Consider the following 144,179-nt stretch of genomic DNA (forward strand, 5'->3'; position numbering starts at 1 on the left):
TCCAAACTTAGAGTTAGTTTCCATGGAGGAAAGGATGAGAGGATAGGAGGTTACTTAAGTCATTCCTCATCCGTTTTCGAGCTCATGGGAGATGATAAGTGTGGGAATCCTCTAGAAGGCTCCAGAGGATAAAAATATTCCTAGAATCCTATGTGAATTTTGCTCAATCTCACCTAGCACTGGTCAAAGCGGGCCTAAGTGCTCTACAGAGAACCCTTACATGGTCCTACCTACGTTGGTCCCTCTAAGAGCCATTTCAGGATGTCTTCAAGCCATGAAACTATCAGGGAAGGATGCATTCAAACGGTTGACTTGTTTAGGGCATGTAGCAACTGAAATTAGGGTTTGATGAGCCCTAAAACACTAATCTGGATGATGGGATTGATGTGCCCAAATGGATCTATAATAGCTACCCCCTAAAGCATGAAGTCTAAAAATGTTAATGTCGAGTGAAATGACTTACGATGTGATGAGGAGGTTCTGAAGTGGTTGTTGACCTACATCAGTTACAATACATAATATCATGATATTTTGATTTTTTCTCATGAATTGCTAAGGGAAGGCATACCCATGCTCAACATATAAACTTTTATTACAAGTACATAGATAGCCATCTACATATATAGACCCATCATCAGAATGACCATCAATGTAAAGCCATTGTACGGATGATTTGGTACATTTCCTAAAATCGCAACCCTGATGGATGAAACTAGATCCGGGGTCTTCTATCTTGTTCAATTGTTTGCTCAAGTACGAGTCTAACCATGTGAATATTGGATCTGAAGTCAAACATGGGAAGACACCATCTGATTACCAACAAATGATGTAAGACGTTGACAGGTGCGAGAGAAATCACTGATAATGATAATGATCCTCAAGGTACAACAGTACATTCTGCACAGCATGAATAGATGCTTTGATTTCGAACACTATACAAAGTCTTTCGGTCGAAGGCCAGTGATGTCAAGCTATCGCTAGAAGCGAGAAACTTGCAATTGATGTATGCAAGACTCAAGGTAGTGGAAGGGTGTTTCTAAGTCAACTTCTTAGATAATGTGCTGATGTCGACAAGAAGCGGGTCATCACAGGAGGGCCTTGATGTATCCCACATCAATGGCACAAAACGAGTGTAATGATTCTGGAGATGGAATTTGATTAACAACACAAGGTTCAGGAATGGCGGTCATGAAAATGAAGGTTTATGGTATTGAAAAGGATGAATTTTAACTGGATGACTTCTCTTGAACATGTCGACGACACTGAAATGAATTGTTAGCATTGACCCAAAACAAAGTGATGGGTGGTATGATAGACCAAAGGTATGATAACCATCAATCTGATAACCCAACCCAAATAGTCATGGTGATGGAGTGAAAGTGTCATGTTCAAGAGCGATGAGCTACCAAAAGTGGTTTACCCCTTTTTCCATTTTCCCCAGTCATTACTGACCAGTACCTCTTTATTTTTTATCAAGCTTGAGGAGGATAACATATGCTTGTTTTATAATTCCACCCTTCAGGTGAATCCATCACTATGTGATGTTTTAACGAGTCTAGTGAAGGTGAAACTCAGTCTTGTCATGATCGACAAGTTTGTCGCTATTTGATGTTTTAACGAGTTTAATGACAAAGATAACTCGGTCCTTTTCATGTTTCAAGAGTTTGAAAAGGGACGAAAAGAATCTCCACAAGTTTTTTTCATCGATTTGTCTCTCAACCCCGAAAAAGCATAAAATAATACGAGAGGGAACCTATTGACCATGTTCGATCAATGTATTCCTTTTTCGTAAATAATCTATCTCGGTCCAGAAAAGGGTTAAACTTATATTTAGTAGATGTGGTTTCCAATCCATTAACGAGCTAAAAAGGACAAGCGCTTGGCAATATTTTCATATTTCGAGAGTCTGAAAATTGCTTAAAGAGGACTCTACTTTGAGCAACGAGTGGTGGATAGGATAGCAACTGGTTTTGGTTATGTTGGAACTTCTCAAATCATGTTGATTTATGTGAAGATGTTGGCTAATAAGACCACTCATTAAAACAACCAAGTGAAAGCGTATGAGTGGCCAAGCAGATAGTGACGATGGAAGGAGAAAAACCAAGGTTCATCTGATGGAAGAGGCTGATAGAATGGAAATCACGAGGGTTAAAATGGAAATGGTTTCATTTTTACACAAGCTTGAACAATGGGAAACTATGCTTGGATTCAGTTTCATGTTTACACAAGCTTGAAATGAGAAACTATGCTTGGATTTAGTTTCAGTTTTACACAAGGTTAAAATGAAGTACTATTATTGAATTCAATTTCATTTTTACACAATATTGAAATGAAGAACTATTCTGGAGATTGGTTTACATGCACCCAACATGATTAAAGGGAGAGTCTCCTATAACCAGATTGAAGTCGACATGGTGAAGTAGGATGGTTATCCAACACCTTTTTGGCTTCATTCAGATAGGGACAAAGGTGAATGGGGTGATTCCCTTCACAAAACCTATAGGGAAACTTAACTTTACGACTAGGTGCATTCCCCCAAAGCTTCATTACATTCACCTAAGTAGAGTACTCATGGCTATGAGGTGGATTTTACGAGATCTACTTAAAGACTCGAATTGGAACTTTTCTCCAAGGGACATTGTTTCATTTTTTAATGAGCTTGACACAAGACAAGGAACTCTGCAAAGATTCCTTGTTTCATTTTTTAACAAAGTCGACACAAGATAAGGAACTATCCTCATATTCCTTGTTTCATCTTTTAGCGAGGTTGACACAAGACAAGGAACTATCCTCATACCCTTTGTTTCATTTTTTAACGAGATTGACACAAGATAGGGAACTATCCTCGTACCCTTTGTCTCATTTTTTAACGAGGTTGACACAAGAAAAGGAACTATCCTCATACACTTTGTTTCATTTTTTAACGAGGTTGACACAAGACAAGGAGCTATCCTCATGGAAGACGTTTCATTTTTTAATGAGGTTGTCACAGTAAAAGAACTACCCTCATTTTCCTCGATCACGACTCATAAGAGGTCATAACTTCCAAGAGGTTCTCATCAGATGGGAGAATAATGCTCTGGAAGGGATCCATAGCAAGGAATCCATTAGAGAGATGTGGTTCCAATGCCCCCAATACATAACGTACAACATCACTGAATTGATCGTCATTTGATGTAAGCATGGAACAGGTTGCCACATAATTAACTTGTGGCGAAGAAGATACCATTGGGACAAAAGGACCATTTAGGGAAGATGGTTGACTGGAAGCCATATTTGGACCAGGAAATGAAAGTTGGTTAATGATGACAATTATGCCTTCATGAGGGAAACACATCAACCGAAAGAGTGTTGAAACAATAGCTCCCATGTCATAAACATAGTCGCGCCCAAGAAGTAAATTGTAATCTAAAGGGCTTGGGACTATCATCACATTGAGATAAACAAATTTTCCTCCCAAAGTAATAGGAAATTGAGGAAGGATCCATGATGTTTGATTGGTTCCTTTTTAAAAGCCAACAGATTCTAGGTAATTGGCACAAGTGGCAGTGAACCGATTGCTTGCCAAGCAATGGAACAAAGGGTACTCACAGATGTACCTTCATCTATAATAGTGCCAGATACAATCATATTACAAACCTATACTATGATCTGGAAAGGAACATAAGAAGGAAGACGTAATCCTTCCAGTCAATTCCAATAAAAAGAAGTTACTAGAATACTTGGATGGTGTACCATAAGAAAAGGAGAATTATCCTCTTGAGTTACGAGAATAGGAGTATTTTCCTCATGTCTTGATGGAATAGGAGGATTGCCCCAAAGCTCATTGGAATCTGAAGAAACAAAAAGAACCTGAGTGGTATCATATTCACTCTCTTCAGGAAAGGTATGATTAGCTAAAGGTGAAATCAAGTCAACTATTTCCTCAACCTGTGATCGGTCAGGTATAGACTCATGGGATTCACATTCAGAGAGAGTGGGTTTGACCGATGGTTGATTTGGGTCAGTCACTTTATCAACTAGTGAAGGATTAAGGGATAGTCTCATGTAATCAAATGGAATTCGTTGTCGTGAAGAAGGATGGTTGTCCAACACTTTTTTGGCTTCTTCCAGATAGGGACAAAGGTGAATGGGGTGATTCCCTTCACATAACCTACAAGGAAACTTAACTTTAACCTTCTTTCCATGAACTTTACTACCACTAGTTGACTGTGTGTTACCAGCACGACCTCGAGAATTTGATGACACAGGATGATGTGAACGAGAAGACCATTCTTCTAAGATCTAAGGAATACTATAACAATTTTGAAGAAGATGGTCTCCCACACAAATTTTTCATGGATATCGAACTTTGTCAAGGTTGATGGATAGTTTCTCATCAGATGTTGCATTCAAAGAAATGGTTGCTTGGTTGCCCCTCTACTAAATTTTCTTCTTCTTCTTCTTCCCTTTCTTCTTCTTCTTAGCCACTTGGTTACTAGTACCAATACCTTAACTAGGCGAAGAGGAAGAAGGGGAGGAAGAAACAACTGAGGAAGAAGGCAAAGGGTAAACTTTAAGATCAACTGGAGGTTGATTTTGTCCAGTTGGAGGAGTACTTGATTGCAGAGAAATCATGACATTTTGAACCGAGGTAGAAAACAACCATACTGGCAAGCCAATGATAAGTCCTGGAAGGGAAAATGTAGCCATATAAGGAGCATCAATATTTCCAAAAGGAAGAAAAGGACTAGGATTCCCATCAAAAGGAATTCCTTGATCAGTGGACACTAGATTTGTCGCCATATGTCTCAACCTAAGATCAACTAAGGTGTGAGTGTGGAGGATGTTATTAGCGGTCAATTAAGTTTATTTTAATCAAAATAACAAAACAAAACAATATAGGGATGATCTAGGAAAAAGGATCACCAAGTAACTGTGAACTTAGAATACACCCTGGTGAACCAAGAAGTACGGGCAGGTAATCTCCCCGAATGCTATGTTCAGTGTATGACAGTGTACAAGGCGGTCGACCCGATTACCTAAGGATGGATAGCAACCTATTGTTGTCCTCCCATATATACCCAAAAGTACGTGGAGTCGTAATCCATATTAGCGTTGTCTAATGCAAAACCGCACAATGAGAGCATTCCCATACACTTTACGTACTGTAACACCACCCTATATACCCGAAGGTACGTGGACGAGCTACGATATACTCACGTACGTGGAATGAGGTATCACAATCAGGATGTATCACAGACAAGTTAGCGATAGGTGCTATGTTTTATGACGTTGGAACACGTCTCTAGCCTAGAATCTCTAAATGTTATTCGTTAAGTTACAATGCTCCATTAAGTTAATTTAGATGAATTTTAAGTTGATCTTCTTTAGAATTTTCCTTTCAAGGTTAACCGTGTGATGTATGTTTGCAATTCCTAGAAGGAAACTAACATGATAAGAATTCTTTCCATTCAATTTATCAATGAAAATCTTAGATAGTAGGGATAGAGTGATCATATCTCTTTCGATCAACGAACAAAGAGCACAGTCTAATGCAATTTCCCTAAACTATTTCTATGAAAACACAAAAAAAATTTCAATGCATGATGCAAGTTTTTCTTTTCAAATCCCTTAATGTTATGATGAACAAAACAGAAACTAATGCACACAAAATCAATCAATATTTTTGTAAGAACAAATACTTTACGACAGTTCAGTTTTGAAGGAAAAGAAGACTTTTACGACGCTTTCTTTCGAACAAAGATTAATTCGCTATAATCTAAATTTGATGATGAATCAATAATGACAAAGAAAACATTTAAGAAACATTCATCAACCAAGTCAAATTAGGGCTAGCAAAGAAGATAAAAACTTGTTTCCTGAGACATGACATTCATTGATCAACCGGCAAGCAATCAAACAGAAGAAATTTGGAAAAAAAACTCAATCCAAGGATGGGAAACTGCCCCTAGGAGGATCAACGTAGCCTTTAATGGGAGACAGTATGCTTTAGAGCACTATCCCTAAGCCATGGGTGCTCTGCAGTGCACTGTGTCCCTCACAAGCCTATGCTGGTGACAATAAGCCATTTCAAGAGGCAATTTGACACAGTTTTTTACAAAATTCAATGTAAAAGAGCTGAAATACAATCAATGAAAACAAGTAGGGTCTGCAAGACTGTCCTAGAAGGTGAATAAGCTACTTGGAAGGATGATCTTCCCCAGTATGGTCACCAATTTGTTTAGGAGAATTTGGTATCTACGGATAAATACTGATTCCCTAGATAAGTAGCCATATCTAGAACAATAGTTTAAAGCACTTTAACCTTTTTCTATAAACAATAGATAACACAAAGAGAATGAGAGGACATACTTGTACTTTCACTTCCCTCTTGTCTCCATTGTATTGATCTCATTGCTCCTTCCCGTACTTAACACGCTTGAGAAGTACCTATAAAGATCAACAGAAGAAAAAAAACCAATCAAAGCAAGAGATCTATTGATTACAAGTAAATGGAATCAGATACATTCAAACATATAAGAATTCATATATCGAGATAAGCATATGGAAAAAGGTGTAAATACTTTATTGAATAGAAGGAAGAATTACAACCATGAAGGTTGATTCGAAGTCACTCTTATAGCTTTGGTTCCATCCACATCACATAATAAGCATGGCATTCCAGTAGCATAACGACACTAACAACAACCTAAAATCTCAAAATAACATTATCTCCTTACAATTCATCAAATTCCAACCCCGTGATCACTTAGATGAGTGCTCAATTTATAGGAAGATGGAGGAGGTTTCGTCATAAATGAGGGTATTGAATGGCCTTCCAAACTTAGAGTTAGTTTCCATGGAGGGAGGGATGAGAAGATAGAAGGTTACTTAACTCATTCCTCATCCATTTTCTAGCCCATAGGACATGATAAGTGTGGGAATCCTCTAAAAGGCTCCAAAAGATAAGAATATTCCCAGAATTCTATGTGAATTTTAGTGAATCTCGCCTAGTATAGGTCAAAGTGGGCCTAAGTGCTCTGCAGAGAACCCTTGCATGGACCTACCTGTGCTTTTCCTAGCTCTATTTCAGTTTTCATTTCTATCTTGCTGCTGTCACATGCATGAAACTGTTTTACACGAAGAGTCGTCGATTCGAGGACTTTCTTCACTGACATGCATGTTGATCTATTTCATGAATATTTCATTCATATTTACATGCAATGTTAGTCACTTCTACTTTCACCTAGTGTGGCCATGTATTCATTGTCATATTTTCTTTTAGTTTCCCATCAGTAGGTCGGGCCAACCTTGTCCTGGACTCTGCCTTCACTGAGACAACATTGTGTAATCTGGGGAAGGAAGGCTCTGCCTTCCGCTCCAGAAATGTGCATTTCTGCCTAGCATTGTTCTTCAGGATTGTTTTGTGCATTTCTGAGGGACAATGACTATTGGCCTAAAAAATTGTGTAATGTAGTCCCTGAGCCTACAGTCACTCGCAACTGGAATTGTGCATTACGCAATCCTATCAGCCAGCAGCGAGTCTAGATTGCATATTGCACAAATCTAGCAGCCAGTATTGCCTTCCAGATTGACCAGACTACTTTTTGTGTAGGTCTAGCAACCAATCACCCATCCTCCCAGCATAAATTGTGCAATCTTTCCTATCAGTTCCCCATGTATGCGCTGTGTCATTTCCCGAATTTGCTTTCATTTTTGCTGATATGTTTCTTGCCATGCATGTTGCTTATCTCTAGATCTTTCAGGTGTCCATCTGTCTCTTAGAAGTACTAGATCAATGGCTTCTAAGAGAACATGATCATAGGACACTGGTGGAAATGCAGCTAGAATAGTAGTTGAGCGAGTGTCCTCTAGTCTATTAATCTAGGAAGATACAAAGATGTATTTCGATAGGGACATCAAAATGAAGCCGCAAGAGGTCAATGAAACAATTGCATGAACTTTTGAGGAAGGCCTCGAACACCGTCAGGTGTACATGAACATTCACAAGTCCAGCTTGTACTGGATTACATGCAGATACCCCGTGTTCCCATGCACGGACATGATACACTGAATCGTCTCTCACACTGATCCTCAGATGATGACCTTGAGCAGTGTTAGTGTGACGAATCTTGCAACCTCCTAGGAACAAGATTACGATGAGATGTATCACATGTATGAGACTGTGACTATCATGAAGGCTCCATTTAGCTTATCCAACAACAGTGCTAACTCTAGAGACATTCTGAATAACTAGGGAAAGGAGCCGGCTCGATTCAGGTTGAAACCCAACCAAATCTACAAGACAAAGATATTGAGGAAGACGTACCAATACTTGTCCATATTTTCATGTTGACTGTATGGCCAAGCAAGCATCGAAACCTTCCCAAAGAGTTCGGTGACATATTAGCTCATCAGCTAAAGGAACAAGTAACGAAGGATCGACAATCACCCAGAGGTATGTATGCAAAGGTGCCCGACAGGAGTTCCAAGGTTTAGAGTGTGATTGATCATCGACGGAGACTGCTATGAGAAAATATTTCAAGTTGTTGTCTGAATGTAGTGTCAGAGGAGTAATCACACGGCTATTAGATCATTTTTTCACCGATGTGTACAAGATGGTATTAGAACAGGATCCATCAAAGGAAGTGATGGAGACATTGACAGGCATTGGAAATTGGTATGCCTCACCGTCTGACACCTTCATCTGAATGTTCAGAACACAGAAGTCTCCACATGTTCTACCGAAGTTTTCCTTGGAAATACTTGTCATGCAGGAAGTAGCATATCACATCTCAGTAGGATTGACAGCTATATTGCACCGGAAGAAGAAGGCACCTTAGCCTACTCTTCCATTGCAAATTGGGTTATATGAGATTAGGTGTATCAAGCAAGCAGATGTCGAAGCAGAACTGATGAAGAAGTACCCATTCAACCTACGCTACAATCCGTATGACCCACATTGTATTGTGAAGGATCACTTCATGAGATTTCAGTTCAACTGGATCCACAAGGCATGGCATTGTGCCGAGGAGGACCCATGGAGATATTGTTATAGTTTCTCTAGACCCAATGAACCGGTCAGCTTTTCTGTGGAGTGGTTAGCGAAGCAACATGAAGCAGCATCATAGAGAGCACCAGCAACACTAGTAGCAATAGTAGCAGTAGTGGCAGTAGAGGCAATCATACGAGTGCATGAAAAAGGTAAGAAGAAGATTGTCAATTGCATGGAGGAGGAGAAAGGCTGCAAGTTTCGAGCAAATCCACTTGTAGAGAAAGCAACTATGGCTATAAAGGCAAAGAGGCACCAGTGCGACAAGTGAATCGCGTGAAGGCAGAGGGATAAGAAGAGAATGCAAGAAGTAGAGAAGGAATTTCATGAGCTAAGGGAGCAACTCTGAAAGGAACAAGAGTTTTGAAAATATGAGAGGGAAGTGCAGCGGAAATAGATACAGCAGGGGCTGCAACATGTGCAAACAGATGAAGCAACACCCATACAGGTAGTTGATTCATCGAAGCAACTAGCATCAGGGAAATAGGGTGAACAATCGTAGGGGAAAGACTTCACTCATGAGATAGAATAAGCACTTCAATAGTTGGATGTAGACATGGAGAAACAGAAGTTGGAATAAGACATCGACCTCATGCCTCACCAGAAAGTGATCAAATCACCCACTTCAGTGCATCCAGATTATGAGCAAGTATCGAATGACAAAGGAGGCACTGAGATCCTTGGTGATTAGCTAGAAGAAGAGATGCACAACATCTCATTCGACAAATCCCAACATAGATTTTTGCAGTCTCACAATGTGTCAACTGTGGAGGATCATACATCTCCTATGCAAGTTGAGGAACGAGTGATCATGACTGATGTGCACAAACATTTGGCTGCCCTGACCAATGCAACCAGAGTGTATGCTAAATCCACTTGCTCAATTGTTCACTTTCTAATAGCTGAGAATGAGTGAATGGCAAAGGAACTGCAAACGACCAAGAAACAAGTAGATTTGGTGACAATGTTTGCCCGAAGTGAATTGAAGAAGGTAATACTAGATGAAGTATTGCCTCTTCACACAGTTATGAGAGCATTGTACTCCAAGTTTGGTACCATGCACAAGGTAGTCGTCCATCTCAACGGTTGGAAGCAGCAAATTGTTAGAAGAGCATGTACCTTGATGGACTTGCATGCTGCTATTGATCACATGCAAGCATGGATGATGAAGTACAAGGGAGCCCCACTTCACTTGCCTACGATGATGAGGGCCAATGCAGTCGAGCCAAAGGCACGTATCCAAAGTCAAATATGGAATTATGTAGAGCTCCTGCATCTCATTACTAGCATATAGGCTTCCCATGCAAGAGTATTCAAGAGTATGGATGTTGTGGTGCAAACACATGCAATCCCATCACTAGGGATTCTCACCCATGCAAAGACAAAGAAACATGTTCGACTAGAGCTTGACTCATACTTCGATGAATTGATGCCATTGCCACCATCCTAGACTTGCCCATCAGTGTAGGAATCATGCACAAGTATGTTGTTGGTCTGGCCACATTGAAGAGTCAGGTTTCAGACAGATGCAACCATGGAGCACACAGATACCATTAAGCACTATGGATCTTTGCATCAGTATGTTACTGTCGATTAGCATGAATATGTTGAGGAGTTGGACTTCCATGTTTGTCTAAGTCAGAGTGATTTCTAGCATTGGTTGTTGAAGCCATTTTGTTTCACATGGGTGCATGTGCATTGTAATGTAAATTCATGTCAAGTGTACATAGTTGGATGTAACAGTCATAGAGTAGCTGAAGATTCATGAGGGTAGTTGAATTGTCAGAAAGGGGAATGTCAAGGGTCACCCCACCCTTTGCTATAAATAGTCCCTCATAACTAATTTTATAGGCTTTTGGTCAGCCAAGCTTCTGATAAGACTATCTTGGAGAGATCTTAAACAGTATTGTACTGCATGGAGCTAGTACATCTCATTGGAGGAGCAGGCACATGTGGCTGTAGCATTACACTATTGGAGCTAGTGGTTGGACATGGATGTATTGTATGACTAGAAGTTACACTTCTTTACATAATAAGAGCCATCACATTTCATTCATATGTTGTATTGTATTCCAGCTATCTTGTTCACTCTAAATGGCATATATATTTTCTTTCTTACGCATGCATGTATGGACTATTTCGTATGAGTATGTATGAATATTTCTGAAATGTGTTGTTGGTTTAACCATTAGTGTGGATTGCCCGTTAACTTGCTTTCTAGCTTGTGATGTATCTTCACTCATGTGTTCCCTTCCCATCTAAGTACTATTACAGGTTTCCAAGGGGCGCACTCATCTCAACCCACTTGTGTTAGAACCTCTCATGCACCTTCCTTGACTCACTGCAAATGTCACACCCTTGCTACCAAAAGAGTTATCTTACTTTCCTCTGTGCGAAATCATGGTCAAGGCATTACCATATGACCCACTACTGGGACTCCTAAACCAAATGGTCTGAGGTCTAATTGGAAATTCTTACCAGGGTTATCCCCTTGACATGTTGGCGGGTCTAGCACTGTCAACATTTCTAGTGCTAGAAGGAGGGCAAGATAAAAAGTTGTGTCCATTCATCTGGTTTTGAACCTTTGCATATCTTTCATGGATTCTTGTATACCTTTCATGGATTCTTGCACTCTTCTCCCTCTGCGATATTTTTCGAATCATGAAGATGTCACCATCACGAGGGAGATTTTCGATCTCTTGTCCACTTACACATATGATGGTGAAGGAAAAGTAGCCTGGCCTGAGTACTTATATGACTTTCTTTCCATGCTTCATGAGGAAGATGGGTGTTCTGATGAATAGGCCAGCTTGTTGCTTGCATACACGCTTCATGGATCTCCACTTCGATGGTTGTGCATCCTATCAGCTGACAGCATGCACTCACTTGAGCACTTTTGTGATCTCATTGAAGACATTTTCTATCATTTTGATCCAAACCATCTTGACCGTAAACCATTACAGCAATGGATGGCTCTACATGAGTCAATCATCGATTTTTGGTAGCGCTTCTGTGACTTGCAGTTTCAAGCTCCAAGGAGCTAGATGAAATTTTCCTATCCTTGGGACCAATTTGAGTATTGCCTCCAGAAATATTCTTGTCCCAAGAAGAAGCTTGAAATCAAGCCTCACTCAACATTTTTCACTGATGGAGCTGCGAAATATCATGTAGATCCGGTCACTGCCACGACTGATTGTTCACCATCCCCTCATTCAATAGCTCCACTACTACCGAGCAATGATGAGGTTCTGCATCCTCTAGTTTCTTCAAATCCCCATAAAAGTTAGGTGGCTTGGCTTTCTTGAACTCATATGGAAAATATCCCCTGTCACTCCTCCTCTAAGGATGATAACGATGATGACCATGGTACCTATTAGAACTACAACTAGAATAGAACCTGTGTCCATCACCTATCCTATCTAGTGTATCGAAGAGCCTGCTATCTCTGATTGTGTCATCCCTATCAAACATGTGCCCACCCTGAGATCTACTGACATATGCCACATTAGTCCTATCCTCCTTCCCATGGTTGATCCTAAGCGGTCCCTTTCTCTACAATTCTAACAAGCTATAAAGGGTTACTGCATTGCGTTCTACTTTTTTCTCTTGCTCCTGAATGATTTTTTCATTATCTGTCTTTCAGCTTCTTATTTCTACCTTCAAAATTATTAATGTGCCTACTATGTCATAAGAGTGCTCAACACCATGCTGTGTTGGAAAATGTAACTATGTTCGATCTTCAATAATGTACTTGAGTCATCATGTAATGTACTTGTTAAAAGAATAAAGAAAATATGGGTTTCATGCTTGGGTCACCATGTTTTAGGTCAAAGTCCCCATTGATGACTTTTAGGATTTAGTCTGAGTTTACAGAATTATTGTACATTTCAAGAGACCCTTCTTGGGCTTTTGAATAATGTAAAAAGGTTTAGTATTGAGTCAAATATGAATTATGAAACCTCCACACTATGTCGGCCTAAAGGAATATCAAGTTGGCCTAAATACCCATTATAAAAGGAATTGCATCAAATTAATTTGGCACATCACTTCTCATAAATTTTAAATTCTCTCTATTAGGCAGAAGTGCGAAAATTTTGTTGCTAGTAGAAGTGTGAAGTGGGTAGATGAGAAAATCTATTTACAGGAAGCCAAAGTGAATGCAATTTTGGATGAGCCTAAGGAGTCAAGGAAAATTGAAATTTTGGTCATCGTCTCTCTCTGTTTCGTGCTCTAGATTGGTAGATCAAAGTCTTCCAAGTTCGATTGCTACCAGAAGCTGCCAGTTGTCATAAGTTTCTACATAGGCGAAGTTGCAGGGACGTGGTTGAAATTTTGGAGGTTGACTTGGTGTGGAAGGAAGGTCTGGTCTTGGTCTAGGGTGAAGAGTCTCAAAGAATACTATTGAGAGGAAGAATTACTTTGAATAGGTTTTCCTCTTGAGGGGGGTTTTGTTGTGGCATGTGCCTACATCTTTTGTCCATTGTTTTATGTACTACTACTTTTGGTAATTGCTTGACGAACTAAAGAAAAAAGATATAAATAATTGTAATAATAAGAAAAATAACAATTTATTATCAATCTCGAGAAAATATCTACTACCTTTCTGATTTTATAGCATGCTATTGGAGCTTTGGTGAAGAAAGAAGAAAAAGTCAAATCCATTCACGGGCACTATCTCAAGAAAGGAGTCTATTATATTCAAGGAAGATGTCTGTCCCTATCAAGGGTGAGAACAAGCTTGAAGGAGTATCTAACTTCAAATCCTGGAAGAAGAGGATTGACCTAATCCTCAAGAAGAACAATGTGCTAGATTTTGTAAAAGGAAATGTAAAGAATCATAAAGAAGAAGCCAATGATATAAACAAAGAAAAATTCAAGGCTTTAGAATTGGTGGCTATGACTCTGATGATAGAAGGCATAAAATATAATCTTGTCCCCTTCACAGCTAACACCAATCATGCTCAGGAGATGTATGAAGCCTTGTCGAAGTTGTTCACTATTATGAACATTGTTCAAGTAGAAAATTTGAATAATGAGCTGAGGAATATGAATATGACTAAAGAAGATTATGTGGAAATGTTCTTTGTGAAGATATCTAGACTCAGGGATGATCTCTTGTCCATCGATGAGATTGTTCTGAACAAATAAATGGTGATGTATACTCTATTAGGATTGCCACCTTCTTGGGGTGCATTTGTTGCAAATATCTCATGAATCTTCAGTTTTGGGTTACTGCACTCATTTAGTTGTGATTATATTAAATACTAATCACCTTTCTACCTCTATTGTTTTGACTAGGGAAAACATCTTAAAGGAGGAGGATCTCTTAAGACAGAGTTAGTTAAGAAATAAAGGTATGTTTTGAATACATTGATTGAAAGGATTATCCGTTTGATGATTTATTACTAACTTTGTTATGACTAGTTGTATTGAATCCTAGTGATACCTTTTTACGTGATTCAGCCCTTGATAAATCTACCCACCCCACTCATATTCTTGATTGAATATGTACAACCCTAGACAGGTCCTGGAAAACCCTAACCAAAGGGTATGCTAATGTGAATGTCTGAAATCCTAATCTTCTTAGGGATATTGTAAAATGCTAGTTGGAGTTTTATTGATGATGTCATGTTTGGGATTTTGGTATGATCGGGAAATCCTAACTTGTTAGATTTGAATGATAAGTTCCAAAATCCTGGAACCTTTGAAGTTTTTGTAATGTTGGGTTTTCTATGTTTCTACATTGGAACCCTGGCTCATTATGGTTTGGTGGAATGAGTGAGAAAAACCCTTATATTGTTTGAGAATTGATTTTCTTGGCATGTATGTTTGTTTGACCAAACCCAACTGTAATGAAGATGATTGTGTGTCTAACTCTTATTTAATATTGTTGTGAAGTTTGGTTTGACTAACTCATGATATGAAATGTATTTGCATGATGATGAAATCTAGGCATATATAGATATGTCTCTTGGTTGAAATCCTAGGTTGGTCTAGGTTAGATGTATTCAAACATATGTTATGCTTATGTATGGTTATGAACTCCTATGTCTATGTTGACCTAGTTATTAATGGTAATAAGTCTTAAGACCTAATGGAAGTCTGTGTTTTAGATTCTAGGATGATGATATCTTAAAATATGCAGTTTAGAAGTTAATTCCTAGTAGTGACATTATGTAGTGTAAAATGTAACAATCTGAGATCTATGCATGTAATGATTGTTTAAAGTGTGAAAATTAAATTCTAAGGTTTTGGAATTAAACCTTAGTCAAAGTAAAATTTCTAGAATATAATGATTTTACATTTGTATAAGTTTGGCAAATTTGTGAAAATGGAATTCTAGAGTTTTGCAGTTGAAGATTAGTCCAAGTAGAAATCTATGATGAGTGTTGACTATATGATATTTTGAGATTTGTGAAGAGATTGTTGAAATCTGAATTTTTGGTTGAGTTTAATGATTGCTTAGAAATATAGGGTTTGAAAACCAACCCTAGTGGTAGTTGGTCATGTTAGTAACTGATTGATTGTTGATTGAAATATATAGTGGTTTGGAACTAAACCTAGTGGAAGCTGTTTAGGTTAATGACTATGTTGTGATTGACATTAGTTGATTCTTTTGTATGAAATATAGGAATTGTATGAATCCCTAGTGAGAAGTCTAACATATGTATTTTGAAAGGTTTTTAGATACTTTGTAGATATATATTTGTGTGAATCATTTCTAGGATTTGTTATATGTTGTATTAAGGTATGTAATACCTTTGGAAGAGACATTGAAACCCTAGTTGGAATGAATATTGCTATGAGGTACTCTAGGGTGTATATCAAAGTCCCTAGCAAGATGTTGAAGAGTATATGTATCTTGTTTGTAATTGAGTTTGGGCATCTGATATGTATAAATTTGAAATGCTTACGTGTTTTCAATATGGCTAACATCATGCTTCTATAGATTTGGTTGTACTTGGTATTGAAGTGTGGAGGTACACAATATTCAACTTGGTGAATATGCTCATTGATGTGATAAGCATAGCGAGGATGATGATAACTCTGATGAAATGGTTGGAAGCCACAAAAGATTATCTGATGTTAAAAAGAAGAAGTTGATCTCTCAGAGGAAGCATGAATATAACAAATATCCCTAAAATTAAGAGGGTGTCTGGATAAAGAGGTGCTTCCTGGTTGAGAAGGAGCCCAGATAAAGAGGTGCTTCTTGGTTGAGAGGGAGTGACAGATATGGTTCTCTTCATCATGTGTCATGCACTAGACCAGGACTAATAGTGATAAGTCTAAGTGAAGGCCATGAATAGGAAAAGGAAATTGGAGAATTCATTTTTGAAGTGATGTTGAAAGAAGGAAAGTAGGATCTGATTGAAAAATATGTTGCTACATGAAAAGTAGGAAGGAAAACATATGATTGAGGAATCCTTTGTCAAATATTTGGTTCACAGTCCTACTATGGAAAGTTGAGAAGCAACTTCAGGAATACCCCTAACTTTTGTATTTGGCTATGTACATGCGAAAGTATATTATCGATTGGGGTTGTGTTTGTATAGGTGAATCTCTAGAAGGACTTGATATCATGTTGGTTACCAATCAGTTTGATTGGGAGAGATTGGACATTCCTAATCTTCTCGATCAAGGCATGTTGAGGCTCTACAATTGAATAATTTCCTGAGTAAACATATGGCTGACACTTTCTATTGATGTCTGGGTCCCAAAGTTGTAAAGGTGGCATTGGTCATTAACATCTGACACACACCTGGATTTTGGGTTGGTGGTTAGCAAATAAGGTTGATGGTACCTATAGGGTGTTTGTTGTAGTATAGGGTCTATAAATGTACCAACATTTAATTTGTCAACGTGGATAGTTTGTGAACTTCGAGACTCAACACTGGTAATACCAGAGATAGCCCTTGGCAACCTGCAAATCAAATGCTAGTCTATATTGTGTATTAATCTCATTAATAAATGATATCTTGCACTAAAAGAGAATTCAAGAAAACACCAATCCAAACAATTAAATCATGCAAGAAATAAAAGGCAATTAACAATGTAAAAGGAAATTCAGAAAGGAAATCATAACTGGAAAGCAAACAGTGTCAACACAATATCGAGGGACTGTAAATGCTAGAAGGAATTCAAAAGCAATTCAAAAACATTCTACTACTAATTCTATATGAAATTACCTTGAAAGCATCAGCAAGTAAATCTGCTGCGTAAATAACTTGTGAAAGAAGTTAAATTAATATGAATCTTTCCTTCCTTGTCTCTGAAAATAAATCATGGAGAACTGTCCAGAAGTTTAATGGAAAGTGAATATTATTGTTTTCAACATGACGCAATTTGCTTTCATTAATATCGGCTCCACGACATACAAGTAACATATGGTTTTTGTAAGCATTGTTTAAATGAATATGTCAGTACCTCAAAACCATAATCACTCACATCATTTTTATGTTCTATAATATAAATCAATTATAGCTCATCAACGCATAAGCGGATCTTGTAAATAAGAACAATTGGAGAAATATGCCAAGTGTAAGCACAAATCTCAAGGACATGAATAATTTCCTAATGCGGCAAATCAATGAAGTTTACAGCTGAAAGGAAAATGTTGCAGCAAATTAAATAACATTAATCAAAGGGAGACAGAAACTGTAAATAAACAAATAAAATTCACACAGCAAATAAGAATTTAAATGCTACTTAGTTTAAAATATGAGAGCAGTGTAGCTGGTCTGGCGGCCAACCCAGCCAGCTCACAACCTTTTTGAGTGCCTAGTTCACATAGAAATTAACACCATTAGATGCAGAAAATAAATAGATAATTCATGGATAAAAATCACTTCAATTAACTCCTGAAAAACAATCTTTACATCAAGCATACATCAACTTAACTCTAGCAATCAGGAGAAGCAATCCACAACTAGAATCCGTGTGCTGCTACATCGAGACAACTTCTCCTCCCTTCTACACTTCCTTCTATGCACACTGCCTTTGGATGGGTTTCCTAATTCCTATCTATCTAATTAATTGACTAATTGACTAACTATTCTACTCCATGAAGTTTTTCAAACTTATATAGGCATCGATTTACAAATTGGGGCTTTTCAACAACCAATTAAAAAACGTAAGAGGAAGATCATCGATCATAACAATTTTCCATGAATAAAATTAGTTTGCAACTGAGTGTCAAAACAAGGAGAATTTTGGTGAATCGTTTCTCTTTTCCTAGAATAGTGATGTTGATGGACTCCACGTAGGATGGGCACAACACTATCTCATCACAACTTGGAATAACCTGTTTTCATTCCCGCAATCCAAGATTCCACCAGGTGTAGCACTGCACCCAATGACAAATCTAATTAGAATTCCGTTTTCTTGCTCAAGCTGACTGAGTCTCGTCCCTCGTGGCATCTAGGTTTCTTGTACAAAATGTCATCATTTTCTGCTACTGAAAGCTATAATGATTCCAATCACGACAGAAAATTTTGGTTTCTCACTGGAAGCTTCTTCAAAAGGGTTTTCAAGAGTAGGAAAACCTTCAAGGTTTTTATTTTGTGTCTCAAGAAGCAACCATGCCAATTCAAACCAGTGAGTGTCCTCCATTTGAATAACTGAAGATAGACCCCTGGTGAATGTTGTAGCCTCTGGAAGATTTAACCATGGATTGGTATCTTTCATGGCCTTTCTTTGAGAAACTTTCGTAGCCCAATCCCCACTAATACACCTGAGGATGGTGATGCTAATATTCATGCAATGCTTTTCAATGGATGTGGTTGTTCAAAGCATCTGAGCCACCACATCATTAGTGTGGCTGCCTATTCAAGGTGTATATGTGTCTTAGACACTTCACCCATAATATCCATCTTTGTATCAAGCTTATGTTTTCATTCACAACCATCTTGGGATGATTGTAGTTCCTGATCTTGACATTTCTTTTATTATTGTTGTGTGACTGTGGTCATTTGCTTCACACATTCTCCACATCCTGCTGCCAAAGGGAAATCCCTGAGGTCCACAACGAACACCTCCTCATATATTCCAATTTTCTTGGGTGAAATGTTGAGCTGATAGTTAAGGCTGATCTTCTTTTTGAGGTCTTGGGCAACGTTTGTGGCAAGGTGTTTCTTTGCTTGCTCCAACATAGCAGCTAACTTGAGATTTGAACCTACACCCAGACTCTCCTTAGATTCCCCCATATCGACCAATCAAAGCTCAACAAACCACACAGAAACATGCAATGCAAGGGATCACAACTCATTTTGATGAGACTGTTCCAAAATTATTTCTGCTCTGCATTTTGCCAGAGGGGAGAATTTTTCAAATATTAAATTATAGTGGGGTAGAATATTGATTGTTTCTTAAATCAGACCTTACTATTCCCAAATCCATGGGCTTCTTGATAATCTCAAAATACTTGTCAATGCCAACCCAAACCTCTAAACTCACTGGCTTGTTGAAAGGCCAAATGATGGAATGGTTCATTATAGATTGTGATAGAAAAGCAGACATTATTCTTATGGAGGGACTAATGTTTTGATACCATATGCGCCATAGAAAGCTAGGGAAGCAAATCATACATTTCAACAGCTGATACAATTTGATCCCCATGAATGCAGGGTTCGAGTATAGGCACAACTTCAAACACAATGACATCATTGTAAGAGTTTGCATGGACAAGTGCAAACCCGTTGCTAGAAAAATACTTAGTCACATCACTTCCTTCATGAATAGACATAAGACTAGGTTTGAGTTCAGCATAGTGCAGGAAGCCCTAAAATGGTGGAGGCAGATAAATGAAATGGTGTAGGCACTTCCAAAGCATAATCAAACTTGTTTTAATCCTGCAACATACAAACCTTAGTTAAACTCTAATTAATGCTATTTTAATCCTGTTAAAACAAAGAAGTAACAAATACTCTTCAAAAATAATCATTTAGCCAATCGACAACATGAGAGAAATAAATAAAAATAAGACAAAATGGAGACCCAACATCCCCTTGTGTTGACCATCTTGCATGTCCTCATGCAAGCAAATCTGGTACTGTCACTTCCTCGCAAAAAAGGAAAATTAGAAACATTGGTAGGTATTCAAAGCATGATCACACTTCTTGCACTGGTTAAAGCTTGCTCTAAATACAGAGTGTCTACTGGACTCTTTATTTGCTTAAGCTGATTTCAAGAAAACCTAAAATTAAACCTACCATAAAAAAACTAAATTGCACAGATGGTGTTATTACTTGAATAAAATAGCTAGCTTTTAAAATTTCCAAAAGAATATCTTGGAGGCATCCCTCATCATAAGTTTCACTTTTAATATCCTCATTGTAAATATGAGTGACATGATTTAAAAGCCATGGCGTTAAAAGTAGACATAGTAATACCTTCCCATAATGACCATTTTACCATTATCCATGTATAGTTGAAGCTCCTCTTGTCTGGGCACAGTGAATTACCTGCACTAAGGGTCCCATGTCCATAAAAATCATTCCAAAAATATAGAAATCCAAGGTATAACAATAGAAGGATTTTAAATCCATTCTCAAAGAGATTGATAGTGAGTTCAGGGAAGGAAAAAACAACCAAGTAAATCATAGTGTAGAGTTAACTTTAATACCACAAGCATGGCCCTGCTGCCAGCAGGCATCCATTGCCTCGACAGGGGTACCTTTTAACCTTATGAAATGTTTTTGTCCCACCTATTAGATATGGATTCAGAGTCGTTTAAGAATATTTTACCTTTTCTCTCTTTAGAATTTAATTGAAGGTCCTTGTCCTGGCTTGGTAACCAGCTATCAATAGTTCAATTCACGAGAACTAACAAGAATGAACAAGGCGGCTCACAATGAGACCTCTCATCTTCTAGTTTTTCAACTAAAAGCCATTACCCTAGCTTGGTGACCAGTGTGGTAATTTCATTCTCCTTATGGCCCATGATCATAGTAGGTCATCTCGCAATGAGACCTGCTATCCCTCAATTAATTTGTTTATGATTTTAGAATAAAATTTGATTATGATTAACCTCAAATGGGTTACTTAATAGGTGGGGAAGCAAATCTACTCTTTAAGAGTGTAGGATGGCGTGAAAAGTTTTTAATTACTATTCCTTACTGGTTGGTAATGATACCCTAAGAAGTTATTTAAAAAAACATCTGAGATAATGAATAAAAATATTCCTTGAGTTGGTCATGTCAGGATTCTTTATGAAATCTTATTACAGTTTTGTAGACGTGGTCCACCATAAGAGGTTTTTCACAGGTCCCTTCGAAGAGGAACTCCAAAATATTTTCTGGATGATAGTTTGTTAGAATATGAAAAAGTATTACATGTAACTTATAACAACACTTCACTCACATATTGATCAACAATAAAAGTCACATTAAAATATGAGGCATTCATTGTAAATTTCTTCTGACAAGTCTTACCATTAGAGTGCACGATAATAGAAATTTCAAAAGGTGTGCTTTTATGGAATCACAAGTTCAAGAGTGTTGTTATGCATCTTTATTGATTATTCTCATATTATCCTACCTTATTTTTAAGGAAATAAATGTCATCTTTAAGTGAAGCCATACTTCCAATGAAGCCATGTGCGTAACAAAATGTTGATTATACTCACACTCAGTTTTAAAGAATAGACTTCAAGACATACCAAAGCGTGAGAAACCAATTGCTTCAATTTACATGGTACCAAGAGTTTATGAATGATGAGGAAATAAGATGGCTTGATGACTGCTCGAAACCAGGATTCAATGGAATCCACATATTTATGATCTTCCAACTGATGCAAGTCTTCCATGGTTTGATAGTCACTTTCCTGGAGGCACAAAGAATCCGGTGAAAGACAAAAGATAAATCCCTCAAATTCAGGCTCAAATATTTAATTTTTAGATTGACAAGAATTGCTAACAAAGATTCTAGGGTTTCAAGTTTCAACAACATTTTCAGAACAAGTTCCATTGAAAGATTTCTCCTCTAATGGTATTCGAATGATAACTTCATGGGGTGAAATTTCTGTGGTAATGGGGGAAGTTTCCAAATTCAGTCCCTTTCCGAACATGGAAGATGTATTATTTTGTTCGGCATGGGAATCAACTGGAAGAATAGTTGGTTCAAACTGTTGTGCAACCTCTGGTTTAGATTAGGATTTATTATATGGTTTGGGCTAGGGTTTTTGTCAATGCTTGGAGTAAGGTTTGGATTTGGATTGGGATTAAGGTTTGGACTAGGGTTAAGTCTAGGTTTTAAATTAGAATTAGAGTTAGGTCTAGGGTATGGATTAAGGTTAGGTCAAGGGTATGGATTAAGGTTAGGTCTAGGGTATGGACTAGGGTTAGGGTACGGATTAGGGTTTGAATGAGAGCTAGGGTATGGGTAAGGATAAGGAGTAAGCTAATGATCAAGATAAGGGGTAGAATATGGATTAAGGCTAGGGTAAGGTTGCACATGCGACTAAGACCATGGGGAGGATAAATTAATGCTGCATTGGAAAGAAATTGTAGTTGTTGTTGGTGCTCATATGATTCAATTTGCATGGGAGATTTCCCTAGAGATAAGGATCCAAATGATTCTTGAGGCCATGGAGATATATGGTTTGAGGATGAAGGCCAAGGAGAGGGCCATTGCAGCCATCCAGTCAGATATTTGATTGGAGGAGGATTAAAATTTTTCCATGAAATTGAAGGATTGTAAACATGTTGAGAAACCTGCTCAGGAAAATAAGCATTATTCCAAGTATCAAATGATAAGGGGTTTTGAGTTATACCTGGTACTCGATTGGACTCCTTACTTGATTTCCTAAGTACCTGCAGTAATCTTGGTAGTGATGGGAAACATTCTGTTGGATGATCCTCTTCACAAATTTTACAAATTTTGAGGCTACTAAGCGGACACTTTCCAAGGAGGTGTTTCTTTCTACAATTGGCGCAAAAGATAAGCGGTGGATTTTCATCTTGCTCCCACTCTTCCTGCAAATAATCCAATTTCAAAATCAAATATTTAATAATATCATTTTTATGTTCAATCAAAATATTAAAATTTTTAGTTGTTAACTCTTCATTGGATGAATTGTATGTCTCCCTAGCAGCATAAAGATTCATCATTAGATGATTCCTCAAAATACAATTTTCCTGTTTTTAACAAGACAACTAGTACATTTGTTAGCACATGAATAATGTATATATATATATATATATATCTATATGTATATATATATATATATATATATATATATATATAGATATAGATATAGATATAGGGCGGGGAGTTCTTTCAACATCAGAGAAAATGAGAAACATTAAAGGAATAGTGTAGGAAAGAAATAAATTCAAAGAACATAAAATTGCAAGAGAAACTAGGCGAAGGAAAAAAACAAATGTGGTAGATCACCGAGGTCAATCCCCTAAGCACCTTCCTGGCAACGGCACCAAAATTTTTGGTGCAGTATAGGGTCTATAAATGTACCAACATTTAATTTGTCAATCCCGATAGTTTGTGAACATTGAGACACGACACTGGTAATGCTAGAGAGAGCCCTTGGCAACCTGCAAAACAAATCTTAGTATATCTTGCATATTAATCTCATCAATAAATGAAATCCTACACTAAAAGAGAATTCAAGAAAACACTAATTCAAACAATTAAATCATGCTGGAAATAAAAGGCAATTAACAATGTGAAAGGAAATACAGAAAGGAAATCATAACTGGAAACTAAACAGTGTCGACACAATATCGAGAGACTGTAAATGCTAGAAGGAATTCAAAACCAATTCAAAATCATTCTACTACTAACTCTATGTGAAATTACCTTGAAAGCATTGGCAAGTAAATCTTTTGCGTAAATAACTTATGAAATAAATTAAATTAATATGAATCTTGCTTCCTTGTCCCTAAAAATAAATCATGGAGAGTTGTCTAGAAGTTTAATGGAAAGTAAATATTATTGTTTTCAACATGACACAATTTGCTTTCATTAATATCGGCTCCGCGGCATACAAGTAACATATGGTTTTTGTAAGCACTGTTTAAATGAATATGTCAGTACCTCAAAACCATAATCACTCACATAATTTTCATGTTTTGGAATATAAATCAATTATAGCTTATCAACGCATAAGTAGATATTGTAAATAAGAACAACTGGGGAAATATCCCAAGTGTAAGCACAAATCTCAAGGACAAGAACAATTTCCTAATGCGGCAAATCAATGAAGTTTAGAGCTTAAAGGAAAACGTTCAGAAAATTAAATAACATTAATTGAAGGTAGAAAGAAACTGTAAATAAAAAAATAAAATTCACATCGTAAATAAGAATTGAAATTCTATTTAGTTTAAAGGATGATAGCAATGTAGCTGGTCTGGCGGCCAACCCAGCCAACTCACACCCTCTTTGAGTACCAGGTTCACATAGAAATTAACACCATTATATGCAGAAAATAAATAGACAATTCATGGATAAAATTTGCTTCAATTAACTCCTGAAAAACAATCCTTACGTCAAGCATACATCGGCTTAACTCCAGCAAGTAAGAGAAGTGATCCACAACTAGAATCTATGTGCTGCCACATCGAGACAACTTCTCCTCCCTTCTGCGCCTCTTTCCATGCGCACTGCCCCTGGATCAGTTTCCTAATTCCCGTCTATCTAATTAATTGGTGAATTGACTAACTTTCCTGCTCCAAGCAGTTTCTCAAACTTATATAGGCATCGATTTACAAATTGGGGCTCTTTAAAAGCCAATTAAAAAACACAAGAGGTAGATCATTGATCATAACAATTTTCCATGAATAACATTATTTTGCAACTGAATGTCGAAACAGGGACAATTCTAGTGAATCGTTGGTCTTTTCTTGGAATGGTGATGTTGCTGGACTCCACGTAGGATGGGTGTAACGTTGTCTCATCAAAACTTGGCATAATCTGTACTCATTCCCATGATCCAAAATTCCACCATGTGTAGCACTGCAGCCAATGACAAATCTAATTACAATTCCCTCTTCCTACTCAAGCTGACTGAGTCTCATCCCTCATGGCATCCAGGTTTCTTATACAAAGTGTCATTGTTTTCTACTACTGAAATCTATGTTGATTCCAATCACTACAAAACCCCTGGTTTCTCACTGGAAGCTTCTTCAGAAGGGTTTCCAAGAGCAGGCAAACCTTCAAGGTTTTTATCTTGTGCATCATGAAAAGAAACCATGCCAATTCAAACAAGCTAGTGTCTAACGTTTGAATAACTGAAGATAGACCCTTGGTGAATGTCACAGCCTCTTGAAGATTTAACCATGGATTGGCATCTTCCGTGGCCTTAATCTAAGTAATTGTCGCAACCCAATCCGCACGAATACCCCTGAGGATGGTGATGGTATTACTGGTGCGACGCTTTTCAATGGATGTGGTTGTTCGAAGCATCTAATCCACCACATCATCAGTGTGGCTACCTGTTTGAGGTTTATATGTGTCTTAGACACTTCACCCATAATATCCCTCTTTGTGGCAAGCTTCCGTTTTCGTTCACAGCCATCTTGGGATAGTTGTAGTTCCAGATCTTGACATATTTTTACTGTTGTTGTGTGATTGTGGTCATTTTCTTCAGGAATTCTACACATCCTACTGCTGAAGAGCAATCCTTGAGGTCCACAACGAACACCTCCTCATCTATTCCAATTTTCTTGGGTGAAATCTTGAGCTGATAGTGAAGGCCAATCCTCTTTTTGAGGTCTTGGACAACATCTGTGGCAAGGTGTTTCTTTTCCTACTCCAACACAGCAGCTGACTTGAGATTCAAACCTGCGCCCAAAATCTCCTCAGATTCCCCTATCTCGACCGATCAAAGCTCAGCAAACTTCATAGAAACACGCAATGTAGGGGATCCCAACTCACTTTGATGAGACCGTTCCAGAATTATTTCTGCTCTGCATTTTGCGAGAGGGAAGAATTTTTCAAATATTAAATTCCAATGGGGTAGAATATTGATTGTTTCTTAACTTGGACCTTACTATTCCCAAATCCATGGGCTTCTTGATAATCTCAAAATATTTGTCAATTCCAACCCAAACCTCTGAACTCACTAGCTTGTTGAAAGGCCAACTGCTGGAATGGTTCATTAGATATTGTGATAGACAAGAACACATTATTTTTATGGAGGGACTAATGTTTCGATACCATATGCGCCATAGCAAGCCAAGGAACAAAATCATACAAGTCAACAACTGATATAATTCGATCCCCATGAATGGAGGGTTCTAGTACAAGCACAACTTCAAACCTGATGACATCAGTGTAAGAGTTTGCATGGACAAGTGAAAATCTGCTACCAGAAAAATACTTAGTCACATCACTACCTTCATGAATAGACATAAGACCAGGTTTGAGTTCAGCATAGTGCAGGAAGTCATAAAATGGTGCAGGTAGGTAAATGCAATGGTGCAGGCACTTCTAAAGCATAATCAAACTGGTTTTAATCCTGCAACACACAAACCTTAATTAAACTCTCATTAATGCTATTTTAATCCTGTTAAAACAAAGAAGTAAAATATACTCTTTGAAAATAATCATTTAGCCAATCAACAACATGAGAGAAATAAATAAAAATAAGTCAAAATGGAGACCCAACAAAAGGGATGAAATCTTCAGTCCACATTACTCCCACTTGGATAGATTCCCCTGGTCAGAAATCTAGTCCATGGAATTGCAGTGCCTAAACTATTGAATGGCTATTTGGATAGATTTCCCCGGTCAGGAATCTATTCCATTGCATTGTGGTGCCTAAAATTTCTTCATGGTTCATATAGTTTGAGATATTCTGTTGTATATGTACATTATGAATACCACTCTAGTTAAGAGGGAGTGTTGTAAAATGTAACTATGTTTGGTCTTCAATAATGTACTTGAGTCATCATGTAATGTACTTGTCAATAGAATAAATAAAATAATTATTAATATTATTATTCTGACATATTAAAGCATGGGTTTCATGCTTGGGTCGCCATGTTTTATGTAAAATTCCCCATTGGGGACATATAGGATTTATTATGAGTTTATATAATTATTGTACATTTAAAGAGACCCTTCTTGTGCTTTTGAATAATGTAAAAAGGTTTAGTATTGAGTCAAATATGAATTATGAAACCTCCACATCATGTTGGCCTAATAACCCATTTGACCCTAGAAGAAGCCTATAACAGGAAGCACACTGAATTAATTTGGAGCATCACTTCTCATAAAGTTCACATTCTCTCTACTAGGTAGAAGTGTGAAAATCTTGTTGTTGGGCGGATGTACAAAGTGGGTAGATGAGAAAGTTTATTTCTGTGAAGTCGAAGTGAATGCGAGTTTGGATGAGTCTAAGGAGTCAAGGAAAATATAAATTTTGGTGGTGGTATCTCTCTCTCTTTGTTGCTCTGGATTGGGATCGAAGTCTTCCAAGTTGGATTGCTACCAGAAGCTGCGAGTTGCTGTAAATTTCTACATAGCTGAAGTGGCGAGGATGAGGTCAAAATTCTAGAGGCTAACTTGGAGTGGAGGGAAGGTCTAGTCTTGGTCTAGGGTGAAGAGTCTCAAAGAATACTATTGAAAGGAATAATTACTTTGACTGGGTTTTCCCCTCGAGGGGGATTTCTCCCAAGCATGTTCCTAAATCTTGTGTCCATTATTTTATGTACTGCTACTTTTGGTAATTACTTGATGAACTAAAGAAAAAATATATAAAAAATCGTAATAATAAGAAACATCACAAGTAATTATTGAGATCAAGAAAATCTCTACTGCCTTTCTGATTTTCCAATGTGTTGCTTATGTGATCCATAGGGAGAGTCTCATAAAATATAGTCTACCATATTGCTAGTCATCATTGATCTTCTTCCTGCAAGTATACCAGGTTAGCTAAACTAACATAATCAACATTACCTTAGTATAGTTCAAGGGAGGATATCTTATGTGCAAGATCAACCAAATTAGCACAATACATGTATAATCATAATTGTATCGACATATAACCATCATTTCAACCACTATTCAGTTACCATAGATGACCATATTGAGCACATACCATGACCCGATGCATGACAACCATAACGATGTCAATGTATGAATAACAACATATAATCACTGACATGTATAAACAATGCATGACTGACTTACATTCATGACAAACACATTCAACAACAACACTATCAACTTTCACATAGAGACACCAATGAAACCATGACGACCACCATGCATACACAACAAGCACATAAATCATGAACATAATGAACACATATGCAACCTATATGTATGCATGTCCAACACACACCGCCCATCCAGTCCAAGGGGTGAACAATGCTCTAATACCACTCTCGAGCACCCTCCTCCCACATTTACCGAAACTAACTGGTCAATTCCGGTAAACATGTGATGAGAGGCTACTATGATGTGATTCAAATCCCCATGTATAGTCAAGGAAGTAGAACCAACAAGACAAATCCAATTTGACCTTCCTCAAGAGCTACAGACACTTCACGAGGAAACCAACCCTTCCATGTGCTTAACCCCTGAGACAACTTGTATTTTTGTTGATTTGGACCCCCAGACACTCCCATGACAAGCCATGCATTTGACTAAGACCCTCCATTCTCCCCCACAACAAGGCATGCCAACCACTATGGCCTTTTTCAGGCAGTTTTGTGCCATCAACCCCATCTTCTGTAACACTTTTTGAGGGTCAGGACTTAGGTCACTGTCCAAAAATTCATGAAAATTTCATAAATGATAAACAATCATGAAATAAGGCTACTAATTCAAACATTTTTACAAGGATTTTACTGGACCCCTACTAACCGTGACAGACATTTCATCAAACATATCACAAATATGTAATCGACAGGTATAACAACATACCTAAGCATAGAGGTCTCATACTTATATTCTATTCATAAAGAAGATTTTATGCCTTATCACAATAGTGGTATTATCATCGATTAGGTCATATAATAATTCATGTTTCATATACTAATCAAATCATGATGATATCCATAATCAAAGTGTATCATAATCCATCCTTATAACGAACATATAACCAACATAAATGCAATGACGAAACAACCATAAAAACACATATGAACAAGTACCTTTAAACATGAAATAAAAAAGGAGATGATCCAGGTGGATGTTGGTGGCCACCCACCTATCCCACCTAGACCCCCACAACTATCTCTTTCAGTTTTTCAGTTTCAGTAACTGTAGCACAATTTAGTACTTTTAGCATTTTTTCAGGTCCTAAACTTCCGAAGCCATTTTGAGGCCCTAAACTACTTTTCTGGGAAATATGGGAGCAACGTAGGTCTGTGGAATGATTTTTCTCTTCCCAAAGTTTTAGTGCTCAAATAGATCCTTCTAACAAGCTATTGTACATGTCAAAGGAAGATCGGGTGCCAAAGTTACAACCCCGGGAAGTTGGTGTACAAACTTACCCAAAACGAGGCCCACAATTTGGCATTTCATCTTCTAGGGTTAGGTTTTGGGATGTTAAGGGTTTTCCATTATTTCTAAACAATAAATAAGCCTTTGAGCCTCATTTTCACATAGTTCAGAGGCATGTAGCCGCCACATCTCTTCTCAGAGATAAGCTATATTGCCCTAGTTGGTTTATTTGTAAGCATATTTCAGTATTTTACAGTTATGAAATGAAGTACTATTTCCACTGCATCTTTGTGTTTATGGGTTAGCTATGTAATTTGTTGCATTCCAATTTAAATTTAGATTAGTGGTATCAGAGCGGTCTTCTTTTTCTTTGTTCTTCTTTGCATGTCCCCAACGAGGTCGGGATATAAGGAGTTAGGGCTTGAACTGGTCGAACCTTTGCAAGACCAACCTCACAAATGCCGATGGCCTCCCATGGCAGATGAAAAGAAAGATGAGGGGGGAAGAGATCCTATCAAAATCTTGCTCAAAGAAGCCCTCGAGTGATAAAGGAATGCGATGATGGACAACTTTTCCTAGATCCTTCAACGACTACCTAGAGGCGATGCATCAGCTTCCAATAGCTACTCTGGAAACGCCATACCATTTACGGTACAAGTTAATCTTGAAATCCCCATCTTTGAGGGTCAGATAGACACAGATGTCGTAGGTAAATGGTTAAATCTACTAGAAGGGTATTTTTCTATTCATGAATTTTTGAGTCGAGAAAAGATTGTTTTCACTCTTCTCAAAGCAGCCCCCCATGTCAAGGACTAGTGGGAAACCTACTGCGAGTAGAAGGATGAAAGTATGGGCTCACTATTTTTAGCTGCACCGACTTGGAATTCATTCAAAGATGCCATTAAGGAGCAGTATTACCCTGTCAAAAGCTATGAGGACAAATACATAAAGTGGACCACGTTATGGCAGGGAAGGGACCAAGATGTGCCAGAGTTCACAAACATTTTTCATACCCTTTGTACACAGTTGGGTATTAAGGATTATGAGTTTCATTTGGTACACAAATACCACCGCTACGTACACAGGTACATTCAGGAAGAGATGGAGTTCCCGAACATCTCCTTGCTCAGCAAAACGTACCGATACACTGTCAAAATCGAGCAAAAGTTCAAACAAAAGAAGCGAGAGTTTGGATTTGCAAATCCGAAGCAAGGGAAAGGCTTCCCCAAATCGCAAAACCAAGGGAAAAGCCAAGATGGGGCAACCCAAGATATCCCATCAAAGCTGCAAGAAAATAACAACATCGCCAAGCTAAAGAAGAAAACGGGAAAGTGGTGTGAGTTCCATAAGAGCCCCACTCACAACACAAGTGAGTGTCGAACCAAGCAGTCGCTGGTGGCCGAGTTGAAGGCTTCCGAATCCGATGCATGTTTCGACCCTGAGTCAGAGCCTGACAAGGGGAATGGCAAAGGGAAGTAGATCATTGATGTGGAACCCAGTGCCACTTTTGCCACCACCAAGATCCAGAAGAATGAGCCCGAAGATACAGAGGGGGGGGACCTTCTTTTCCACTCACAGAAGTGGGTGAAGGGTTCGCTGCTGTAATTCATTATTGACAATGGCATCCAAAACAACCTCATTTCAGCAGAGGTCATGAAGTGGTTGGGCCTACCGACTACTCCACACCCACAGCCGTACAGTACCGGGTGGCTTCACCAAGGATGAGAACTCAAAGTTCGCCAGTAGTGTCACCTTCCCTACAACATTATGCCCTTCACCAACAAGGTATTGCGTGATGTTGCACCTCTGGATGTTTGTGATGTACTATTTGGCCAGCCTTACTTATGGAGGCAACATGTTGTGTATGAGTCAAGGCCTCACGCTATTATTATTACTTTGGTTAATTCATTATACAAGATACCGAAGGTAGCCCCACCTACTGCCACCTCTTTGATCTCTACTAAGAAATGCAACAAGATCGTCTCCCAGACTAGGAAATTCATTTTCTATCTGGTTCACTCCCAAAGTAAGGGGAAGATCATAGCCACATCCATGACCCCCACGAAGAGTTACTCCATGCAGCAGCAGCAACAAAGGGATATGCTCATGACAGAACACAGGAACAACTTCTCCTCACCCATAGGGGTATCACACAAGTTTGAGGTGGTGACAAAGTCAGGTTACATCTGTAGAAAGAACGCCTTACAAGAGCCCATCAGAAGATCAGACCACTCTGACATGGTTGTTACAACATTACCAAGGCTGTGGGAAACAATTCTTTGTAGCATAACATTCCTTGATTCCTTTTCTTACACTAAGTGTTCAATGTGGAGCACCCTCGACCATGCTTCCCACCATTACTGGACACATCAGAGATTGCAGAACAGCTCTCCAGGGACCAAGCTTAGCAGATGGAGAAACTCAATGCAATGGGGACCACTGCTTCCTAAGGGGAGAGGAATGATGTAGGTGGATGTTGGTGGCCACCCACCTATCCCACTTGTACCCCCACAACTATCTCTTTCAATTTTTCAGTTTCTATAATTGTAGCACAATTTACTATTTTTAGCATTTTTCAGGTCGTGAACTTCCAGAGCCGTTTTGAGGCCCTAAACGATTGTTTTTGGGAAATTTGGGAGCAACATTGGTCCATGGCCTAGAGATTCTCTTCCCAAAGTTTTAGTGCTCGAATAGATATTTCTAATGAGATATTGTATGCGTCAAATGAAGATCAGGTGCCAAAGTTACGACCCCGGGGAGTTGATGTACCAACTTACCCAAAACGGGGCCCACAATTTGGTGTTTCATCTTCTAGGGTTAGGTTTTGGGATGTTAAGGGTTTTCCATTGTTTCTCAACAATAAATAGGCCTTCGAGCCTCATTGTACCATAGTTGAGTGGCATGTACCACCACATCTCTTCTCACACATAAGCTACCATCGCCCTAGCTGGTTTATTTCCATTTCTATTTGTAAGCATATTTCAGTATTTTACAGTAATGAAATGGAGTATTATTTCCAATGCATCTCTATGTTTATGATTATCTTTGAAATTTGTTGCGTTCTTGTTTGAATTCAGATCAAGAGAAGTATCTCTTATAAATGAATGCATAAGCCAACCAAGCCAAGGACTTCCGCGAACACCCGATCATAGATTGGACGAAAAGAAACTATTTCTTTCAGCCAATCACCATCGTGCCATATTCCAAGCATGGATGTGGGACTCACAACAAAACCAATCAAGGCTTCTTTAAGATTTACCATATATCCAACCAAGGGATTCCTAGGCTCAAAACCCTCATCAACACAACAAGGCTTTACTACAATCCCACCTGATAACTACGCATATACAAGCATTGATGCCTCTGGATCTCTCCACCTAAACCGTGAGAAATTTGTCCATGTCAACTTCTCATATTTACCTTGTATCCCTCCATTACCTGTCAATGATTCCTAGGCATACAAGGTCACCACCTTTGGGCTTTACCGTGTATCCCACCATTACTAGTCAAGGGATTCCTGGGCCTAATCAAGGGTATTCATAATCAGGATTTACTGTATATCTCACCCCCATATTCCTAAGCCTTTTGATCAATCTTGAGACTACCCCACTCAACTTCAAATCCATATGGTAATGCATCTCAACCAAAACAAAAGAAACCCATCATACCATGGCTACCCAGAAATGGAAAAGCAAGGCTAAAGAACAATGTCACAACTAGGAAAACCCATACCAATGATGACAAGAAAACCAAAACACACATGCATGTACCATACATGTCCAAAATAGAAAGGAAATCATACATGGAACTCGATACCTACAATTAAACCCACTGTAGCCACTTGATCATGCTCTTCCTTCCTTGATATTTTCTTCCTCTTGCTTCCTTGCCCCTCCTTCGCATTCTTTCCTCCAATGCTAGAGTGCTGCAAGAATTCTCTGGGTGTCCAAGAGTATGAGAGAGAGAGAGAGAGAGCTCCAAAATTGAACTGACTAAAAGCTACAAACTGATCCTCATAAGCCTTTTTAAAAATGAAGCCTCTATTTTCTTCATTTTCCATTATTTTTCTTCATTTTCCTCCTCACATGCAACCTATGACCTTTCACCTTATTTTTCTCCTAATTTCCTTTATTTTCATAAATAAAATGCCAATTAATGCCTCTTTGCCTTCGGAATCCTTTTTCATTACCTTTGCTAATTTCCTTAGCCATATATATGGATAGGTATTACATTATTTAATATTACTAGAAGATAATGATGTATAGAGGAAAATTTTTAGTATGGTGGTTTGTACGAGGCCCAATATTCATAGAGAGTGAGAGAGAATGTGAGTGTGAGAAGTGAGGAATTCCCATTGCAATTCTAATTGAGGGAGCGCCTTATGTGGTAGCATCAAGAAAATACCATGAAGAGTCAGTTTTCATGACAACAAGATTAGGGGGAAAGAATCAACTATCTAGAGTTAATGAAGAAGATAATTAAAGAATTTCCAAGATTTGCAAAGAAAATTTAAAAGTGTTTGTGTTTTTTTTCTTGAAGATAGTGTTATTCCTTTTGAGCGAGATTCCCTAACTATCACAGAGAAGGATTCCTTTTATATATTCTAGAAGGTGGAATGAGAGCCAAGGTTTCAGATGAAGGGTGATGTTTTTTAGCTACTGAATCCAATGTCTAAGGTCAAGAAAATTTAATGTCCATCCATACTTGTTTGGAAAATGGGTAGCTAATGAAGAGATGATTTATGGATTTAGCATCCAATTTTCAAAGTAAGCATATATTGGAACCCCAAAAATACAACTTTTGGACAATATCCCAACTAGGGACTCTCCCCTTTAACCTGAGCCACATGAATATGTTAGTTTACGATGAACATCTTAATTTCGAAAAAATAATTCATCACCAGGGATGGCCTCGTGTAACTAAGATATATATCATATTTCAAAGCACACTTTGTTAGGTCCCTATACTATTAGTGTAACCCCTTATTGTTATTAGTGCAAATTCCTTATTGTATTATTGTACCCATATAGTCCCCATGTTGTTATTATTTTGCCCCATAGAAGCCCACTATTGTTATTATTGTTCCCATACAATATTATTGTTATGTAGACTCTAATTATATTGGGACCCCTTAGACTCCTATATATAGAAAGGAGGTATTTTCATTTATATCATCCAAGAATTGTTCATTTGTGTCATGTAAAGGAGCTTTCCCCTCGAAGAGGCTGATTTTGAAATCACTGATCTATCTTTTCTCTCTTTTTGTGAGATGGTTTCATAACATTTGGTATGAGAGGTTTGGATTCTAGGGTTTCGTTGTTTCAAACAGGTCATCGTGGAATTTTCACAATAATTTTTTTTCTACAACATTTCAGAAGATGAAATGAAAACCCATTTGAGCCTATATATCGGTAAACTGTGGTTTCAAGTTTGAAACCAAGGATCTCTATATTTTCGAAGATATGATCCAAGGAATTTAGGGTTTTTATAGGCTCCCAAATTACATCCCAAACAGGTGACCTTTGGAAAATACTCATAACGTTCTCTTTGAGCATCAGATTTAAAATGCGTAAGAATTTACAGAAAATGGATGGACTGTAGCTTTTTTTATATTGTTTTCATGTTCGAAAGTTGAAAAAGTGACACGTGGAGCTTCACACAAGTTCGCCATACTGAAAAGTATATAATCAGGTCACCTTGGGAGATTTGGAATAACCCTTCCTTGGACAATCCAATTTCAGTCAGACTAGGAGCGTTGGAAAGAGTACATAGAGGACTACCACAGGTAGAAATTTCAAACATTGGAGATCCAAAATTTCAGAGATACAATAGATTCAAGATCGACCACCTAAGGCAAGAAAAAGAATGACTCGAATCAAGAAAATAGAAACACCTAGTAAGAAAAATTGCAGGGATGATTTGAAGAATTTGATGGAATATATGATAAATAATATAAATGGTATAGAAGAAAAATTGAACGGAAACATGGAATATTTGAAGATAGACATGGAAGGTTTGAAGGAAGTTGGGACAAAATCATGACAAGAAAGGCTTCCTAATGCCGAAAAGTTTGTAGAGGAAACTCATGGTGAGAAAAAAAGAAATGTTTATCATGATTTCATAGACTCTAATGTTGGATTTAAGACCCACCATATTCCAAATATAGACATGAGAAAAGATTATGGCAAGGATCCAGTAACTTGGATAGTATAGATGGAGCAATATGTTGATCCACATGATGTGAAACCGCCACAAAACGTACGTATTGCATATTTATATTTAGAACCGAATCAATTTGTATGGTATAGAAGGATCTGTTCTCATAAACCACTTGTCACCTGGGTAGTTTGGACCGAGGAAATGATAGCACATTATGAGGATAAAAAGAGAAACACCTTCTTTAGCCAATTTATAAATCTCAAACAAAAGGGTTCAATGGAAGACCACATTGAGGACTTCCAAAAATTGAATATAAGGGTAAATGATATTCTAGAGAAGCGTAGGATTGAAGTCTTCATAGGGACTTTAAATGATAACATCCAACATGATATTCGCCTTTAGGAACCTGATTCTTTGGAGAAGTCATACAAGTTGGCAAGAAAAATTGAAAGCAAAAGTATGGCAACAAGGAAGCCTATCACTAATAACTATAAAGATGGAAGTGTTGTTGCTCCTAGCCTTTCACCACCTACAAGGTTCAAAACACAAGAATTGGAAGAAAAAACAGCAAAAAGGGATTTGTTACAATTGTGATAGAAAATATAGTAAAGGTCATAAGTGTATTGAGAAGAAACTAATTTACATATATGGGGAAGAGGAGCAAGAAAAGGAACAAGAAACATCAAAAGAAGAGGGTATACACTAGGAACCAATCTTAGAGAAAGAATAAATGAATTTGACCATATCTTGTAGTGCATTGACATGAATTACCACTCCTCAAACTATCAATATACAAGGGCATATCAAGAAGAAAAAGGTAATAGTGCTGATTGATTCAAGTACCCATAATTTTATTCACTGTAAGATAGCGAAGGAATTGAATTGCTTCCTATATCGAGAAATAGAGTGTTAAGTAATGGTTTCAAAATGAGGAACCATAAATTTCTTTGGAAAGTGGCATAATATCAAGCTATCCATGGGAGAATATGTCTTGAATAGTCCAATGCTTTCCATTCCAATGGGTGGTGCTGATGTTGTACTAGGAGTCCAATGACTACAGTCTTTGGGTATGATATCTTTTAATTTTCAAGAACTTTTCTTGAAATATTTTTGGGGAGGAGAGGAAGTTGAATTAAGGGGTATTATAGGCAAAGCGAGAAAGATAATCAGATCTAACAGCATGATAAATCTTCTAAACAAAGAACAACGAAGTGTAATTGCATAATTATGTTCGCTAGAGGTTCCCACATCAAAATCATCTATTTCTGCAGATCTCCAAAACCTTTTGGACAATCATTCCAAGGTATTTTATACTCCAAAGGCCTCCCACCTATTCATGATAATGATCATGCTATTCATTTGATTCTAGGAAATTTTCCCCAAAACATTAGGACTTACAGATATCCATATGCCCAAAATAGAGAAATTGAACATATGGTTATAGAAATGCTAGAGGTTGGTATAATTCAACCTAGTCAAAGTTCTTTCTCTGCTCCATGGTACACAAGAAGAATTCATGGTGCATGTGTCGAAATTATAGGGAGCTCAAAAAGCTTACTATTAAAGATAAATTTCACATTCCTGTCATTGATGAATTATTCGATGAATTACATGGCGCAATTTACTTCACCAAGTTGGATCTTCGTTCAAGATATCGTCAAATTAGAATGAAGACTAAAGACATTCCAAAAACAACATTTAGAAATCATGAGGGTTATTATGAATTTTCGGTCATGCCTTTTGGCCTTACCAATGCACCTTCTACATTTCAAGGTTTGATGAATTCCATTTTCAAACCCACCCTTAGAAAATTTTAGTTAGTATTTTTTGATGATATACTAATCTATAGCAAGTCTTGGAAGGATCATGTTCAACATGTTAACAAGGTGTTCAAACTATTGGAGGAGAAATAATTATATGCAAAAAGCTCCAAATGTTTCTTTGGAGTGAGGTGAAATATTTGGGTCATATTGTATCTCATGAAGGTGTTAAGGTAGACCCTAGAAAATTAAATCCATTAAGGAATAGAAAATTACCACATCCATAAAGCATCTGTGAGGATTTCTCGGGTTGACAGGGTATTATCACAAGTTTGTTAAGAATTATGGGAGAATAGCAGCACATGGAACAACATTACTAAAGAAAGATGCATTTTCTTGGTCTCCAGAAGAAGCGAAGGCATTTAAACATATTAAAGAAGCAATGTGCCAAGCATCGGTCTTAGTTATGCCAGAATTCACAAAAAAAATTATTGCAGAATGTGATGCCTCAGGAAATGGAATTGGTGTTGTTTTAATGCAAGAAGAAAGACCCATTCCTTTCGAAGGTCATCTATTTCAAAGGAAAGAATTTACAAAAAGCTATTTACGAGAAGGGGATGTTGGCAATACTACATGCACTTAAGAAATGGAAACCTTACCTAATGGGAAGACACTTCAAGGTAAGAATGTATCATGATAGTGTTAAATACTTTTTAAAACAAATATTGTCTTCAGAAGAACAACAAAAATGGGTCACAAAGATGTTTGGTTATGACTTTGAAATAATCTATAAAAAAAGGGAAGCAAAATGTTGTTGCAGATGCACTCTCAAGAAAGGATGAGATGTGGAAGCATTGTTTTGTTCCATTTCTATTATCCAGCTAGATTAGATAAACGAAGCAAGGGATGAATGGAAGAATGATGAAGAAGTGCCGCCATTCATTCAAAATTTCTAGAAGATTCTAGTTCAAATAATATTTCCAGAACTTGAGGAGGAAGGAAAAATCATATTGGAACCTGAAGCAGTCAGAGAAACAAGAAATCAATAGCTATGAAATTCATCAATTTTAGAGTATCTCATCAAGTGGAAGAACTTACCCATTGATGATTCCACATAGGAGGATGAGAATTCTATACAGAAGCATCCAGAACTACTCAAGCATTGAGGACAACACTTTTTGAAGGAGAGGGGCATGTTGGGTCCCTATACTACTAGTGTAACCCCTTATTGTTATTAGTGCAACACCCTTATTGTATTATTGAGCCCATATAGTCCCCATGTTGTTATTATTGTGCCCCATAGAAGCCCACAATTGTTATTGTTGTGCCCCTACAATATTATTGTTGTGTAGGCTCTGATTGTATTGCGACCCCTTAGACTCCTATATATAGAAAGGAGGTATTGTTATTTGTATCATCTAAGAATTTTTCATTTGTGTAATGTAAAGGAGGTTTCGGCCTTGAAGAGGCTGATTTTGAAGTCGTTGATCTATATTTTCTATCCTTTTGTGAGCTAGTTTCATAACACACTTCCCATGAAGGCTTTTAATCCATATAATCTATTCTTCATTGTCATAGATAATAATGTTTGACAATATTAAATATTTGATGTAATTCTCCAAAGCAGATGCATCCTCTCCTTCAAGTTGTATGCCAGTGGCTGACATCCAAGATTTTAAATCCAAAGAGAAGTATGGGAGGGATATGTGTGCTAGAGAGAATTTTCTTTGAGTATATATATGATGTATCATGGGGTAAGGAAGGTTATGCTAGTGCTAGATATCAATCCAAGGATCCATTCCCAAAAGAACTTTTTTCCCATTTCCCACCTTCCCATAGAGGTCATCACCAATGATAGGAAAGGCCTTTAAGATTCCTTGCCAAAAATAGAGGCATTATGAGAGGAATTGTGGGGAGTGCAAACCCAATCCATTATGGATAAGGGTCTTACATACTTTTGGACCATGAAATGAGTCCATAAATGCATCCCATAGATGAGACACCAAACACTTTTAGCTTCCAATACTTGTGCATATTTACAGAGGTGTTTTTATCCCCTATCCACCAAAATATTTTGGTAGAGAAATAGATTTTCAAGGAGTGAGAGAAAATGTATGATTTTCCAACTTTCTGAGCCAAAGGAAACAAATAAATAGCTACTGAATCTTATTCAAAATTTCCCAATGAATTGAGGCCAAGGAAGCCGAGTAGATAGGGATGGCCTAAATTACAAATATGTAGAGGAAAAGGCACCCATGTATGGAGAGCCATCTATTACTTCAATGTTTGATCTATTTATCAATTTCATCTAGTAACCAAGTCCAATATTTATTTTGATAGTTGCAAGACTTGAGAATAAATCCTAGATATTTAAACTCTTAACCAATATTTTTCAGTGTACATTCTAGAATGTCTTCAATTGAGATTATTTCATTCTATATTATAGACTAGTGATAGATGGAATATTTTATTGTTGTTTATTTTCATTCTTTTATCTTGATGAAGAGGTACAAGATGGATTTTAAATTTTTGACATGTAGAACCACTCCATTTGAAAATATTACTGCATCATGTACACAAAGGAGATGTGAAAGAAAGTTGTTTAGAGAGATTTGTATGCCTTTGAAACTGCCATTGTGGATGACATTAGAAAGTAAGTTGTTGAGTCCTTCTACTATAAAAATAAAGAGAAGAGGGGAGAGATTAAACCCTTATAAAAAGGCTAGCTCAGTATGGAAAAATGGGTAAGTAGCCCCATTGATAAGAATGACAAAGGAAGAGGTGTTGATGTAGTTCATGACCCAAGTGACAAAGGAATGGGAGAATCCTAGGTGGATCATGAGAAGTCTTAAATTAATCCAATTTACTTTGTCAAAGGATTTTTAGAGGTCAATGTTGAGGACCAAATATTTTTTCTTGAGGGAGTGGATTGAGTGAAGGGCCTCTCGGGCTAGCCCAATTGCTTCATGTATCTCTCTTCCAGTTAGAAATTACTTGAATTGTTCAAGAAATATGCAGAGGGAGAGGGTATCCTTTAAATAAAGGGAAATAATATTGGTGATGATTTTTTATATATATTTTCAAAGGAAGATGGGCCTAAAGTGATCAAAAGGATCAAGACTCTTAGGAATGAGGGACAGAAAGGTTCGATTGAAAGGAGTTGGAATCTAACTAGATGTTAAGTAATATTTAATTAAGGAGAGTATGTGATCTTCAATGAAATCTTAGAATTTGATGTAGAATTCAATAGGAATTCCATTAGGACTGACGCTTTTATATTTTTGAAAAGTGTGAACAACATTTTCCATCTTACTCTTAGTGACCTCAGATATGAGAGCTTCATTTTCTTCTTCATTAATGAATCAAGGAAATTTTCTTGCCACTGAGAGAATATACTTGATTGTGGCCCTTTCTTCTTATTTGAATTTTTTTTTGAGGTATGTGTAGCCTTCATGGGTGATGTTAGAGAAGTAAGTGGCAAGAGTCCTGGAGGGACCAATCACTTCCCTAATGGTGTTAATGGTATTTCTATGATTTTCCACCCTGTGGAAATATTTTTTATTATCATTACCAACTTGGAGCCAAAGGGCTTGACTCTTTAGATTGCATTCCTCTTCATGCTCTAAGAGGATTCTACCTTTATATCTTTCTAACTCAACAATTCTAGAAATAAAGTGCTCTAGAGAGATCTCAGTGGTAGATTGATTCCTTGGTGATTGCAATTGGGATTTAGAATTGGATAGGATATTATAGTTATCCTCTTTTTTCCTTTTTCAGATTCAATAATGATGGCTTTGGAATTTTTAGGACACTATTGCAACTAGATAGGAGGGGATTCCAAAAAGGTAGGAGGAAATAATCTGACCAAGAAGGTTTTAGCTTGAAAGGGCTTGGGGGATTTGTAGGGAAATGATCCAAATTGATGAGAATAACGACATGATCCAAGTCTCCTCCCATCGAGGAACATTGTTTAGTTTTTAGGTAGGTGTCAAGGAGGGCATCCAAAATGAGGAAACAATCCAATCGCTTGGAAACTCTAGCAAGATTTGACATGTTGTTGGACCAAGTGGGGAATAAATTTCGAGGTAGAATGAGACACAACTTCGAATCATCTACAATGAAACTAAGAATTTGGATAAGGGGTCAGATCTAGCTAAGAGCCCTAAAAATTCAGAGTTCCCCGGGGTGAAATTTAAATGTCTACCAATAAGATAACACTATTTGATGTGAAGACATGCAATTAAGAAATTTTTTTCCATAAATATTGTATTTCCACACATGGACCATAAATGATAATAAAGAAGAAGGGCATATCCAATTCTAAGGATGTGAGGTTAAAAGCCAAAATAAACCTTTTGGACCAAGTAGATGATATTTGCCTAAAATGAATATTATTGCCTGAAGCTAGCGCCCTCAATATTCCATCAATGTCTATTCCCAAGAATCCTTAATGACGAAGTATTGATTTTAAGATATTGACAGACTTGTCACCCTCCCACATCATCTCTTGCAAAAATATAACATTTTCTCAAAGATCCTTTTGAGGACCAATATTTTAAAGCACTTGGATAATCCCTAATAGTTTAAGGGGAGAATCTTCAGGTCAAACCCAGAGAAGGATATAAATCTCTAAGAACAATTAGAATAGAGTTATGACTTGAATCTCATAATTGGATTGATGTTGTGATCTAGAGGGCAATTTTATTCCTTTAAAGTAGGAGAAGTGGGAGGGGTCCTTGAAAAGACCAATTCTTCCACCGTGAATGGGAGAGAGGGAAGAAGGTATCGAGAGTGTGGAGAGGGAGAGTACAAACAATATTATAGATTATAGTGTTGAAGGGTGGGGATATGGGGGAAGCTTAAGAAGTAGAGGGAAGGAATCGAAGGGAGAGGCCTATAATGGGAGAAGGAGGGTAAAAGGATGGGGAGGGTGGAGGAGAGTGAATAACTGGGGGAGGGATGGGAAAATTTTAGAGAGGCTTGCAAGGGTTGATAGGGGTATAGAAGGTTAATCTTAAGTAGGAGGAGAGTCTATGGAGATTGTTGTTGTGGTAATTGTAGAGAGAGGTAGAGCCAAAACTCAAGGTGTACCTAATGGTGGGGATGCAAGAGAAAGAACTATGTCAGCTTCAACATTTTTATCTTGAGAATTCAAAGGAAGTTTGTCATTCATTGTTCCATCAGCTTCGTAAGATGTATTTTTATGTTGTAGAGTATAGTGAGATTTTTTTTTGACCCGTTTTTTTCCTTTGCTCTTACCCAACTCACAATTTGTGCTAAGGTTACCATATGCATGACATTGAGCACATTTGAAAATTATATCGTCATATTTAATATTTTGGTGATGAGATATTCCTGGTGCTAATTAAGATGGATTTAGGTAAACTCATAGGTAAATTGATCCCCACCAGTATGCGGGAAATATCCATGATTCATGTCTGCTAAAAAGAGAGGTCATCATCATATTAGAAACTAGTTTAATTCTTGACTTCTCTAAATACACTTTATAACTAGAAAATAGGTGGTAATGCAGGAAGACAAACACATATTGGTACTAGGTCCATTTTTTCTACTCGAGCATCAAACTATAGTGACCATTTTTTTAAGTAGAGGGCCTAAAAACCCCATAACCGTTTCCCTACCATGATTTTATCTACATCATCTACTCATAGATTTCTCCACCCTATCCATCCTTCGTAAAAAGTCATACACTAGGCTCAGTGACCAAGAGGTAGCTTGATGTGTAGATCTATCCACCTCCACAAGACAACATTCGACATTTGTCTGCTAGTGAAATGTTCTACCACCACCATCTCCTCCATATTGTGAATGTCATTTAATTTTATGTCCTTCCGTAGAATTTTCTCCTTTGGCATAAATTTAATACATTTGAATCTTAGTTTTTTAGGGTAACTAGAAGAGGAGGTCGGGTGAGGTAACTATTTTCGAGATATACCAACCTCATTATGCATATCCAAAGTTAGAAAATTGTTTGGGAAACCAGAAGGAGCTGAGAAAGGGTACTAATGTGATAATTCTATATATGGGAAATCCTCTAAAAAGGAAAAGGGACTTGATGAGGAAAGGTCTAGTAAAGACCATAGGGAGGGAGGGTAAATTGTGGGGGAGGACCACAAATTTGAATGAAACCGTGAGGAGTTGTGGGGACCATAGGGAGTTTTTTTGGATTCAAAAGATTTATTATTTAATTCAAGAGGGATGGTTCTTACCTTCGAGGAGTCCTACAAAGAAGGGCATGCAGGAGTGGATGTCAAAGAGGCCTTTCATATCATTATTGAAGTGTTAAGTAGCGAGGCAGATGTAGAGAGGAGAGAGTTTATACATAGTGGTTGGGTCCACCCAAATATTAACACCTTCCCATGGCTCTAGCAAGTAGTTGACCAATTCATCATACAAATTGATTAACATCTAGCGTGGCCAAGTACATACATGGTATCATGGAGAGGATCAGAGATAAAGCAAGATGGTTGTTGTGGCCAAGAAACTAGTCCAAATAACAAACCCTAACAAATTCATCTAAAAGGCATCTAGACACCTCTAATCACACACACACACACACACACACACACACACACATATATAAAGACAGAGAGAGAGAGAGAATAATTATTAGATAAAGGTATACCTTTTTAGTGCAATATAAGGTAGATGTGTAATTCTCATATCCTGGTGATGGATCCCATTTGGGATTTGAAACGTTGGTACAAAAATGTTAAAACTGTGGATTCTCCGGTCATGAATTCAAAAAATATATATTTTAATATCAATAATAAAAATATATTTCAATGTCAAGTAATAGTCACATATATATAAAGTAAGAAACGTGTTATATTTAAATTATCTACTGTGATAAATGTTTAATATGGATTTCATATGTGAGATTTAAAATGATTGATAATAAAAGAATATTTTAATATGGACCTTAAAAAAATTATTTAAGTATTAGTTGTAAATGAAATATCTCAATATCAACACTCATAGATAAAATATTTCAATGGTGTTTGTATGAGGGAGATGTGTAATGTGCTTCACACTCAACATGTAGTTAAGACATGATAGAGGTATCAAACCTTTGCTAGCATGTAGAACATAAGCAAAGGATCGAAACCTGAGGGATTTGGGATTTGATCCAAAGCCTAAGTTAGAATGGATTTGGACTCGTTTATATATAAAATCAAAATAATATTATGATATATAGGATTACATGTTATTAAAAAAAAATCTTAAAAATTATATAAGAATAATTTGATGTCTTAATATAATTAATGCCTATCAATAAATACATGTAGAAATAACTTATAAAAATTAATATTAATATAGTGTTAATTTTACATCATACTAAGGTCATGGTCAATGATAGGATACTTGAATGTGGCAAGCATGCATAAATAATGTCAACCATAATTGACTATGGGCATTAAATATCAACGAAATGTAATGCAACATAATTCTCAATGATCATTACAATTTGGTGACAAACATCACAGGTCGACCTAAGATAATGAATATAAATTATACATTACTATTTTATTTTTCGGGAATAATATATTATCATTTATCAATATATTGGAAATCATATCACGACAATTTTTTTATAAGTATGTAAAAATTAAAATATTATATCTTTTCATAACAACATATAAATAGGTCTGGTAGGAGTGGAAGAGCATGGGGGGATTTTGTGTTCCTTGTAGGAATTATTAGCTTATCCTACTCATGAAGTGTGGGAAAGGACACTCACAACTAGGTGGAGGGATATCCTCTCCTCTCATAAGTTTTCTTAGTTATTTCTCTCCACATCTAGAAGTTGATCAGAGTGTTGGATTCAAAAATCATCAATTGACATATTCATTTAGTCACCCATGAACTCACCCTTGCTCTAAATTCCCTCCTCAATTGAATAAGAAGACATATAAAGTCATTGAAGGAGATCTCAATATATCATATTCTTATGAAAAGCAATGAAAAAATGGATTAATTCGAAAATAGGGAAAGTAAATATATAGTGTCCACCCTTTATGCAAATGGGAGGGTGATTAACCATCCCATCCCTCATAGGTGATAGGTGGTGGAAACAAATTGTGGTGGTTTGCAGGTTCATCAAGCTTAAATAAAAGTAGAGGGACTCGACAAGGGCTAAGGTGTACTATTAATGGTATGAAATTTATGTTGCATTATGTTCTAGGAGGGAGGACAAAGTAATCACCTATATGGAGATCATAAGAATATATGCTAATTATGATGAGTTAATATAATCGATGGCGACCCTCCCATATGGAATAGGGCTTCAATCCTATGTTTCCAAGATGAAATATTGTACTTTTTTCATGGACAGATGGTGAAGGCTCAATGTTATAATGCAAGGATCTATGAAGAGGTTTTGCATTTGTTGGTTGTCTTGGATTTTAGAATATTCTTGTGGGTGTCTATATTTTTCTTTGTTGGCAGGAGTCTAGGGGATATGTTGAAAAGGACCATCAAAGGATCTTGTAAGAACCTTCTTATATTTTCAATTGGCTTTCTTTTCTTTGGATTTGGGTATTTTCATCCCACTATACAATTATTAGGCACAATATCTTATATATCCAACTATGTTTGACTTATATTGGAATTGTATCAACCAACCCCACACTTTCAATAAGATTGAGTATTTAATATGCCAAAAAACCTAATAACAAGATAAAAGACCTCTAGATACAAGTAAATTAGCAGTATTAATACTTTCCCAAAAGTGTAGATTCCCATCAAACAATCAATAAGCATTCAAGACCCTAAAATCTATGTTCAACGACTTTGAAAACATCTTCAGGAGTCTCAATTTCAATAAAATGCATTCTTAGTCCTTAGAATCTCTCTCCAACCCCTAATGATACCCTTGAGATGTCAATGGATTTAGCACCAACAAAATACCAACCACCCAATATTTGATCAAAATTTCACACTGACCATTACACCTCCCCATTTTATTTTCAATTAAAAAGAAATAAACATCATTAGGGAAAAAGAATCTATGTGATGAAGAATGATTTTCCCTTCCCCCTAGACCATGAATGATCATAGAAAGGAGCTTCATTGGGAACCATTAAAGGGGAAAGGTTTTTCTCAAAGTACCCTATGACTTTGAGATTACTTTTCATGTTTTATTTCCCACTTAGCCTTAGCTTGGGAATTTCTCAAGATAGATGGCCAACCTACTAATAGTGAAGGGCCAGTTTAATCTAAATCATATCCAAAACCATTAGGCTAGTAAAATTCTTGGTTGACATCACAATTTTTGGGTATAAGTTTGTATGGAGCTCTTCATTTTTTATCTAGTCCAAAATATGTAAATAATTCCAGATCCTTTAATGTGTTACAAAAAAACTACATTTCATTAATATCTACTTTTATAACCACAAAAGTAGTTCCTACCACCAAAGTACCCCTTGAGCTTTTATGGACCATAGAAGTCATAGGTTCAAGAAATCAAGAAATGGGAATGGGTTCATCATGATTAGGTTGTGAAGGAAAGGCCAAAGAATTCATCACTAGAGAACAACCCACATCCCAATACCTAATGTTAGCAACAAAATCCCCATCCCCAACAACCTTCAAAGTGTTGACTAAGCTAGTAGATAACCTAGGAACCTTCTTAAATAAAAAACTAGAGGGAGGTAGTTCGGGATTTCCATCACTAACTAGGATTTTGAAGTATTAAATAAAATATGTAAAGTCATATATAGAAATACATTTGTTTCCACTAGAGAAGCTAAAAGGGAAACATTCTCATTTAAATCCTAAGCATGTATTGTATTATCAATAGTCTAGAGAAATTCATCCTAGATTTATCTCCATTATGGGATTATCCATTAATGGTTTCATACAATCGAACCAAGTAACATCATCTTCAACTTTCCCACTCCCATTAGAGCTAGAGAGAGATTGAGGAAGATAGTTGGAGGGATTAGTAAATTTATTATTTTCTTCCATCCCCTGTTTAACCAAAGATGAACCCTATTTTTCTACTTTGGCACCATTTTGCAACTATAAGAGTCTAGGATATAATTATCTAGAAAGTGACCTAACTTTTGGCAACTTCCTTAACAAAATGGGACATTTACATAGTCCAAAGGTTGTTTCCTTCAACAATTTCCATAAACCAAGTAAATTTCCATAATGAATATAGAAATATTTTTATATTTTTCATATATAGCTAGGGTTTCCCCTAGTGTGTCTCCAATCTCCTTTAAGCCTCCTTTGGACCACCATTCAAGGGGGATATCAAAGAGCATAACCCACAAAAGGTTTTCCACTATTTTCCTTGTATTTAGGTTGACAAAGTTCATTCAATAATGAAGAATAGAAATAAATGACTCTTGGAACTATTTTCATTGCGCCAGCATGTACTTTCTAGCCCAATATATAAAATATGTTATAATTTCATTTCCTGTCCTACCCTATAAAATTTTGATTTAGTTGAATCACATAAAAGTAAAATAACATAATGATAATAAAAAAAATAAAAAAACTATAGATAATTCGGCCAAAGTACCTGATCCAAGTTGGCTATCTGTAGGTTTACCAATTCTAATAGTATCTTTGATGGTGAAGATACTATACTCATTTGGGAATTACAAAATGATTTTCCCAACTTTGGATGAAAAGGTAATAATCCACACAAATTATTGCTCCATGCATAGTCCCGGTAGCAGCAACAACTCCTAAATCAATCGCATTTACATGTGGTTCATATTAATTTACTCCGACTAGGTGATGAGAAATATGACAACTATAACCTACAATTGTAATTTCTTTGTAACCAGGAGGATGAATGAGTTGAGGAAGTGAAATGATGATAAGTAAATTGAATGTGGTTGGAGATGAATGTATTTATAGGCATCCATTTTATGTCAAGTGAATATATAGTACACAATGCTCTGGAACTCAAGGTTGGGTCTTGGATGCAAGAAACTTTGTAGACTAAATATGCATAGCTACTCTACACTATTTAGAATTGAAATATTCAAAACAAGTTGGTGTTTTGGTTTTAAGTCTTCATGGTCATGATGAAATCTCTATAATTAAAATAAAAAACAATTCAATGATGGATAATGAACCTTGTAAATGAAAATATTAACAGATTAATTTATACTTTTCAATTTATTAAAAAGAAAAATTCGATGATATTTTATAGTAAATAATAATATTTCTTTAAATCTCTTTTTTAAAGAAAAATATTTTTATATTTTATGGTATGGTCTGAATTTTTTTTCCATGTCATCTATTAGGTCCCTATAATGCTAATGTAGCCCCCATATTATTATTTTTATGCCCAGGTAGCCCTCATGTTGTTATTTTTGTGCCCCATAGAAGCTCACTATTTTTATTCTTGTGCCCTTAAAATGTTATTGTTATGTAGACCATGAGTATATTGTGACCCTTTAGACTCATATACATACCTAAGAGGTCTTATCATTTGCATCATTCAAGTTTTTTATCTATCTTTTCTTATTTTTTATGATCTAGTTATATAAAATTTGGTATCAGAGCTTTGGATCCTAGGGTTTTATTATTTCAAATAGGTATTTTTCACATTTTCACTATAAAACAATTTCTACGATGCTTCCAAAGTTGAAATTTCTATCATGTGAATCCAAAATATTGGTGAACATTGCATAAAAATTATAGAGCTTGATTTTCTTATATACTCTAATATATGCTTCATTAAATTTAGTGTTTTTCTATGCTCCATAATTTAGTCTCAAATATGTGACTGAGGGAAAATTGTCATAACTTCGGTTTTAGGCATCCAAATTGAATTTTGTAGAAATTGACTGACATTGCACTGACTTTAGTTTCCAATGTTCCATTTTCAAGGCCTAAGGTTTAAACAGGGACACGTGGCATTCTATACAATTTTTATCGACTGAGCCAGTCCATAAGAAGGCCATCTTGGGAGTTTTCGTATAACTTTATCTTGAAGAAATCAATCTTAGACTAACTAGTAGGGTTGAAAATAGGGCATATAGGGATACCACAAGCCAAATTTGTATACATTGGGATTCCAAAATCACAAAGGTACAACAATTTCAAGTTCAAGCTTAAAATCAAGCTCTAAAAGCTGTGAATTTTTAAATTTGCATAAATTTTGTCTCGAAAATCAATTAAGTGATTCAAAAGGGATAGAGAAACATAAATATGATTAATTTATTCCAAAATTCCTCCTAAAAAAGGTCTTCTACACTCATTAAGCCCTTAGATAGCTCTACTATGATGCATGAAGAGGAAGAAATGCAACATGATATATCAAAATTACTCGACCAAGTGCCAAAAAAAAATTCTCTCACAAGGAGAAACAAAATATGAAATAAAAGAGGATATGGATGGTTTGAAAGAAGAAATTAAAGGATAAATTGATTGTTTACGAGAAGAAATAAAATTTGACATGCAAAATTTAAAAACATACATGGAAGGGTTTAAGGAAGGTTTGAGAAAGTTTTTGCAAGAAAGACTTCCTAGTAGTGACAAGGAATTCCATGAAATAAGGATGAGGAAAAAAGGAAAATGAATTATGATTCTAGAGAAAATAACTTAGAGCTCAACATGAACCATATTCCAAAGATATATATGAAGAAGTTAGATGGAAAGTATCCAAGAACATCCATGTGCCAATGGGACATGTAACAATTCTTCGATCTACATGATGTGCCTCACACACAAAAGGTATGCATTGTATATTTATATTTATAACCCAATTGTTTATGTGGTATTGATAGCTTTGTTCTCGTAAATCAATTTTCATTTTCACAATTTTTATGAAGGAATTAATATCACATTATGAGGATACAAAACGCAATACCTTCTTTAGCCAATTGATAAATCTCAAGAAAAAGGGTTCAATGGTGGGGCACATTGAGGGCTTCCAATGATTGAATATCAAGGTACCTAATATTGTAGAGGAACATATGATTGATGTATTCATAGGTACTTTAAAGGATAAAATCCAACATGATGTTTGCCTTTGGGAACCTGATTCATTAGAAAATACATTCAGGGTGGAAAGAAAAGTGGAAAGAAAAATTATGACAATAAGAAGGTCTAACACTCACAACTATAAAGATGGAAGTGTTGCTACCTCTAGCCTCCTATAACCTACAAGGTTGACAACTGGATCAAAAAGGAGCAAAAGGGATTTGTTATAGTTGTGATAGAAAATACACTAATGGTCATAAGTGTGGTGGGAAGAGACTATTTTACATAGATTGTGAAGAACAGGAAGAAAAAGAACAAGAAACATCAAAAGAGCAGGATCTACACTAGGATCCAACCTTAGATAAAGAAAACATGAATATGAAAATATTGTGTAATGCATTTGAAAGAATTGTCACTCCTCAAACTCTTAAGATAGAAGGATATATCAAGAAGAAAAGGTAATAGTGTTGATTTATTCAAGTAGTACCCATAATTTTATTCATTGTAATATAACCAAGTAATTGAATTGCTTTCTATGTCTAGCACCAGATTGTGAAGTGATGGTTGCAAATATAAGTTGTTCAGGGAAGTTCCATAATATCAAGCTATCCATAGGGGAATATATATTGAATAGCCCAATCCTTTCCATTCCAATGGGTGGTGTTGATATTGTATTAGGAGTCCAATGGTTAAAATATTTGGGGATGATAGCTTTTAATTTTTAGGAAATTTTCTGGAAATTTTTCTCGGAAGGAAAGGAAATTGAATTAAGGGGTATCATAGGGAAACCAGGGAACTTAATAATCTCTAATGACATGAAAAATCTTGAAGAAGGAACAACAAGGAATAATTTCATAATTATTCTCACTCGATGTTCAAACAATTAAATTATTTGTTTCTACATATCTCCAAAGAGTCTTGGACAATCCTTCCAAGGAATTTGAGACTCCCAAAGGTCTCCCACCAATTCGTGATCATGATTATGTTATTCACTTGATTCCATGAATTTTTCCACCAAACATAAAACCTTACAGATATTGTTATGCCCAAAATAGTGAAATTAAATGTAGAGTTGCAAAAATTCTAGAGGCAGGTATCATTCAACCTAACAAAAGTTGTTTCTTTTCTCTAGTAGTATTGGTGCACAATAAGGATGGATCATTTCATATGTTTCTATATTGTAGAGATATCAATAAGATAACTATTAAGATACATTCCTCATTCCTATCATTCATGAATTGTTTGATGAATTACATGGAGAAATTTGCTTCACCAAGTTGGATCTTTGTTCCAGATATTATCAAATTAGAATGAAGAAAGAAGACATTCCAAAAATAACATTCATAACTCATGAAGGTCATTATGAATTTTTTATCATGCCTTTCAGCCTTGCCATTGCACCTTCCACATTTCAAGGTTTGATTATTTCTACTTTCAAACCCTTTCTTAGAGAATTTGTGTTAGTAGTTTTTGATGATATACTAATTTACTACAAGTCTTGGAAATATCATGTTCAACATGTTGATAGGGTGCTTAAGTTATTAGAGGAGAAATAATTGTATGAAAAACTCTCAAAATTTTTCTTTAGGGTATAGGAAGTGGAGTATTTGGGTCATATTCTATCTCATGAGGGTGTTAAGGTAGACCGTAAAAAAATTAAAACCATCAAGGAATGGAAGAATACCACAAATCTAAATCAACTGCAGGGATTTCTCATGCTGACAGGGTATTATCACAAATTTGTTAAGAATTATGTGAGAATAACAACACCTCTAACATCATTACTAAAGAAAGATTCATTTTCTTGGACTCTCGAAGCAACGAAGGCCTTTGAACATCTTAAAGAGACAATGTGCCAAGGACCAGACTTAGCTATGTTAAAGTTCACAAAAATGTTTATTATGGAATGTGATGACTCGGGAAATGGAAATTATGTTGTTTTAGTGCAAGAAGGAAGACCCATTTCTTCTTAAAGTCACCTAATAAAAAAAAATTATTTACACAAACCTATTTATGAGAAGGAAATGTTGGTCATACTACATGCACTAAAGCAATATCGACCTTACTTAATGGGAAGATACTTCAAGGCAAAAATAGATCATGATAGCCTTAATAATTTTTGGAACAAAGATTATCTTCATAAGAGTAGAAAGAATGGGTGACAAAGATGTTGGATTATGAATTTGAAATCATCTACAAAAAAGGGAACAAAAATGTTGTTGTAGAAGCACTATCAACAAAGGATGAGGATGTTGAAGCATTGCCTTGTTCTATTTCTATTATGCAACTTGAGTGGATTACCAAAGCAAGGGATAAATAGGAGAATGATGAAGAGGTGTGGTCACTCATTCAAAAGTTACAACAAGATAGCAGTACATATGATACATTTAGCTCGAAAAATGATTCGTTATGGTACAAATATCACTTATATCTTTGTGACAATTCCCAACTCAAACAAAATATTATGTGGTAATTTCAAACCTCTCACTTAAGAGGGCACTCAATATTTTTAAAAACTTACCATAGGGTCAAGAAGGAATTCTTTTGGGATGGCCTTAAATCTCATATTCAAAAGTTTGTGGCATAATCTTTGGTTTGCCAAAAAACTAAAGTTGGGACAATTAAGACCCCAAGTCTGTTACAACCTTTATCCATTCTAAGTCAGTGTTGGGAGGACGTTTCAATATATTTTATCATAGGTTTACCCATGTCTGAAGGAAAGTGTTAATTTTTCAGATTGTTCTATGTTGTTTCAATTAATTCATCCCAAATCAAATATTCATTTAAAAATTCATCCAATTATTAACAATATTTCCAATAATAAACAATAACTGAAGATAGAACAATATAGGCAATAAAAATGGAGAAAATAGCACAAACATAAGAGACACCAGATTAGTCAAAGACTAAGGAAAAATCCAACTGTGGGGGGGAACCCTTTCAAATCTTCTTCTTATTATATTTTCATAAAAAAATTCAGCAGAGACTACAATGAGGCCAATACATAATCATCAAGAAATATTTACCTAGAAAAAATCATAAATAGACTTCTAGAATTATTGTATAATAGAGAGAACTTTCCATTCTGCAGTCAATTGCAGTTAACTATCAAACCATAGCTCAAAACCCTGGTCGCACTCATAAAGACGATTTGTGAGCGATTGGGCCTTCTTGGTCACTACTTGATACATTTTAAGTGAGTGACTATGGTCCCTGTACTGTGAAACCATAGATATGTTACAATATTTAGCCATTTCAAGTCAGTGTTGGGAGGAATTCTCAATGGATTTTATCACAGGTTTACCCAAGTCCAAAGGAAAGAGTTTCATCATGGTGATAGATGATATACTTACCAAGTATGAACAATTTTGTTCACTATCTCATCCTTTCAAAGTTAGTACAATCACCACTGAATTCATGGAAATAGTTCAAAAGCTACATGGGAACCTAAAGGTTATTGTAAGTGAGAGAGATCCCATTTTCACTAGAAAATTTTAGACATAATTTTCTTTTTTGACTTGGTATTCAATTAGCTCGTAGCTCATCTTATCATCTTCAATTTGATAGGAAAACTAATATAGTGAACAAATGTTTGGAAGTATATATTCATTTCTTTGTATCTCATAAGAAAACATAATGGCTCAAGTGGTTACCTCTGGCAGAATGGTGGTATAATACTTCCTTCCATAACAGAACAAAATGACCCCATTTATGGCACTTTATGGATATCATCCACTATCCATCACATCATCTTTAAGAGAAAATTATAAGGTTCATGCAATGAAAGATCACATTGAACATCAACAACAATTTCTCTAACTCATAAGAGATATCCTAACACTTACATAGAATCAAATGAAACAACAGGCATATCAACATCGTAGTGAAAGAAGATTCAACATAGGGGATTGAGTATTTTTATTTCTACAACCATATAAACAAATGTCCCTCAAGAAAGATGACAAGGATAATAAATTATCACCCAAGTACTATGTTCCATATAAGGTGCTGCAAAAGATTGGTACTATGGCATAGGAATTGGAGATGCTTGCATCTTCCCGAGTACATCTAGTTTTTGATGTTTCATGCTTAAAAAAGTTTATAGGTAACAAGCTTCAAGTTTAAACAATGTTGCTAGAACTTGATGAGGAAGGAAAAATCATGTTGGAGCCTAAAGCAATCACATAAACAAGAACCTGTCAGTTCAAAAATTGATCAATTTCAAAGTATCTCTTTAAGCGAAAGAACTTACCTGCTAAAAATTCCACATGGGAGGATGAGTATTTTATATAGTAGCATCAAGCATGACTCAAGAATTTATAACAAATTTTTTTTTAAAGAGAGGATAATGTTAGGTCCCTATAATACTAGTGTAGCCCATGTACAGTGCCCTCTTTACATTTATGTGCATTAGCGTTTGAAATTCCTGATCAATAAGAGATATGCGTAAAGAGAATGGAAAACTTGTAATTCATGAACTAGGAAAACTAGAATGCTTAGGAGGCCATCGAAGAATTGTGTACAACAAATAAAGCCATGTTTAAAATTTGTGGAGTGTTTGAATTCATTAGCGGCAGGTCGAGAGCCAATGTCTGTCACATCTAAGCTAGTTTTAGCGCCTATGGAATACCTCCCAATTTCATATCCTGATCCTATAACAGAACCTCCATCAGTGGGAAAAGGAAAATTTTGTTGATCCAGACCAAGCCCGAGTAGACCATTCTATTCCTATAAGTGATTTTCCGACATCTGCCATTTTTCTTAGGAGTGATACCTAGTCTTTTTGAGAAATGATGCTTCGAAAAGAGATATAGCTACTACTTGTGATGTTCCACCAAGAATTTCTGGTGTTTTGGCATCCCTAGTTAAGTTCTGCATGCATTTTCTATTGTTCCAAATTTAGCATGCTCTGACTGATAGATGGCACCCTATTGTGGAATCTAATAAGCATTTATATAATGTTCAATGGTTCATATCAGGCTTAAGAAAATTGCACTATAAAAACACCTTGCTACGGGAATATCACCATGCATTATTCTTTGTAATATGTTGAGGTAATATGTGTATGTGTCATTAATGGCCATCAATTCACCCTGGTGTGGTCTTCGTAGTTTTATATATTAGTTTGGTCTGTCATTTAGATCTAATTCCCCATACATTAATGAGGCATAGATGATCTCATGCTATCCTTCATGCTTTAGAATAAGGTGTGTGGGGGGGATTCTCAGGTAGCATGCCAATGTGAACCTATAGATAGAGTCTCTATTTGGAAGAGAGTGGTCAATTGGTTCTGTTGTCATGGAATTTGTTGCCTCTTTTTATTTCCTTAAAGAGTTTGTTTTCTTATTCTTTTGTTAGATGTAGAACCAATTATTGTATGATATAACATAACTCAAATCAATGGTTCCTCACGGTTGGAAACCCCTGAACATATCATTAGTTTAATTATGTTTACATGCTATTATAGTTTATTGGTCTTGGTGCATGGAAACCCCTAAATAATGACTACATGTTACAATATGAGATCCATGTGTGTAAAACAGGTCAAGTTGTTTCATCAATTTTTGAACACATTCAGTATTCATACCATCTTCCTAGCAACTAATGGATAGCTAAAAGAGAAATATCCAATAGATGGTGGTTGGTCAATAGGATGGTTCATTACTTGACATATCTTATGACAGAAGACCCGACGAGCCGAGTTGTCAATATTGTTGATCTTGTAAAGTTCATCAATGATGATCTGAGGCAAGGATGTGTTATATGGATGTTGGGAATGGGTCCCCTAGGGTCAATTTTGGGGTTAAGCACCCATGTTTTGGGGCAGAAGGCTTCAATTTTGTGTAAATAAATGTAAAGTCTCTACATTTTGTGGTCAAGGAGCATGAATATGTCTAAAGTTAAAAGGGTTTTCTAACCTTAGTCTAGATAGGTTGTGTCGGTTTTGGAGATCTACCCATGGTTCGCGGACCATGGGTGTTGAAATTGGAAACTAGGGAAAAACTTCATGTGGGTCATCTCATTCATGGCTAATAATAATTTTATTAGATTCCTCTCGTCGAGAGGTGTAGGATTGATATAAAGATCATCCAATTCCGATAAGTATTCATAGAGATATGAATTTATTTTGATTATGGAATTATTATCAAGCCAACCTACAACTCATGTAGGCTCAGAAGCCCAACAATCGCATCTATTCACCCACCAACGTTGTGTATAAATATAAGAGGACTTTTCCTCATTTGGACTCACTCATCTCATCACATCTCTCTCTCTCTCTATTGTGCAGATATGAGTCTCTTCTCTACTGCGCTGAAATGGGTCTCTCTCTCTCACATGTGAAGCCGGAAGCTGTTGAATTTGAAGCTGCAACTGCAGAAGTAAATATTGAATTGCGTGGCCTAGAAGATCTCCTCTTTGTAACTATGTTGTAGGTTCATCTGAAGCTCCTTCAAAAACCGCAACTTTTGGTGGTGGAATGAAGTCAATCCGACGAACGGTTTGCAAGATATCGACTGCCCTAGTTTGAAGCCTGAAACTGCTGAAACTGAAGCTGCAACTGCAGAAGTAAAGATTGACTTGCGTGGCCTAGAAGATCTCCTCTTTGGAACTGCACTGTAGGTTCATCTGAACCTCCTTTGAAAGCCGCAAATTTTGGTGGTGGAATGAAGTCAATCCGACGAACGGTTTGCAAGATATCGATTGCCCTAGTTTGAAGCCGGAAACTGCTGAAACTGAAGCTGCAACTGCAGAAGTAAAGACTGACTTGCGTGGCCTAGAAGATCTCCTCATCTGAACTCTGCTGTAGGTTCATCTAAACCTCCTCTGGAAGCCAAAACTTTTGGTGGTGGAATGAAGTCAATCTGACTGTCGGTTTCTGAGATATGGTCTGCCCTAGTTTGATAATGAAGCCGCTAATGCTGATGCTACTGATCTAGGGTTTGCTACTGCTGATATGAATCAGATTTATTGTACTATTTCTCTCTGCTGAATTATTGAAGATAAAATAAGATTTGATCAAAGGGTTTCCCCACACATTGAGGGGTTTGTCCCTGGCTAGCCGCCACATCTTGTGTCTCTTGTCTTGGCTTATTTTCTGTCGATCTTTTAATGTTCTATCTGCGCTTTACTTTATGTACATGTGATTGCTAATCGGTGGAATATAATAAGGAAAAGAAGTAAACTGTTATAAGCATAGAACATACCAGAACTTAACATGGTATCGGAGCTGAGGTGAAGACAAAGCCCGAGAAGGAGCAAGAGCAATCATTGAAGAGAAGATTGGCAAGGCTATCCTAAAAGAACTATGGGGTCCTCAACACTCTTTCCTGCCGAAGACAAGCTCTGTGAGAAATCTGACTATCACAGATGGAAGATGTCTATCGATCTAACCCTTGAAGATCAAGGAGTGTTGGATCATGTGAGAGGCAATATTGTTTAGCCTCCATCAAATGCATCTGCTACTGCCTGGAACAAATGAAAAAATGGAGAAGTCAAAACAATAGAAGATCATACAGGACTCTATCGACAAGAACTTGGTGCCCTACATCTCTGAACTGGACACCTCCAAGGAAATCTACGATAAACTGGTGAGTTTATTTAAAGTTAATGATGCAAATCAAGTTTTGTTTCTTAGAAATAAGCTGAGGGAAATCAAGAAGGGTAAAGATGAAAGTATGCAAGCATACTTCTTAAGAATCACCGAGATCAAGAACGATCTCCTATCTATTGGGGAAACTATTACTGACAGAGAAATGGCACTCACAACTCTTGGAGGATTGCGATTTGAATGGTATGTGTTCAGGACTACTCTTTTGAACTATAATGTAATTCCTGGTTTCGAGGAATTAATGGCTAGATGCATTCAAGAAGAAACAAGGGAAGAAGTGTCAGAAATGCCCATGCCTAAAGGTCCTCCTGCTGCCTTTTCTTCTCATGCAAAGAAAAGAAATAATTTCGGAACTAAATCAAAAGGAAAGGCTGGAACTAAGGCTAGAAAAAAATGACGATGTTACATTTGCGATAAAGCAAGTCACTATGTATGAGATCATGATCATCATGAGGAATGAGATCATGGACATAAAGGGCAACATGAGATCATGGACATATAGAATAGCATGATGATGATGCACACTAGTTTGAGCAGCATTATGATGGATAAAATCATGGACATGGGCAGCATGATGATAACCATGATTAGAGAAGCATGGTACAGTATGTAGTGGTGCAACTCGAAATCCCTCTGATGGCAATCAAAGGAATGACAAATTCAATAGCAAAGGTAAGAGGAGAGTTGGGAATCAAGGAAGAGGAAAAGCATTCAAGAAGGCTAGAAATTCTAGGATGTATTAAATGCACCTGACCTCAAAAGGAACCTAGTGTCCATCTCGGAAATGGAAGACAAAGGCTATAAGGTAACCTTCAGCGATGGCAAGGTATGTATATGGAAAAATAATGTTAAATATGCCTTTACTCTTGGGTTTAGTGTGTTGGGGATTTTTCTGAGAAAATCCCAAAAACAAACAAAATAAACTCCACAGAGGCAATGCTCTGTTTCTACCTTTCCAGGATCTTTTGTGCACAGGGAAGTTTAAAATTTTTTTTACTGAGGAACAGAGTATTTCACCACCATAAAATGATTGATATTCATTTAAAATAAAAATGCCTGAAACAACATATTTCTTCCTCTTTTACTGAGAGGGATTTACCAAAAACAACATTCAACCAAAACTCTGTTTTCACCTGAGAATTTACTGAGCTGGGTTTACTGCTGTAAAACCCATTTTACATTACTGCTGTAAAACAAATTTTTTACATACACAGTAAAAATTTCATTACATTCACTTATATAAAAAAACTGTGCGCTCTTTTCTTTTTGCATTTCAATGCAAATCTAATACATTAAAAAAAAGTGATCTATGCATTGCTGTGCATCTCCCTTGGTTTTTCCACTGCTGCGAGCTTCACCACCACTCAGCAAAAACACACACTATACTTTTACGCTCCCCTGTTCTTTTTGTTCATGCACAGCTGTGCAAATTTTCTCTATTCTCTTTTGCTACCCCCGAGCTCTCACACTTTACAAAAAGTCAACCAAAAAAAATAATATATGAGCTCCTTTTTTTTAAATATTACATTGCGTAAAAAAAAACAAACTTACCATGCCTTTCTTTAAATTCTCCATACGTTCGTGCAATTAAAACTGAGACATTTCACCTACTATCTATGAACAAAAATTAATTCATTAAATTTCTTTTCGGCGGTCAACCCAAAGGCTTTTACTCCACGTAATGTTTTAATGTTGGTTTGTATGTAGCTTCGGACAATCGACGGCGGAGAGCATGGGAGCAGATCAGACGGTAGAGATCAATTTCGGAAGCCAATTTTGGGTTGAACTTTACCTCCCGAAATATTACGTTGGCTGACGTATGGGGAGAGCCACGCGTCAACTCGAAATTTTATCGGGCCCTTGTGTACGGAAACCACTCCATACCAAAGAGCGGTCCGATATGCCTCAAACGGGTTTGTGGTTTTGCTGTGGTGGTTTTGGGGAGCGCAGTTGAAATTAGATTTCAACATTCCCCTTTAATTTCAACTGCTGGGCATTCGGTCATACCGAGACACTTCCTCAAAAATTCAAAGCTTTTCTGATCCAAAGGCTTTGTCAAGATGTCTGCTACCTGTTCTTGAGTCCTGCAATGTTCTAGGACAATTTCTCCATTGTTCACCAATTCTCTGATGTAGTGAAACCTTGTATCAATGTGTTTCGTTCTCTTATGAAACACTGAATTCTTTGATAATGCAATAGCTGAGCTATTGTCACAAAAAATCACTGTTGCCTTTGCCTGCTCTTGGCCTAAACTTCTCAACATTCTTCTCATCCACACTGCTTGACATGCTGCTGCTGTAGCTGCCACATCTTCAGCCTCTGCTGTAGACAACGCTACAATGGACTGCTTCTTAGAAGCCCATGAAATGGCTCCTGAACCCTTATGAAAAACATAACCGGAAGTGCTTTTCCGATCATCTACACTTCCAGCCCAATCACTATCAGTGTATCCAACCAAATCTGAATGTTCTGAGACAGTATATAAAATTCCAAACATTTTGGTACCTTTGACATACCTTAAAATTCTTTTTGCTGCTTGCCAATGAGCCTCCTTTGGCCTCTCCATAAATCTGGAAATTAAACTAACAGCATACATAATGTCAGGCCTAGTTGCTATTAAATACATAAGGCTGCCAACAATACTCTTGTACAAACTAGGATCAAAATCCTTGCTGCTGTCCTCTCTGCTGAGTTTTAATCCCATTACTGTGGGAGTGATCGCTGCCTTGCATTCTTGCATGTTAAATCTGCTCAATACTTGATTTACATATCTTGCTTGTGAGATAAAAATTCCTTTTTCATTTTGATCTACTTCTATGCGTAAGAAGTATCTCAAGAAACCCATGTCAGTCATTTCAAATTCCTCTTTCATGACTGATTTAAAATTCTTAATGAGCTGATCATCATTGCCTGTGAAAATCACATCATCAACATACAAGACAACAATCAAAATTTTACCATCTTTTTCTTTGATGTAGACGGTAGGTTCTCCTTCACACTTGTCGAATTCATTATCCAATAGATATGAATCTATTCTGCTGTACCATGCTCTTGGCGCTTGCTTCAGCCCATAAAGAGCTTTCTTCAATTTGCACACTTTGTGCTCTTCACCTTTCTTCTCATAGCCGAGAGGTTGTTCAACATAAACCTCTTCCTTTAACACTCCATTTAGGAATGCTGACTTCACGTCCATTTGGTAGACTTTCCATTTGTTTTGAGCTGCTATGGACAACACTGCTCTCACGGTTTCCATTCTTGCAACCGGGGCGAAAGTCTCCTCATAATCTCTCCCATACTACTGCTTGTACCCTTTGACAACCAGCCTTGCCTTGTGTCTTTCTATCTTGCCTTCAGCATTGCTCTTGGTTTTGTAAACCCATTTTACTCCAATGACTTCTTTACCTTTTGGTAGCTCAACCAAATCCCATGTTTTGTTTCTCTCTATGGCATTCATCTCCTCATCCATAGCTTCTATCCATTTCTTATCTTTGATTGCATCTTCGAAATGAATAGGATCATCAACATGACAATACAAGGCAAATAAGGAATTCATTCCTTCATCATAAATGTCACTTAGATTTCTAAATTTCTTACCTCTTTCACTTGGTGTGCAAGTGCTTGAAGATGCACTTGAATTTCCTCCTTGTGGTGTGCTTGGAGAAGCACTCTCATTTATCCTCAATGGTGTCCCTTGCTATCCTTGTGTTGGCGCTGCTGTTTGGGGATGTATTTCAGCCACCTCCTCATCATCTTCATCATGAGACAAACAGTTTTTAACATTAACTGTTTTCTCTATGCTTCCATCCCAAGCTTCCTCCTCAATGAATTGAACATCCCTGCTGACAAAAAACTTCTTGGTGGATGGGATATACAACCTGTAGGCTTTGGATTCCTCACTGTATCCAATGAAAAGACATTTCTCCCCTTTTCTATCCAACTTCCTCCTTAGCTGATCTGGTATGTGTGCATAGGCCACACATCCAAAAACTCTCATGTGGGTGACTCCTTGTTTTCTCCCACTCCATGCTTCTTCTGGAACTTTGTTCATCACTGCTTTTGTAGGACACCTGTTCAAAATATACACAGCACAATTTACAGCTTCAGCCCAATAATCATTCGGCAAATGCTTTGCCTTTAGCATGCTCCTCGCCATATCCATGATGGTCATGTTCTTCCTTTCAGCAACTCCATTTTGCTGTGGGGTGTACCTTGCTGTAAACTGTTTATGAATTCCATTTTCTCTACAAAATCTTAGGAATTCCTTGGAGATATACTCACCTCCTCTATCAGTTCTCAAAACTTTAATATGCAGCCCACTTTGGTTTTCCACAAATGCCTTGAAGTTTTGGAATTTCTCAAACACTTCACTTTTGTTTTTAAGGAAATTTACCCAAGTTTTTCTTGTAAAATCATCAATGAATGTTAGGAAATATTGGCTGCCTTCTAATGATGGAGCTTGCATCGGTCCACATAAATCTGAGTGGATGATCTCTAAGGGTGCCTTTGCCCTTATGCTCTTTCCTGATGGAAAACTTTCTCTGTGTTGTTTTCCCAAAATGCAACCCTCACATAGGCTATCCGGTTTCTCTATCAATGGTAGTCCTCTTACCATTCCTTTTCTGCTTAACAAGTTTAGACCTCCAAAATTGAGATGTCCAAATCTCAAGTGCCACAACCAATTTTCATCCTTTGGCACACTTTGGAAAGCCTCTTGGGTAACTGCTGCAATTTCTCCTTTGTTTTTCAAATCTGCCCTGATCCTGAGAGGGAACATCCTGTTCCTTGTCATTTTTACTTCAGCAATGCATCGTTTGTTGGGTGCTATATCCATGATGGTGCACACATCATTTTTAAAGAAAACATTGTACCCCTTATGGACAAGTTATCCAATACTCAAGAGGTTACATCCCATTCCGGGGACATAGTAGACATCTGCTATGGTTTTCCTTTCTCCTTGCTTTGTAAATATTTTTACCTCCCCTTTTCCCATAACAGAAATTTTGTTATCGGTTCCTAGTGTGACTTCTGATTTCACATTTTTATCTAGGGCAGAAAAGAAGGCTATGTTCCCTGTCATATGGTTGCTGCAACCTAAGTCTAAAAACCATATGTCTTCACTGTTTGTTTCAGCCATGTTACAAGCTAACAACACATTATTTTGGCTGATGTTTTCTCTAGTGACATTTGCATTTTGTCTATTACTCATATCATGCTGCTTCTTCCTACATTCACTGGCATAATGCCCATATTTTTTACAATAATAGCATTGGACATTGGATTTTTCATACATTTGTCCTTGAGCATGATGTTGTCCTCCTTGTTGGCTGCTACCTTGGCCTTGGTTCTGATTTGGATTGTTGCCTCTTCCTTGTGCATTTGTTGGGCTGTTCCTTCAACCTCTGTTCTGGCTTCTACCTCTTCCTCTCTTGTTTCCTCTGCCTTGACCTCTTCCTCTTCCAAAGGACATCTGGGTCTTGAAGGCTTGCTCTAGAGATGAGTTTTCATTCCTACTCAACCTCTGCTCATGTGTTATCAGTGATGCATGTAGCTCATCAACTGAAAATTTTGAGAGATCCTTTGTCTCTTCAATGGTGGTGACAATCGCATCAAACTTTGAGGGTAAGACCCTCAATATTTTCTCCACAATCCTCCTATCTTCAAGAGTTTCTCCATGAGTCCTTATCTGTGTGACCAATCCAATCACATGTGTGAAAAATGAGTCAATGTTGTCTGACTCCTTCATGCACAGATTCTCAAAATCTTTCCTCAGCAATTGTAGTTTTGTTGTCTTCACTCTCTCCATGCCTTGATAGGCTGTCTTGAGGGTTTGCCATGCTTCATTGGATGTCTTAGCTGTTGCTAACCTTGGAAACACGCTTCCATGCACTGCTTGATACAAGAAGAAAATGGCTTTTGAATCCTTCTTCTTGCAGCTCTTTAATAGATCCTTCTCTCCTTGAGTTAATGCATTAAACTCATTTTCATCTGCTGGTTGTTCAAAACCTTCCTCAACTATTTCCCATAAGTCTTGGGAAGCAAACAAGGCTTTCATTGTTATTGCCCAATAGTCATAGCTTTTACCATCAAATAATGGGAGCTGCATACCCATGCTATTACTGGTGCTTGTGCCAGCCATTCTTGCAGCCTCAACTATGCTTCAATTTCTTGACTGTGTATTGTAAAACAACTGACTACTTCTTCAGCAACACAAAAAAAACTTTGTGAAATACCTGAATATTTTCTTGACTGAGTCTTCAATCTGCTTGAGAAGTTTTACTGCTGCAACAAACTCCTCCCTTCAGCTTCTTTAACACCTTCAAAGAGCCTGAGCCTGCTCTGATACCACTGTTGGGGATTTTTCTGAGAAAATCCCAAAAACAAACAAAATAAACTCCACAGAGGTAATGCTCTGTTTCTACCTTTCCAGGATCTTTTGTGCACAGGGAAGTTTAAATTTTTTTTTACTGAGGAACAGAGTATTTCACCACCATAAAATGATTGATATTCATTTAAAATAAAAATGCCTAAAACAACATATTTCTTCCTCTTTTACTGAGAGGGATTTACCAAAAACAACATTCAACCAAAACTCTATTTTCACCTGAGAATTTACTGAGTTGGGTTTACTACTGTAAAACCCATTCTACATTACTACTGTAAAACAATTTTTTTACATACACAGTAAAAATTTCATTACATTCACTTATATAAAAAAACTGTGCGCTCTTTTCTTTTTGCATTTCAATGCAAATCCAATACATTAAAAAAAAGTGATCTATGCACTGCTGTGCATCTCCCTTGGTTTTTCCACTGCTGCGAGCTTCACCACCACTCAGCAAAAACACACACTATACTTTTACGCTCCCCTGTTCTTTTTGTTCATGCACAGCTATGCAAATTTTCTCTATTCTCTTTTGCTGCCCCCGAGCTCTCACACTTTACAAAAAGTCAACCAAAAAAAATAATATATGAGCTCCTTTTTTTTAAATATTACATTGCATAAAAAAAAACAAACTTACCATGCCTTTCTTTAAATTCTCCATACGTTCGTGCAATTAAAACTGAGACATTTCACCTACTATCTACGAACAAAAATTAATTCATTAAATTTCTTTTCGGCGGTCAACCCAAAGGCTTTTACTCCACGTAATGTTTTAATGTTGGTTTGTATGCAGCTTCGGACAATCGACGGCGGAGAGCATGGGAGCAGATCGGACGGCGGAGATCAATTTCGGAAGCCAATTTTGGGTTGAACTTTACCTCCCGAAATATTACGTTGGCTGACGTATGGGGAGAGCCATGCGTCAACTCGAAATTTTATCGGGCCCTTGTGTACGGAAACCACTCCATACCAAAGAGCGGTCAGATATGCCTCAAACGGGTTTGTGGTTTTGCTGCGGTGGTTTTGGGGAGCGCAGTTGAAATTAGATTTCAACATAGTGTTGATTCATTATATCAGGTCGATGGAAGTCCGCTAGGTGTCATGTCTTGTGACACAACTATTTAGTCCGAACTTTGGCATCGGAGGTTTGCCCACCTTCATTACAAAGCTCTACCCGATGTAAGACAGATGGTGACAGGGATGCCCGAATTCTGAGTAGAGAAAGAAGGTGTATGTCCAGGATGTGCCGAAGGAAAGCTCAAAAGGGGACCATTCCCCTCAAGCCAAAGCAAGACCTCCGATATATTACAATTGGTTCACTCGAGCATACCTGAGGTTGGAATTAAGAGGGAGACTACTACACCACATACTCCTGAGCAGAATGGTGTGGTGAGAAGCAAGAACTGCACGATGATGGAAGCTGTCCGGGCCATGCTACATGATCAAAGACTTCCGAAGTTTCTATGGGCTGAAACTACAATCACCGTTGTATATGTACAAAATCGATGCCCTCATCAAGCATTGGGTTCCAAAACTCCTGAAGAAATGTTCACCATCGGTCAAAGGGAAGTCGTGATTAGTCATGATGTCACCTTTGACAAAGATATGGCCCTCAGTAAGGTGGAAAATCTGCTGACTTTGCGTAGCTCTCAAGAAGCCGACACCAGGGAACCGAAAGAAAAGGATGATGAATCAATGCCTGATGTAGAAGAACCCATGGATCCGATTGATCCTCATCCACATGAGCCTTCCTCTTCTAGGAAGAGGCCTTCATGGCTTAGGGGGATACTTGATGATGCTGAAGGACATGCTGCACCCTGAGGAACCTTCCATCAAAGTAAGAAACTTAACAGGTATCAGGGATACCTGACCATCATGAGCACGATCATAGAAAATGAACCTTCATCATTCTCAGATGTCATCAAGAATTAACTATGGAAGGATGCTATGACCATAGAATATGGGTCTATTATGGAGAATGATGTTTGGGAAGTAGTTCCCAGACCCTGGACAAGACAATTGTTACTTCAAAATGGCTTTACAAGATAAAGCATCCAGTAGATAGAAGCACGGAAAAGTATAAGGCTCGTTTTGTTGCTCGAGGTTTCTCCCAAAAGGAAGGTATAGACTATGATGAGATATTTGCACCTGTTTCCAGATATACGACCATCTGCTCGATCATAGCCCTTGCCGCTTCACAAGGATGGAACCTACATCAGATGGATGTCAAGACTGCGTTCTTGCATGGCTCGATCAAAGAAGAGGTCTACGTGGAGCAACCCGAAGGATTTGAGATTTATGATCGAAAATCTCATGTATGGAGGTTGAAGAAAGCTCTCTATGGGCTGAAGCAAGCACCCCGAGCATGGTATGAGAGGATCGATAGCTACTTGATGAAGTTGGGATTCACTAGGAGTGAAGTTGATCCTAACCTTTACTTTAAGGTTGAAGATGACAAGCCTCTCATACTGGTGTTGTATGTGGATGACCTCTTTCTAACAAGTGCAAACCCTCTCATTCACAAATGTAAGAGGGAGATGGCTTCTGAATTTGAAATGAAGGACCAAGGACTTGAAGTGTGGCAGAAGCCAAGGGAAATTTTCCTATCTCAAGGAAAATATGTGGTAAATATATTGGAAAGATTCGGTATGATGGACTGCAAGCCTGTGACTACCTCGAGGATCTTAACTTTTAGAAGTTATATGGTAGTGATGTCGGACCAGACTTGGGAAATGCCTCTGAGTTTCAAAAACTCATTCGCATTGATGTTCTTGGTGAACCTCCGTCTGAACATATGCTTTGCAGTTAGCATTGTGAGCTCATATTTGGTTGAGCCTCACTGGATTGGTGCCAAGAATCTGCTGAGATATCTTCGTGGCACTATTACTTATGGGTTAAGATACATTGCCAGAGATATGAGACTATTTTGATACACAGATGCTGACTGGGCAGGCAATGTGGAGGACCATAAGAGCACTTCCGGGTGTTGTTTCTCCTTGGGATCTGCTTCGATATCCTGGATGAGCAGGAAACAAAAGTCGGTGGCTTTGAGCACCACCGAAGCAGGATATATTGTTGCTAGCATAACCTCGTGTGAGGCAGTCTGGTTGCGAAAGCTCTTCAGTGAGCTGTTTGGATTTACATTGGATACCACTGTGATTCTCTGTAACAACCAGAGGTGGGATTCGATTATTGAGGAATCCCGTATTTGTCAATTGTTCCAGCAGATAGACATCATCTAGGATATGGTAAGTCGATGAGCAAGGAAGCTCCATCACATTAAGATGATGTACAGGTTGATACACCTTGTCAAAGCCCCGAGGAAAGATCTAATCTGTGATTTTCCCAAACGACTTGGAGTCGGCAAGAAACCCTTGTACAAGGGTCCTGCATGTTTCATACATTGAGCTCTGGGAGCTCTAAGGGCTTGCGGTTCCTACTGGAGCAACATATGACCACAGGGTTACTCACCCTCCCCTGGTGGTGCACACTGGAACAAGATGATTCGCTCTCTTGTGGGACAAGATGATTCGCTCTCTTGTGGAACAGGATGATTCGCTCACCTGTGTAGCAAGATTGATGTGTTCTCCTGTGAGGCCTGGATTGATGTGTTCTCCATGGAAGCCTGGATTGATGTGTTCTCCATGGAAATTGTAGCAGGATTGATGTGTTCTCCTATGAGGCTTGGATTGATGTGTTCTCCATGGCAATTGTAGCAGTATTGATGTGTTCTCCTTTGAGGCCTGGATTGATGTGTTCTCCATGGAAATTGTAGTAGGATTGATGTGTTCTCCTGTGAGGACAGGATTGATGTGTTCTCCTGTGAGGACAGGATTGATGTGTTCTCCTGTGAGGACATGATTGATTAGTTCTCCTGTCGAGGCATCCTACCCATGCAGTCTGGGACTCATGGGAAGTACCTCTCATCTGATCAATGAGCAGGGAAATGAAGTTAGGGACCATAGTAGTACCGATGGACGCATCGTTGTAACTACCATACTCCCTACACTAGGATGACCTCCATTGATCTGGGATCAATGATACTGGTCTGGGACCAGTGGTAGGAGTTGTACCATACCATGACGCTAACTTCGGGTCAGTTGAGACTGGTCTGGGATCAGTGGTACATACTCTGAGACTGACTTTGAGTCAGTGGAGGATGATATTGGTCTGGGACCATTGGAGTTGTACTCACTATGACGCTGACTTTGGGTTGGTTGAGACTGGTCTGGGACCAGTGGTACATACTCTGAGACTGACTTTGAGTCAGTATGATACATCCTCGATCATTTCTTCTTCTTCATAATTCAGACAAAAGCAGAGTAGAAAAGAACAATGCAAGAGCAGAGCAGAACATAACAAAACAGTATAGATCAGTGCAGGGCAGAACAAGACAAAGAAAAACAGGCAAAATAGAGTAGAGCAGGGCAAGGGTCAGGCTATACAAGGCAGTTCATTTGATGGATGAATAGTAACGACCGATAGACAGATTGCAGATGAAGTTCTCCATGGTTGAAAGGGAGTGTTAAAATTGGAAACCAGGGAAAAACTTCATGTGGGTCATCTTATTCATGGATAATAATATTTTTATTAGATTCCTCTCGTCGAGAGGTGTAGGATTGATATAAAGATCATCCAATTCCGATAAGTATTCATGGAGATATGAATTTATTTTGATTATGGAATTATTATCAAGCCGACCTACAACTCATGTGGGCTCAGAAGCCCAACAGTCGCATATATTCACCCACCAAAGTTGTGTATAAATATAAGAGGAATTTTCCTCATTTGGACTCACTCATCTCATCACATCTCTCTCTCTCTACTGCGTAGATATGAGTCTCTTCTCTACTGCGCTGAAACGGGTCTCTCTCTCTCACATGTGAAGCCGGAAGCTGTTGAATTTGAAGCTGCAACTGAAGAAGTAAAGATTGACTTGCGTGGCCTAGAAGATCTCCTCTTTGGAACTGCCCTGTAGGTTCATCTGAACCTCCTTTGAAAGTCGCGACTTTTGGTGGTGGAATGAAGTCAATCCGACGAACGGTTTGCAAGATATCGACTGCCCTAGTTTGAAGCCAAAAACTGCTGAAACTGAAGCTGCAACTACAGAAGTAAAGATTGACTTGCGTGGCCTAGAAGATCTCCTCTTTGGAACTATGTTGTAGGTTCATCTGAACCTCCTTTGAATGCCACAACTTTTGGTGGTGGAATGAAGTCAATCCGACGAACGGTTTGCAAGATATTGACTGCCCTAGTTTGAAGTCGGAAACTGCTGAAACTGAAGCTGCAACTGCAGAAGTAAAGATTGACTTGCGTGGCCTAGAAGATCTCCTCATCTGAACTCTACTGTAGGTTCATCTGAACCTCCTCTGGAAGCCGAAACTTTTTGTGGTGGAATGAAGTCAATCCCACTGTCGGTTTGTGAGATATGGTCTGCCCTAGTTTGATAATGAAGCCGCTAACGCTGATGCTACTGATCTAGGGTTTGCTACTGCTGATATGAATCAGATTTATTGTACTATTTCTCTCTGCTGAATTATTGAAGATAAAAGAAGATTTGATCAAAGGGTTTCCCCACACATTGTGGGGTTTGTCCCTGGCTAGCCGCCACATCTTGTGTCTCTTGTCTTGGCTTGTTTTCTGTCGATCGTTTAATGTTCTATCTGCACTTTACTTTATGTACATGTGATTGCTAATCGGTGGAATATAATAAGAAAAAGAAGTAAACTGTTATAAGCATAGAACGTACCATAACTTAACAATGGGATTGTATAAAAAGGGAAGTATTAGAAGATCTAAGTAGAGAAGAAAAGTACAGTAAGTAAGTTAGAAGTCATGCTTCATCGGTAAGTTTGGGTGAGCTAAGAGCAAGAGTCTTAGCATAGGAAGAGGCTCTGCAGCTGAGTGCACAGAGGCCTAGGCTAGAAGTCTATAGCTAAGTGTGCAGACTCATGTAGTTATGTGTGTAGGGTGGATAGAGTCTATTCTGGGAACTTGAATCATAAAAAGGGAGAAGTATTCTGGAATCACTATGTTCTATGTCTCTGATTATTGCATCTGACTATGATATGTTAAGTTATGTGTTTATATTATAATGTTAAATTGATGTGCGAATGTATCTGTTTCTATCTATTATTTGAACGCAAGTAATAATATATTTTTACGAGAGAATAATCTTAATTGCATGACAAAGTTGGCTAACCACTAAGATAATTAGGGAAATGAGACAGTAACCTAGTTACAGAGGTGCGTAAGTGCCTGAATCATTGTTTAGGTTTGTGCGAAGGACAATTGAATACCTTCGTTGGGGTTCTGAAAGATGGAGGAGGAAATACATTGATAAGCCCTAAAGTCTTATCAATCTGTGCAAATGTAGGGATTAAGATAGAAAACCAACATCAAAACCATCTTAGAGTGCAGAAACTTGGTTCGTGCATCCCCCCATACTACTTTGGGTGAGACTTCAATCCGTGGTCCATGAACTAATGCTGAAAGGGCCAGTAGTGTATGGATTTTCGTGGCTGCTTAATGTTGAACCTAGGTTAGGGCTCATCAAGCCAACGAATGGTTCCGTTACTAGGACTTGGATCTGCATAACAAGATGTGTGATATCGTATCATTGGAATCCAACTAAGAAAGAGATCAAAAACTGGTTGGATAGAAAGATCCACAAATTCGCGGTGCAAGAAAAGAAGAATCCATGATTGACAAAAGAACAGTCTTTGGAAAAATACCTATACATAGAAATACATGAAACCTTCTTTTGTTCCTTCCTAGTTGAGTTATATGAGTGGATCGTGAAGTTGGCAGACGTCCAAGGAAGGTCGAGGCTTGACACTCCGATTGTTTCGACACCAGAGTTAGTAAGGAGATTGGATTCTTCTGAAGATAAGATCACGTGTGTTGTCAACCATTGGCTCGACTGCGTCATAGGAGGATTTGTGACAGAGTTCACAGTCAATACCTCTGTCAGTTACAGTGAAGTAGAGCACCGCTTCCTTACAGGATAGCGAGGTAAGTATTTAAATTCACTAAATACTTGGACTAAGATTCTTGTGTGAACAACGGGTTATGCGGTTAACTTAATGTTTGGAGCTACATGAAGTGGAAATTCTTTCAAGGATGGAGGAGGAAAAGGTCTTGAGTATAGCCCGCTAATCAGGCCTCCTTTCTGTGATGACAAAGGAGCACCGCAGACTTCTCCTCTGAGCACTAGTCAATTGATAAGACAAGGGTTCCCGCAAATACCTACACCACCTCCACCCTCATCCTATCGATCAACACTGCCTCCATCCTCACCTCCACTACTCACCCCATCACTCACAGCACCACCACCTCCACCACTGTTCAATATGGTGAACTCCATAGAACTACCACTATTCAAGGGCATAGGGAATGACGACTCGAACCAGTTTTGGTTTGTCAAAAAGGTTGTATGGGAAGCCCAGGGTATCAGAGATGACCAAATGAAGAAAGCAACACTGGTTAGTGCTTTGCAGGACCACGCACTAATGTGGTACATTAAGTACAGTACTGATAACCCAATTTCCACATTGGTATATATCCAGGTTGTGTGAATAGAGAATTCAGTAGACCTAATTATCAAGCTCAGTCGATTTTGGGGTTCAAGGAGATCATAATGAAGCCTGGGGAGATGCCCTGAGATTTGGACCAAAGGTTGAAGTGTATGATCTATGAGGCCAACATGAACTTAACTGATGGGGAGCACCACAAATGGTTTGTAGCCTCACGTCTGCCCCACCTAAGGGTTGCACTATCACAACAAAAGATTTATACCCAAGAGGAAGCTCTCAAAAACACGATGAGACTACATGAGACACCGATCCAGGATGTTAATCTTAGTGTTCAGCAGATTCATACACAATTGCTAAACCTTTGTCTCAAAATGTAAATCCTGAAGAAGGATAGAACAACTCGGCTAGAGGCACGTGAAGAAGTTTGGTGCCTAAAATGCAAGGGTTAGGGACATGACAAGGATCATTGCCTAGTCTTCACGAACTATGTTGTAGTAGGGGGACCAATTCCTCTATGGCTGGATGCTGCGGAAGGGCCAAGTGGAGGGTTTGTGCTATGGTGCACTATATGCGAGGTGGTTGGGAAACATGCGACCGACAATTTCCATTTGCTGCAGAAATTCGTACAAACACCATAACAACTCTTTTGCAATTTTTGTCAATCAGTAGGTCACAATCAGCACAATTGTCATAGTTACGAATTAATGATGGACATGACACCTTCATAGAGGGTGCAGGCAGAGACGTGGCCTCCAGAACAAGGTAGTCAAGGAATGGGAGGTGAGTGTCAGGGGCATGACCAAGGCTGATGATCTAGGTGGCTCGAGACATAGCTAAAAGTCCCAGGTGACTCGGAAAGGGGAAAAATATAAAGTGGTCACATTGCTCGTAAACCAGCACCAGATCAAAGTGCTTGTCACGCTGATTCCAATGGTGTGAATGGCACTCAAATCTGTGCGCATATGAGGGAGAATGAGCCAGTCAAAGTTTTGGTCAAAGTTGGGTTATGGGCTAGGTTTAAGTGTCCTAAAATTTGACCAACCCCGAGGTATGAAATCTAGCCCCCGAAAGCGGGAGAATTTGTCAGGTCATTAACTTATCTAATAACCCTTATATTAGACAAAATTGAAAAAAATATCCCATGTTAAATAAAATATATATATATATATATATATATATATATATATATATATATATATATTTTTGGGGTGGTGGGCCACCAACCCTGCCACCCCCCAACGACCAACATATATTATAAGACAACAAATTTTAAATATGGCCAACGGGCCATGATCCCCATTGGCCCCCAACCGCCCCAACCAGAATAATATTACGTTACATAGATGCGGTGGGCGGGCCACCTCCGGTAGACCCGGCCCACACCCAACCTCCACACACTATAATATATATGGAGCCGGTGGGAGTTGAACCCATGGCTGGCAGGTCCGCTAGCCCCACCCATGCGGTGGCCCCACAATTAATACCACCAACCCAAAATGTAACCAAACATTAATACAAACCAACCTCCGCTCTTTTTAAAACAACGCAACATGAACCGTACCCATAACCATTATAAAAAACTTGGATTTTGGTTACATGTGCCCAGTTTGGGAGAGGCGGAATTTGATCCCCCGACTTATCTGCCTCTAACAATCCTCCTTAACCAATGCACCAGTGGCACTCCTTCGGAAATCTCCGCCCACAAATCCCACATAAGCCTTCTTTTTCAATGCGATTGAGGTGGTGGTGGCGGAATGGAGAGCGCTAGCCTTGCAGAACCATGAGCGATGACACGGAGGATGGAATTAGAATGTGGCAAGGAGTCTGAGACATAATTTTTGATTAATTTTGTAGGTGGAACCATGATCCTAGAAAAGAGCTGGCGAAACCATGGTTAAGCCAAATTTTCAGGAGGGCAAAATTTTGCCAGTGTCGAAATTGGACAAAATTTATGTTGATCCTACACCTCTCAACAACACGAACCTGATGGTATAGAAATAATTTTGATATGAGCACCAAACCTTCAGATTACCCGAAGGAGGGAATCTCTGAGGAATCTAGGGGGAATCTAAAAGATTCATGTAGCCCCAGATTTTCATTTTGTTAGAAATAAAAAAATTGATAGTCAATTTTGTACTATTCAATGCCGCGAATTTGATGGTATAATCAGATTTTCCATTTGATCATTTCTTTTTTTGTCCACTTTTCAAAGTGGGGTGTAGGTGCCAGCATTCAATGTGTGAGTATTCATTTCCATGAGCAAGGATAATTTTAGGGGCGAATGTTCGCCCTTTGGTGAAATTAAGGGGTTTTAAATTTTTAGTGGGCGAATATTTTGTATCATAGTACATTTTTACAAATCACCTCAAATAGCCCACCTTATTTTAAGGGAGAGGGTAAAAAAGGTAAATTTAGCCCTTGGAATTAGGACTTACAACCTTCCATTCGCCCATTTTCAAGAATAGGTTTTATTTAAGTGAATCCATTCGCCCATTTTCAAGAATATGTTTTATTTAAGTGAATCCTATGGGCCAAATACCATATTTATAAAAGAGGTATGGTAAATTAATAAAAATATAAATAAATGAGAGGTATGGTAAATAAATAAAACATTTTTTATATTTACTCCATAAGTCACCTTATATACATGTAAGGGTGTAAACAAATAAAAATATAAGTAAAGTGGAGGTATGGTAAATAAATAAAACGTCTTTTTATACTTACTGAAAAGGTATGGTAAATAAATAAAAATATAAATAAACTATACGTATCGTAAATAAATAAAACCTCTTTTTATATTTAGTCCATAACCCTTGTTTTATTTATGAAGGCTCAAGAAAGAGGTTTTATTTAAGTGAATCCTATGGGCCAAATACCATATTTGTAAAAGAGGTATGGTAAAATAATAAAAATATAAATAAATGAGAGGTATGGTAAACAAATAAAACATTTTTTTATATTTACTCCATAAGTCACCTTATATTTAAGAACACTCAAAAAATCGGTTATATTTAGGTGAAACCTATGGCCAAAATACTATGGGACAAATACCATGGACTAGATTTTTATTAATACCATGCAAAAAACCATTATTAACCCTAATATTAGAATTAATAAAAATAAAAATGGCACATGGTATTGACCCATGGTATTCACCACAATGGCACATGGTATTGACCCATGGTATTCACCTGGAATGTAGCCTATTTAAATGGGGGAATTAAACCATCATGTACCATATGCTAAGATTCACTAGGACTTTACAAAGTTCTATTATTTAGTGAAATACTCGCCAAGATCTTACAAGATTTTATAATTGAGTAAAATATTCGCCATGCCTGGTGAGAGATTCGCCAAAAAATTATATATACATATTATATTATTGATAAAATCGCCTTCCATTTTTCCTATATACCATGGAGATTCGCCCATTTATTATATTTATAAATTTAGGGGGGTTCTTAAAATTTTCCCTGTCCATGAGATTCGACGCCATGAGATTGATGGTACAACTAGATCGAGTAGTTTATCATCCTCCTCTTTAGATAACTCCTTGATGTGAGGATTCCTTTTTGAATGAGAGTTCTTGCAATGGAACATCTCTGGGAGCCACTCCTGCATGAGGGCGTATTCCTTGTATGATAGAGAAAACACATGCATGTACATCATCACTCTTTCCAGCAATTAATCCAGTGGCCTACACCATCTTGACACTGGGGCCCGGAGACAAAGTCCCTCCTAGACGAACTCTGTTATCAACGTCTCTTGTTTTATGTTGTTGATTCTTGTCATGTTCCTTCTTCTTTATAGCATGCATCTATTTTCATTTATGCTATTTTAAATGCAATTATAACTACATCATGGAAGTAAAAGATCTTGGTTAAATATGGGAGTTGCATCAACTCGGATCAAGTTTGGTATCATAGTGGTCTTTGCATGGATGTGAATTGTGAGCATGAACAATGGAACGTGCAACGATGGAGGATGACAAAGCGATGTATCAGAACATGCTTATAATTTCCAAAAAGGTATAAATTATGTATGAAGCTCTACTAAAAGAGACAAAGGAAAAGCAGCAAGTGCATCTTCAATTGTGAGCCACGGAAGAGGCCCTGGAAGAATAGAAGCACAAAAACCAGAATCTTCAAACAGATAATGTTGAATTGAAGATGCTTCTACAGGAAGAGAAAGAGGAGAAATAGAGTTTGTTACAATAGTTGCAAGCGAAGAATGAGGCCTTCGAAAAGCTATAGCATGACCCATGTGAGGTAAAAAGTAATTATCCATCTTCATGTATGTTTCCTGATGATGATTTCATTGTTTTTGAGAATCATACCACAGGAATTGGCTCCAAACTATTAAAGAAAATGGGTTATGGAGGAAAACGCTTGGGTGTTAATGGCCAAGGCATTGCCAACCCCATCAAACTAGAGAAATTACCCCATCAGGAAGGACTTGGGTATGTCAGAAAGGAAGTTGGGGAATACACCACGACAGTAAACAAACCACAAACAATAGAGGATGAGGAGCCCTCATCAATTCTTTCCAACTCAACAGTGGAGGTAAATGATGTCGATTTCCTTTTACTTTCATCTCCACATAGTATGATTTCTATTGGAGATTTTGAGACCCCAATTACAGGGACAAACATGAGGCTCCTTACCAAGATACGCTACGAGGAGGAAGAAGAAATTGGTGCTAATATCCAAGACATAACTCAACTATTTGAGGTTGTGCAGAGACCTCAATTTACAAGCTTGGGATACACCAAAGGATAATGCTCGAAGGTGTTAGATGTTTCCAAGACATCGTCGAAATTGTCGAGGAAAGAGAATGATGGGAACACATCCCCATCATCCCATGGTAGTACCCATTGCAGAGAAGGAGTTGAGGCAAGCTCTCATCGCCATAATGACATTAGAGATAGCAAGGGAAGGTATAACTAGTCTCAATATTCGAATGTTCACTTCAATTATAATCATGTCATTAATGATGGACATAAATCAAGGCATCAAAAAACATGTACCTTTTGTGGATTACCTAACCATACATTTGCTAAGTGTTAGAAAAGAATATCACCACATGAAAGGATGAGGTGTGAAAGGCCTTATCCGCTGCAGAAGAAGAAGGTAAAGCAGATTTGGAGGAAGAAGACCTTTTGTAGTCATTGTGACAGAGATGGCCATCAAAGAGCCATGTGTTGGAGGATCCATCTAGAGCAGCACCTTAAAGACAGAGTGTTGGTGCATGAACCAAGTGAAACAGATGTTTGACAAGCAAAACCACAACAAGGGGATGACCCATTCACATCGATAAGTGAAAAATGGTTTCTAGATATGTTAGCTTATCATGGTCGTGCTTTTGTAAATCATTTGTTGCATTTTAAAATGTAAAAGTGATGATGTGTCTTCCATCACTTGTTAAGCAAAAATGATGTCTGGTCTTATTTTTTGTGCATGTTAAACTGTGAAAGTGATGTTTTGTTTCCATCACTTGTCAATGCAAAAATAGTGTTTGGCTTTATTTTTGTAAATCATGTGTTGCAATGATGATGTGTTTTTCATCACTTGTTGAAGCAAAAATGATATGTTGGCCTTGTTTTTGGTAGCTAGGGTATTGTTTCCATTTTGATGTAAACTTGACCATCGAGTATGTGTTATAAAATCATGGCAAGTATGGAATGCTTGCGTCATTAGTTGGTCATGTAAGTCAAGCATGTAATTTTCAAAACAAAGTACTACAGGTTTGCAGAGGTTGCAGGTGTCGGCTCATCACCTATGGCTCCGAATGATAAAGGTGAGGGAGAAGGAAGGGTGACATATCAGATACTTATAAGTGCAGATAAGGTACAAAGAAGAGGCAGATTATTTTCATGGTTTTTGAGCACCAAAAGTATCCCGTGGGGAGGATTGATCTAGGTGGCTCCAGACATAGGCAGAAGTCCCAGGGGACTCAAAAGGGGGTGAAATTCAAAGTGGTTAGATTGCTCCCAAACTAGCACCAGATCTAACTGCTCATAGCTCGGATTCCAACAGTGTGAATGGCACTCAAATTTGAGCTGTATTATGGAGAATGACCCAATCAAAGTTTTGGTCAAAGTTGGGTTATGGGCCAGGCTTACGTGTCATTCAATTTGACAGACCCTGGTGTATGAAGCCTAGCCCCCGAAAGTAGGAAAATTTGTTGGGTCGTTAATTTGTCCAATAACCCTTATATTAGACAAAATTGAAAAAAATATCCCATGTTAAATATAAACAAAAAAATATATTTTTTGGGTAGCAGGCCACCAACCCCGTCACCCCGCAATGACCAACATATATTATAGAAAAACAAATTTTAAATACGGCCGATGAGGCATGACCCCCGTCGACCCCCAACCACCGCAACACACACAATATTACATTACATAAATGGTGTGGGCGATCCACCTCCAATGGACCCGACCCACACCCAACCTCCACACACTATAAAATATACGAAGCTGGTGGGAGTTGAACCCACAGCTAGCGGGTCCACTAGCCCCACCCACGTGACGGCTCGACAATTAGTACCACCATCCCAAAACATAACCAAACATTAATACAAACCAACCTCCGCTCTTTTTAAAACAAAGCAACACGAACCGCACCCATGACCGTTAAAAAAAACTTGGATTTTGGTTACATGCAGCCAGTTTGGGAAAGGGGGGATTTTATTCCATGACCTCTCCACCTCCACCAGTCTGCCTTAACCAATGCGCCAGTGGCACTCCTTTGGAAATCTACTCCCACAAACCCCATATAAACCTTCGTTTTTAGTGAGACGGAGGTGGTGGTGGTGGAATGGAGAGTGCTAGCCTTGAAAAACCAATTAATGACACAAAGGACGGAGGTAGAACATGGCACGGAGTTCGAGATATCATTTTTAATTAATTTTTTAGGTGGAACCATGATCCTGGAAAAGAGTAGGCGGAACCATGATTGAGCCAAATTTTAAGGGGGGGAAAATTTTTCCAGTGTCTAAATTGGACAAACTTTATGTCAATACTACACCTCTCAGCAACACGAACCTGATAGGACAGACAAAATTTTGATCTCAAAAGTAGATGTTCAAATGACTCAGAGGAGGGAGTCTCTGAGGAATCTAGGGGGACTCTAAAATATTCCTGTAGTCCCATATTTTCACTTTTTCAGAATTCAAAAATTTGACGGTCGATTTTATACTATTCGATGCCATGAATCTGATGGTGCAATCATATTTTCCATTTGATCATTTCATTTTTCAGCCACTTTTCAAAGTGGAGTGTAGGTGTCAGTGTTGAATGTGTGAGCAATCATTTCCATGATATTTGATGCCATGGGATTGATGGTATAGCCAGATCCTGCAGTTTATCATCCTCTTCTTCAGAGAACTCCTTGATGTGAGGAGTCCCTTTTGAATGAGAGTTCCAGCAACAAAAAATCTCTGGGAGCCACTCCTGTGTGAAGACATATTCTTTGTATGATAGAGAAAACACATGCACATACATCATCACTATTTCCAGCACTTAATGCAGTAGCCTACACCATCTTGACACTGGGGCCCAGAGACGTAGCCCCTCTTGGACGAGCTTCATTATCAACGTCTCTTGTTTTATGTTGTTGATTCTTGTCATGTTACTTCTTCTTTAAAACATGCATCTATGTTCATTTATGTTATTTAAATGAAATTCTATTTATATCATGGAAGTAAAAGAACTTGGTTAAATCTGGGCCTGATAGAGGATGAGGACAGCTAATTTGTTAAAATTGTGGAGGCCTGGGACACTACGCGAGGGACTGTCCAAATCCGACATGATTGTCATGTCGCTATTGTACTCAGTTTGACCATGCAACTGAGGATTGCCCAATAATATTGGCTAAGATTTGCGAAAAGGGGGCATAGCCTCCGCAGCAGACACAAAACTTCCAGATGATGAGAGTTGAGCCTCACGAGGAAGACCCTAAGGTAAACATTATGTTGCAAAGCGTAATTACTATGGGGGAGGATAAAGGAAATCAACCTACAGAAGGCAAATGGGTCCACAAAGCACCAGAAAAAGAGACTGGGTTTGATCTAGAGTGCACAAAAGAAACATTTGTCGAAGCAAAGAAAAGCTTTGCTGAGGCCTCTACCTCAGGAAGTCAAGAGAAGCTAGTTGAAGAAATGGACCCATCCATGATTACCACATTCTTGGAAACCTGCATGAAAATGCTCCACGATAGTAAGGCTATGAAGGGCCTACAGGAACTAATCAATTGGTATACTGGTAAGGATGGCACTATTAGTGAGCCTTGCATGGTCTAGAAGCTTGGAAAGCACAATGCAAGGACCAGGCATGAAATGAAACTCATTGCACAGATAGGAGAATATGAAACAGACCAAGTTATCCTAGATCTGGGGTCCGACGTGAATTTTTTTCCAAAACAAACTTGGGAAAGAATGGGGAGACCTAGGCTCTAGTGGTCTCCGATCTAGTTAAGAATGGTGAATCAACAAAAAATTATCCCAATGGGGAAGCTACAAGGGGTAATAGTTGACATCAAGGGTGCAAGCGCACTAATTTTGAAGTAATAGTGATTGTGGATGATTGCAATCCCTACCCTGTGCTCCTTGGGATCGACTGGGCCAGTGACATGAATGGGGTAATCAACCTAAAGAAGCAAAAGATGATATTTGAAAAGAAGTTGCTCTGCGTGGTGGTGCCGTTGGATCCTACGAAAGGACCACGCTATATAGAACCCTTCTGAGATTATGAATGCGATGAAGATCTGGACTAGATTTAGAAGATAATGGCATGAGACCAGGATTGGGTAAATCCGATAGATGACGAACATATTTCATTGGACCGAAAAAGCTGCTGCATGTTAGATTTAGATGAAGAATTAGAGCACTGGTAGAACCAGCTACATGGAGTATCTACGCTGCATTGTAATATGATGACCAAGTCATTGCATTGCATGTCATCCAAAGTTAGGAGTCTGCCTCACTATGATGGGCTAATTGATGTTGATCACGTTTTGGATGCATTTGAGAGAGAAGTTCTAGAGAAACATCGCTTCCAAGCCTTGGACTAGCCACTACGCGCTACCCTCGCAAGGTGGTGGGGTCCGCATAAGGATAATTTTGGTGATTGGCAAGACTATAGGAGGATGATGGAAATATGTTTTGGGCAGCCAAAAGTGAAGATGACAGATAAGTATGATGGAAGGGATGATCCACATGATCACCTAGCCAAATGGACTAAGGCTTATGGAGCAGAGCCCTAACCTAAATGGGTGCATTTGTTTTGTCATACCCTAGGCGTCATACCAATGAATTGGTACTTGGAAACAGAGCTCTGCCCTAGCACTAAAGAGTGGGACATCTTGCGCTAGGGATTTATAATGACGTTCAACTTTAAATATGGGTTTGAATGTATTGACGCGATGCTATAGGAGGTTAAAGCATCGATCTTTAAGATACCACAAGATCCGTTGGACCTGGTCCACCGTGATTGGACTACCCAGCTGAGTCACGAGCTGGAATGCTATAACGTGACCACTAAAGAAGAAGACGAGGATCCCAGAAAGATTAATCTTTTGGAAACTGAGGGTCACCATGAGGTTGAAGGTCCACAGATAGAGGATCCAGGCATAACCGCACCGCTGAAAACTAGGTACGACAAAAATGGTATAGAGGAGGAACTAAAATTTGCAAAGATTGGGGACTATTGGGATGATGTGACACTAGACAAGGTCGTTGAGCTTCTCTGTGAATACCAGGATTTGTTCCCCGTGAATTTTTCCAATTTAAAAGGGATAATAGGAGACCTGGGTGTCATGAAGATCACCCTAAAATGGCACATGAAACCTGTAAAACAAAGACCTTACCACCTTAATCGTAAGTATAAGGAAAGGATTTGTGCTGAGTAAGATAAGATTCTCGTAGCAGGAATTATTGAACCCATGGAAGAATCTGATTGGGTAAGCCCGATAGTGTTTCAGGAAAAGAAACAGAAAGAATAAATAAGGATATGCGTGGATCTACAGAAGCTAAATAATGCTTGCGTGCATGATCCTTTCCCAAACGTGTTCACCAATGAGGTCCTGGATAATGTAGGCGGCCAAGAAGCATGCTCTTTCACTGATGGGTTCTTTGGGTACCATCAAATCAAAATAACAGCTGAGGATAGAAGAAAGATGACCTTCATGACTAACTGGGGATGTTTTTAGTACACCATAATTCCTTTTGGGTTGAAGAATGCACCAAAAATATTTTTGTGTGTAGTCATTGCAGCATTCAAAGACTTCATTCATAAGTTTCTGGAGGTATACTTTGATTATTGGACAGTGTTTGGATTGGTCAAGCATTATGTGGCAAGTCTGCGCTTGATGTTAGATACATTTTGGAGATACCAGATCGCACTCAATCTAATGAAGTGTCTGTTTTGTGTCCCTTTCATGATCTTGCTGGGTCATGTGGTATCCAAACAAGGATTGATGGTAGACCTTGCAAAGATCGCAGTGATAATCAACTTGGAGGTGCCAAGGAATGTGAAACAACTATGTGCGACTCTAGGGCATACCGGATACTAGTTCATCAAGAGCTATGCCCAGATCATCATGGCCATGGAGAAGTTGTTGAAAAGGGATGCTACATTCTATGGGAATGATGAATGCCAAAAGAGCTTGGACGCACTAAAATAGAAAATGGTCACCGCACCAATCCTAGTCTCCCTGGATTGGAAGAAGGAATTTCATGTCATGTATTGCACTGTGGGCCATGTTGACACGGGCGAGCGAGGGGGAATTGGACCATCCTATAGCATTCACGAGTAGGAAGTTGTCCAATGCTAAGAAGAAATATCCCACTACAGAGCACGAAGGACTAGCCATGGTGCACGCGCTCCAAAAGTTTAGGCACTATTTGCTGGGTGGACATTTTAAGATGTATACGGATCATTCTGCATTGAAATAACTAGTCAATAAGCCTGTGTTGTGGGGGCAAGATCCGCAGATGGTTGTTGTTGTTCCAGGAGTATGACTTTGAAGTTATTGTGAAGCTAGGATGACTGAATACAAGACATGATCATTTGTCACGCATTGAAATGGGAGAGGAACCTACTAAATTTGGAGGAGGAGTTGCCTGATGCACAACTCTTTGTAGTCTACATCGTAGACAATCACTTTGAAGATATCATACATTTCCTAACAATGAGAAATACCCCAGAAGGGTATACAAGCCAGCAGAAGAAGGAGTTAGTAGTGTGCACGGAAGACTTCTCCGTCATTGCAGGGCACTTGTACAAAATGGGGCTAGATGAAATATTGCGACGTTATGTACCTAACTTTGAACGAAGAAGAATTCTCATGGAGGCTCATGGAGGAGCTGCAGGAGGACATTATGCAGGAAAAGAAACAACGCAGAAGGTTCTACGTGCTGGGTTGTGGTGGCCAACTCTGCATAAGGATGCGAAAGCATATTGTAGGGCATGTGATGCATGTCAAAGGACTGGAAGGACATCACGGAGGGATGAACTTCCTTTACAACCATTCGATAAATGAGTGATTGACTTTGTGGGTCCAATTCAGCCTCAAGGAAAGAAGACAAGTGCACGTATATTATCACCGTGACAGAGTACTTGACCAGGTGGGCGAAGGCATAGTTTGTGAAGGACTGTATAGGCGCAACAACAACAAAGTTTATTTTTGTATACATATTGACAAGATTTGGATGTCCAATGATCTTGATGAGTGATCGCGGTACGCACTTTCTTAACAAAACAATCAATGCGTTGACAAAATAATATTAGGCAAATGATCAGAAGAGTATGCCTTATCACCCGCAAGCCAATGGGTTGGTGGAAGCATTCAATAAGATACTAGAGAACGCATTGATGAAGGTCTACAATGCTCAAAGAAATGACTGGGATGTGCGCATACTAGTGGTGCTATGGGCCTACAGAACGACATGCAAGAAGTTGACTGGGAAAACACCTTTCAGACTCTTATATGGAATAGAAGTTGTGATGCCAATGGAATACATTGTACCTAGTCTGCGTGTAGTAGCACTCACAGGAATGGTGGACTGCGGAGCCCTGGAAGAGAGGCTTGTGCAGCTAGCGGAGGTTGAGAAGGATCGATTTCTAGTTGGATTTCATCAGCAAGTTCAAAAGGAGCGCAAAAAGGCATGGCATGATCGGCACATCAAACTACACGCCTTCAAGGTAAATGATCTAGTCTTGTTATATGATAGTAAATTTGATAAATTTTCAGGGAAATTTCGGATGCACTAGCTAGGGCCATATTTCATCAAGGAGATTACCAATGGTGGAGTGGTTTAGCTGGTGAAATTGAATGGAGAACCCTTCCCAGGGATGATGAATGGCAGTCGATTGAAGCCATATACTAGTGATCTATCTAGGTGACTGTATGAGGGAAGCACGGTCTTAGTGCTCCAAGTAGTTGAAAGGAAGCGCGATACTATAAACTACACTGCCTAGGTTAGAGAGCTGCACAATTGGGGAACTGCGCGAAACGAATATATGTCACAATTCCCACGAAATCACGTAGGGGGTTACACTACCAAGGAAGCAACCACGCAGAGTAGCCAGAAAGTGACTGTTAAAGTCATTGTTCATGATTTGATGATGAAAAAATGGCCAAACGGAGCTAGGGCGCAACATTTAAGTCAGACTTTATGGACCAGATATCTGAAACTCTCCCTCCAATCTAGCATTAATGAACCAATTTTGGGGGGAACGATCGAATTTGAATTTGAAGGTGCCTATAAATTACAGGTGGCTGCCCAGTGAAAAACACCTGGTATTTTGATAATTGAGTTGTTAAGCTCTCAGGCGCACATGAATCGTGAAACCTTCAAACATTTGCTATCCAATTCTATGTTTAAGCCATTTCCACAGGAAAATTAGGAGTTAATACGTGGCATTATGTTGACACCCACTGAATCTATGAGCGTGGAAGCAACGACAACCGAGGGAGTTGTTCCAGAGGTGGCTATGGCAGCAGAAGGAGCTACCGCAGAGGTTGCGCCTGCAGAAATACTAGCTGAAGTACTAAAGTCTCCATGGATGCCTAGGCCTAGGCCTACCCTGACCATGGAGGGTCCCAAGATCAAGAAGGGCAAGCAAGCCATGCCGCCACAGCCAGTGCACGCATCTCCCAGGAAACACCTGCAAAATGATAAGCCCACTACATAGGAAAAGGGCAAGGCAATTAACCTAGAGCCAGAAGAAGAGGTGTTTGAGGATATCCCAATGGATGATGAGGACGCTGGGATGGAAACAAAGGATGTTGAAATTGTGGGGTCTAACCCCGTCACTAAGATGCCTGAGTACATTCCTTTGCACAAGGGAAATACCAAGGTGCCCCAAGACATTGACGAGAGTAAGGTGACCCTGCATACACCCCTCTTGCCAAACCAAATTGTGTTTGAAAGATTGCACTTGGGGCATGTCCCCATTTTGAAATTAGAAGAATGGGATTTAGCGGACACAGAGAAGTTCCCTCACTTAGAAATGGAACAAATTATGCACCAGGTCCTCCACAAAAACACTGGAGTAACTGCGTTGGAACTGCAAAATTGGCTAAGAGGCATGGATAAGGTAGGACTGGTCAACCTGCTATGGGTGCCGCATTACAACTACGCCGCCATCACAATAGTGGTAATTAAGCAGCTGTTGTGCTTCGTACACGATGGATGCTTGTGGCTAGAGGAGCCAATAGCCATCACTAATAGGCTAATCCATAGGATCAAGCAGCTACTGTACATAGGGGAAAATCCATTCATGGCGTTTGGCAGAAAGGTTGGTGAGCATGTCCTCGTGGAGGCCATGAAGGAAAATTTCAAGTTAGTGAAGAAGCCACACGACTACACCATTTCAAGCATATGTGACCCTGCAGTCAAAGTAGCCACACAACTCTTGGTAGAGAAGGTTATGAAGAAGTGTCGCACATATGAAGTGTCGGAACCAGTCGTAGCTTTGGTGGCCCAATGTGTGGAGGGAGTTCAATTTAATTGGGTGTGCTACCTTTGCAGTGAGTTCCTTGCGAACTACCGTGAGGCGCAGGATCTTAGCAAGCCATTCCACTATGCATTGATCTTGTTGTCCATAATATAAGTAGCATGGGAGCTACCCAAAGACAGTCAGTTCCCTTTGGTTGCACCGGACCTACCAGAGGTAGTGAAGTATGCTTCGTTGTGGGCAACCAAGGATCCTCAGCCAATAAAGGACTACAAAATCTTTTGGACACTGATGGAGATGAACATGCACATGGTCATCAACTGTAAGCCACGGTTGACACCTACCAATTTTGACAAATTGCAGGAGTATGTGGAATTCAAGGCTAATTTCCACCATGTCTCAATAAGGGCACGGAAGGACCCTGAACAAAAGTGGAACAACTTTCCCTACTTGGCGACAAATGACGTGATCAATGTAGTCATTGACCGTTGGCTAGAAAAATGGCGCATTGCCTTAGACTTAGCTGCAAGATCTAGCAAGACCATCATGCAGCGGAAGAACGAAGAAGCCAAGCTAAATATGGAGAAGCTGGCAGTGAAAAGAAGAAAGGACATCGACGCTAAGGCTAAGAAAGATCGTGCTGCCATGCAGGAGACAAGCAGATAGGTAGGAGGAGAGGAGTGCGACTCTGACAAAGAGAAATCACCCTCACTAGAGATAGAGGAAGAAGGGGATGAACAAAGATAGTAGGGAGGAGCAGATCCAGAGATGACTTTGTTCCGTATCAAGTACACTAGGGGTCTAGAACAGATAGGGTCATGGAAGAAGTCCAAAGCAAGCATGACGTCTTTGGATCTGATCACCCCTGACAGATGGAGATCTGAATGATATAAGGGATACGGTGCAGGATGCCACCATAGAACTACTGGAGCAGTTCGAGTAGTAGTAGGCACTTGGTGCTATTTAGATGGGTCTGCGTGAGCTGCAAATCCATGCCTCACACCTACAGACTAGCGTGGCATCCACCAGTGTGGCCATTAGCACCTCAGAAGTCGGGGAGATGTTGCACACTAGGGATCCCCAAACCATAGTGCTGCTAGACGGAGCATTGACAATGACGATTGACACTGAGAGACCCCGTGTCAGCACCCTCAAGGGCATGGGACTTAATGTGGCAGCATTTCCTAGCGAATTGCTTTACCTTCTGAAGGATGGTATTATCGCCGAACTTCGGGCCCACAATCATCGTGCTTTGTAAGTGATCAGTGAGCAAAGGGTCCATAATGCTCGGATGGCTATATAGCGTGACTCCACCATCAACCTTGTGACCGACCTCACAGATAAGGATTGACACCTCACTAAGTTTATGGATGAAGCGTTCTAGACTGTCCCAGAACTCGACATCACTGATGCCAATGCAGTCGATGTGCGGGTTTGAAAACTCGTTGCAGGAGTGTGCAACACACACACAGAGTTCGCTAAGGTTCAACTGGAGCTGAATCTCAATATCGCGGAGTTGTAGTTGAAGGCCCAGCCTTTGAGTCCACCGGAATTCAGGGAGCAGCGCACGACTGTTGTGGCAGATGCGATAGCAAGTGCAGTGACGGACTACACAACACTTTTTGATTAGTCACTCGAGGTTGTCACCATCCTAAAAGAGGACTCTGAAGTACAGATGCTGGAGATAGAAGCGTGGGAACTACAGTAGCACTATAATCAGGGTAAAGCAATAGCGTGAACTATTTCCGTCACACAGAGGCTTGTGAAGCTGCAGGAGGCCAAGGCACTGAAGGAACAGGTAGACATATTGCAACACAAGGAAGTCATGCTGAAGGCTTGTGTGAAGCCTTAGTTATATGAGGCCTATGAGATCACGACCACCATTGAAGGTAAGTTAGAAAGTCTGCAAGTGACTCAACAAAAGCTACAGGCTGATAGCGCGGGGCCAATGACAAAATAGTTGGTCGAGGAGCTGAAGCAGGTGACAACGTAGTGCGCCGTCGAGGTAGCAGTTGTCCAGGTCGATCTGGGAGGTCTTCACGACAAGATCTCTGTGCCAGCCGAGTGAATTGAGGGTGATTCACTATGTTTGTGTTGGGGCCCTATTGGGAACGGGTCCCCTAGTGTCAATTTTGGGGTTAAACAACCAATTTTTGGGGCAGAAGGCCTGAATTTTGTGTAAAAAAATGTAGAGTCTCCGCATTTTGTGTTCGCGGAGTGTGAAGGTGTCTAAAGTTAAAATGGCTTTCCGCCCTTAGTCTAGATAAGTTATGTCGGTTTTGGAGATCTACCCATGGTCTGCAGACCATGGGATTGTATAAAAGGGGAAGTCTTATAAGATCTAAGTAGAGAAGAAAAGAATAGTAAGTAAGTTAGAAGTCATGAGTCATTAGTATGCTTGGGTGAGCTAAGAGCGAGAGTCTTAGCATAGGAAGAGGCTCTACAGTTGGGTGTTTAGACCCCTGCAGCTGTGTACACATGGAGGATAGAGTCTGTACTGGGCACTTGAATCATAAATAAAGAGAAGTATTTTGGAATCACTGTGTTTTTATGTTTCTGATTATTGCATCCAATTATGATATGTTAAGTTTTGTGTTTATATTATAATGTTAAATTGATGAGCGAATGTATCTGTTTCTATCTGTTATTTGAATGCAAGTAATAATATATGTTTACACGAGGGTAATCTTAATTACATAATAAAGTTGGCTAACCACTAAAATAATTACGGAAATGAGACAGTAACGTATTTACAGAGGCGCGTAAGTGCCTGAATCATTGTTCAGGGTTGTGCAAAGAAAAATTGGATACCTTCGCGGAGGTTCTGAAAGACGAAAGAGAAAATATATCTATAAGACCTAAACGCTTATCGATTTGCGCGAAGGCAGGGATTAAGGTAGAAAACTGACATGACAACCATCTCAGGGCGCAGAAACTTGGTTCCTGCATCTCTCGATACTGCTCTGGGTGAGACTCTAGTCCGCGCTCCGCGGACTGATGCCAAAAGGGCTAGTAGTGTAGGGAGTTGCTTGCCTGCCTAATGTTGAACCTAGGTTAGGGCCCATCAAGCCAACAATGGAGTTCAAGTGATAGCTCAAAGTAGTGGATGAAGAAAGAGTGATGTTCACAAAGGTTCCATAGTGGATGTGGTTGTTGATGAAGACGAGTGAGACACAAACTAGTTATATTGTTGTAATATGTATTCTCTATATTGTAATTTGTGTTATTTTTAATTTTGAGATGTAAGCATTAAGGGAGGCACTTGGAGATAAGGTTTGCATGGTAAATTTAGAGTTTTTTTGGGATTTGGTTGAGAGAATACCTCAACTCCCATATTCATATTTGGAATTAGTTCGATCTCAATCTAACTATATATTTGTATAATATTTGTGAATGAATTTAATGTGAAAAATAGTTTCTGGTGTGCAATTTGATTTTCTAGTATATTAACCCGTGAAATTTAGTGAATGGATGTAATTATATTAAATTATGATAATCCAAATCTATTTGAATCTGCGAGAATTCATCAAACTACTTCACATCATTACATCGTCTCAAATCACTAAAGTCCCCTGGGAAGATAAACGATGCTTGTTAAGGATCTATATATCTTCATCAATGATGTCTATTGCCAAATCTAATCCCATCAAACTCCTTAAGAAGTTTTCTCTACAATGAATTTAAAAATACTTTATTTTTACAAATCCTTTTTTTCATTTTTTAAATGCATTTTACAGCCGATAAAAAATTTAAAATGTCAATAGGGACACGTTAAAAAAAATTAAATTGTAAATTTGACTCAAAGATATTTAAGTGAACCATCATAAATTTTAATGGTTCTTTGTAAATACATAAGTTTAATCATGTTGATTCAATCCTCTCTTAAGATTTGTTTCTTGTTATGATAATAGATCGTCCTCTGAGGATGGATTATTATTCTTCATTTCATCAGGATTTCTTGGTTTTGTAGAGTTCAAATTTTAGATTTTTCTTAAATCAAAACCAAAAGTGAATCCAAAATCAATATGAACATTGTCAGGCCAGGGTAACTCCAGAATGAGCGGAAGAAAAACTGATATATTATTTCATTAGAGAACTATTGTTTATATACACAAAGGAGACGGAACAGTTCATCTTCTTGATGATTGTTCACGTTCCAGTTTACCCAACCGCCTTCGGATTAGGTGTGAACATTCCCCCCCTTAATCTGAAGGGATGTTGGTGAGTCCAAGCATCGTTCTGAATCTTTCAAGCTTTTCTCTTCCAAGCGCTTTGGTGAAGATGTCTGCAATTTGCTCATTTGTGGAACAATGACGGAGATGGATTGTTTTGCCCTCAACATGATGTCGGATCAGATGATATTTAGTATTGATGTGCTTAGTACGATCATGGAACTTTGGGTTCTTAGCCAACTTTATTGCAGAGGTGTTATCAATCATGAGTGGAGTTGATTGTACTTGTTTTACCTGCAAATCTTCAAGAATTTTCCTGAGCCACACAATTTCTTTCGTTGCTTCAGCTGCCGCCACGTATTCTGCTTCTGTTGTGGAATCTACTGGAACTAATTGTTTGCGTGATCTCCAGGAGACAGCTCTTGATCCAAGACTCATAGCATATCCTGAAGTAGATACCCCAGTTTCTTTGTCTCCATCGAAGTCTGAATCAGAGTATCCAATCAAGTTGAAGTCGTCCACCTGTGTATACTTGATTCCAAGGTTTTAAGTTCCCTTCAAGTACCTTAGAACTCTTTTTGCAGCAGACCAATGTCCCTCACAAGGCTTTTTCATAAACCTGGAGAGGATTCCAACAACAAATGAAATGTCTGGTCTGGTAGTAGTGAGGTAGATGAGACTTCCTACAAGCTATCTATACTTTGTTGCATCCTCAAATTCCTTTCCTTCAATAGATGTGATCTTCAAGTTTTGTTCCATTGGAGTAGAAAGAGGATTGCACTTTGTCATGCCGAATCTGTTTAACAAGTCTCCAATGTATTTCTTTTGAGAAAGAAATATGGATTTTTGATGTTGGGTTACTTCAATGCCAAGATAGCAATGAACATAGCCCAAATCAGTCATTTCAAAACTTTTTCCTAATTCTTTCTTTATGGATGCAATATAGCTTTCATTGTTCCCTGTCATTAAAAGATCATCTACATATACCACAAGATATACAACTGTTTTGCCAACTTTCTTGACAAATAAAGTTGCATCATCAAGATCAAAATGTTTGAAGTTGAGTTTCAGAAGATGCTCAGTTAGTTTTTCATACCAGGCTCGTGGTGGTTGTTTGAGGCCATACAAGGACTTCACAAGTTTGCATACTTTGTGTTCATGTCCTTTCACAGCAAATCCTTCAGGCTGGGACATAAAAACGTTCTCTTTTAGATCTCCATTCAAGAATGCAGTTTTTACATCCATTTGATGGACTTTCCAACCGTTCTGAGAAGCTAGTGCAAAGAGTGTCCGGATGGTGGCCCATTTTGCTGTGGGGGCAAAAGTTTCCTCATAATCGACCCCTTCCTTCTGTGCAAAACCTTTTGCCACAAGCCTAGCTTTGTGCTTTTCAAGTGAGCCATCAGCTTTGTACTTATTCGTGTAGACCCACTTGCAGCCAATTGGTTTGGTTCCAAATGGAGGATCAACTAGCTTCCAAGTGCCATTCTTTATGAGGGCATCATACTCCTTCTGCATCGCTTCTTTCCATTCATCATGAGAAGCAGCTTCTTTGAAGGAAGTTGGTTCAAAATTTGTAGACAAGTTCAATTCAGAATCATAAGTAACATCCATATCAACAGGTGAATTAGAGTTATCTACATCACCTCCATCTTGTCGGTTTGTATTTCTGGTTCCTGTTTTTCCAATTTCATCAGGATGAACACTTTCAAGTGTCTTTGTCAACCACTTTGGGGGACCTTTCTGAGATGGTCCAGGCTGCTCTGTTGATTGAGTTGGGACTGAATCAAGATTGAGTCTCCCAATTCTATCAATTACATCACTTAAAGGATCATCCGGTATTGGAGTTTCATGCACGGGAGATTGTTCTTCAGAAGAAGATTCCACATGTTGATCTAGTATAGGAATCTCCCCTTCAAGATGTGGAATCTAATTATCAAACTCTTGAAATGATTTCGTTTTTGTGAATCTATCCAAGCAATCAAGTTGCCGCTCAACAACACTATCAGATTTGGATGATTCAAGAAAAATGACATCTCTAGATACAACAAACTTTTTATTTACTTCATCATAGAGACGGTATGCTTTAGAGGTGTTTGAGTACCCCAGGAAGATACACTTACGACTTCTAGCACCAAGTTTGTTTCTATGTACCTTTGGTATTAAAGCATAACAGGTGGAACCAAAAATCCTGAGATGTTTTACCGAAGGAACATGTCCATACCACAATTCATAAGGAGTCTTGTTTCTTATAGCACTAGATGGACATCTATTCTTTATATATGCAGCACATAGAACAGCATCAGCCCAAAACATTATCTTTACATTTTTGAAGAAAAGCAGGGATCGTACCATATTCAAGATTGTTATGTTCATTCTTTCAGCTACACCATTCTGTTGAGGATTATAAGGCACAGTTGTTTGATGTTTAATCCCATGTTGGCGAAGATAGTGTTCAAATTCATTTGATGTATATTCTTTTCCATTATCAGTGCGAATAGACCCAATATGAGATTGTGCATCATTTTCAATCCATTTATGAAAATTCTTGAATGTTTGAAAAGCATCAGATTTGTTCTTCAATAAATAAACCCAACACATTCTGGTGTAATCATCAATAAATGTCATGATATATTTATTTCCATTTGCAGAAGGAACAAGCATTGGACCACATAAATCTGAATGAATGAGTTCAAGCTTCCTATGTGCTCTTGAATGTGAATCATGAAAAGACTGTTTGCTATGCTTTCCTATAATGCAAGCATCACATTGCTTATGTTTTCTAGGAATTGTAGGCAAACCAGCAACACCATTTTTCTTTAATAAGCGGAGACTGTCATAGTTTAAATATCCAAATCTAGCATGCCATAATAAACTTGATGGAAGTGTACCTTCTTCATGACGAGAAATATATGAGAAATGTTGTGCATGAGCAGAAGTTCCTTCCAGTTTAAGAAGTCTTTCTTCTTCTATACCCCTCATGACAAGTGAGTGGTCAGATGCCTTTCTTACCTCAAGCTTGCCATCAAACATATGAATGGAGTGACCTTGCTGGCGGATGTGGACCAGGGACAGCAAGTTTCTCTTGAGCTGTGGGAGATATAGAACATGGTCCAGAAGAAAGTCTGGAAGACCAGGTAGTTTAAGCCTGATTGTGCCAAGCCCTGATGGCTTGATTTTTGACTGATCTGCAAAGTATACTGCTCCATCAACATTGTCAGTGAAATCTTCAAAAAAATATTTCCTATGAGTCATATGACAGGTTGCTCTTGAATCAAGAAACCAGTCATTTTTCGAAGAAGCAAGTGAAGCATTAAACAAATCTTCATTTACTCCAATGTTACATTGTGCCTCAATATAGTGAGTGGATTCAGGTACTTTACCTTTGTCTGTGTCATCAGTTTTACCTTTCTGCTGATTTCTTCTCTGCTCAATTTTGTCCCATGGTAGCTTGCATGTAGAAGCATCATGTGATCCATTTCGTTTGCAGTGAATACAATGCAGATCTGCCTTTTCTGCTTGAGAATGTCTGCCCCCCATGCCTCTGAAGTATCTTCCTCTTCCTCTTCGTCCACCTCTTCCTCTTGTAGAATCTTGAGCAGGATGCTTTTCTTTATGAGCAAGGAAAACAGTCTCTTTAGAAGATTCAGGGACTGTTTTCTTTCCAAAGGCTTTCTCTCTTTCAGCGAACTTTTTCACAAGAGACTCAAAGGTTATGTCTTTAAGATTTCCATTTGCTTGTAAAGACTCAAGATAATTGGAGTAGGTAGGATAGACTGCCTTAAGAAAGGCAATAAGAGAGATATCCAGCTCAACCTTAGTGGATTTAATATCATGCATTATAGACTTTATTTTAGATGCAAGAGCAAGGGGATCATTATTTTTCAGTTCAAGAGTGAAGAGTTTAATCATGAGCTGAACAACTTCAAGTGCAGAATGTGAATCATAGAGTTCTTTTAGCTTTTGTAAAGCTTCAAAGGCAGTGGAATAGGATGAAATATGACGACTTACTTCTTCATTTACAGATGCTGCGATCAATGCATAGGCTTTGCTGTTCTTGTTTTCCCAAATGACAAGTTCTTTATCTGATGTAGGTTGCACAGGGTCTTTGTCTTCTTCTCCGACACACACTCCTTTCCACAACTCATTGTAGATGAGGGTGTGTTTTACCATCCGAGACCATTCAGAATAGTTTTCCTTGCCAGTGAGAACTATTCCTACCATAGAAATTATTGAATGCATTCTGTAAAAAAATACTTCTGCTAAAAAACTTCTGCTGATAAGAAATTTCTGCTGATAAAAAAACTTCTACTGATGTACAGTGAAATTGTACTAAAAAAAGGGCAAATACTTTACTATTTCTTCAAAGCCCTCCAAAGATCCTCACCATATTACATATGTATAGACTACGCATTCAAAACTCAAACGCTGGTTAATGTAACCACAGTGCACACATATATACAACGTTAGTGCACATATAAAGCACCGCCACAACAACAGTGTTAATGCACATATAAATATTTAGCCCCACCACAGCACAGCGTTAGCTCAGCACCGCTATCTCAGATAAAAGGAACACCGCATATAAAGTGATCATAAAAAATTTCAATGTATTGTAAATACACCAGCATGCAATCAACGCACATACAATCTCAGTTGTAACGTAAATAAATTCAACGCACAACAACATGGACCATCATATACCATTCAAGGCAGCAATTAACACATGAGTATAAGGTCAGATCAACGGTCATACAATCCATGCAGCTCGGTCTTGAACGCAGAGATCAAACGACTTACGTTGAATGAATCACCATAAGCAGCTCGGCCTTACATTTCTTCCGCCAGCTTCGACATGTACACATAAGAAGGAAATGCAACTTATCTCGAGGTGGTGGTCAGAGTCATATCTGCCGCAGCTGGATTTCTATAGGAAACGTCACGTGGAACTTTACTTTTGGGCGTTTCTAGGCACATTCGAGCCCGAATTTCGTAGCAGCAGAATCGCCTTCACAAAACTTTCAACCTCGATGACGGTTATAGATGACCTATATGATACTCACGGAACTTTGGACGAAATCAAAATCTTCACTGAGGGAGTGAGAAGATGGGATACTTCACTAATAAGCCGCCTTCCAGACCACATTCAAAAAATATTCGAGTTTTTCATGAAGACATCGAATGAATGGACTGCTGAAGTGAAAAAAAAGCAAGGGCGTGACATGGCCGAGAGGGTTCAAAGCTTTCAGTGGTCGAGATACGCAAGGCCTACAGAGCCCGAGCCCTTGTTTGCCATCCCCACAAAAGGCCCGACGACCCCAACGCGGCTGCCCTCTTCCAGAAGATACAAACCGCCTACGAGCTTCTCACTGACAGAATGGGAATACAAGGCGTGTAATCGTTCGGAGGAGATCAAGGGATCGTCCTGCAATACGTTTTTCACAAAGATATCCGCCCAATGTTTCAGCTAAACAATTGAGGCGATTGTATGTGTAACGTTTGAATAGCTCAGTGCTTATGGACACTAAAACGGTAAGATATGTTCATAAAAACAATGCGCAGTCTCTGGCAGTCAGAGAGCGCAGAGAATCATCATTGAGACGCAGGACAGAGGCGCAGACAATCAATGATGCGCAGAGAATCAATGACACTCAGAGCAGCGCTCAGGAGAGAGCAGCGCTCAGGACAGAGGCAGGAGTTACAACTATTTTTAGAACCTGGGACCTGTGCTCTGATACCATGTCAGGCCAGGGTAACTCCAGAATGAGCGGAAGAAAAACTGATATATTATTTCATTAGAGAACTATTGTTTATATACACAAAGGAGACGGAACAGTTCATCTTCTTGATGACTGTTCACGTTCCAGTTTACCCAACCGCCTTCAGATTAGGTGTGAACAAACATATTTAATTTAGTGATGATTGTGTTATGTTAATTACTTAATGTTGCTATGTTTAACTTGCAAAATAACAATAAATTAAATTGACACTCGAGTATTATTTACTTTAAACTTAAACCGACAGATACGAAAAAGGAATAAACTTCAGCGAATTTTTACACTTGACTGGCCAGCCAAATTTACGATAAGATAAATTATTTCTATCGAAGAGCTCTTTTGTGAAGTTTGTCTTCCTTACACTGCTTAACCCCACAATCCCAACTATGCGAGGTTTCTAGCTACGCTTTTTTGTTGTGAAAGAACCATGTCTTAAAAATATTTGACCTTCTCGTCCAACCCTGTTGGATATTTGGCCATGTTTAGCACTAGTTTCTTGACCTTCTTCAATACACGTTCAAAAACCTTATCAGCAGCTCCTCTTCGTGGCTGGCGATTCACAAGAAAATAAATAGAGGTAGTTAAAAGCAAATAAATTTCGATGCATATGTATCCACCATAAAATAATATCATTTTGAATGTGAAGATTGGAGTTCACGCATTACATGGCTCCAATTCGAAACAACTTTTGTCTGCAAGAAGAGAGAGGGCATTTCTCCAATTTTCTGAAAAAATGTGAAAGGTACACGAGCATAGTCAATTTTGTCAGATGAAAAGAATGGGTTTGACTGGACGAATGGAAGCTCGGCAAGGACCTCTGGTGACGAGAGAGGATAATAGTCATCTTAAAACATATTTAAATTATTTTAAAATTTATTTTGGCAACACAGTTTTGCACATACATTAATTCATATTACCGAGGAAATATGTTGGTGGCAGACCTTAAATAATTTCAGCAGCTATTCTGTTTTCACAGAGTTTAGAAGGGAAAAATAGAACTACTATCTTATTCACGATATATATAGGTTAAGTTTCTTCACTACATGATAACTTGGGTTAATTTTCTATGAAGAAAGTCGCTCAATCCAATGTCCCCTTCCCTAAGCCACTATAAGGTAACCTGTCGTGATAATTATGGTAAAAGTTTAATTATTTAGTTTTAAAATGAGGTAATAGAATACTTTGTTGGTTAGATTATGTATTTTAATTATTTAAAATAGATTTAAAATATATAAATAAATTTATGAAGTATTAAAGTTATATAAATTTCATAGTCTAAATTTATTATTTTAATATATTTTTAAATATAAAACAATTCACAATATCTAAAAAATTCTATTACTAATATAATAATAATAATAAATTACACTTATTTAAAATATTGTTCCTCTAAGAAAGAAAATCTCTGGCCAAAGGTGGCTCACTTCCTGTCGCTTGTGTGCCAAAAAAGAATCTTTACTTGGGATCAACTTCAAAATAGAGGAGTTCATGGACCATCCTATTATATTATGTGTAGGAGCCAAGAAAAAAACCTTGAACATCTCCTCAATACTTGATCCTTAGTGGAGAAACTATGGATAAAGTCAGGTCTTCTCATAGGTCATCCTGATAGGGATCAGTAAAACATTCAGGAAACTATTGACATATGGAGAAAAGGGCTCTTCTCGATCCTAGTCCTTAATAGAGCTTGGGGTTTGGCATTAGGATTTATCCTATGGGCAATATGGAAAGAACGCAACAAAAAAATATTCAAGGATAAATGTCGTAACCTAGAGGGGATATGGAAAGGAATTATAGATAATATTAGAGAGACAATCCTAGTAGAGAAATGGCACCCAGATGACTGGCATGTTTCCCCACATGAGGTATGAATACTTCACCATTTGAATATATCCTCCAAAATTATTGCTCTTTCCTCGTGGAAGATTATGGTATCTCCCAAATCATCTCTATCTCATTACTCAGCTCCTCCAGAGGGCTTTATGAAGCTCAAATTTCCAAACGCAATTCCAGGGACATTAGATATGGAGGCATTTTCAGGGATTATCATAACAACATCAAGATCAATTATCCAACAAATTGTGATCTTGCCAGCAACAAAGAAGCATAATTCAATGCTTTAGAGAAAGGCTTATTCATTTCCAAAAGAGAAGGATACATGAAGCTGATGATAGAGGGTGACTCTTGTCTTTTGATTGAGGCTCTAAAAAAACTCAATCAAGGCTGTAGTAGTGAAAATATTAGTAACAATTGGAGAACACAAAGATTGTTGCAAAATATCATAAACCTCATCACTAAGTTTGATTACTTAATTCCATCCCATGTCTGATGGGAAGGCAATAGGGCAACAATTGTTTTGGCAAATTGGGGTTTCCAAAATGCTAGAAGGACACTGGACTTGCCATGGCATCCAACAAAAAATCGAGAAGATTTGGATAAGTTAAATCAGATATTGTAAAAATATGCTAGTGATAGAAACCTTACATACCAATACGTAACTTTGATACCCCTTATCAGGGTGAAAGCCAAAGAAGTGGTGTTAATGGTGTTGGACCTGCCAACATTCAGGGGATCTCCCTGATATTAAGTTCCACCTAGAAATCACACCATTTGGTGTAGGAGTCCCTTCCGATACGATGGCCCGGTTGCCATTATCTTAAAGATATGCCTTAGCTCTTGCTTATCAGCACGTGAGAGTGGCCTGCTTCATCTTTGATCAACGAGGCTCGCGTGATTGGTGAGTACTAGTGTGACTTGTTTCAAGGTTATTTCATCGTAGAGGGAGAGGGTGGAGGAGAGTCTCCAATCAAAAGGGAAGAAGTCCCAACTCTGTCAGAGACACACAACACAATAGGACATGCACAACTTCTAGAGCATTAGTCCACACAGATGCGACAATCATCACACACAAGAGAAGATAGCACGTACAACACCCAACATAGCAGTGTGCGCGAGTGTGACAGTCGTTATAACAATTTTATGAGAAAGGTCTTGTCTGATGTCTGGTGAGGAAACCCATGTGGGCAAGACAATGTTAACAACTCATAGAACACATTTTCATAAATATATTTATTAGAGAAGCCAAAAGATTTCAATTGTTTAACACAGGTTAAAACAACATGCATTACAAGTGTTCAAGATTAGACTTGCAAACAGTTACAATACATGTGTGAAAATGTGTTGGCCTGTTATGAGGATTTTGAACTAAGGGAAAGTTTCAAGACACATTAGTACACCATACATCACTAACCCTGTGAAAGGGGCATTGGAGCCATTGCTCGCTCCTCAATGAAAAGACTATAGACTCTCAAGGCTATGTGGGAGGAGCCAAGGTGAAAAGTCTGTTGCATGTATAAATGTGTGGTATTTATAGCCAAGGGTAAAAATAACCCTTTTGACTATTCGACTTCCCTCATGAGTGTTTTACTTTCATGACTTTTCAACTTTACATGACTCTTTATATTACATGTGGGTCTCTTGAACTTCCACGTTACATTACATTGCTTTACAAAAGTATGGCCCACAATAGTGACGTGGCCGATATGACTCATGACACAACTCAAAATGACAGTGCTGGTATGTTCATGCTGTTGGTGGTGTCCATGTCAAGCTGCAGTGCTGTTGAGTGATGGATGTGCTCTTAGTGTATCACAGCTTCACCTTCGCATGGCAAGATGTGTGGACACTTCGATGGTATTACTGTTTTCTTGATTTTTCATGCACACGTCGCTCCTTTTCTTGTTCTTTGGCATGCTTCACATGTTCGTTCGTTTCTGAAAAAGATCTCCTCGCATGTTCGTCCGTTTGCGAAAAAAAATCCTTGCATGCATCATCCATTCGCGAGAAAATCTCCTCACATGGAACATCCGTTCACGAGAAAATACCCTCACATGCATCGTCTGTTAGTGAGAAAACCTCCTCACATACATTGTTCATTCGTCTATTCATGAATAGATCTCCTTGCATGTGCTCTCCTTGTTCATCCCGTCCATTGTCGCGTCATGTCTTATCCATGTACCTATATCTGCAATCACTCATGATGAGAAGACATCAAAGCCATAAACCCCCTAGTCTACCATGATACATTGTTTTTCTCTTTCGAATGCAGGTGACCAGGAGAGAGGATAACGCTACGAAACTACGCAAGGAAGATTTCGAGCTGGGATGCGGGCTCCGGGCACTATCGGTGAAAATTGGGTAGAAGTCACTAGGAGACTGAGATGGACAATTCGGATTAGCAGTGACTGTCCGTGGGATCTGGCTCAGCTAGTGGGCAGATATGCATAATGTTTTGGAGGAAGCAGTGTAGGAAGCATAGGGGCTTGGAAGGAAAAATGTGCAATTCCTCGAGGGAGCTGGCAACGGGATGCAGGAGGCTTTCTGCGAAAAAATGCACATTTTTTTCAGGGGGCTGGCAGCGGGCTACAAGAGTGCTACTAGTGAAAACTGCAAAAATGTTGGGAGGCTAGCCTACTGGACATCCCATCAAAAATTTTTAGCTGAACAGGATGTTGGGCTATTAGACATCCCATCACAGTTTTTGAGTTGAGTGAGATGTCAGGCAGTTGGGTGACTGCTCATGAAAACCTTGCAGTTTTCCGAGGGAGCAGCAAGTCAGATGTCTCGGTGACTGGCTGCAAAAACTATGCAATTTTTTTGGGGAGACAGGGATGGACAGAAGGTGTATGTCCAGCATGTCAGCACAATTTATTCAGTCAACAGAGTGGGAAAGGTCTGCAAATGTTGGGAAAATTTTTGGGGGAGTGAGTCCCAGGGTAACTGCCCAGTCAAACTCTCTGGTTGAACAACTGGAGGGTTTATTGATTCACTTGCGGGCAACGCAGATTGAGATGGATCACTAATAAAATTTTGCGTTGTTCTGGGTGACAGTTGGTTCGGTCGATTCGAGGATTGAGTAGTGCAAGTTTCCTGGGAGATAGCCTCAAGCTCTTCGCAATTCTGGGTAGCAGTACATGTTCATTGAGTGTTGAAACTTCGTAATGTAGCTCAACAAGGGTCCGGTTGTTGGAGGGTGATCTGGTGTTCATAACTTCAGCAAAATGACAAAGTGTGTGAGTGAGTGAACTTGTGCATAAGAGATCTTGCGAACACACACTCAACATGACTCGACGACAAGACACTGTGAACCATCAAGACAATATATACTCAGTGTGACTAACTGGCAGTGCGAGTGACAAGAGCGATGCTTGTGATAGATCGTTGAACAACCGCGATGATGCTTACACGACAATGCATACAACTTCGTGTGTGAGTGCGACGGGTGTTTACATAGTGAATACAACTTGTACACACGAAGCGGGACATTGTGCATGACTAGAACATGGATCCAAGTGTGACATTGTTACCAACATGCAAAAGGATTACCGTTGAATGATCCAGCGAGATGGGTTCAAAGACTCAACATGAGCTCATGGGGTGAGCCTGAGTTCTTCCAAACATCAAGTAAAGACCCAAGGGAGGCTTCGAAATTGGATGCAGGCCAAAATCTTGGAGGGTGTTGCAGTTACTACAACACTTGGCGACACACTGGTTGAACTCTAGCTTCTCTGTTTTGGTCCATTGACAGCATAGGGCATTGGTCTTTCAGGGAGTATTGAATCGCTATGTGGTTTACTTCAGCCTCCCCATTTACCCCGTGTACATACATGGTTCAACTTTTGCCAAATCAGCCTAACACAACAACAAGTTTCATCTTGATCACAGTGTTTCGAAATTAGGAAGGGTAGTTTGGCTTGCGAGTTATAAATTTTCAGAGTGTTTTCATCTCTGGTGTTGCTCCACTATAATCAGCCCTGGACAGTACCCCGGTGGAGTCATACAGGAAGACACATTTCTCCACTACCAGTGAGCCTTGTCATTGCCCCGGTAGAGTTTCATGTTTCACCTCTCTACGCAGGAAGCCTTTTTCTTCTTTCACCTTTGTATTTTGTTTAAAGAGGATTGTGCATAGGGAATTATTTATTTTTGTGGCAGAAGAGGGATCCCGACTTATTGAGAGCATAAGAGGTTGTTCTCTCAGAGAAGCATGTAAGACCTCTAACATAGGTTTGCTCATTTAGATTTTCTTGTTCTCAATTTCTACTAGTTGGATGAGTTTGAACACATAGAGTAGAAGGTTGCATACAGGCATGGGGTTTCCTAGTGTGGACACATGTTCATGGTTGGACCCAAGCTTCCCTTGTAGACAGATCATATTTTTGATCAAGACTTCATCGGCCGAAGGTTATAACCAAGCACATAGATAATAGACACAGGATTGGCCAGGTGCTGCAGTGTCACAAGAATCTTTAGATCTCAACCACATACTCATTCAAAATCCAGAACTCAGTAGAGAGAAACACTTATTTACAAAACTGAAAATAGCATGATAATAAGAAAACAAAACAAAATGAAACAAAAACAGTAAGCAAATAAAACAAGACAACAAGCAAGCAAAGTGAGCAAGTAAACAAACCAAACTAAGTCAACAAGCAAACAAACACGAAAACCAGAAAACAAGGACAAGCAGGAAAACAAACACTACTACTCCTACACTAACAATGCGTGGGCCTATTTACGTGAAGTGATAATTCCAATGAAACCACCGATGCATTGGATGGCCCATGTTAGTGAAGGCATGGTTCACAGGAAACATAGTCAAGTGAACCAACAAACATAAAAGATATAACAATGAAGACCAACACAGTCCAAGTTTAAACACATCCACAAAAAATAAAAGAGTGAAAGTAAAAGACAAACCCTCTTTGGACCTACCATGGTGCTGTGACATAATGCATACAGATGATAAACATATGCACTCTCTTAACTGTGGCAAACAAGCAAACATGAGAAAAAGAGACACCCCACGTCTTGCAACTGTGGTTGTTGCGATTGATTCCTCTAGTGCGCAAGCATCATGCGATTCCAATGGAGGAAGTGAAATATGTGTGTTTGATTGATCTTCAGTGCATACATATGAGTGATGAGGAGCCTCAGGTGTTTCGCAAATTTTTTTGATCAGAAGTGGAGCTAACCTTAGGACAACGAGGGCCTGACATAACCATCAGCTCAGGCTAAAATGCCTCGACAGCCTGCGAAGTTTCCACTTCGTCAATAGATAAATCATGAGAGACTAGTGGATTAGTCAGATTATGTTATGAAACCATCTCACAAAAATACAGAAAAGAAATATCAACGCCCTAGAAATCAACCTCTCTGAGGGGAAAGCATCCTTTACATTACACAAATGAACAATTCTTGGATGATACGAATAACAAAACCTCCTTTTTATATATAGGAGTCTAAGGGGTCACAATATAATTAAAGCCGACATAACAATAATAATATAAGGGCACAACAATAACAATAGTGAGCTTCTATGGAGCACAATAATAACAATATGGGGATAATAGGGGCACAACAATAAAAATAAGGGCTACAATGACAATAGTAATGGGGGAATCACTAATATTATAGGGACCTAAAATGCCCCTCTCGAAAAAAGTATTGTCCTCAACACTTGAGTAGTTTTGGATACTTCTATATAAAATTCCCATCCTCCCATGTGGAATATTCAGTGGGTAAGTTCTTTCACTTGACAAGATACTCTGAAATTGATTGATTTCGTAACTATTGAGTTCTTGTTTTTGTGACTGCTTTAGGTTCCAATATGAGTTTTCCTTCCTTGTCAAGTTCTGGCAATATTGTTTGAACTAGTATCTTGTCACCAATAACCTTCTTTAAGCATGAAACATGAAAAACTAGGTGCACTCGGGAAGCTGCAGGAAGCTCCAATTTGTAAGTTATAGTACCAATCTTTTGTAACAACTTGTATAGACCATAATACTTTGGTGATGATTTATTATCCTTCTTAGCTTGTTTGAGGGACATTTATTTATATGGTTGTAGTCGTAGAAATGCCTAGTCACCTATATCAAAACTTCTTCCCCTGCAATGTTGACTTTCTTGTTGTTCCATTCTATTCTGTGCCAAAGTTAGGTTATCCTTTAAGAGTTGGAGAACTTGTTGTTGATGCTCGATGTGATATTCCACTACTTGAACCTTAGAATTTTCTCTTAAGTATGATGTGGTAGACGATGGGTGATATCCATAAATTGCCATAAATGGGGTCTTTTTTGTTGTAGTATGGAAGGAAGAGTTATACCACCATTTAGCCAAAGGCAACCATTTGACCCTTTTTTTGTGTTTATTAGATGCAAAGCAATGAAGATATCCTTCCAAACATTCGTTTACTATCTCAGTTTTCTCAACAGATTAAGGATGATAAGATGAGCTATGAGCTAACTAAGTACCAAGACAAGAAAATAATTCTGTCCAAAAATTTCCAGTGCAAATGGGATCTTTGTCGCTTACAATAATCTTTGGGTTTCCATGTATCTTTTGAATTGTTTCCATAAATGCAGTAGAAATTTAACTGGCTTTAAATGGATGAGATAATGCACAAACGTGTGCATACTTGGTAAGTCTATCAACTACCACCATGATGACACTCTTTCCTTCGGACTTGGGTGAACCTGTGATAAAATCCATTGAAACCTCCTCCCAATGTTGACTTGGAATGGATAAAGGTTTTAATACACCCAGGGTCTTAATTGTTTCAACTTTATTTTGTTGGCAAACCAAACATTTTGCCACAAACTTTTGAATATCAGATTTAAGGCCATCCCAAAAACATTCCTTCTTAACCCTCTGGTAAGTTTTTAAAAATCCCAAGTGCCCTCCTAAGGGATAAGCATGCAATTCCATAAGAATATTTTGTTTTAGTTGGGAAATTTGACATAGGTATAAGTTATCTTTGTACCATAACAAATCATTTTTCCAGCTAAATGTATCACATGTGTTGGGATCTTGTTATAACTTTTGAATGAGTGTTCACACTTCTTCATCATTCTTTCATTCATCCCTTGCTTCATTTATCCAATCCAGTTGGATAATAGAAATGGCACAAAGCAATGCTTCCACATCCTCATCCCTTCATGAGAGTGCATCTGTCACAACATTTTTCTTCCCTTTTTTGTATACGATTACAAAGTCATAACCCAACATCTTTCTGACCCATTTTTGCTACTCTTCTAAATATAATCTTTGTTCTAAAAAGTATTTAAGACTATCATGATCTGTTTTTACCTTAAAGTGTCTTCCCATTATAGGGTCCCCATTTCTTAAGTGCTTGTAATCTTGCCAACATTTCCTTCTCATAAATAGCTGTGTAAATACTTTCCTTTGATTGGACAGCTTTCATTAAAGAAGAACCAATTCCATTTCTTGAAGCATCACATTCCAAAATAAAGGTTTTTTTAAAGTCCGACGTAGCTAAGACTGGTGCTTGGCACATTGCCTCTTTAAGATGTTGAAAGGCCTTCGTTTCTTCTGGAGTCCATGAAAATGCATCTTTCTTCAATAATGTTGTTAGAGGTGCTGCTATTCTCCCATAATTCTTAACAAAATTGCAATAATACCCAGTCAACATGAGGAATCCTCATAGATGCTTTATCGATGTGGGGGTTTTCCATTCCCTAATGGCTTTAATTAATCTAGGGTCTACCTTAACACCTTCATGAGATACAAGATCACCCAGATATTCCACCTCATGTACTCCAAAGAAACATTTGGAGTTTTTTTCATATAATTGTTTCTCCTCCAATAGTTTGAGCACCCTGTCAGCATGTTGAACATGATCCTTCCAAGACTTGTTATAGATTAGTATATCATCAAAAAATAATAAGACAAATTTTCTAAGGAAGGGTTTGAAAATGGAATTCATCAAACCTTGAAATGTAGAAGGTGCATTGGTAAGGCCAAAAGGCATGACCAAAAATTCATAATGACCATCATGAGTTCCTAATGTTGTTTTTAGAATGTCTTTAGTCTTCATTCTGATTTGATGATATTCTGAATGAACGTCCAACTTGGTGAAGTAAATTGATCCATGCAATTCATCCAATAGTTCATCAATGACAGGAATGGGAAATTTATCTTTAATAGTGAGCTTGTTGAGCTCTCTATAATCCAGATACATGCGCCATGATCCATCCTTCTTATGCACCAATAATACTGGAGCAGATAAAGAACTTTGGCTAGGTTGAATTATACCAGCGTCTAACATTTCTGCAACCATACGTTCAATTTCACTTTTTTGGGCATAGGGATACCTGTAAGGCCTAATGTTTGGAGGAACACTTCATGGAATCAAGTGAATATCATGACGATGATCACGAACAAGTGGGAGACCTTTCAGAGTCTCAAATACGTTGGCATGATTGTCCAAGACTTTTTGTAGATCTGGAGAAATAGATGACTTTCATGTGGGAACCTCTAGTGAACATAATTGTGCAATTACGCCTCGTTGTTCTTTCTTTAGAAGATTTTTCATTACATTATAGTTGATCATCTTTCCTAGATTCCCTGTGATACCTCTTAATTTAACTTCCTTTCCTTCCGAAGAAAATTTCATGAAAAGTTCTTGAAAATTAAAAGCTATTGTACCCAAGGATTTTAGCCATTGGATTCTTAGTACAACATCAACACCACCTATTGGAATGGAAAGAATTGGGCTATTCAATACATATTCTCCCATGTATAGCTTGATATTATGGCACTTTCCGAAGCAATTTATGGTTCCTCCACTTACAACCATCACTTGACACTCTAGTGCTAGATATAGGAAGCAATTCAATTCCTTGGCTATCTTATAATGAATAAAATTATGGGTACTTCCCGAATCAATCAACACTGTTACGTTTTTCTTCTTGATATGTCCTTCTATCTTGATAGTTTGAGGAGTGGTAATTCCGGCCAATGCATTACAATATATGGTTAGATTCATTTCTTCTTTCTCTAGGGTTTGTTCCTAGTGTATATCCTCTTCTTTTGATGTTTCTTGTTCCTTTTCTTCCTCCTCTTCACAATCTATGTAAAATAATTTCTTCTCTACGCACTTATGCCCTTTAGTGTATTTTCTATCACAACTGTAACAAATCCTGTTTTCTCTTTTTTCTTCCATTTGTTGGGGTGTCAACCTTGTAGGTTGTGGAAGGATAGGGGAAACAACACTTCCATCCTTATAGTTGTGAGTGGTAGGATTCCTTGTTGCCATAATTTTTATTTCCATTTTTCTTTCCAACCTAAATGCCTTCTCCAATGATTCAGGTTCCCAAAGGTTAACCTCATGTTGGATGTTATCCTTTAAAGTCCCTATGAACACATCAATCCTATGCTCCTCTGGAATATCTTTTACCCTTATATTCAATTTTTGGAAGTCCTCAATGTGTTCCATCATTGAACCCTTTTGTTTGATGTTTATCAATTGGCTAAAAAATGTGTTGCTTTTTGTATCCTCATAATGTGCTATCATTTCTTCCGTAAAATTCGCCCAATTGACAATTTGTTTATGAGAGCAAAGTCATCGATACCATACAAACTGATTTGGTTCCAAATATAAAGTTGCAATACATACCTTTTGTGTGTTTTGCACATTATGGAGATCGAAATATTCCTCCATCTATAGTATCCATGTTAAAAGATCCTTGCCATCAAACTTCCTCATATCAATCTTTGGAACATGGTGTGTCTTCAATCCAACGTTAGAGTCTATGAAATCATGATTAACATTTCTTTTGTTCTCATCACAAGTTTCCTTTTGTTATAGACATTTTTGGGCCCTACAACCCCAAGCATGAAATGTCCATAAACCAAGGGCTCCTAAGTCCCTAAAAGTGTTGTTCTAACCCCTAAAGGATCAAGGTCAACAGATTACAGCTTCTCCCAGAAGTTCTCCATGAGAAACTGCTCAGAATTGGTCATAACAGGATCATTTCAGCTGCTCCACTGGCTAAGTGCGTTGCATCTCACCTAAGTACACTGTGAGGGTGCGTTTCATTTCAAAAGTCCCTTCTGTGGGGTGCGATGGGCGAGAAATGACAAATGGCAGTGTCATTCCGCGAGGTGGAGAGGCAATGGAAGCTTCCAGAATCTTCTCCTGTGACACTTGCCTCACTGAATTCGACCAAGGATGAGTAAGAGGCCCTCAGTCTCCAAGTGGAAGCAAGAACTATCAGAGAGAAGACACTAATCAAATCAAAAGCTGACTCATCCCCCTTACAGATATCTATATATGGATCCCTCATCCCAGAGATCCAGAGGTTGGAATTTTGCATATTGTAAGGAATTGTTGTTGGTTTCTAGAGACAAACATCAGATTGTTGGGTGATCTAAGCTTTGTTTGAGGTGAAGAGGGGCTTCTTTGCTGGGAGGTTGATGCTGGGTCGGAACAACTGGTTGTAACTCCTCCTGGCTCTTTTCTTGTTTATCAATAAAAGTTATTTGAGTTTTCCTCCATGCTTTTGTATCATTGATGCTTGTTACATTTGTATGGTCAATTTACATCTGATCCTAGATTGTTTATGATTATAGATCCATGTCTTTGCATAGTGCTATGCTTCTGTGATCTTACAGGTACTTTATGAAGCTGGGCGTGCAAGGGAGCAGGTAGCTGAGGACTATCAAAGAAGAGAGGGATCGAATCAAGGGATTAGCGCAAGACAGAGGTTGGTCTTTCTGTTCCTCTCTATCTATAATTCATAAAGGAAAAACATAAGTAGCTTTTCTCTGTTTGTTTCTAAGGCAGTTGTCACACCTTAGTGGGATAGAGCAATTCTATATAGACACTTTTCCCTGTAACAAAATGGCGACTCCGCTAGGGAGATAATTAGTTTGTTTGTTTATCATTCTTTGTTGTCTATTTCATAAACTTACAAGTAGCATTCGAATTGCATTTGCCATAACAAATGCAAAGTAGACAACTGCTACTTCAATCCATCTACTAGATCTGTTTATGATTTAAACAACTGATTCACAAACTATCTGATTGCCCTTGTGATAGCTCTTAGATCCTCCTTAGATCTACCCTTGATTGTTGCATTACTGATTGCGTTTTGCTCGGCCAAAACCAAAGAACTGAACTGCAAACTGTGACCCGAAGACCGAACAGAGTCTCGTTTCTAACCCAGCGCAGGTACTGTTCAGAGATTCTGAATTTCAGTGCACTTCTCGAGTGGACAACCTGCGTTGCATTTCAGATTCTCTATGTTACAGGTGCGCTGATCAGACTAGCTCTGTGCAGTTGTGGTTTCTGTGGATCATTTTTTCCAGTTCTATTCCTGAATTTTGCTGCCTGTGATCAATATATGTCTATTTGAAACCCCTTTTTCTTACTGTTATTCTGCCTCCTTTGTACAAAAGAACTGTAGATGTTTTTGTGTGTTTGTTGAGTCGTTTACAGTTCTCCTTTGCAAAAGTAGCATAATCGTATTGTCACCCTTTGATTTGAAATTGTCGCAAGTGTCAATTTCAGTCCTAGGGAAGAGTTTGATTGCTGTTGATAGTCGATTATCCTGTTACTGTTGCTTTTGGTCTGAATTTGTAATTTTCTAGTGTCAAGAATGAGTATTCATTTCAAAATCGTAAGGTGTTGTGATCGTCTCCATTTTTTATTTCGAAAAGAAACTTGTTTATATTTGTTGCTTGAAAAGAAATTCAGATTTGTGCATCAGCTTTCTTTTTAGCATCCATATACTAAGAAAGTCGAAAAACAAATACATGCATGTGCATTTGCATATAGACAGTCTGATTGGCTTGATTTAGGAAAAGTGCATTTAGAGTGTGCTCTTTGCTCTTTGTGAAAAGATTTTGTCTTTCTTTTCCCTAGTAGCTAGGATTTTCATTGCATAAAAGAGATAAAAAGTTTGTTTATCATCTTAGACTGCATTTTAGGAATTACATCTACATCTCGTGGTGAACCCGAAAGGAAAACCTCATAAACAAGATCAACGTAAAATAAATTCAATGAATCTAACAATGCTTTGGAACTTAACGCACAACATTTAGAAGTCTAGGCTAGAGACGTATTCTGGCATCGTAAAGCCTGGTAACTATTGTTCTCACTGATGGTTGGGTGATTCCTCCACTTTGAGGCGATAAGTGCCAGTATGGACTTGTGCTCCCACGTACCGTCGAGTATATTTTGGGAGACCCCAATAGGCTTAAATCCTTTATCCATAGGAAGCCGTGTATGCCGCCCTATCGATCGCAATGCACTGAACACAGCATTCGGGAAGATTGACTGCCGTACCGTAAAAAGTATTCTGCAGTTTTGCGATTGGTTTGGTACTCCCTCTACCTAGATTTCCAGAGCAATCCCTTTCATTCCTTTTCAGACTCCTTAACAGAAAAGGTCCATCTGAGCACTTGTCACTTCAGGCTCATTAAAAATCGAAGGCGACTAGAGTCATCTTTTGTTTTTTCTCGACTCTTAAAAACTAAAAAAACAAGTTGTGTCAAAGCGTCTAAAATTTATTTTAAACAGAGTATTCATTACCCCTTTCCTACGTTGATCTTGGGTTGAAAAAATGGAATCCACCAACCAAGGAATTCCCCTTGGAGGAAAGCCTAGTCCCTTCTCCTCTTGGGGAGATGTTGGTGCACCCCATATGGCCACATTGTCGCTTCCAGGACTGACAATTGGTTTGCCTGTATGGCTCTTCTCAACCTCTGTCGTTCAGAACACCACAATTCCTGAACAATCGAATCAGCAATTAGACGAGTCCAGAGTTACCCACCAACCTTCTACTTCCTCTAATTCTTCCTCTCCTCCTTCCTCTTCACTTGATGGGGCTGGTAAAGCCAAAAGTCAAGTACCTAAGGAGAAGAAGGAAAAGAAGAAGAAAGAGAAGAAGAAGAAGGAGCCAAAAGCGAATGGGGGCAAACGAGTGTCATCTAGCGAAAATCCACACACTACACCGACCAGGCCTAAATCGCCATGTGTCATTTGCAAAGGAGACCACTATCACAGAGATTGTCCTTGCATCCCTCGGATCTTAAGGGACTGGTCTCCTCATATGCACAACCCGGTGTCGTCAACCTCTGATGATCATGTTGAAAACACACCGTCAACTAGTGATAGTGAAGCCCCAAGACAAAAAGGAAAATATAGATTTCCTTGTAAACTATGCGAAGGCGATCATGCCATCCACCATTGTCCCTTCTTAGACGAAGCTAAAAGAGTTTTGGACGATCGTCCGGTTTCACCGTTATGACTTCCTCCTGGATATAAAAAACTCTTGCCAAGTCCGTCACTAGTTGAAAATCCCGCTAGCCCGCTCAGGTGGTCAGCCAAAGCATCTATCATTGAAGATAAACCATCTGAATCCATACCAGACGAAAGTCAAAAGTTCGAGGCGGCAGTTGACCCGGTATTGCCTTCAGAGGTTCCATCTTCAGATCATACAGTCATTGAAGAGAACAAGGATGACACCGTCCAAATTCTTTTCATAAGCACAGACTCCAATGAACATGGGGGAAATTTACCCATTCCTTTACCGCAGGAAGGAAGTTCATCAGAGTCATACCCGGCCGTCTATTCGGTCCCACCTCCAAGTAACCTAGTTGTCTCCTTCGACTGGAATCAACTAGGCAGACCCCGTTTACCAGCTAGTATACCATTCTAGATTATTGTTCAAATATATAGAATGGTTATGTCTGGTACCATCATAGATGAGGGGGCTTCTGTGAGTATCCTTTCCTCGACTGCGTGGAAAGCGCTTGGTTCGCCATCGCTTTTGCCTGAGATGAGAAATCTAACAGGTTTTGATAAAGGAACCAGTTGACCGTTAGGGATCCTTCCCAATGTGCCCATAACATTGAGAGGGAAAACCGTTCACATGAACGTAATGGTAGTTCAATGACCCTGGATTACAATCTACTCCTTGGACGAGACTATATTTATTGCATGAGAGCTATTGTCTCATCACTCTTTAGAGTGATGTGTTTTCCGCACGAAGGAAGAGTGGCCAAGCTCGTAGACCAACTTTCATTTCCTGGATCACGCATAGAAAATAGTCATATACTATCCCTAAATGGTCTTTTCATGCAAGAAATGTCTCAACCCCCAGTCCGTCCACCCGATGAGCGCGAGTGATTCGGGGGGACATGACTGAAACCCAGGGGGCATGCACCCTGGTCTACTTCGGCAGGAAAACTTCGGGTATAGGGTAGGTTTCCGCGAGAGAATATGACCTCCGTACTCCTGTCCGTGATTGGAAGAGGGAGTTGGACTGGAACAAGATTCTCTTGTCAAAGTTATGTGAGTTGGCAGGCATTGCCGCTCACCTTTGTTTATCTCAGTAGACATCGCTGAAGAAGTGTTTTGTTTACGCTGTAAATAGAACTATCTTTGGTAACCTGTAAGAGGTAGGCCTCTCTCAGTAAAACAAATGTTTTAACGGACTAAAGAAGGGGTAACCTTGAAACTCTGTTTTATACCTGGGGGCATGCAAACCTTTTGGCATTCAAGCGAAGAGCGACTATTTATTTTTTAAATTTATAGGACCTCTAACCCTTTAAACTCGTAGGATTGGTCGTTTCCTAACTTTCATAAAGAAAGGATGTGGGGCAAAACTCTAAAAGTTGCCGTTTTATATGAGACATTCTTATCACATGACTGGATTGATCGAGCAATTTTAGAACATAGTTCAAGCTCGTTAAAAAATAAACATAAGACATGAGAAATTGTTTCCACCCGCGTTTAAGCTCGTTAAAAAATGAACTATTCCCCGGTAGCTTGTTAAAAAATAAACATAAGACATGAGCAAATGTTTCCACCCGCATTTAAGCTCGTTAAAAAATGAACTATTCCCCGGTAAATAACCATCGTGAATGTAGTACTTCAGCCATTAAAGCCTTGGTCGTGTTTGCACCGTCACCTCCACTTTTTCCATTGGCTGATCATTCACCTCCATTTGATTGTTTACCCATTTTGAAGAACAGCTGCGAAGAGTGATTTCACTAGCCATCCTTGTGACACTGCCGTGATTGGAAATTTCCAAACCTTACCTGGAATCAGCTGCTACCCGTTTTATCACTCGTTCCTCAAAAGACGAGTCTCCTTTAAGCTCTTTTCAACTGACTCATAAAATATGAAAAGATTGCCGAGCCATTGGCCTCTCCAGCTCATTAAAGGGACAGGAAGTGCTATCCCTCCTCTAGATTTTAATCTTTTTGGACCTGAGGGATTATTACACAAAAAGATCGAGCGCTTGTTTTGTTCAGCTCGTTAAAAGTATCGAAAATCCATCCCTTCTGTATTCTTTTATACTTTTTCGGACTTAAGGGATTAGATGACGAAAAAGGAATTTTGGAGTTACCTTTACGTTCCTTTTCAGACTCTCTAAAATTGAAAAGGACCGAGTTATCTTTGTCGTTAAACTCATTAAAAATATTAATAGTGACAAACTTGTCTATAAACGAGAACAAGTTTCACTATCGCTAGGCTCACTAAAACATAGCAATAGGTTTGCCCGAAGGGAAAATTATAGAACAAGCATATGTTATCCTCCTCAAGCTTGACAAAAATAAATAGGTACTGGTCAGTAATGACTGGGGAAAAATTGGGAAGAAAACTCAAAGAAATTTTGTTGGTAGCAAGTCGCTCTTGAACATGACACTTCCGCTCCGTGTCCGAGTCGGGTTGGGTTGTTTCATTCACCGGTCACATCACCATGGTCATGCCATACCATCCACATTTGGGGTTAATGATACCAATCCATCACATCAGTGTCACCGATATGTTCAAGAGAAGTCATTCAGAGAATTCACCTGTGTCTCACCCACTACCATACATTATACTCCATTCTTTCATGACCGCCACCCTGAATCTTATATCACCAGATCATTTTCACCTCCATTAAAATCATTTACTTTGTTCTGTGTCATTGATGTGGGATTCATTAAGGCCCTCCTATGACAGATCACTTCTTGTTGACATCAGCTCATTATCCAAGAAGCTGATCTAGGAACACCCCATTTAGTACTTTGAAGCTTGCATGCCTCAATGGCAGGTTTCTCACTTTCAGCGATAGGTTTACATCAATGACCTTCGACCGAAAGATTTTGCATAGTGTTCGACGCTAAGTCCTTTATTCACACCACGTGAATTGTACTGCAGTACCTTGAGGATCATTATCATTATCGGTGATTCCTCTCGCGCTTGTTAACAGTTTACATCATTGACTGGTAATCAAGCGATGTCTTTCCATGTCCGACTTCAGAACATTTCTCACATGGATCGACTTGTACTTTGAGTGAAGATCGGACGAGATTGAAGACCCCAGATCTAGTTTCATCCATCCGGGCTGCGATATATATTCAGGGGAAATAAAGACATTAAATGTACATCATTGCTGCACAGATAATCATCCACTCGAAAGGATGATGGCTCTATCAGAATCATCAATCTACACTCAGACAATTGTCTGTCCTATGTACATTAAAATGAATTTATAAAGCTGAGCATGGGAATGCCTGCCTCAGCTACATCATGAAAATAGTATGAAAATAATGTATTGTATTGTATCTTATTACAGGTCTCCTCCCAGCATTGAAAGAAATTCAGATCCTCATAATAAAGCATTTCACCCGACACCAAAAGATTAATGGCCTCATACTTTAGGGGGCAACTGTTATAGACATTTTTGTGCCCTACAACCCCAAGCATGAAATGTCCATAAACCAAGGGCTCCTAAGTCCCTAAAAGTGTTGTTCTAACCCCTAAAGGAACAAGGTCAACAGATTACAGCTTCTCCCAGAAGTTCTCCATGAGAAACTGCTCAGAATTGGTCAAAACAGGATCATTGCAGCTGCTCCACTGGCTGAGTGCGTTGCATCTCACCTAAGTACACTGTGAGGGTGCATTGCATTTCAAAAGTCCCTTCTGTGGGGTGTGATGGGTGAGAAATGACAAATGGCAGTGTCATTCCGCGAGGTGGAGAGGCAATGGAAGCTTCCAGAATCTTCTCCTGTGACACTTGCCTCACTGAATTCGACCAAGGATGAGTAAGAGGCCCTCAGTCTCCAAGTGGAAGCAAGAATTATCAGAGAGAAGACACTAATCAAATCAAAAGCTGACTCATGCCCCTTACAGATATCTATATATGGATCCCTCATCCCAGAGATCCAGAGGCTGGAATTTTGCATATTGTAAGGAATTGTTGTTGGTTTCTAGAGACAAACATCAGATTGTTGGGTGATCTAAGCTTTGTTTGAGGTGAAGAGGGGCTTCTTTGCTGGGAGGTTGATGCTGGGTCGGAACAACTGGTTGTAACTCCTCCTGGCTCTTTTCTTGTTTATCAATAAAAGCTATTTGAGTTTTCCTCCATGCTTTTGTATCATTGATGCTTGTTACATTTGTATGGTCAATTTACATCTGATCCTAGATTGTTTATGATTATAGATCCATGTCTTTGCATAGTGCTATGCTTCTGTGATCTTACAGGTACTTTGTGAAGCTGGGCGTGCAAGGGAGCAGGTAGCTGAGGACTATCAAAGAAGAGAGGGATCGAATAAAGGGATTAGTGCAAGACAGAGGTTGGTCTTTCTGTTCCTCTCTATCTATAATTCATAAAGGAAAAACATAAGTAGCTTTTCTCTATTTGTTTCTAAGGTAACTGTCACACCTTAGTGGGATAGAGTAGTTCTATATAGACACTTTTCCCTGTAACACCTTTACTACCGTTTCACCATTAGTAAGCATTTCTTGTAGCAACTTAGTCACATCTATCTTCAAATCTTCCATATCACCTTTCAGTTTTTCTTCTATACCATCCATCTTAGCGTACATGCCATTCATCTTAGCTTCCAGGCCATCCATCCTAGCTTCCACACCATCCATCTTAGTTTCCATGCCATCCATATTAACTTGCACGCCATTCATATTAGCTTCCATGCCATTCATCTTAGCTTCCACGCCTTTATTTAAGCCATCAATCTTAGCTTCTGTTACCTTTTGTGAGAGTGAAATTTGTTGCACTTGGTCTCGTAATTTTGATATATGATGTTGCATTTTTTCCTCTTCTTGACGAGTCATGCTAGAGCTTTCAGGTTGCTTACTAGGTGTTTCAATTTTATTTCTTTGGGGCATCAATTAATGACAATTATGCTTCACTATGCCCTTTCAACTTCAAACTATTTTTTCAACCCAAACTTATGAAAAATTTTAAAAAACCTACACACCGTTTTTCTCTTTGTAGAAGCTAGATATTGAATTTGCTTTATCTCTATAATTGCAGATCTCCAAGGTCTAAAATTTCTTTGTGTGGTAGCCCTCTGAGTCCTATTTCCAATGCTACCAGTCTGATCAAAATTGGATTCTCCAAGAAACGGTTATGCCCAATCTCCCAAGATTACTTGATTACATAATTTTCTAGTAGAGCAAACTTGTATGACGTGCCACGTCTCACTGTTTCGACCTTCGGATCTGAAAAAGATACACAGAAAACTACAGTCTATTCTCTTTCTGTAACTTCTTACAAATTTTCAATATGGTGCTCAGAGAGAACATTATGACAATTTTCCCAAGGTCACCTGTTTGGAATGTAATTCAGGAGTCTGCAAAAACCATAAATTTCTTCGATGATATATCTGAAAATGTAGTGAGACAAGATCTAAAATTTGGACTCGAGGCTCATAATAATTTTGGCTCAAACGAGTTTTTTCTTTAGCTTCTGAAACATCGCAGAAAAACAACTATAGCTAAAATGCCACTATGGCCTATTTGGAGCAGCGAAACCCTAGAATCCAAAGCTCTGATACCAAATGTTATGAAACCAGCTCACAAAAAGATAGAAAAGAAATATCACCGCCTTAGAAATCAGCCTCTTCGAGGGGGAAACCTCCTTTACATTACACAAATGAAAAATTCTTAGATGATAAAAATTACTAAAACTCCTTTCTATGTATTGGAGTGTAATGGGTTACAATATAATCAAAGCCGACATAACAATAATAATTTAAGGGCACAACACTAACAATAGTGGGCTTCTATGGGACACAATAATAACAACTGGGGACAACGCAGGCACAACAATAACAATAAGGGCTACAATGACAATAGTAATGGGGGAATCTCTAGTATTATAGGGACCTAATAGATTAACATCGAGTGAATCAACATTGTGATCAGATGAAGAAGTACAGAGATCACGACAACCATGATCATAAAATTCAGGATGTTTAACTACATCCTCATGATTTGATGAATTGTACAGAGGGGTAGATGAGAAGCAAGAATGTTCACCCTCTGTGTTTCTAGAAAAAGAAAATTAAAGATCAAGTCGATTTTTAATGAACGATTTGTCCTCTCCATTATCAAATGATGGACTGACATCAGGTGTGTTCTACGAATGATTGGAAATAGAAGCATTCGTGGATGGATTAACACAAAGACAATCAGGGATAATAGAATCACCAACGATGTCAGGAAAAAGTGGGGGAGGTGCATAAAAAAGGAGGTCATCCTTCACCGCGGGTTCATGCTCAGATGCTTGGTCATACTTTTTATGAATGATAGTGTAGGTTGGTTGTGCAACATCAACTCCATTGATGGCTTGATCCCTGTTCACAATAGGTGTAGGGTGTGGAATAGATGAACACAAGATAATACAATCTGGAGGATTTGCGAAACATGGAGATGGAGGTTGAGGTAACAAGTGTGTATGACAACCCATGGGCTTTCCAACTAGATCTACACATATATTGAGAGTAGTGAGGTTGGGAGGATGTGAAAGTTGAACGTATGTGTGCACATGTTCTCCCACATCACTTTGCGGTGGTGGAGTTGTTTGATGAGGGGAAGGGGGATAGTCACTTGTGACTACACAACTCCATCACCGAAGTATGCTGAGCGGGGTTTGAACTTCAACTTCATCTTGGGACAGAGTGATTTGGTAAAGAAATATTCAAATCTATCCATGAGATATTGTAATTTCATCTGACTTTTTGGAGCTTCAAACATGAATAGATGGAAGCGCTGCGAAAAATCCATAGGCAATTCATGCGGGGCCTTCTGTTGTTTTATCAATTTTTTATCAAGTGCTTCAAGATAAAAATGGTCAAAAATAGATTCAATTAGATCACTGAACTTCTTGAATGAGTGAACAAAATTATGAGGAAGTATGCTACACCATCGTAACGTGTGTGTGCGAGCAGCGAACAAACCTCTGTTTCATTAAAACCTTCCACGTTCTCCATGAGTGCATGGAAGTCATCTAAGTACTCAGGCTAGGCCACTTCGCCTTCACCATCATATGTGATTTGTGACAATTCATCCCAGAACTCCATCTCGATGTGAAAGATGTGTCTGTTGGACAGAAATTTCGAAGGGTGGACTATAACGAGCTCCATGATAGATGTGCGAAGATTCAACACAGATTGTGAGGACTCAAATTTTCATCTAGCACCAAAATGTTGACAGTGCTGGACCATCCAACATTCAGGGGATCTCCACGGTATGAAGTCCCAACTAGACCTCACACCATTTGGTGTACGAGTCCCATCTGGTATGATGGCCCAGTTGCCATTATCTTAAAGATATGCCTTAGCTCTTACTTGTCAGCATGTGAGAGTGGTCTACTTCATCTTTGAACAATGAGGCTCATGTGTTTGGTGAGTGTTAGTGTTACTTGTGTCAAGGTTCTTTCACTGCAGAGGGAGAGGGTGGAGGTGAGTCTCTAGTCGAAAGGGAAGAAGTCCCAACTCTATTAGAGACACACAACACAACAAGACATGCACACCTTTCAGAGGAGTAGTCCTTAAGGCTGCAGCAGTCACAACACACAAGAGAACATAGCACGTACAAAACCTAATGAGGCAGTTCGTGGGAGTGCAATGGTCATTATAACTAGTTTATGAGAAATGTCTTGTCTGATGTCTAATGAGGCAACCCACGAGGGCAGGACAACGTTAACAACTCATACAACAAATTTTCATAAATATATGTATTAGAGCAACTGAAAGAATTCAATTGTTTAACATAAGTTAAAAGAACATAAATTACAAGTGTTCAAGATTTGTCTTACAAGCAGTTACAATACATGTGTGAAAACACGTTAGCCTATTATCAGTGTTCTAAATTAAGCGAAAGTTCCAAGACACATCGGTACACCATACATCACTAACCCATTGAAAGGGGTGTTGGAGCCACTACTCGCTCCTCAAAGAAAAGACTACAGATTCTCAAGGCTATGTGGGAGGAGCCAAGGTGAAAAGTATGTTGCATGTACAAATGAGGGGTATTTATAGCCAAGGGTAAAACTAGCCCTTGTGACTATTCGAATTCCCTCGTGCCTGTTTGAATTTCATGATTTTTCAACTTTACATGACACTTTAGATTACATGTGGGTCTCTTGGACTTCCACGTTATTGTTTGTTCTAAAATGCAGATGCAAATTAGAGTTTCATTTACTATCAATTCGGGTAAGTAAACTTCGAGGATCATCCAATATATATGGACTTAGAAACAAACTAAACTAAGCTAGGTGAAGAAATGCCAAAGATCCCTTACAGGAGGTCTTTCATTGGGATCTCCAACACCTATTTAGTAATTTAATCAAAATGAAATCTAAATACATTGTGACAAGTGTAAGAAATATTAAAGCTCCCTTACATGAGACTATTCATTAATATTTCTAATCATCTTAATCAACAAACTATTTAAACTAATGAAATTAAAACACTTAAACCTAATTCTGATTGATTGCATGAAATATTAAATCTCTCTTACAAGAGACTATTCATTTATATCCCAAGCATATGAATCAGAAACTTAAACTAATGAAATCAAACATTAAATAACAAATTAGATTCATTGAAAGAAACATTAATACTTTCTTACAAAAGGTCATTCATTAATATTTCAAACATATGAACCTAATGAAATTTACAAACAAACATAAAATGAAAGCTTACCAAAACAAAAGTGTTGTTATAGCTCCAAATCTCACTCTGATGGTTTGTGATGCTGCACTTATGGCCTAGGGCAACCCCTCCTTCCAGACCTGGTCCAAAAATTTAAAAAACAGTGTTTTATTCCCTATACGCGACTTTGCCCTGTGTTAAACGCGTGTACACGCGGGTCTGTCATACCCAACCCGCGTGTATCTATTAAAACACTTAAAAAAATATAATTTACTCTTTTTCGGGCGGTGATCGCGGGTTTACCTGCTGGATCACCTGTTAGTGCCCGTGGCCCAACTGTTCCCAACCAACTCCTAACTAAAAAACTACTTTGGAGAGGGTATAAAAAGACATCAAAGGGAAGGCCAAGGGGAGAGAGAAAGGAGAGCAAGATTATTATGCTGAGATTTTTCCCTTAGACCAGGTCTGAAGTCCTTGGTGCATTCTGCACTTCCCCCATTTTGCATAGGAAACCCTTGTTTCCATGTGTATTGGTGATCATTCATCCTTGACATCATCATTGAGTAAGACTTGGAAGGAGCTCTTGTTGGAGGCTGGAGGCTGGAACGAATCCGGGAGGAAGCTTGCTTGGAGCCTGCTGAAGGTGTTCAGGTGATATCTTTCCGATATATGTACTTTATTTGCCTTTATATATAAAGAAACACGTCTTTGTTCCCGAATAATCTTTCTTTATGCTTATGAGATTCTTGTGTTGAATTCTTATGAAAGTAGTTACTTAAAGATTTGCTATAACTAACTTTATAGCATAAAGATGATTTATACATAAACTTCTATACATGTACTGTTGTATTCTTTGATTTGTTTGTCTTGCAGGTCAAAGAAAGAAGAAGGGAACTCCAAGAAGGGTTTGCACCCTAACGGTCTTCTCGAACGTAGGACCTTAGGTATGTACCCTAAACATTAGAATTTGCTTAAAAGTAAAAAAGATGGCTGTGTGTGTGTGTTTCTTTGTATAAGCAATTTTCAGTCTGGTAGAGTCTTAGCCCAAAGGACCCTAGGGGTACTTTCCCTTCAACCAGAATTGGCGACTCCGCTGGGGACAACACTCTTGTTGTTCCTAGTTTGGGTAGTCCTCAAGCCAATCAAGGCTCAGTCCCTCTGTTTGTTGGTTCTGACTGTCTGATATTTTCTTGAACTCCAAGCTTTTCCAGTTTTTCAGTTTTTGTTTTTTATTTTTCTTGAAACACTTCATATACGCACTTTTTCTGGATTACAGAAGCGTATATACGCAATTTGCACTAAGTAAACCCGCGTATACGCAGGTTTCCTTAGTTACAGTCGCGTGTACACGCATTCTGCAAGTAATTGCAGGCGCGTATATTCCATAATTTTCAAGATTTATAAATTTTCTTTTGGCTGAATGTCTGTCTGGTGGTTTGGGTCAGTTTAAAGCAGTCAATTCCCAGTGACAGTTCTCTGTTTAACAGGGGGCATCTTGTTTCGAACTCTCTCTAGTTATAAGGAGTGCTAGTCTTGTTTTTCGTTGATTGCAAGCGTCATTGATTTTTGACACACAAGGTTTCTGTTTAAGAATCTTGATTGCTCTGTTTCGACAGAGTGGGAAGATTGTCTTAAAATCTTTGTGTCCATTTTTGTTTTCATGACATTTGTGTTTGCTTAACGAAATCATTTTTATGACCATTTGCTCCTTCGTTTCGGGAAAGTTGTTTGTTACCATTTCCTTGAAACTTGTCTTTTGATTTCTTGGACTTTCATTGCTGCTTTTGATTGTCAAAAGCGATTTCGAACACATTTTATTTTTGTTGAGTTCTCATCATTTGGAAGGTGTCAATTCACAAAAGTTTTTGGTGGCTTGTTTATCAATCATTAGTGTCAGTTTTTTTTGAGAGCTTTCCTTTGAAAAAGACTTTTTGGTTTGATTGAAAGAAAATCTTTTGAAAGTTTTTGAGTTTCGCTTTCTTAAACTTGCTTCTCATTTGATTTCCTTTTTTGCGAAGTGAAAGTGCTTTGTTTTTTATCTTAAACTTGTTTTTATTGTTTGGACGAAATGATTAGTAACAAATCATCTTCTATCTAAGCATTTCAGTGGCAAGACAAAATTTGGTAAAGCAGCAACTTTCCTTCTTTGTTTGCAGAGTAGTCTTAAAATCTTGCATTCACATATAGTTCTTGCATTAGCATAGCTTTGCATCCTCTTTTAGGCATGCATAGTTTTGTTAGCTTTTGTGAGTGTGGAGTTTGAAAAGAAAGCAAAAAACTTTGTTTAATTTGAAGTACATCTGAACCTCATAGAAATTGCTCTTCATCGAAACGAAAAAGTGCATGTGCATGTAGTTAGGGTAGTTTCTTTTTGCGTCCTAAAAACACCACAAGTTTCACTTTCGTTACCTTTGACTTAAAAAACAGCCTAATAAAATCAAGCGCTTAATTAAAATCCACTAGAACTTTTTGTTTTAGTTATTACACCAACAAGTTTAGGATTTTAGGGCCTTGGATTAGGTGAGTGGAGAGTTAACTCTCCAAGGCCACACAAAACGTCAAACATAAGAGTCTGATTAAAGAGAGTAAATCCAATAGCGTTAGGAAGACCAGGAAAGCTCCGGATCTGGGAGTTAAGCACGAGGGTCTGTGAAGACAGGGAAGAGAGATACCCCCTCTCCTACTTGTCCGAACTTACCTCACGACTGTTCCGCCTGGCTTCTGCGACGAGTTGGTACCCATAGTTGCCTCTCCTAGGGATCTGCATAGGTGGCTGCGGAGGGGAATCCCGTGGCACCTGAGGTCGACGTTGTATCACTCTCGACAGTACTTCTGGAGGGCACCCTTGCGAAGCTTGGGGGCTTGCACCGGCGCAGGCTGTTGTTAGGAGGTCAACGTAACTTCCTCTGTCACCTTCGCTGATAGGACTGGGCCGTCATTATCCCAGACTATCTTCGGAAGGCCCCTGACTCTACTTTCTTGTATTTTGGTGTCCGGTCCTCACCACCCGGAGCGGAAATACTTGGAAGTTGTTTGACTGGCTGTTTCTTTAGCGACTTTATAGTGAGTGCTCTTTGCTCCTTGTATATAGTTGGCTTTAGGTATTTTTGTCTAGTCACGTTTGGACTTTGTGTTCTGAGTGACTGGCTTGCCGCTCTACCGATCTTGAAAGGCTTTTGGTTGTTCTTTCAGAAGTTGTGGAGTTGCCTCCTCAAGGGCAAAGGTTTTGATTGCTTATCCATATTCTTTGAAGAGTTATTTCTATATTCCCGCAAGGGAAAGGGTCTTTGGATTACTTAGATATGGCTAATATTCCTCTGGAAACCAACCAAGGTACCCTTCCAAAAGGGGATCCTTGTGCTTTTCCTTTCTTTGGAAACGTTGGTACTCCCTTGATGGCCACTTTGAATATTCCTGGGTTGAATGTTGGACTACCCGTTTGGCTGTGGTCCACTCCGAATATTCCGAATGCTCTTGAAGCTTCTCAGTTGAATGCTTTATTTCAGGGGCATCATATGGGTGCTAATTGTTCATCTGCTCTCAAAGAGAAATCTGGGATTCCTTCTTCCCCTCCTTCTTGTAACAAGAAATCTAAAAAGAGGAGAAAAAGGAAGTCAAAGAAGAAGAATAATTTTGGCACTTCATCTTCAACCTCTGCGAGTCATGTTGGAGATGAGTCTTCAACCTCTGCAAGTCATGTTGGAGATGAGCCTTCAGCCACTGCAAGTCATGCTGGGGGCATAAGGCTAGTCACTGCAAGTCATACTAGCACTTCATCTTCAACCTCTGCGAGCCATGTTGGAGATAAGTCTTCAGCCGCTGCGAGTCATGCTGGGGGCATGAGTCTAGTCAATGCGAGTCATACTAGCAAAGAGTCACCGACCTCTGCAAGTCATGTTCAGGACTCTCCGCAAACCACTGCTACTTTCCCTTCAACCAGAATTGGCGACTCCACTGGGGACTACCCAAACTAGGAACAACAAGGGAAAGTACCCCTAGGGTCCTTTGGGCTAAGACTCTACCAGACTGAAAATTGCTTATACAAAGAAACACACACACACAGCCATCTTTTTTACTTTTAAGCAAATTCTAATGTTTAGGGTACATACCTAAGGTCCTACGTTCGAGAAGACCGTTAGGGTGCAAACCCTTCTTGGAGTTCCCTTCTTCTTTCTTTGACCTGCAAGACAAACAAATCAAAGAATACAACAGTACATGTATAGAAGTTTATGTATAAATCATCTTTATGCTATAAAGTTAGTTATAAAAAATCTTTAAGTAACTACTTTCATAAGAATTCAACACAAGAATCTCATAAGCATAAAGAAAGATTATTCGGGAACAAAGACGTGTTTCTTTATATATAAAGGCAAATAAAGTACATATATCGGAAAGATATCACCTGAACACCTTCAGCAGGCTCCAAGCAAGCTTCCTCCCGGATTCGTTCCAGCCTCCAGCCTCCAACAAGAGCTCCTTCCAAGTCTTACTCAATGATGATGTCAAGGATGAATGATCACCAATACACATGGAAACAAGGGTTTCCTATGCAAAATGGGGGAAGTGCAGAATGCACCAAGGACTTCAGACCTGGTCTAAGGGAAAAATCTCAGCATAATAATCTTGCTCTCCTTTCTCTCTCCCCTTGGCCTTCCCTTTGATGTCTTTTTATACCCTCTCCAAAGTAGTTTTTTAGTTAGGAGTTGGTTGGGAACAGTTGGGCCACGGGCACTAACAGGTGATCCAGCAGGTAAACCCGCGATCACCGCCCGAAAAAGAGGAAATTATATTTTTTTAAGTGTTTTAATAGATACACGCGGGTTGGGTATGACAGACCCGCGTGTACACGTGTTTAACACAGGGCAAAGTCGCGTATAGGGAATAAAACACTGTTTTTTAAATTTTTGGACCAGGTCTGGAAGGAGGGGTTGCCCTAGGCCATAAGTGCAGCATCACAAACCATAAGAGTGAGATTTGGAGCTATAACAAGTGTACTTTCTAGACAATGGGGGCCCATCCAAGGATTCACAAGCACATCAAAAGAGAAGTCAAATGTAGAAGATCAAAGAAGCTCCATTTTATTTATCTTCAATTGAAAATTGCAATTACAAGTTCTACATTCCAAGAGGTTCTAAAATCTCGATTACAATGATTCCAAATTCTAACTTCTCCTTACAAACTTATAAGGTCCTAAGTTACTAAATTCTAACTTCTCAATTCTAAATTCTAAATTCCAAAGTTACAAATGAAGGAGATAACACTCCTATTTATACAAAAGTTATGATAACAAACTCATAAATGTGGATCCACTATTCCCTCGTCAAATCCACATATCTCTCAACCAATGGTGACACATAATCCTATCCTCCATGATCTCCTCCATGAGGTCCATGATATCCTCAAATTCGAATTTGAACATAGAGTGCCACATAAAGATGCCTTGTAAGCTTCCTTTGTACCTACACATGTGAACAAACTCATTCTAATTGTTAGGTATAAGTATATGGAGATTATTTTCTAAAGTTTAACCACAAATTCACTTAAAAATACTAAGAATTAATAATGTTTTGGAAAACACAAGGATAACCCATATAATGATGAAAGTGAAGCTAATGTGATGACATGGTGGTGGAATAGAGGTGAGAAAAAGTGTGAATGGAGAGAAAGTGGATGTTGAATGGAGTGAAAGTGGATGTATTTTAAGGATGATTCTTAGGCCCAACATACCCCAAAACTGAATGTATTGCATGTCCTCATGCAATCTATTACATTACTTTTTTATACTTGAGCTTTGGCTTAAACTTTACATGATATTATTTATTTAACTTTTGCAAACAGTTTTGGATGAATTGCAACTTGGTTGGTTCTTGTGTTTCACCCATGTTTTGTTTGTTGCATTCAATTTTAATGTATGAACATTGCATAATGATAATTTGATTTTTATTGCAAAGTATTTTGTTGGAATGCATCATGGTTGGTTATTGTGTAACAACCATGATTGTGTTGCATCCAATTAGCTTTTAAGTACTTTTTACAAAACTATTTATATGCTCATGTAATAGTGAATATATTTTGAAGGTATGTGGGTTTTAGAATATGATATATGAATATGGAAAAATATGAATGTGACAAATTATGAATGTAAATGTATCCCTGTTATAGACATATTTGGGCACTGCAACCCCAATCATACATATCCATAAACCAAGGGCTTCTAAGTCCCTAAAAGTGTTCTTTTCATACCCTAAAGGAGCAAGGTCAGCTGATTACATCATCTCCCATAAGTTCTCCATGAAAAACTACTCAAAACTGGTCAAAGTAGGACCATACAGACTACCCAGTGCTAAAGGTGTGATGCATCTCACCTGCCAGATGCAAAAAATGCGATGTATACTAGAAAGCCCTTCTATAGGGTGCGATGAGCGAGAAAAGACAAATGGCACAAGCAGTTTGCTAGGTGGAAACCCAGAGAATCTTCTAGAAACTGCTCATTTGACACTTGCCTCTTTGATTTCGCCTAGGGATGAGTAAAAGATCTAAAATCTCCATCTGGAACCAGTAACTATCAAAGAGATGACACTAATCAAAATCCCAGAAGATGACTCACCTCCTTGCAAATATCTATAAATGGATCCCTCATCGCCAGTGGAGTCGCCATTTTGTTATCGGGAAATCTAGTGTCTATTTAGAGCTGCCGTGATTGGAAAGTTCCAAACCTTACTTGGAACTAGCTGCTATCTAAAAACATCGCTCGTTCCTCAAAAAACAAGTTTCCTTTAAGCTTTTTTCATCTGACTTGTAATATATGAAAAGATTGTCAAGCAATTGGCCTCTCCAGCTCGTTAAAGTGATCGGAAGTGCTATCCCTCCTCTAGATTTTAATCTTTTTGGACCCAAGGGATTATTACACAAAAATATCGAGCATTTGTCATGTTCGGCTCATTAAAACTATTGAAAAGTCATCCCTTTCGCATTGTTTTATACTTTTTCGGACTTAAGGGACTATATTACGAAAAAGGAATATTGGAGTTTTCTTTTCGTCTCTTTTTAGACTCTCTAAAATTGAAAAGGACTGAGTTATCCTTGACGTTAAACTTGTTAAAACAATAGCGACAAACTTTTCCATTCAGACAAGAGCGAGTTTCACTATCGCTAGGCTCGTTAAAACATAGCAACGGGTTTGCCCGAAGGGAAAATTATAGAACAAGCATATGTTATCCTCCTCAAGCTTGACAAAAATAAAGAGGTACTGGTCAGAAATGAATAGGGAAAATTGGGAAGAAAACTTGAAGAAACATTATTGGTAGCAGGTCACTCTTGAACATGACACTTTCACTCCATCGCCATGATTGAGTCGGGTTGGGTTATTCCGTTCACTGCTCATATCACCATTGGTCCACCGTACCATCCACTTTTGCGGCTAATGCTACCAATCCATTTCAGTGTCGCCAATATGTTCAAGAGAAGTCGCTCAGAGAATTCACCTACCCATCTTGTGTCTCATCCACTACAATACCTTCATGCTTCATTCTTTCATGACCACCACCCTGAACCTTGTATCATCAGATCGTTTTCACCTCTACAAAATCATTTGCTCCGTTCCGTGTCGTAGATGTGGGATCCATTAATGCCCTCCTATGATGGGTCACTTCTTGTCGACATCAGCTCATTATCCAAGAAGCCAACCTAGGGACAACCCTTCCAGTACTTTGAAGCTTGCATGCCTCAATGGCAAGTTTCTCACTTCCGACGACAGGTTTACACTAATGGCCTTCGACTGAAATATTTTGTGTGGTGTTCAACATCAACTCATGTATTCACACCACGTGAATTGTACTGCAGTACCTTGAGGGTCATCATCATCATCGGTGATTCCTCTCACGTCTGTTAACAGCTTACATCATTGGCTGGTAATCAGGCGATGTCCTTCCATGTTCGACATCAGAACATCTTTTCACATGGATCGACTTGTACTTTCAGGCGAATATTGAACGAGTTTTGAAGACCCTGGATCTCGTTTCATCCATCCAGGCTGCAATATAATCAAAAAAATAAAGACATCAAATGTACATCATTGCTACACAGATAATCATCCAAACTAAGGGATGATGGCTCTACCAGAATCATCAGTCTGCACACAGACGGTTGTCTGTCCTATGTACATGAAAATGAATTTATCAAGCTGAGCATGGGAATGCCCACCTCAACTAGATCATGAAAATATTATGAAGATAATGTATTGTATTGTATCTAATTACAGGTCACGTTCCAGTGCAAAAAACCTCGGATCGTCATTATAAAGCATTTCACCTGACATCAAAAAGGATTTACGACCTCATACTTCAGGGGGCAACTGTTATAGACATATTTTGGCACTGCAACCCCAATCATACATGTCCATAAACCAAGGGCTTCTAAGTCCCTAAAAGTGTTCTTTCATACCATAAAGGAGCAAGGTTAGCTGATTACATCATCTCCCAGAATTTCTCCATGAAAAACTACTCAGAACTGGTCAAAGCAGGACCATACAGACTGCCCAGTGCTAAAGGTGTGATGCATCTCACCTGCCACATGCAAAAAGTGCGATGCATACTGGAAATCCCTTCTATAGGGTGCGATGAGCGAGAGTAGACAAATGGAACAAGCAATTTGCTAGGTGGAAACCCAGAGAATCTTTTAGAAACTACTCATTTGACACTTGCCTCTCTGAGTTCACCCAGGGATGAGTAAGAGATCTGAAATCTCCATGTGGAACTAGGAACTATCAGAGAGATGACACTAATCAAAATCCCAAAAGCTGACTCACCCCCCTGCAAATATCTATAAATGGATCCCTCATCCCAGAGATCCAAAGGTTGGAATTGGGTAATTTGCAAAGAGGTGCTGTTGGTTTCTCTTTGAAGACATTGTTGGGTGATCTTGCTTTGTGTGAGGTGAAGAGGGCTTTCAAGCTGGGAGGATGGTGCTGGGTCAGACCAAGTGGTTGTAATCCTCTCTTCTACTACTTTTACTAATAAAGCTATTTGATTTTTCCTCCATATTCTTGTGTATCTTTGAATATTGTGTTGATATATGCATTTGTATGGTCAATATATATCTAATCCTATATTGTTTACAGTGAAATATCTCTATGCTTTGATGGTATTATGCTGCTGTGAATTTACATGTGCTCTTTGAAGCGGGACAAGTAAGGATGCAGTGGCGAGATTCTGTCAAAGGGGAAAGGAAACAAGCAAGGAGCCAAGCGGAAGACTGAGGTTGGTACTCTCTGCTTCTTTCTCATCTCTCTCTCGTAAAGGAAAAACAAGTGACTTTATTCTGTTTGTTTCTAAGATAGCTACCCATCTTAGTGGGACTAGCAGCTCTGAATAGACACTAGATTTCCCGATAACAATCCCGCCCCCCCAAACTGATAGTTTTGGCAATTTTATGAAATGAGGAAAGGAAGTTTTTCCAAAAATTATCATTCTATCTTTCAAGGAATTAAATGGTTAAAAGTTAGAAAATATCTTACCTCAACTTACCCTTTCAATAATGGATGAGAGTTGTGCATGTGTGGCTCCAAAATTCTGATCATAGTCTTCTTCACTTGGCTGTAAAAATGGTGGATGAAGTCAAAAAAGTGAATATTTTATTGTTGTTGCATCTGCTACTAAATCTGTTGCTGGATCTTCTACTGAATGTTCGGAATTTGCTGCTGAATGTGGCTGGAAATGTATGAGGCTTGGAAGGTATATCAAATTTAGAATTTACACCTCCCCCCAGCCTTATTTATTGACTTGTTCTCAAGTCATTTACATCAAAAACTGAAATATAATGAATGTAAACCTGCTTCCTCTGCTACAAAATGATAGGTCTTCAAGTCTTCAACCTTCGTTTGCACAATTCTTGTCATGTGAATAAATGTTTCGATGTCGAACATAACAAGAAATTGTTAACTTAGTGGCCATTAATGGATGCCGCTAGTCAACACGAGAGCTCCCATCTTTGATTTGGATGAGAGTGAAGGTGCCCCTAACACATCTTTCTAAGTATGAATGAATTTGTTGTTGTTGAATACTTAGAAGATCCGATGAACAAGGGACATTGATGTATTCCCCTTATTTATCGACATGATAGCTTGTCCTTAAGGCATGCAAGCTTCAAGGTGTTTTTAGAAAAATATTTATACTCAAGGATTATGGACTCAATGGTGTATGGAAGGAAGGTTTTATTTGCAAGGGTAGGAAAAAGGAAACTGACAATGACTATGTAAAGTGGAATGAAAAGCTAGTAAATGAGCTTCGTTGCTTTTATTGGTAGGTTAGGATTGAAGAAAATGTAAGGAAGTGTATGTGGATAATGGAAAATAGATAATGACTCTTGTTGGGAAAAAGTGAATTATGGCATGCAAAATCTCAAAAATAGCAAATCTGCTTCTTAATTCTTGAATTTCTGCTAAAATAGTTGAGTTTGACCTGTGTTGACCAGCGACCTGTAGACGTCGAATTCAAGTGTGGATAGGTATTTCACCATCCTTGCACATTTAGGAGGAAACCCCAAGTTTTCGAATTTGCTAATCTATCATGCAACATATCAAACCATTAAACCCTTACAGGAAGTTACAAGAACTTGTAAGTTTCTAGAAATGTCGTTCTTATGATCATTGTCTTCGTCTTTAGAATTTTTCATGAAACTAGTCTTTTGAAGACCAATTGTCATCACAATTTAATCTCCTTAATGATCAGTTGATCATCCGAAACCTGCTAAAAAAACTTGGCATAAAGAACATAACTTTGTTCAATAAGAGATGGTCATTCCCTTTCTGATTCTTACGCAAAAATTGTATGCCAAAATTAAACAAATTAATGAATATTAAAATCATAATTTTAGTCCAATTCATGATGTTAATAACAATCTATTTTAATAAAAATAACAATGAAAAGTAAATCAACTCCCTGTTTGTGTCTGATTACTCATGGAATGTGCATGTAAAAGCTTGGCATTGTAGATTTGTTGTGTCCTGCAGATTAGTATGTCACATAAAAGCATATAACAAGAATACAATTATAGATTTTAATGCCAACTATAAATGAATCCTCCTAATTTGCTTCCAAGTGTAAACCCAGAAAAGTAAACAAATTTCGACCTCTCAAGCTTGTAATTTTTTTCACATGGGTGACAGAAATGATGATATGCACAGATAAACAATTTCCTCCATTTTTTTGTTTGAACCATAAAATTTCATAAAGATTTTTTCAGTTTGTTTCAATCACGCAATAAATTTCACATCAACTTTTTTGATAATTTTCCATGACAATTTTCTGAAAAACAATAAAACTAATAAAATATTTACAAAATTAAAAAGTGAAATAAACAAAACATTAAACACAATAATCACAAAACATATCCTGAACATAACATTAAAACATAACATCAAAATTAAAACATATATAAAAACATAACATTAAAATATATACTAAAAAAACATAACGCATAAAAAAAAATATATAATAATAATAATTATAACATATAACAAAAATATATACATTAAAAACAAAACAAAACATATAGACGACAAAAATAAAATTTATAAACAAATAAAACAAATAATATTAAAAATCAAACACTCAATTATAAAACATAACATAAAAAAAAAAAAAAACAAATTATATATTATAAAAGCATTAAAAGAAACGATATTAAAACAAATTGACCTCAAAATATGAATACACAAAAAAACAACGTAACATCAAAACAATACATACACGATGCAATATAAAAAAATGAATTTTTCCATGTTTAAAAATGAAAAGTCAAAGCATGTGAAATAATCAAAATGTGTCAAATGTTGAAATGTTGAAGCATGTGAAAAAGCGTGGTTTGTGCAGCGTTGAAGAATGATGAAGGAACATGGAGGCCACGAGAATAGCCATCGAAGCAGGTGGACAAAAATAATAGTGCAGAAGAAACGTGATAATACCAATATCATTTGAGCATAGTCAAACTGAAATGTTGACCGAGCTCCTCAAATGGTGAATGTGCTGCAAAATGATCCTTGTAATTTTGGGCTCGCATTTATGGGAAATGCTCTTCACGCTCGCAATTCTCAACATAATGTTAACAACGCTTATCTCTGAGACAGTTTTCTGGGTAGATCACTTACCCCAGATTCCTTTCTGGAGATACCCCTATAAATATGGCACGATTTTCTCACAAAATCTACATTTAATCATTGATAATCTTCTAATCAGCAAATATGGAAGACTTCTTTTGCGTGCCTCCCATGCTTGAAGACTGGATCAGGTTTTGGATCCAATTAGTAAAATCTGAATTTAATAATTCCCTCCTATTTTTGCTCAATTCAGCCTACCTAAAATCCCTCCTTTTCATTATATAAGGAGACTTGTTTTCTCCACAATTGCATGTATCAAATCGTTTGATCTTTGGTTACAGTGAAAACCATACCTCGACTACGTTTTCCTATGCGTGTTTAAAATTTCATCTTGATGGTTGAATAATGAAGTATCGCTGCTTTGGTGAAAGTTCGGTCTTCTTATTGATGTAGATATATATATGGAAGGACAAATATACATTATCAATAAATTATTGATAGTGTGGGTTTCCACCTACAAATTTCTTCTTTAAAGACTGACCTTGAATTGTTTATATGCAGATTTGGCTTGTTTGAAGAAATGTTCGGTCTTAAAAAAAAAATTGTTTTTTCCTTCACATAGTCACCAAAATAGGGTCTCGAAGAACTATGATTTCCTCTCAAACCGTTAGGAATCCAAGGAAACAATTTCTGGGGTATGTAATCCATTTTGTCCCGGAAGAAACCCATGTCCTAGTTTTTTAAAAATTTGCTCTGGCTTGATCAAAAACTGCATTTTAAAACTGACATTTTTACAGAGGTTACGTTTGGATTGCCTGTAGGATAGATTTGCTTGGGATCCTTCTCGTTTGAAGCAGCAGAATGATGCGCACGATGTGAGAACCTTTAGCCATAGATCGTAATGGAAATCTACAAGGCAGTCATATTGAAAAGAATCTGATTGGTTTTTAGGCATTTTTTTTTAGAAAAATATGTCTACTTCTTGAGCATACATTAACCTCACTTATGACTTGGATCTCAACCTATTTTAAAGACAATAACTCGGCCTTATTAAGACAGAAATTGGCTCTTTAGAAACTTAGTCTCGACCCTGTGGAATGTCTATTTCACATCTGGTATTTGACCCTTATTTGTGGAAACTTGGCTCCCTAGTTCATGGTTGCAGCTTGGCCCCTTCTATAGAGGATTTTGGTCCCCCTGTGGCCTATGGATAGAGAAATAACTTCGGACCTATAGAAGCAGCTTGCGGACTCCTTTTTGAGTGCAGAATAGTGGTATATATACCTACTTGCGGTGGACGGAACATTGGTATATAATAGTTGGCAAACTTGGTTAGGGTACAGTACAAAGCTTGGACCTGCGTTGGCTACCAAATTTGATTCTATAACATCAGAAGAGTTCTCACACTTGTTGAATTCATACTCAAGCAGAGAAAATTTGAATAATATCCTTGGATTATTTGAGAGTTTTAACACAATTATCAAATCACAAAACTACAGATTTAATTTTTAAATTTGAAATCGAAAATAAAGAATTTTTTAAAAAATGATTTCGATTTCTTGTAATGCTTGTAGTTTTAATGATTTGTACAAATTCCTAGCAAGAGATTTTTATTTAATTTTGAAAATAAATCAAGAGATTTTATGATCTTCCTGATTGCTCGAAGCGCAGGAAGAGAACATACTAACCTATTGATTTATTTATTTTTATTTTTGCAGGTTATCGTGGATGAAGTGGCTCACGTGAATTTATTCATGAGAAATGTTTATGAGTTTTATTATTATTATTATTATTATTATTATTATTATTTTAGAAGACAATACTAAAATAAAGCTCTACGAGATCTCGTTTTATTTTTCTAATCTATTCTACCGGAACTTGAAAATCATTTTTTATTTCCTAGGTAAAAGAATATTTCCAGTGAAGCCATCTACGGACTAAAAGTTCAAAAATGCTCACATCTAGGTTTAAAGTTTTTACTTGATTATTTGTAAGCATGTGAGTAACATGTCTTATTCTTGGAGTTGGTGCAAGGTTATTTTGAAACCAATATTCAATATTGTTCTTGCTCTCCAAGAAGTACCTATTCAACATTTCCAATTTTCTCACCCGTAGATGGATTAGTAAGAAATGGGGGGTTTAAAAACTGAATTTGAAACTAACTAAGTATGAAAAAAAATCAAAAAGCTCAACTTGAACTCCTTTATGAAAATCTTGTTGTCACCAGGTTTCACAAGTTAGTCCATAAAAAGAAATTGCAATAAAAATGACTTCCTAAGTCTATCTCTAAATCATCCTCCCCGGAAACAGCGCCAAAATGTTTGGTCTAAAATGCAGATGCAAATTAGAGTTTCATTTACTATCAATCCGGTTAAGTAAACTTTGAGGATCATCCAATATATATGGACTTAGGGACAAACTAAACTAAGTTAGGTGAAGAAATTCCAAAGCTCCCTTATAGGAGGTCTTTCATTGGGATCTCCAACACCTATTTAGTCATTTAATCAAAATGAAATCTAAATACAATGTGACAAGTGTAAGCAATATTAAAGCTCCCTTACAGGAGACTGTTCATTAATGTTTCTAATCATCTTAATCAAAAAACTATTTAAACTAATGAAATTAAAGTACTTAAACCTAATTCTGATTGATTGCATGAAATATTAAAGCTCTCTGGGGGGAATTCTGAGAATTCACAAGCACATCAAAAGAGAAGTCAAATGTAGAAGATCAAAGAAGCTCCATTTTATTTATCTTCAATTGCAAATTGCAATTACAGGTTCTACATTCCAAGAGGTTCTAAAATCTCCATTACAATGATTCCAAATTCTAACTTCTCCTTACAAACTTATAAGATCCTAAGGTACTAAATTCTAACTTCTCAATTCTAAATTCTAAATTCCAACAAGAGATAACACTCCTAATTATACAAAAGTTATGATAACAAACTCATAAATGTGGATCCACTATTCGCTCTTCAAATCCACATATCTCTCAACCAATGGTGACACATAACCCTATCCTCCGTGATCTCCTCCATGAGGTCCATGATCTTCTCCATGAGGTCCATGATCTTCTCCATGAGGTCCATGATCTCCTCAAATTCGAATTTGAACATAGAGTGCCACATAAGGATGCCTTGGAAGCTTCCTTTGTACCTACACATGTCAACAAACTCATTCTAATTAGATATAAGTATATGGAGATTATTTTCTAAAGTTTAACTACAAATTCACTTAAAAATACTATTTTGGAAAACACAAGGATAACCCATATAATGATGAAAGTGAAGCTAATTTGATGACATGGTGGTGGAATAGAGGTGAGAAAATTTGTGAATGGAGTGAAAGTGGATGTTGAATGGAGTGAAAGAGGATGTATTTTAAGGATGATTATTAGGCCCAATAGTTACATTACATTGATTCACAATAGTATGGCCCACAGTAGTGATGTGGCCGACATGACTCATGACATGACTCGACACGTTGGTGCTAGTATGTTCATGTTGTTGGTGGTGTACATGTCAAGTTCCAGTGTTGTCGAGTTATGGATGTCATCTTGGTGTATCACAGCTTCACTTCCACATGGTAAGATGTGCAGAGTCTTCGATGCTCTTCTTGTTCGCTTGATGTTGCATGTGCACATAGCTCCTTTAGTTATTTTTTGGCATGCTTCACATGTTCATCCATTCACGAAAAAATCTCTTTACATGCATCATCCGTTCACACTAAAATCTCATCTCATGCATCGTCCGTTCGCGAGAAAATATCCTTGCATGCATCGTCTCTTCACGAGAAAATATTCTCGCATGCATCATTCATTCATCCGTTTGAGAACAAATCTCCTTGCATGTGCTCTCCTTTTTCATAACATCCATCATCACATCATGTCTCATCCATGTACCTGTATGTGCAATCACTCATGACGAGACGACATCAAATCCATAAACCTAGTAGTCTACCATCATGCATTTTCATTTGCTTTTTGATGCAGGTGACTGGGAGAGAGGACAAGGCTACGAAACTGTGCAAGGAAGATTTCAAGATGGGATGCGGGCTCTGGGCATTGCCAATGAAAATTGTGCAAAAGTCACTGGGAGACTAAGATGAACAATCCGGATCAGTAGTGACTATCCACGGTATCTAGCTCTGTTGGTGGAAAGATATGCGCGATTTTTTGGAGGAAGTAGTGCAGGCAGCAAAGGGGCTAGGCAGCAAAAACCACACAGTTCCTTCAGGGAGCTGGCAGCGGGCTACAGGAGGCTTGCTGGGAAAAAATGCGCATTTTTTCTAGGGGTTGGCAGCAGGCTACTGGAGTTCTGCTGGTGAAAACTGCGGAAATGCTAGGAGGTTGGCCTACTGGACATCCCATCGCAGTTTTTGAGCTGAGCGGGATGCTGGACTATTGGGCATCCCATCACAGTTTTTGAGCTAAGTGGGATGCTAGGCTGCTGGACATCCCATCATAGTTTTTGAGTTGAGCTGCATGCCAAGAAGCTGGGTGACTGCTCATGAAAACTACATAGTTTTCTGGGTGAGAAACAGTTTGGCTGTCTGGGTGACTGGCTGGAAAAACTGCACAATTTTTTTAGGGAGGTAGGGATTGACACAAGGTGTATGTCTGGCATGTCAGTGCAATTTCTTTAGTCAGTGGAGCGGGCAAGGTCTGCAACTTTTGTGCAAATTTTTGGGGGATTGAGTCTTGGGGTCACTGCTTGGTCAAACTCTTTGGTTGACCATCTAAAGGGTTGTTTGATTTGCTTGTGGGAAGCACAGATTGAGATGGCTTTCTAAGAAACTTCTGCACTATTCTGGGTGACACTCGTTTCAGTCAATTCTAGGGTTGCGCAGTGCAAGTTGCCTACGAGACAGCCTCAATCTCTGTGCAATTCTCAGTAGCAGTAAATGTCCACTAAGTGTTCAAACTACTCAATGCAGCTCAACGAGAGTCTGGCTGTTGGAGGTTGATCTGATCGTCAGAACTTCAACAAAATGTCTATGTGTGGGAGTGGGTGAATGTGTGCATACATGATCTTGTGAACACACACTCAAATGACTCAATGACAAGAAGCCTCAAACCATCAAGACAACATATACTCAGTGTGACTAACCGACATTGCGAGCGACAAGCGTGACACTTTTGATAGATCATTGAATGACCGTGACGGTGCATACAACTTCATGTGTGAGTGTGATGGGTGTCTACATAGCAAATACAACTTGTACATGTCAAGCAGGACCTTGTGCATGACCACAACATAGCTGCAAGCGTGACATTGTGACTAACATGCAAAAGGATGTCCGTTAAATGGTCCAACGAGGAGGGTGCAAAGACTCAACACGAGCTCACGAGGTGGGCCTGGGTCCTTGCAAACATCAAGTAAAAACACAAAGGAGGCTCCGAAATTGGATGCAGGCCAAAAATTTATAGGGTGTTGCAGCCACTACAACAAGTGGTCTAGGTGGGATCCAAGCCAAGAGCATAGCAATAATGAGTTATAATGATGGGTTCTCAGATGGAAACCCTCATTTATTACCCTACATGTGTAAGGTGGCACAAAACGTTGGTAGATTTATTGTGAAGTTCAGGCTCTAAAGATCAAGCACGCCTCTAGGGTTTGACTTAAGAATTCCAATGTGATCTGGTGCAGTGGTAAACTAATTCTCTCAAGATCCAAGGGGGTTTGTGAAACAAATGCACCAACGTGACTTCGTCTCTCAATCTGTGAGCATTTGTTGTGGGTATGTCCTTTTCGTCTATTCTAAATGCACCTTTCCTATTTTGGTTAACTATAATTTCTTAAATCTTAAGATGTTTGTTTCTAATTTGATGAGAAGGGAAAGTTACGAGGGTTCCTGGGTTGTATGGGAGACAAGAAATTCCAATTCTAATAAAAGGTCCACACGGCTTGATAGTATGTTTGTTTATTATGGCATTTTTCTTTCTCTGATGGCTCTGCATTCTACATATGATTTTGGGGCTCTATCATGTGTCTCAAGTTCATGGGTTTTATCTCAATTAGTCTCCTTAAAGATAAAACATTTGCTTAGTTTAGTATGGAGAAACTATAAGAGGAATTCCCATGAATGGTTAGTAGCCCGAATCTCATGGGGGCATTGTGCACTAAAGGCAAAAGATGGTGGCCCAATGCATAAGGGTTGGGTCAGCTCCATGAGAAATACTCCGTTTCTTGAGTCTCTTGCTTACTATGATACTATGTAATGTGTTTTTACCTTTCGAGGACTACATTACTTCTAGTCTCGTAAGGCTACTACGCAAGGCTATTTCTCGATGAGCTGGTCGCCAATTCAGTCGAGCTCTTGGACAATAGTTTTTGTGATTCTCAGATGTTGGTTTCGCATGCTCTTGTGTGGTCTGCAATTCAATACCATGGTACAACCCTTCTCACGTAGATGGAATTCAAGATGGGAGGGCCAGGTCCAGAGTCGAAGCAGTGGATGGGGTCGAGGTGTTGGGCAATATCATCCTCGACAGTCGAGGGTTCGAGGGAGACGTAAGATCAATCAGAAGACCCGAGAAGCAGCACATTCATATCATCTCAATACACTTTCTCAAGTCCGTCAGTTGATCTCATGGTAGGAATCAAAGTTAAAGCAATAGGCTGGGAATACTCACCTAGACTCGCTGGATTGGCATACCTTAGTCGAGGACCCAAGCCATTCTAGAGGCATATTTACTCAGTTCCAACAGACAATTTATTTTTATGGGATAATGAAGAACATCATGGAAAAAGTAATGGCATCTCTCTCTGCCAGTCCAACCAAGCCAGACACAGATCTGTAGGAAATTCACAGGGAATTTCAACTCATTCAACACAAAAATGCTCGCCTCAGTTGAATTGAGAAGCACGTCCCCTGCCTCCCACAGACCGAATTGTTGGGGTCCAACGCCAAAGATCAAATGTCCATAAACTCTTCTGATTACTAATTTTCTTATCAACATGATTATGTTTTTTTAAAATTTTGAGATGTTTTAATGATTGCTTTACAAACTTTTAGACTTTGCTATAGTTACATAGCTAATAGAAAAATTAAAAACATTGAAACTTATATTGCAATGCTAGATAATCTTAGACTTTTCAAATTATGACCCACAGATCTGGTTTCGGAGTAATCGGGTTGAGACCTTAGATTTTGATACAAAACTTACTTGCTCTTTTGGAATGGAATAAAAAAGACATACCAAACTTTAAAAAAAAATATTATTCGTGTAAAATTATTATAAATATCTATCTTTTAAAAGATACAAAAGCCCACGTTTCCAAAACGTGTTTTTTACTTTTCGAAAAGCATGTTATTGAAATTGACAACTTCAAAGAAACATTCGTTTATATGATCTTTGAAATTGACTAGGGTAAACGTGGAGCATTTAAAAATAACCGATGTAATGTTTTCCAAATAAGTTGTCTCCGTTTTGCAAAAGACAAGCATTTCACCAACCAAAACAAAAACAAAAAATTGAAAATGAGAAAAGTAGAATACTTCGAAATATTTGATGTCAAGTTTTCTAATTCAGTTGTTTTGAACGTAGAACTAAACAATTAAATAATATTCAGCGATTCATCGCTGAGTTTAAGTCGATTGTTGATTCCCCGAATATTCGGGAATTGGATGGACATAGGCACGGTCAAAAAATTGATGATGCCTATGTCGATCCGATTCCCAAATATTCTTTTTGACCGTGCCCATGTCCATCCGATTCCCGAACATTTGTGGAATAAGCAATCAACATCAAGATGCCCAACATTAGTGCCATAGGAACGTCTTTGACGGCCCGTTTCAGTCGTCAACGAATCCATGAATTTTCATTGCAACGTTTCATCCTACGTCACATTGCTCGTCATAGTGATACACTAACAATATGGTCTATAATATAATATTTTATATATAATTCTCAACCCATATTATTTGAATATTTAGTATGAATAATTAATATTTTATTTGTATGTAACTTAGGTATATTATTTTGTTCCCTTTTGAATTTTGAAAGTGTCATATACGTAAGGCTGAAGTTAGCAAAAATGGGAATTATATGCTTAATTCGTATATCTGCTGGAAAACCATCGCAATCAGAAGTACAGGGCATATCCGGATTGCTTTTTCGTTTCTAAAAATTAGGAAGCTTCCCTCACTAACTTGAAATCTGAATTGCCATTGTAGAATAAAAAAAATATATACAAATAAGAAAGCCTTAGTTTGAACAGACTTTCTTTCTCTGAAAATTAGAAAGCCTTAGTTTGAACAGACTTTTTTTTCTCTGAAAATTAGAAAGCCTTAGTTTGAACAGACTTTTTTTCGATGAAAATTATGAAAATTTCAGTAATATATTGATAAATTTGGGTATCTGGTATAGATTTATAATTTTAAGTATTCAAAAAAAATTTAATAGTGATAATCCATTTCCGCCATAAAAACATGATTTAAAAACTATTTCTGCAATATTTGCTTAAATTTTTTTGCTGGTCCAAAAAAATAGGGTATGCGGAAAGAAGCACTACGTTTCTATACCATTTCACAGCTGTAGTGATGTGCTATAGCTATTGTAAGGTTTCACACCATGTAATTCCTATCAAAATCAATACATCAACAGAACTTGCGATTCGCTCATAATCACCACCCCGGATCCACACCGTTATGCTCATTTTGGATTAGGATTGGGACTGTAATGAATGAATAAATACAATAATTCGTTACATGTAAGACTCATAAATTTGCTTTCAACTTCTCCCTAATATTCTTAATGACGTTGAAAACCATCAATGGCCGCCTCCCGGGCTTGGAGTAGAACCCAGTTTGCGTTTATTGCTCTTTTTCTGCTGGACGTGATCATCGTCGTTGCCGTGATGAGATTTCATGTTGTTGGCGTTTCTTGAATGAAAATTATGACGGATCATCTGCATGTGACCGATCCCAGGGCTATTACTGGATGTGGAAAGCCGCTGTTCCGTCACCATGTAAACGCCCGGGGCTTTGTTCGATGATGCAGACGATTCCATTTTATCAGTATTTTGGACACCCGGGCTCAGCCTGAAAGATAACGACTTCTTCTTGGTAGCACCCTTTGAGGACGAACCGCTCCTGCGGTTTAGGATCTGTTGAACACACCCCACCGCATTCTTCTCCATATGACCGTCGGCAGTTTGCAAGCGAGTGTCATCGTCGACAAGGGAATTGAGGCTGTCATCGACGGCCGAAAGACTGTCGGGGGTGATAAGCAGGTTATTCTTCTTGAGAAGCCTGGCGTTGCTATGGCCAGCAACGAGTAAGAAGGAGACCATAATCAGGAGCGCTTTTACACTCCTCTTCATTATATAGGTCGGTATTAACAGACAAACGATATGATCTGAAAGAGAAGTCCGGAGGTAGAGGATGAACGATATGGTATCAGATGAGATTTAACACAGAAAATACGATATTTGATGGATTTGCAGGAGAAGATGTCAGGCAGTATGAGAAAAAGAGAACACAGAGTTGGAAGACTTGGACGAGGAAACATGGGAAGAATGGAAACATTTTATAAGGAGTGAAATTGTGAGACGGAAGTCTCTAGCCGCCTTCACTTACGTGCATGCGTATTCACTGACTTCATGCGAAAGCAAAATCGTTGACGAAATTCTGATCGTCTGACTTATTTGGTCGGGTAGTGACCGAACAGTTCATTTCAGGACTAAGATTTCTTGGTGCAGGTAGACGCCGGCACGTGCTGGGGACGGACAACCAACGGGCAGGGCGGGCAAGTCATGAATTGCCCCCATTGAATCGGTCCAGTGCGATGAAAGGGCAGTTGGGTGGGGAAGTTTCGACGAATTTCAGGTGTGTTGACCTGCTTGTAAGTTGGAACTGTTCAGTTTCTTGGCTAAGGCGTCACGTGATTGTAAAGACACTATGCTCGAGCGGGGGCTGTCACGGTGGACGCTAAAGAGGTAGTGTTATTTTTAGCTTCTAATGCTGCACATTAGATTGGAAAAGAATCAAATAAAACAAGAGAGCGGCTGTCGTAGCGGTAGTCTCCGTCGTTAGCGGCAGTTTTCAAATAGGTTAATGTCACACAAGAAAATCTATAACGTTCACAGCTAAACACATATGGTCATATATCAGTAGAAAAGGGCTGTATTTAAATGAGAGTCAAATACATACCATTTGAGTTGGCCTAATAGTTAAGAGCACATGTTTCCTTTTTAGAGATTACAAGTTCAAAATATTAAAATTGAATAATAATAATAATAACATACTACCATACCTATACCAATATCAATAAAAAAGTGTTTGATCTGATTAAAAGCCTATAGAGACATTGATTTCCTTGGTTAAAACTTAAAAGAGACCAATCTTTGTCATGCAAAAGAACATAAATCCCATGGCTATATTCCTATTTCTTTTAGAAGTTTCTCCAAGTTCCAAGAAAGTAGTCATCTTGGGTCAAGCATTTAAAAATTACTTGGCCTCAATATTAATGACCTTGTATTTTCTAGCAAGTTTTACAAATGTTAAAAGAATAAAACTTTGAATGGCAAGAAGAAGAAAAAGATAAAAAGATTGCAACATGGAAACTCCACCAAAAAGGAAGTCTCAATATTTTTCTAGGATAATAAGGAAGGAAATATGTTAATATAGCCCTTCAGTTTTAATTAGAAAAAACACTAACATGTTTACGTATGATCATTTCTTTAAACAAAACTTAGGCCCATCTTTCAGTGGCCTTTTGTGAACAATGAAATGCATTTTGGGAGGCATATGGAATTACTCATGTGAAGATAAAAGGCAAACCTCGAAAATTTAATCTTTGGATGAAAAATATATTTGAGATTTTCATACAGAAAGAGCCAGACAAATAATTGAATATATGTTAACAACTCTTTACGATATTAGTTCGGAACCATCCACAATCTTTGAGGACCTCCATAGTAGAAGTACTTATCCCAAGTGTTGTTGTAGCCTTTTTGAACCTCATAGCAGTTGGATGCCTCGATGTAGGTACTTTAGAGCTCTCACATTATTCGATCCATTAACTACGTGGGTATTTCGAAAGTAACTAGCTATTCTGAATCCTTCATTTGGGAAATGACCACTGCCCATCTAAGTGGAGGTGTGTTTCCCATTTGGCTAAGAGTTAACAACTTCACCACCCCATTAAATCATGCTCAAACTGTCTGCTAAGTAGGAAAATAAAGGTGTTGGCCAGTATCCTAAGACATTATGATTCCCAAATTACATCCACCAGTTCCCTTCTTTTTTATCCTGCCAGTTCAAAACAGACTCTATATGTCAATAAAATGTCAAGAATATGATCCTGAGCAGAGCAAGTTGTAGCATCTAGTAGCTTGATAAGCATCACTTTGTACAAGAAGAAACAGTTGGACCATTAATGTAACTTTTTTGTCAAAGTAATTGTTTTCATCCTAACTATAAAGTGCAAATCCTCTAAACATGGGGCTAAATCATTCTTTTGATTTAGCTAAAGAAGAAGAGCAGATGAAAGCCTTTTCATCCCAACTATAAAGTGCAAATCCTCTAAACATGGCACTAAATCATTCTTTTGATTTAGTTAAAGAATAAGAGCAGATGCAACCCTTAAAGTCATCTTCGTAAATATAAATAAGGAAACAAACACAATCACTTGCTTCAACATGAGTAACAAAACATTTATGTTCGATAAAGTCACCCTAATGTATCACATTGACATTCAATTTCAGTACAACAGTGGTTGCATCGAGTGAATGAGTCATGATTCTTGTCCCAAATAAGCTCTTATCTCTTTTTAGGACTATAATAGAAATGTAAATAATCGTATGTTAGATAATCGTAATCAATGATTCATTTCTACTAGTAATCACAACTCGTTCATTATAACAACTTCTATAGGTTGTAATGTATATTGTCTTAATGGTGTATAATATATGTGGCCTATTTACCAAACAACACTGATCTATTGGAAACAAAGAAATATTTAATTAAATTATAAATGAAAATTCAACTTAAAATCGAAACAATGGTATTCTACTAGGAAAAAAGGAATTAATCCACCACTAAAAATGCATGAACATTGAAGAGGAATGTTAATCAAATCCAAGAATCCTACCTAACACTATAACAATTATCATAGAATGGGCCTTGCCTCCTTAGATAAAGCACTAGAAAGATATATTGTAGAAATTTTGAATAATTTAACACATATTCAACAGAGATTATCATGATCATGTACTATTGCTGAATACATACACAATACATAAGCTCCTCTATGTTGATCATCAATTTAGCAGCATCAATAACAATAAAACATCAAGAGCATTCACACATTAACACAGTATGTAACCCGGGGAAAACATCTCGCTAAAAACCCCAACTATCTGTATATTAATGATTGAGACCATGTAACATTACAAAGTACAATGCTTATCACAAGCAATCCAGTACCAGCTCCACTGTTACACACAATACAGCTAAGATCTGATCTCCAAATCTATTCCACTACTTTCCTGCCTCCACTTCTCAATACCTGCTCAAGAATTTGAATGAGAATGGTTTACCAAACT

This window comes from Pinus tabuliformis, chromosome X (assembly GCF_031772625.1).
Source record: "Pinus tabuliformis cultivar Carrire ecotype Pingquan chromosome X, CPIR1, whole genome shotgun sequence".
Lineage (NCBI taxonomy): Eukaryota > Viridiplantae > Streptophyta > Pinopsida > Pinales > Pinaceae > Pinus > Pinus tabuliformis.